The sequence below is a fragment of the Rhinatrema bivittatum genome, chromosome 5 (genome assembly GCF_901001135.1).
Source record: "Rhinatrema bivittatum chromosome 5, aRhiBiv1.1, whole genome shotgun sequence".
Lineage (NCBI taxonomy): Eukaryota > Metazoa > Chordata > Amphibia > Gymnophiona > Rhinatrematidae > Rhinatrema > Rhinatrema bivittatum.
Genome location: NC_042619.1, coordinates 309768926 through 309913104, shown reverse-complemented (window position 1 = coordinate 309913104; position 144179 = coordinate 309768926). Strand labels below are relative to the sequence as shown.

At 45.0% G+C, this 144179-nt stretch overlaps 1 protein-coding gene across 1 annotated transcript; it reads left to right on the top strand.

Moving 5' to 3' along the window:
• The first annotated feature begins 30857 nt into the window (after nt 1-30857).
• LMAN2L (lectin, mannose binding 2 like) lies at nt 30858-116913 on the top strand. The gene is made up of 8 exons (XM_029604295.1): nt 30858-31368; nt 34186-34304; nt 54620-54737; nt 55049-55131; nt 85292-85453; nt 85567-85681; nt 96246-96365; nt 115095-116913. The coding sequence occupies exons 1-8, from the start codon at nt 31149-31151 to the stop codon at nt 115235-115237; spliced, it is 1080 nt and encodes a 359-aa protein (XP_029460155.1). The 5' UTR covers nt 30858-31148; the 3' UTR covers nt 115238-116913.
• The last annotated feature ends 27266 nt before the right edge of the window (nt 116914-144179 follow it).

Here is a 144179-nt window from a genome sequence, read left to right as displayed (position 1 = left end):
CACACCTTTTTTTCATTTTGATTACCTAGTGTGTTTGCTCTCCTATCCACAATCTTTTGTGAAATTTGTTTGGTTACCATGCTAATTCACTTCAATGCATGGAAATAAACATCAATAAACAATACACATAAGATGATACCTAACTTAATACATTTCTCAACTAACTTTCAGGAGCTACACTTCCTATGGAAAAATTCTTCCTTGAATAAGGCCCATTTATTTATTTATTCTATTTTATTGATTTATATTCCGTCTTTCAGCATTTCAAAGCAAATTACTGCCCATCTTGAGATAAATACTAAGGAACAAATATTGCACAATGATTTAGTTGCGAAACTGAATGAAAAAAAACCAAAACATATAAAGCCACACAATTTAATCACATAGGTGTGGCAAATGCAACATTACACAATAATTACTCAAGATTTCAGATTATATTTTGCCATTGATAAGGTGCAGACCTCAATGTTGTCTAGGCAAATTCATTCTTCCCTATTTCACACGAGGATGGGTCAATCCCATAGAAAAGGATCGTTGGATGCCTGATTTAGAAAAAATTGATGGTACTAATGTAGATTCCTTAGTATCTGGTTGGCAAGATGCTCTGTTAAAAGAACGCAAATTGACATTAAAATCACATAAGGCCCCATGGTTTACTGGGGAATTGAAACAGCTAAAGAGAAACTTATGACACGTTGAGCACAAATGTATGACTTGCTGAGACTGGAGCTACGGCCTTTTCCATCCCTGGTCTCAACCTTTGGAATTTTCTTCCGGAGCAGCTCCAATTGATTACCTGCCCTAAACAGTTTCAGAGGCAGTTAAAATCCTACCTATTTGTAATAGCAAATGTGAGGTCATAACCAGACCTAGCTCATGCACGATTTATTGACAGCAATGTTGTGGTACAGATTAATTTTTCTTTAGGTTGCTACTTGCAACTCCTTTACCTTGTGTAGTTGTTTTCTATATGTAGTTTGTGAATTATGTATATTTTCTTTGTTATCCTCCTTGAACGCAGAAGTCATGTGGGCTACAAATTTTTTTAAAAATAAATAAATGGCATTCAAATTTCTCTTCTAATAATACATTAGTTTATCAAAATACTTTACTAAAATACAAACTGTCACTTGAAAGTGCAAAAAAGGGGCATTTTACTAAGAATTCAAGATACTGGCAATAGTCTGGGAGAGCTTTTTTTTTTTTTTTTAAATAGGGTTAAAATGTTAGCCCAACCAGCAGAATCAAAGAAACAATTTTTAAATTCACCATTAATGCACTTTATCAGCCTATTGTAACAATTTTTTAAAGTCTCTAGAATTTGTTCCAGATTTCTTGCCCATTTTGTCTTATAATCAAATTGGTGGATGCTATTGGTGAAGAAATGAGTTCTTTTGAGGATGTCTCTTGGAAAAAAAAGAATACAATACATTGAAATGAATTCTAACACATGTTCGTTAGATTCATGCTCAGTAGCGCTGAGGAAAATTTTATAAAACAAAATTGCTGATACAATCCAGACAATTGTAAATTCTTCATTGTTTGAGGGCTATCTACCATGCCAATTAAAAACAGCCATTGTATGCCTCATTTTAAAAAACAGAAACTTGATGCTGCAGGCTTGACCAACTATTGCCCGATCTCTAACTTATTATTTCTTACGAAAATGATAGAAAGCATGGTCCATAAGCAGTTACAGCAATTTCTTGAGGACCATGAGATCCTTGATCAGTACCAGTTTGAATTTAGGCCAGCCCATAATACTAAAACATCATTACTTTCTAGTACTGATACTTTCAGACACATTTGGGATGGGTAGTATTTTGGTACTATTAGACATCTCAGCCATGTTTGCTACTGTTGATCATAAATATTGTTGAATCACTTACAGAGTTTTGGTATTTCATCTGTTGTACTTACATGGTTTTCTTTCTTTCTTACACATCAAATTCGGCTTGGCCAAAGTTCCTCTAGTTTTCATGTGATAGATACTGCTGTACCTTAGGGGTCTTCGTTGTCTGCGACTCTTTTTAACATTTATATGCGTCCACAGACTGTACACTGGCGACGTTCAATTCTTCCTATCTCTCTAGAAGTGAATTAAATGCCCGAATAGAGTACAACATTGGTTGACTGATAACAGGCCAAGCTTAAGTTTAAAAAAACTGCGATGATGTTATTAAGTCACTTTCCCTCAATTTCTGCCCCTCTGCCTTTGAAGATTCAGGACTGGAGAACTGAACTTGCTTACAAAGTTCGTAATTTGGGGGTAATGTTAACATAAAATCGATCAGTACAACTTCAGGTGAAAACAGTTGTGTAAAATGCCTTTTCTAAACTTCAAATTCCGAGAAAGCTAAAGTCTTACAAGCATTGATTGTAACCTGTTTAGCTTGCTGCAATGCCCTACATTTGGGCCTGCCTGCCTCCACATTATGACGGTAACCTTTAAACCGGTGTTCGGGCACACGTGTGCACGCTCGTCGCCCGCACCCAGAGACACCACTATTTATAACTTACGTGCATATGTGATGTTGCAAAATTATGGGGGACTACAGGGGAATTAAATACTATTGGCATTCCATCTTTGGGCTCCCCTTCTCAGCATGGTCCTATGGCTCCATCCAGTCTACTCTTGCCTTCTCCAACAGAACCTACCTATACCATCTGAGGCAACAAGCAAGACCCCAAGAAACCGGCCAGGACTTGGGAGCTTGCAGAGTTAGTGCCACAGCGGCTGGAGCGGGGCCTGAGCTAGCTAGGAGCCTAGGAAGCCAGCAGCACCCTTCCTAGTGTTCTTCTCCCTGCTGCTGCCAGGCCATGGGCAGGGGAGAGGCAAGTTAGCCTGGAGCCTGACAGCGCGCTCACCTAGCGGTGTAGAGTGCCGCCACGCTCCTGAGGAAGGAAGAGCCAGCCCGATTACTCTCCACATGGATCCAGATGCTGCCCACGCTCGCCCTCCTCCCCCCACCCCTCCCTTGAAGGTGGTGGCAGTGAGTAGCAGCTGTAAAGGACACTGGCAGGCTATGCAGAGACCTTTGGACTTCTGCGCATGCTTATCTGGCTCTATATTTAAAACCTTACTAAAAATAAATAAATAAAAGAATATAGGTATAGATTAGATAGATAAGAAGGGACTACAGCCAAAACGGAGCACATGATTTCTCATAAGGCTACAATAAACCTGTTTTGTTTACTTCGGCAGTATTTGAGAGACTTCTAGGAAGGGTATAAAAAAACAAAACAAGTTATTGATTAACTGCAATAGAATAATACCTTTGTTCAAGTGCAGGTGGCTGTAGGCGGATTCCAAGAGCCACTCAGTTTCTGAGATACACTGGCTGGGCTGAAGAAATGGGGTTGGAAAGAGGATCTTAAGCAGGTTTCTGTTTGATTTTCTGCAGTCAGGAATTGGATTCAATGTAGTGGTATTGATGGCCAGGGTTAGGGGGAAGGAGACAGATTAAGTGAACCCCCTCTTTTTTTTTTTTTTTTTAAATGGGAGGGTAAGATTCTAAAGATAAGCACGTGCAAGTGTCTGAAGATCTACTGTATCATCTTTTGTTTCATTTCACCCCCCCCCCCCCGTCTATCAGGTATCACCTCAGCCCTGTCATCCTTTCCAGCCTCTCACTCCCCTCCCCCAGCTGGCTCACTCCTCTTTCCTTTAACTCTTCCCAGCCTTTCATCTCTCGCCCTTGTGCCACCTGCATCTCAATATGCCCTCCTTCCCCACTCCCTCATCTTTCCCTTTGCTCCCCAGTGCTGCCAACCAATTTTCTCCTATCTTTATGCCACTTCGACTTTCCCTCCCCTATTCCCTCCTCTCACCCATCTTTGCCTCCATGCTCACCATGTGTATCTCCCATCCCCAGCTCCCAAATGGGTATTTCTCCCTTCCCTTCTCCTTCTGTCTGTGTGTCCGTCCCCCCCCCCCCTCTCCACCCTGTACCCTCTGTGCCTCCCCAGCCCTGTTTCTCTCCCCAGCAATAGTGGCAGGAAGATACACGTGTGGAGTACCTAAACATCCATATTTCCTTGAAACTAAGGACTAGTTGATGAGTGAGGATGGCAGCCTGCCTGGTGTGCAGTTTGTACACGTGGAGGTGGTGAAGTCAAAAGTTGTGGGTAAGCACCACAGAACGCTGAGAGGTCGATTTTAAAAGTGTTGTTCGGACGTTGAACCACAAAGTAATGTTGAACCATAAAGAAAAATGCAGCAGTAAAAAAAAAAAAAAAAGTGTTGCTCGGAGAAAATGACATCATCCCAGCATGGTGACAGCATAATTCTTCAGCTCTGTGAGGCTGCTTTCAAAAAGTAACATCCGGCGGTAAATTCTTCTTCTTGCTCCTCGAAACGGGTCTGCTGCAAGTGAGTTAAGATAGCGAATCCTAAAAAGGCCATTGATCTCCACAAATTTTCTTTCAGGGGAGCTGCACCCATGCTGAAAGAGGAAGGCTTAGAGTGCAGTGATGACCATGCAGTATGTTCCGAGACTGCCAAAAAAGAAACAGAGTCTGGCACTGTACGATACAGGTTGACGAGGGCTGATTTTCTTGACTGGTTTACAGATTTAAAAAAAAAAAAAAAAAAGAAGATATTGCTGCAGTACAGCAAGAAATTCAGTCAGTGGTGGGGGAGATGAGACGAGAAGGGGCAGACCTGGGCCAGAGAGTGCTAGATATAGAACAAAGAAGAGATAAGCAGGTGGAAGAAGTGACACAGCACCAAAAAGAGATTCAGGAGTTAAGATTGGAACATCAGGAACTCCTAAATAAAACTGAGAATCTTGAGAATGGCTCACAGAGGGGACACATCTGCAGAAGAGGTGGGCCGGAGGAGGAGGACTTCTCAAATAGTGCCCAGATAGTCAAAGATATCCATGAATTCATTCTCCAGAGCAGTGGTTCCCACCTTTATTGTGTCGTGGCACACCTGGCATTGGGCTTACTTCATCATGCACACCATCACCTTCCCTATCCATTTCCCTGGCATCATCATTCTCTCTTTTCCTCCCCAACCCCTGGCATCATCACCTTCCCCCTTCTCTTCCCCCTTCCCCCACCCTCACATCATCACCATCTTGTCCCCCTCTCCTTTCACTCCAGTGCAATCTTCATCTTCTCTACATCACCCGTGGCATCATCACCTTTTCTTCCCTTCCTTCTCCTCCCACCACCCCTGGTATCATGACCTTCTCCCACCGTCCCTCTCCCCCTATCCACCAGCATCATCACCTTCTCTTCTCTTCCCTTTTCTCTCCCTACTCCATACTCTGAAATCATCTCCATCACCTTCTCTCTCCTACCCTCTCATTCTACCACCCCCTTCCCTTTCCTACCCTCTACCCTCCTTGGCATCAGCACTTTCCCTTTCCTTCTCTCTCTCCATCCCCCTACCCCATCACTTTCCCTTCCATCCCCCCCAACACCCCCAGCTTCCTAGCAAATTTGGCTGCCCCTTCCAGCATCACTTACTGGTGATGCTTCTTTCTTCTCTACCTGTTTGCCTCTGTAATGGGAACCGCATGGGGCTAGCATGCGACTAGCAGGACTTGTGAGACTACAGGGTCCAGTGCAGTTTCAACTCTAGAGGAGAGGAGAGCCAGCAGAGGGGAAAGCGGAAGCTGAAGCAGATAGGCACCTCTCTCTGCCTCCCCCTGCTGGTGGGAGGATATCCTGCAGGCCATCTGATGTAGGGGAAAGAGAAACCGAAGATTGCCGCGGCACACCAGCGATACAGCTACAGCACACCGGTTGGGAAACCCAGCTTCAGAGGGATTTGCTAGACGCAGAGGCTCCTGAGGTGGTGGTGGACTGAGTGCACAGTTCTTTGAGGAAACCAGTCCGCAATAGACCCAGAGATATTATTGCATATCTTCTTCCTTTCCCTGTTAAAGACAAGATAATGTATTTGGCTAGAAGCATGGGAACAAGCACCTGGAAAGATAAGCCTATTCAAATCTACAATGTGTCAGCTATCATGTTACAATGGCATGAAGGTATGCAATCAACATAAATGGCAATACCCTTTTGGGATTTCATTTATCAGAAGTGGAAATACTTCACAAGTGCGGTCCGTTGAGGAGGTTGCAACCATTTTACAAAAGGGTGGCATAAAGATGAAGAAGCAAGATACAGATGCCAAAATACAGCAATGCCATTAAACATCTCGGTGGCAGCACATTGACAAAGGTTGGAAAAGATTGTGGAGGAATTCTGATCATGACCTGCAATTGAGAGATCTTCATATTTGAGCAGAGGATTCCATTCTTGGGACAAATCAATCTTATATTCCTCAATGTTTGCCCTGGGTAAACTAGGTAGCTAGCTATGGTGGCATTTGAAATTTATACTAGGTAGGGAAATGTAACACTGTTTTGAAATGTGTTAACTTAGTTTCTCTTGTTGCGATAGATTGGCTGGATGTTTCACATGTATATGTATTATGAGAAGTTGTAGCCATCATGGGGTGACATCATTCCTCCTGGGTAGTGGATGTGGGGTGAGCACATCTATATTTTGAAGAGATGGGGTAATAGGTGGGGCAATGGGATAGGGAGGGGGAGGGGGGAAAGAGTGCTGGAATGACTGTGAGGTAGAATATTGATTGTGCTAGGGATCTGAGTACTATAACATCCTTTTATTGGAAAAATGGTTGACAAAGATTGTTTCTTTTAATATGAAAGGCCTAAATTCACCAAGAAAATGGCAGTTATCAATTGAGGAAGCAAAGAATATACGGGCCTCAAAGGTTTTTTTTAGGAAACTAATTTCAAAAGAAGAGATGAGCACTTAAAAGTAAACTGTATCCAGTTACTTATTTTTTGCATCAAACACATTGAGGCAGAGAGAGGAGTGGGGATTATGTTTTCACATACACCATAATATGAGATGTTAAGTGATAAAGAGGGCAGATACTTGCCTTTAAAAGTATGACTAATATAACAATTACAATGATAAGCATATGTGCTCCCAATATACGGTAAGTCAGGGGAACATCTAGTTGAAACTGGGAGAACAACTGAGTGATTTCTTAGAAGGATGTGTGATCCTGGCTGGGGATTTCAACTTGACTTAACAGGGCAGTAGCTAATTCTATTTCTATTACAGCCCTGTTAAAAGTCCATAGAAATTGAAACTTCTGGCTCCATCTTGGGTCTTGCTGATATCTGGAGGTTACATAATTCTTCTCGTATGGAGGATACTTTTTTTCTAGAGTTCATAAATCATACTCTCGCATAGATGTATTCTTTCTCAACAAATTGAGTATGTCTGCATGTAAATCAACAAATGTAGGAATGACTACATGGTCTGATCACATGACTACAGAGTGTGTGCTTATGGTTCTTCCAAAAAAGGATAAATAATATTGGAAATTAAATGACTATTACATGATGTACAGTTATATGCACAAATAAGGGAAGATATAAGGGAGCATTTTAATGACAATGGAGAGGTTTCTCAACAGATTATGGGATGGCTTTAAGGCTGTCTTGTGGGGCCAGCTTATTTGAAAGGCAGCAGCTATCAAGAAACAAAGACAAAAAGAAAAATTTGAGCTAGTGGCATCTATTAAACAGCTACAGTTTAGTTATCATGCAACTCTCCTGGGCGTGCGATTCTCTATTTAAATGAGGCCGGGCGCTAACAAGGAGGTGCTAGGGACAATAGCGCATCCCTAGCACCTCCTTATTAGCAGGAGAGGCAGCTTTCAGCTGGTCCGACAACCGTTGCTTATTTTACTGGCGTCAGTTTCTGAACCCGCTGACAGCCAAGGGTTACAAAAAGGGATGCTGGCAAAATTGAGCATCTGTTTTTCTAGCCCGCTGACTGGCGGGTAGATTTTTTTTTATTTTTGTGCCGCCGACTTAATATCGCTAGGATATCAGGTCGGAGGGTGTACAGAAAAGCAGTATTTTCTGCTTTTCTGTACACTTTTCAGGGTTGCTTAGAACTTAATGCCTGCTCTTGGGCAGGCATTAATTTATGAGAGTAAAATGTGCAGCTTAGCCACACATTTTACTTTCTGTATTTCAGGCTACTAATAGGCTCATCAACATGCATTTGCATGTGATGAGTGCTATTAGTTTCGGGGGGGGGGGGGGGGGGGGGGGAGGGGGGTTGGCCGCGTGGTTTCCACGCGCTATTACCCCTTACAGTATAAGAGGTAATAAGAGCACGTGTAAATCGCATGGCCAAATGGGGGCTATACGGTGCATTCGGCTGAGCGCACCGTTCTGTATCGGCCTGTTAGAGAACTAGTTGAGAAACAAGCAAGATTACACACTATAACTTGAGGAGATTCAATACAAAATAGACAAATTGCCAGGATTATTTTGAATAGGGAAACAAACCTAGTAAAATTATAGAAACATAGAAACATAGAAACATAGAAATGACGGCAGAAGAAGACCAAACGGCCCATCCAGTCTGCCCAGCAAGCTTCACATTTTTTTCTCATACTTATCTGTTTCTCTTAGCTCTTTGGTTCTATTTCCCTTCCACCCCCACCATTAATGTAGAGAGCAGTGATGGAGCTGCAACCAAGTGAAATATCAAGCTTGATTAGTTATGGGTAGTAGGGGAAGTAACCGCCGCAATAAGCAAGCTACACCCATGCTTATTTGTTTTACCCAGACTGTGTTGTTCAGCCCTTATTGGTTGTTTTTCTTCTCCCCTGCTGTTGAAGCAGGGAGCTATGCTGGATATGCTTGTAGTATCAGTTTTTCTTCTCCCCTGCCGTTGAAGCAGAGAGCTATGCTGGATATGCGTGAAGTATCAGTTTTTCTTCTCCCCTGCCGTTGAAGCAGAGAGCTATGCTGGATATGCGTGAAGTATCAGTTTTCTTCTCCCCTGCCGTTGAAGCAGAGAGCTATGCTGGGATATGCGTGAAGTATCAGTTTTTCTTCTCCCCTGCCGTTGAAGCAGGATATGCATTGAAAGTGAAGTATCAGGCTTATTTGGTTTGGGGTAGTAACCGCCGTAACAAGCCAGCTACTCCCCGCTTTGTGAGTGCGAATCCTTTTTTCTTCTCCCCTGCTGTTGAAGCAGAGAGCTATGCTGGATATGCGTGAAGTATCAGTTTTTCTTCTCCCCTGCCGTTGAAGCAGAGAGCTATGCTGGATATGCGTGAAATATCAGTTTTTCTTCTCCCCTGCCGTTGAAGCAGAGAGCTATGCTGGATATGCGTGAAGTATCAGTTTTTCTTCTCCCCTGCCGTTGAAGCAGAGAGCTATGCTGGATATGCGTGAAGTATCAGGTATTATGATATGGCATGGCGATTGAAAAGACAAAGTGTTCAAAACCAAATTTTGAAAAGAAGAGATTTAGCAGGGATTGTTTTATATGATAATAATCAAAAAAGACAACAGTTTGTACAATTTTATAAGGAATTGTATATGGCTGAAAATCATACATAGAAACATAGAAATGACGGCAGAAAAAGACAAAATTGACCCATCTAGTCTGCCCAGCAAGCTCCCACACTTATTTTCCCATACTTATCTGTTTCATCAACCACCAAGTTCAGGCCATTGTTGGTAACTGTTTGATTTAAATTTCCTGCCATCCCCTGTCATTGATGCAGAGAGTAATGCTGGAGTTGCATCAAAGGTGAGCATAAGGCTTAATGGTTAAAGGTAGTAACTGCTGCTTCAAGCAAGTTACCCCGATGCTTGTTTACCCAGACTGCACAGATCAATGACTTGTTGGATGTTGTCTTAATGTAAATCCTGTTTTCCACATTTCCCCTTGCCATTGAAGCAGAGAGCAATGCTGAGTATGCATTCAAAGTGATGTATCAGGCTTATTTGGTTTAGGGTAGTAACTGCCGTAATACACAAGCTACCCCTGTCATTGATGCAGAGAGTAATGCTGGAGTTGCATCAAAGGTGAGCATAAGGCTTAATGGTTAAAGGTAGTAACTGCTGCTTCAAGCAAGTTACCCCGATGCTTGTTTACCCAGACTGCACAGATCAATGACTTGTTGGATGTTGTCTTAATGTAAATCCTGTTTTCCACATTTCCCCTTGCCGTTGAAGCAGAGAGCAATGCTGAGTATGCATTCAAAGTGATGTATCAGGCTTATTTGGTTTAGGGTAGTAACCGCCGTAATACACAAGCTACCCCCCACACTTATTTGTTTACCCAGACTGTGAAGTTCAGTTCTTGTTGGTTGTTGTCTGAATGCAAATCTTCTTTTCCACATTTCCCCCTGCCGTAGAAGCAGAGAGAAAAGCTGTATATGCATTCAAAGTGATGTATCAGACTTAATTGGTTTAGGGAAGTAACTGCCATAATAAGCAAGCTACCCCCACGCTTATTTGTTTACCCAGATTGTAAAGTTCAGTCCTTGTTGGTTGTTATCTGGATGCAAATCCTCTTTTCCACATTTCTCCTTGCCGTTGAAGCAGAGAGCAATATTGGAGTGGTATTAACCGTGCGAAGGCTTATTAAGTAAGGGTAGTAATCACCAGGTAGTAGCCTTCACTCCAGTAATCCACCCCCATGGCTCTTCTCTTCATTCCCATCCTCTAGCCTTTATGGATCCACAGTGTTTATCCCATGCCCCTTTGAAATCCTGTGGTGTCGAAGGCACCCGTCGTTCTGGGTGATCAGAAGCAGGTCCTTTCCCAAGGGAATGTGCCTGTGAATGGAGAGGTCCTGAAGAATCGGAAACCACACTTGGCGTGGCCAGTGAGGAGCCATGAGGATCATGGTTTCCTTGTCCTGACATAACTTCACAAGAATCTTCGAGAGATGTGGAAGTGGAGGGAATGCATATAGGAGACCGGTGGCCCATGAGAGGGAGAATGCGTCTCTTGTTGTGAGTGTTGGCTGCGAGTGAAAGAGCAAAAGTTCTCTACTTTGCGGTTTTGAGGTGACGCAAAGAGGTCTACTTGAGGATAGCCCCAACGTTGGAATATTGAGTTCGCTACTGTGGGGTTGAGAGACCACTCGTGCGGCTGAAAGGTGTGACTCAGCTTGTCTGCCAACACATTGTCCACTCCCAGCAAGTAGGTGGCCCTGAGGTACATCGAGTGGGAAAGGGCCTCCGTCCATATCTGTGCTGCTTCCTGACACAGTAGGTAGGAGACCGTTCCTCCCTGCTTGTTGATGTACCAGATGGCCACCTGGTTGTCTGTCTGTATCAGGATGACCTGGTTGGACAGGCGATCCCGAAACACTCAGAGCATATCTTATTGCTCGTAGCTCCAGGAAATCTATTTTGCGTTTGGCTTCCTCTAGAGACCAAACTCCTTGGGTTTGCAAATTGGCAACATGTGCTCCCCAACCGAGGTTGGAAGCATCGGTGTAAGAGTTATTTGAGGATTTGGGGCCTGGAAGGGCAGGCCTTGGAGAAGATTGATCTGATTTTTCCACCAAGCTAGAGACTGATGAAGTGGGTCAGTGATGTGGACAACGGTCGATAGTGGTTGAACGGATTGAGTCCATTGTGACCGTAGAGTCCACTGCATGACTCTCATGGCCAAGCGAGCCATTGGGGTAACCTGCACTGAGGACGCCATGTGTCCCAGCAGGATGAGGAAGTTTCGTGCAGTGGGATGGAGAGGTTGGTCCGAGGTGATCGTGTGCCATATGTTGTTGAAATGGCACAATCAACCTCCTACTGGTACCTGTGGCAGTGGCAGTGGAAGCTGGCTGCTGCTCTCTATGCAGGAGTCAAAAACCGGAAGCAGGGCCCGGCTGAGGAGCTGCTTGTGGCTTTTGTTTACGGGGTTGATGAGACTGGGCCTTTTGAAAAGGCCTCATAGAATGACCTCTAGATGGTGGTGGATAGGTCTTCTCTGAATGGAAGAATGACTTTTTGGTGTCCTTCCTAAATGGTTGTTTAGTCGAATATTCAGAAGGCATCAGAGAGAGTTGGCGAAGGGTCTCATGATGCTCCTTGAATTCTGCCACCATCTGCTGGATCTGTTCACCAAACAGATTGTCTCTGATGCAAGGCAGATCTGGCTTTGCGACCTTTTGGTGTCATTAAGGCACATTTGGTGCAAGTCGACATGCTCACACTCGAGGCACATTACACAGAATTTGAGGGTCTGTTATGGACATGGTGCGAGCGCAGTCAGGACACCGACTGAACCCCGACGCCATGGCCTTTGAAAAATTGAACCACGGTGTGGTCAACGGCCAGTTGGCCACGAGGGCCAGACTCGACGGGAATCGACCGGAACCAGGTAAAAAACTTACCGGAGTACCGCAGAAGCAAAAATCTGAGAGGGGGACCCCTGTGGGGTATGAAAGTTTGTAGTAATTCCGTGAGGAAAATTCCTGTCAGGAATCTCTGTGGAGCTCCTTAACCCGTGTGGCTACTGCTGCGCGGAAAAAAGAAGACTGAAGGGGACCCCTGCTGGCTGCAGGTTTAGTGCCATGCTGGGCATGGCCAGTAGGTGCCAGTCAAAGTTCTAGAAACTTTGACAAAAGGGTTCCGTGATTGAGCTCCATCCTGTGATATCACCCATATGTGAGGACTACCATCCTGCTTGTCCTGTGAGAAATAATTGTAAAGCTATACTAAAAATGTTACAAAACAGCTGCTGGACAGAATAATATCCAACAATTAAAAACTCATAAAAATTATTAAAACATATCCAAATATCAATAAAATATTTCAAAACAGCAGACATCGCATAATGGCAGTCAATCAAGAAAAATAAATTGAAAAAGCCACCTTTACTTACCATTTCCAGCAACTCTCCTACTCCTTTCCATTTGCACTCACCAGAAGCAGCCATTTGCACTCACCAGAAGCAGCAAGGGCTGCTGAAGCTCTGTCCTCACAGTTCCTTAGCGCCCACAACCAGTCACTCACACACACACACACACACACAATTAGACTCCACAACCAGTCTCAGTCGCTCTCATCTTCCTGACCAGCATCTCTCTCTCACATACGCACACTAGTAATTTTCCTGACCAGTCTCTCTCACACAGAAACACATCACCTCCCTGACCAGTCTCTCTCTCAATCACACTCATGCTCTCTTATATACAAGCTCTCAATCACACACAAATGCTCTCGCACCCTTGCACACCAGCTCTTACCCAGGCACCGATTCACACCCACAAGCTCTCACCCAGGCTTCCATTCACACCCACACACACAAACTCTCACCCAAGCACCGATTCACATCAGCTCTCACCCAGACTTCCATTCACACCCACACACACACACAAGCTCTCACTCAGGCTTCCATTCACACCCACACACACACACAAGCTCTCACCCAAGCACCCATTCACACCCACACAAACTCTCACCCATTCACACCCACAGACACAAGCTCTCACCCATGCACCCATTCAAACCCACACACACAAGCTCTCACCCATGCATCCATTCACATCCACAGACACAAGTTCTCACCCAGGCACCCATTCACACCCACAGACACAAGCTCTCACTTAGGCACCCATTCACACCCACAAACACAAGCTCTCACCCAGATACCCATTCACACCCTCAGAAACAAGCTCTCACCAAAAACTTTTTCTTCCTTCACTGCAGGGATGGGCTCCAGTTCTGCTGTGGCTTTACTCCGGCAAGCATTCTTTTTTCGCTGCCATGGGGATGGGCTCCCATGGTGGCCTCAGTCGGGGTCGGGTTTCCTCTTCGCTGCCATGGGGATGGGCTCTGGTGGCAGCCTTGCTTGGTTGGATTCAGGTTTTTCTCTTCAACGCTACTGGGATGGGCTCCAGTGGTGGCCTTGCTTGGTCAGGGTCGGGTTTTCTTCTTCGCCACCATGGGGATGGGCTCCGGTGGCGGCCTTGCTTGGTCGGGGTTGGGTTTTCTTCTTCGCCGCCATGGGGATGGGCTCTGGTGGCGGCCTTGCTTGGTCGGGGTTTGACACTGCCATTCCTCCCACCCTACCCCCAAGCTATACGATGCCTGCCTCACCGGCCAATCAAAGGCGTCCTCTCTTCTTCCTACTCCCACTGGCAGGTAGAAGGGAAGAGGCTTCCGACTGGGCGTGGGGGTAGGACGAAAGGAGGCTTCCAATTGGGCAGTGGGGGTAGGACGAAAGGAGGCTTCCAATTGGCCGCGGGGGCTGGAAAAAGGGAGAAGGAAAGTACAACGGAGCATTGGGACACTGGGAGATGCGACACACCTGCCGGTGTTTGGCAACCCACTGGTGTGTTGCGACACACCGGTTGAGAAGCGCTGCTCTAGCACCTAGTAAACTCTGTGCCATTACATCCAAACCTAGCGCAGCTTGGTTCTCAACACTATGACAAATGAAAACCATGTAAGGTGCCTTGAACGTTGCTGGCATAAGAACCCAACTTCAGAAAAGAAAACTACCTATTTCACTCATTTGAAAAAATACAACAAAGAAATTGATTTTGCAAAAACATCTTTTTATGAAAATAAAATAAAAATGGCAAACAGCAATCCTTCGGAGCAGGTGGTGATGAGGCAATCCTTTTATTGTAGCTTCACTGTTTCTCTTCACTCGTTACAGTATCAAGTTCTTGTTACACCCCTTGTTAACTGTAAACCAGCACGATGTGATTGTATCATGAATGCCGGTATATAAAAACTCTAAATAAAAATAAATAAATATAGTAAGTGTACCCATTCAAGAAAACTTTCCCCAAAATTAAACTTTATAAGAACTCATATCAAATAGTCCCAATCAACCAGGTCAAATGCCTTCTCAGCATCCAGGCTAATTAATAGACCCTCTGAATCACCTCAGGAGGAGGAGTGAATAGCCAAAAAGGATTTCAAAATATTAAAATTAGAAAGTCTTCCTTTTACAAATCCCGTTTGGTCATTAGACGTCAAGGAATGAATCAAGAAGTTCAGCCTGCAGAAAGAATTTTGACGTCTTGATTAAAAAGGGAAACTGGTCGGAAAGATTCAAGGTAATTCAAACTCTTGCCAGGTTTAGAAAGCAATACCACCATAGCTGTTATGGTCAGGCAAGCTGGGATCGGGGCTTACCCCTACAGGAGAAGGGCCAGATTTGGGGCAAAGCTGGACTTGGTCTTCTGTCTGTACCAGCCACCTCTCCCGTAGGTTGAGCCCTTGGATTCTGGTAGCAGGAGGACTTAGCTGTCACACGGCACAGGTTGGGAGCAGAAACATGGCTGGTACAGTGGGCAGGCAGGAGCTGGATACAAGGCCTGGAACAGGAGGCAATGCTGGGATTGAGGACATGCAAACAAAGGCTTGAAGTGAGGGCAAGTTCTGGATTGGTAACAGGGAATAGTCGAGACTAGACAAGGACTGACAGAAACAAGCAACAATAAACAAGAAGGCCAAAACAGGGCTCAAGGTTGGGCTAGGCAAACTTAGAAGGCCCGAAAGCTGCAAGGCAGGACAGGGAGGCTCAGGTGGCCACCGAGCAAGGTAGGAAGGCTGCAGAGTAAAACAGGGAGGTCAAAACAGGCCACAAGGCGAGGCAGGGAGGCCAAGGTAGGCAACAAGGCAGGAAAGCACAGTAAGGATGGCCAGGTCAAGGAGCAGAGGTGACTCAATGAAGAGGCAAGAGGAGAATGGACAGGTTGGGTTAAGGCTGGAGAAGTCAACTGATGGGATCAGCAAGAAGGCTGCTAGAGAGGCTGTGAGGGAGGTTCACTGATGACGTCTGCTGGCAGTGAGGGATGGGGGTGGGGGGGAAGAGGGCTGCATAGCAGGCAGAATAGTGACAGTAGCAAGATTTATGTCCCTTTTCAAAAGAACTTTGGTCTTGCAGCTTGAAACATATCTTGCAAAGGGTTCAAAATAAGATCACCCAGAATACAATATAACTCCGACCCAAACACATCTGGTCCTGGGGTCTTCACAAGGTTGGATTGTAAAATCCCTCTATGTATTTCTGATGCTTGTATCGTGGCATCCAATACCTCTTTTTGTTCCGCACTAAGGGCTGGATTTACTAATACCACTGGATTCTTTGAATCCCGCGTTAACGGGGAGGCGGTCCTGCAATAGCTGGCAGCGATCGCACCTCTGCGGTGCGATCACTGCCGGCGTCACGCCAAATAACTACACCATAAAAGGTGTAGTTATTCGGCGTGAAACTGGCAGCAAAAATGCAGCGTACCTTTCGCTGTCGGCGAAGTCTTCGCGGCTTCAGCCCCGGTGCTGCCACAACTCCTCCTCTTCCGGGGCTGACGCCACCCCGACTCCGCCCCGATCTTGGTATCGCACGCGATAAAGGGACGTTTCATGTGTGATCCTCTTGGAAAATGACCCCCTAAGTTAGGGAAGATTCAAATCAGAAAACAAATGTGCCAAAGATTCTGCAGAATGTGTTTTAGTATATAAAGTACAATAATATGCTTTAAAGGCTTCTATAACTGATGCTGAAGAAACATTCCTTACCCTTGTATTTAAGGTAGGAAATCAATGTTTTGGGTCTGGAATTACTCACCAACCTAGCTAATAATTTACCACTTTTACCACCCTACTGATATAATTTATAATGCAGAAACTATAAATTCCTGTAAATCATTCATTTCTTTTCTAACTGCAGAAGTGTGTTCTTTCATTTCAATACAACGATCCTGTAAATGAATCCATCTCATGTTGGCTAGCTTATTATACAATTTAAGTATTCTTCCATTCGTCATCTTATGTTGGCGGGCTTGGTATGAGATAATATGCCCTCTCAGAACCATTTGAGAAGCATTCCAAAAGCTCGTCGGGCTTATTTCTTGAGAAGAATTCAGTTGAGTATATCACATCCATTTTTCCTTCAAATACTGTACAAAAGATTTGTCTTCATAAAGAAAAGGAAGCATCTTCCGGGAATTGCTTTTCTTATTCCTACCCATTAAAGAAGTCAGTTGAACCACCTTCAATAGAATGATCAGAAAAGGGCACATTAAGTATATCAGCCTCCTCTAACTGACTGAAAAGTGCTTCTGAAAGGACATAGTCCAGGCGAGAAGTACATATGTGCATGGGAATGAAAAGTATACCTACACTCGTCTAAATGCTTAGGGGCGGATTTTCAGAGCCCTGCTCGCCTAAATCCGCCCAAAACCGGGCGGATTTAGGCGAGCAGGGCCCTGCGCGCCGGTGAGCCTATTTTACATAGGCTCACCGGCGCACGCAGAGCCCCGGGACTCGCGTAAGTCCCGGGGTTCTCCGAGGGGGGCGTGTCGGGGGCGTGTCAGGGGGCGGGCCCGAACCGCGCGGCGTTTCGGGCCCGGAGCGTGGTTACGCTCGGGGCCCCGGAGCGTGGTTACGCTCGGGGCCCGGAGCGTGGTTACGCTCGGGTGCCGGGAGCGTTTCGGGGGCGGACCCGGAGGCGTGGTTACGGGGCGGGCCGGGGGCGTGGCCGCGCCCTCCAGACCCGCCCCCAGGTCGCGTCCCGGCGCGCAGGAGGCCCGCTGACGCGCGGGGATTTACGCCTCCCTCCAGGAGGCGTAAATCCCCCGACAAAGTAAAGGGGGGTGCTTAGACAGGGCCGGGTGGGTGGGTTAGGTAGGGGAAGGGAGGGGAAGGTGAGGGGAGGGCAAAAGGAAGTTCCCTCCGAGGCTGCTCCGATTTAGGAGCGGCCTTGGAGGGAACGGGGGTAGGCTGCGCGGCTCGGCGCGCGCCGGCTATACAAAATCGATAGCCTTGCGCGCGCCGATCCAGGTTTTTAGCAGATACGTGCGGCTCCGCGCGTATCTACTAAAATCCAGCGTAGTTTTGTTTGCACCTGGAGTGCAAACAAAAGTAGGCCTATTCGCGGAGTATAAAAATCCGCCCCTTAACATATAAAGCGTCTATCAATTGCAAACCAGCACACACAAATCCAATACCAAGCTGTGACTGGTCCTTTTTTTGAGAGTCTTAGCAGAGTTACATTCTAGAAGCATATTTATCAGCAATATTAAAATCACCCCCAAGAACCACTGAATAGCCATCCCATAAAGAAATTCTGAAATCAAGTTAGCAAAGAAACTATGGGGCGGATTTTAAAAGGGCCGCGCATGTAAATCCTTCCGGATTTACGCGCACAGGGCCCTCACGCGCCGGCGCGCGTAAAGTCCCGGGACGCGCGTAAGTCCAGGGGCTTTCGAAAAGGGGCGGGAGGGGGCATGTCCGGGGGCATCCCCGAAACGACGTGGCGTTTTGGGGGCGGGCCCAGGGGCGTGGCGCCGGCCCGGGGGCGTGGTCGAGGCCTCCGGACCAGCCCCCGGGACCGGAGGACGGAGCGGGGTTGCCGGCGACGCGCACAAAGTTACGCCTGCTTTCAGCAGGCGTAACGTTGCCGACAAAGGTAAGGGGGGGGGTTTAGATAGGGCCGGGGGGGTGGGTTAGGTAGGGGAAGGTGGGGGGAGGTGGGGGGAGGGCGAAGAAAAGTTCCCTCCGAGGCCGCTCCGAAATCGGAGCGGCCTCGGAGGGAACAGGCAGCGCGCGCTGGGCTCGGCGCGCGCAAGTTGCACAAATGTGCACCCCCTTGCGCGCGCCGACCCCGGATTTTATAAGATACGCGCGGCTACGCGCGTATCTTATAAAATCCAGCGTACTTTTGTTTGCGCCTGCTGCGCGAACAAAAGTACGCGCTCGCGTATCTTTTGAAGATCTACCTCTATCTGAATAGTGATTAGGAGCATAGATAGTGGCTAGCAGAAGTTTAACCCAAAAAAGAGAACCCGAAACAATCACAAATCTCCCAGAAACATCAGTTATATGATGTTCAAATTCAAAAGGTATATTCTTCTGTATAAGAATAGCTACCCCTTGCTATCGATCAGAAAAAGATGAAAAATAACATTGTCACACCTAATCCTGCTGTAATTTTTTATGTTCAAAGTCTAGCTTAATCTCCTGTTGGGAAAAAACAAAACAAAATGAGCTTTTTGTTTGCGGTCAACATTTTTTTCTCTTAATGGAAGGAAGGCCATCTATGTTTAAAGTACAAAAGTTAAGGCTCGCCATTATCTAATTGCTCACAATAAATTTATATAGTTCTGAAGGATATTCCAAAGGTGGATTTCCCAGCTTAAATCTACCTTATCCAATGTACAATCATTAACCCATAACTTGGCTGTAAGAAAAGTACAAACACAAAACAATTGAAAACATTTTCCCACAAATACACACTCACACCATTCACGCTCTCCTCGTGATTCCCCCCTATCCCTTCCCCAAAACAGCAGAACTGCCCCATGACCCCAAAATGTGTAGTGACCATATCTTCTCTCAAACTCTTCTTTCTTCAACCCCCCTCACAACTTCTGAAGAGGGCTCTGGAAAACAGCAGTTTTTACCTAGAAGCAAACATCCAAACATGTTTAAAACAGATCAGATCAAAATAAAACAAACAAAAAACAAAACACAAAAAAATTGAATTTTCAGTCTCAACTGCCTCAAAAACCAGAAGTCTCTCAGAGCTGCTTTAGTTCTAACAGTGAGAGCCTGTGAGGGTTTTGTTTTTTTGGGGTTTGCTGGTTTGCACAGCTTTCTGCAGGAAATAAATATAGACATAAAGCAGTGGACAAAGAGGACTGGAAGAAAAGTAAACAATGCTTATTGCTTCTGCAGTGGGACAGCAACCAGTTTCGAGACTTCTTGTCCTCTAAGTTTGTCTCCGATATGAAAGGACTAGCAGCTCATTTACTGCAGTGTAGCTGCAGCAAGTGAGAAAAAAATGGTAGTATTTTTGTCAGAGCAAAAGGAATTGCTTGAGCAGAGAAAGACTCTTATTCTAAGCCTTTGAAGAGACAGGCAAGTCGAAGGAGAAATTTCTGTGGAAGGAAATTTATTTATTTATTTATTTATTTATTTAAAATTTTTATATACCGGCATTCATGTTGCAAACACATCATGCCGGTTTACATATAACAGGGGTGTACAGTAAACAATTCAATAACCTATTTGTGATTAGTTAAAACTTATCAGCAGAGGTGTACAGGAAAATAGAAATCTGATGTAGTTCAAAGTCTGAGTGATGTAAAGCTTGAATTGAATCTGTTTAATTGTGCATTGGGAAAATAGACCAAAGGATCTGTACAGTCAGAGGCTGGTATTAAAAGCAGAAACTGTAAAAGCTGATTGGAATGCAGTTTGAAATGCTGGCTCTGCAGAGTGAACTGCCGATATAAGGGGCAGTTCTGAGACCTGTACAGTTTTGTTTTTTTTGGATCAAACTAAATCGACTAGTTAATATTTGGGGAGATAAAATAAAGGAAGATTTCTCTAATTCTGTATATTAGTAAGACTGACATACATAATCAGAGAAAGAAAAGTACATTTAAGTAATTGACACAAATTAGATAAGAACACATTTGTTTTGTTTTTATTAACTAGTAGTCCAATGGTCACAGCAAATGCACACGCATACATATAGGGGTAGGTTTCAAAAGATGTGCACAAATGGACGTGATTTTATTTTATAACTTGCGCTTGCTGGCGCACGCATGTGCAGGCAGAACATACAAAGGGGTGTGTGAACATTTGCAAAGTACACATGTTGATGCAATTGGGCCTTCCCCAGTTCCCTAACCTCATGCCTAATCTTCCTTCCCCTTCTCCTCTCCTCCCCACCCCCTAAACCTAACCTACCTTTCCTCAATTTTTAAAATTTTATTATTTACTGCTCCTCGGGAGCAGATGTAATTTACGCGCGCCAGCCAGTGGCTGATGGCTGCTGTCCCAGCCGGCCTCCGTGCTGCCCCTTTTTCAGGGCCTGGTACTTGTGCGCGTATCGGTATTTAACGCGTGTGGAAGGGCCCTTTTGAAAATGCACGCGGCCACACGCATACGTACCAATTTTTACGCACGCTGGGCTTTTAAAATTCGGCCGATATTCTTCTGGTAGGTAACTTGCAGAAAGTGTAGATAGTCTCTCTTTTTGATTTTCTTAAAGTTCAGGATAGTAGGTGCAGTATTGTGGCTGGATGTGTACCAGAGGAACTGAGGACCAAAGAGTTCAAGTAGGACACAATTTCTGTCAGTCTTTCCTTGTGCCTCACCCTGTGCACAAATTTCGGTGTCCCCTTGAATATTTCTGCATGTATTTGCATCTGTGCTTCCCTGTTTTCCAGATCAGAAATGTACTAACTTTGTAATAGGTGGGGAAGAAATAGCTCACAGTTTGGCAGCCTGGAGTGCGTAGGCATCACTTCTTGAGTACTGAAAATTATTTATACTTACCTGGTGATTTTCTTAGTAAACTGAAAATTGCATGAGACAAAGTGTGAAAATATTTTGAGAAAAGAATCATAACTGGTTTAAGACATCTGTGCTATATGATTTAGTTGTAGAAAAAATAATCCAAGATAAAAAATCTGAAATACAAAAGATGTTAATTCAGAGTAATAAATACCTTGATTTGAATTCTCAAAGGGGCGGATTTTCAGAGCCCTGCTCGCCTAAATCCGCCCAAAACCGGGCGGATTTAGGCGAGCAGGGCCCTGCGCGCCGGGAAGCCTATTTTACATAGGCCTACCGGCGCGCGCAGAGCCCCGGGACTCGCGTAAGTCCCGGGGTTCTCCGAGGGGGGCGTGTCGGTGGCGGGCCCGGTCGTCGCGGCGTTTCGGGGGCGTGTCGGCAGCGTTTTGGGGGCGGGTACGGGGGCGTGGCTATGGCCCGGGGCGGCCCGGGGGCGTGGCCGCGCCCTCCGTACCCGCCCCCAGGTCGCGGCCCGGCGCGCAAGAGGCCCGCTGGCGTGCGGGGATTTACGCCTCCCTCTGGGAGGCGTAAATCCCCCGACAAAGGTAAGGGGGGGGGGGTTTAGACAGGGCCGGGTGGGTGGGTTAGGTAGGGGAAGGGAGGGGAAGGTGAGGGGAAGGCAAAGGAAAGTTCCCTCCGAGGCCGCTCCGATTTCGGAGCGGCCTTGGAGGGAACGGGGGTAGGCTGCGCGGCTCGGTGCGCGCCGGCTATACAAAATCCATAGCCTTGCGCGCGCCGATCCAGGTTTTTAGCAGATACGTGCGGCTCCGCGCGTATCTACTAAAATCCAGCGTACTTTTGTTTGCGCCTGGAGCGCAAACAAAAGTAGGCTATTCGCGCTCCTTTTAAAATCCGCCCCAAATTTAATAGAATTTTTAGAACATGAATTCAAGAAACGTCTTTTGGTAACAAATTACATTTCTTTAATTAAATACTTTCTAGGAACACTTAACAACTACAAATGAAATATTCAACAGGTAAGTATGTTTGCTTTAATGGTTCATCTTTCACTATTAATTACTTTCTTTTCGTTTTTCAGGTTTTTCGAAGAACTTCAAATATTCATTTTACTTTTTCTTTTATCTTGCAGGTATAAGGATTAACTATCAGAAAAAAAAATATGTTTCAGTTCAAATAATTAAACACTTACTTCTCTCTCCTACTTCTGGGGAAACCACTGGTATTGTTAATAATTACAATACAGATAAGTGTTCTTTTATGTGTGACTGTCAACAGAAGAAAAAAGTGAGGGAGAGAGGTTATTTATTTTGACCTTGTAACTATTGAAAAGTTCTCCCTTTTCTATTTTGCCCTTGGAGGTTATGATACCCTTTCCAGCAGAAGTCATCTTATGCACAAAGCAGACTCTCTATATTCCTATTAATCAAGCTATAACGGCCCTCCAAAACTCCAGTTCCATTATTAGGAACTGCACTGCACTGCCTTCCCATACAATCCAGAATTCATTATAAAGTAGTAACGCTAATCTTTAATATCAGCAACAATATTAACCCATGTTTATTAGGAGTAACACTTCAACTCTACACACCACAGAGAACCCTAAGTTCACAGGACTTCTAATGGTTTCTTCTACTCGGAACATACACCTAATGCAAATAAGAGACTGTATGTTTTCCACAGTGGGCTCCAAGGTGTGGAACTCTATACCAGAATCTCTACGTCAGATAACAGAAAGAAAGAGTTTCAAGAAAGAACTGAAAACTTGGCTCTTTAGAAAAGCATACAACTTAACATAAAACACCAATATGATGATAATATCAACATCAATACTGAAGATAATGTTAGTGTAGAGCAGCGCTTCTCAACTGGTGTGTCGCATCTCCTGGTGTCCCAATGCCCCATTGTACTTTCCTTCTCTCTTTTTCGAGCCCCCACAGGCCAATTGGAAGCCTCGTTTCTTCCTAACCCCCACTGCCCAATGGGAAGCCTCCTTCATTGTGCCTGCCCCTGCGCAGGCCAATCGGAAGCCTCCTCCCTTCTACCTGTCAGTGAGAGGAGGAAGAAGGGAGGAAGCCTTTGATTGACCAGTGAGGCAGGCATCGCATAGTCCGGGGGTGGGATGTGAGGAATGGTAGTGTCAAACCCCAACGAAGCAAGGCCGCCACAGTAGCTCATCCTCATGGCGGTGAAGAGGAACCCCCGACCCCGACCAAGCAAAGCCGCCACGGTAGCCCATCCCCGTGGCGGTGAAGAGGAAACCCCACCCTGACTGAGGCTACCAAGGGAGCCCATCCCCGTGGCGGCGAAAAAAGAAGGCCCCCCCCTGGAGTAAACCATGGCAGAACTGGAGCCCATCCCTGCAGTGAAGGAAGAAGTTGTTTTTGGTGAGAGTTTGTTTGTGTGGGTGTGAATGAGTGCCTGGGTGAGAGCTTGTGTCTGAGAGTGTGAACAGGTGCCTGAGTGAAAGATGGTGTGTGTGGGTGTGAACGGGTGCCTGAGTGAGAGATGGGTGCCTGAGTGAGAGATGGTGTGTGTGGGTGTGAACGGGTGCCTGAGTGAGAGATGGTGTGTGTGTGGGTGTGAACGAGTGCCTGGGTGAGAGCTTGTGTTTGTGGGTGTGAATGGGTGCCTGGGTGAGAGATGGTGTGTCTGGGTGAGAACGAGTGCCTGGGTGAGAGCTTGTGTCTGTGGGTGTGAATGGATACATGGGTGAGAGCTTGTGTCTGTGGGTGTGAATGGATACAATGGTGAGAGCTTGTGTCTGTGGGTGTGAATGGATACATGGGTGAGAGCTTGTGTCTGTGGGTGTGAATGGGTGCCTGGGTGAGAGATGGTGTGTCTGGGTGTGAATGAGTGCCTGGGTGAGAGATGGTGTGTCTGGGTGTGAATGAGTGCTTGGGTGAGAGATGATGTGTCTGAGGGTGTGAATGGGTGCCTGGGTGAGAGCTTGTGTCTGAAGGTGTGAATGGGTGCCTGGGTGAGAGCTTCTATTTGTGGGTGTGAATGGGTGCCTAAGTGAGAGCTTGTGTCTGTGGGTGTGAATGGGTGCCTGGATGAGAGCTTGTGTCTGTGGGTGTGAATGGATACAATGGTGAGAGCTTGTGTCTGTGGGTGTGAATGGATACAATGGTGAGAGCTTGTGTCTGTGGGTGTGAATGGATACATGGGTGAGAGCTTGTGTCTGTGGATGTGAATGGGTGGGAGCTTGTGTCTGTGAATGGATACAATGGTGAGAGCTTGTGTCTGTGGGTGTGAATGGATACAATGGTGAGAGCTTGTGTCTGTGGGTGTGAATGGATACATGGGTGAGAGCTTGTGTCTGTGGGTGTGAATGGGTGAGAGCTTGTGTCTGTGGGTGTGAATGAATACATGGGTGAGAGCTTGTGTCTGTGGGTGTGAATGGGTGAGAGCTTGTGTCTGTGGGTGTGAATGGATACAATGGTGAGAGCTTGTGTCTGTGGGTGTGAATGGATACATGGGTGAGAGCTTGTGTCTGTGGGTGTGAATGGATACATGGGTGAGAGCTTGTGTGTGTGGGTGCATGGGTGAGAGTTTGTGTGTGTGGGTGTGAATGGTGCCAGGGTGAGAGCTGGTGTGAATGGGTGCTTGGGTGAGAGCTTGTGGGTGTGGGTGTCGTATCAACCAATTTGGGGAGGCCAAGGAAACACGTTTTCTAACATGAGCTCATGCAACCACCACTGCAGGTGAGAGCAGATTTCCATCGGCAAGTGGAGCCAAATCGAATAGTCTTGAGACTGCAGGTTCCAATGAGACAGCAGTCAGCGATGAAGACGACACATAAGCGCCCTCACCCACATCAAACTGAGCACCTGTAGATAGGACGACACTGTCGGGCGTATGAAAGCTGGTATAGCAAATAAATAAATAAATAAATAAATAAATAAATAAATAAATAAATAAAACTGACGCACCTGTGACATCAATTTCTGAATCCAAACTTCTGGTGAGAAAACTTTGTCCTGCCTCATGTCGAACCGAACATCTAGATACTCTAATGACTGAGATGGCTGAAGACTGCTCTTGGCCAGGTTCTCCACCCAACCGAGCTTCTGCAACAAGGAGATCTCCTTGCGGGTCAACAGGCAGCTCTCTTCCTGAGACTCAGCCAGTCGTCCAAATATGGGTGAACCAGGATCCCATCTCTTCTCAATGTCGCCGCTACTACCACTATAATCTTGGAAAATATTCTGGGAGAGGTGGCTAGACCAAAAGGCAGCGCCCGAAACTGATAATGAAGCCCCAACACCACAAAATGCAGAAAACATTGGTGCTCCAAACGGATGGGAATATGAAGGTAATATGAATATGAAGGTGAGAGCTGATGTGATTGGGTGCTTGGGTGAGAGCTTGTGTGTATGGGTGTGAATGGGTGCTTGGGTGAGAGCTTGTGTGTGTGGGTATGAATGGAAGCCTGGGTGAGAGCTTATGTGTGTGGGTGTGAATGGAAGCCTGGGTGAGAGCTGGTGTGAATGTTGACCCGCAAGGTGATCTCCTTGTTGCAGAAGCTCGGTTGGGTGGATAACCTGGCCAACAGCAGTTTTTCTAATTTAGTTATTGTTCATTCTCTCCTTAATGCCTGTCCTAGGTCACCCTGACCCTTTTATTCTCTCGCTATTCCCTTCTTGTTCCTTGGACATCCCTGTTACATGTAACTTTAATTTTCCCTTTCTCATTTTAAGGTTTTACTCCACTTGTTTGCCTGTAAACTGATGTGATATGCATATGAATGTCGGTATAAAATTTTTTTAAATAAATAAATGAAGGTAGGCCTCAGACATATCTAGGGAGGTCAGAAAGTCCCCCGATTGCACAGCCAATATCACCAGGCGTAAGGTTTCCATGTGAAAATGAGTCACCCTCAAATGAAGGTTGACACTTTTGAGATCCAGGATGGGACGAAAGGAGCCCTCCTTCTTAGGCACAACAAAATAAATGGAATATCACCCCATACTTTCTTGAGACATTTGCACTGGAACCACAGCCCTCAGCCAACGGAGCCTTAGAAGCGTAGATTCCACTGCCTGCTTCTTTTGCAGGGAATGGCAAGGAGACACCATAAACACATCCCGAGGAATATTGCAAAATTCCAGCGCATATCCTTCTTGTATGACCTCCAGGACCCACTGATCTGATGTGATCTCGACCCACCTCTGATAAAAGAGATAGAGACGTCCCCCTATCTCTTGTTCCCGAAGGTGGGTCGGCAAACCTTCATTGAGCTCAGGAGGATCCGCCACCCGAGTCCGCGCCTCTCTTGGGCTGTCTGGGATGAAAGGACTGAAACCTACCAAAAGCCGAGTCCTCTGAAAGGCAGACCCTCTGTAGGGACGAAAATACTTGGAGCCCCTAGAGATGACTCCTCATACCAGAGCTGTGCTGCAACTGCTTCTTATCCTCCGGCAAACAAGGGACTGGGGATTCGCCCCATTTACTGGCCAAATTCTCCAACTTGCTCCCAAACAAGAGTGAGCCTTTAAAAGGCATTTTCATAAGATTAGCTTTAGAGGCTGCATCAGCCAACTAATTCCACAACCATAGTTGATGCCTGGCTGCTACCACCGAAGCCACTCCTCTAGCTGAGGTATGGACCAAATCACAGCCTGCATCTGCTAAAAAAAAAGGCAGCAGTGGGTTCCATAACCTCTCTGGAATTCACTCCAGAATCATCAACTTCCTGAGACAGAAGCAGACAAGAACATGCCACTAGGGTGCAAAAGAAAGTTATCTGTAAAGTCATTGCCACTGCGCCAAAGGCTTGCTTAAGGATAGCCTCAATCCTCCTATCATGCACATGCCTCAAGGCACTCCTTCCTCCACGGGGATAATTGTCCACTTACAGATAGCACATCCACTTTGGGAAAATGCAAATGCTTTCTCACTGCTGGATCCAGGAGGTACAGGCCTTCCAATGTCCGACTCACTTTGAAATTTGCCTCTGGGGTGCCCCATTCAAGATCAACAAATTCTTGAATGGCGCCCATAACAGGGAAAAAGCAAGAGGCCTTATGCAAGGAAACAAAAACAGGATTCTTCTTCGGCTCAGACATGGATTCTGCACCAGGAACACCCAGCATCTTCAAGGTCTGGGAAATCAGGGCTGGTAGATCTCTATGAAAGAACTGCAACATGGTCCAATATGGTTCCAATCCCGGAGGAATTTCTCCAGCTTCCAAGATCTGCCTCATCATCTGTGCCATCCGAGTTCCTATCAGGAATATCCACAGCGAACCGAGGAATGCTCTGGCGCTTAAACATAGGAATGGAAGAGGGAGGGGCCACCAGCTGAGGGTCTGACCTGACAGGATTGGGCAAAGCTGAGGACTGCGCCTGAAGAAAAGATTGCAAACTCTGAAAAAACTCCACCCAAGAAAAAGCAGCTGGATCCCTGTCAAACCCAGAAGGAATTGGAACAGGGCCCACTGAACTGCCACCTCCTGCGGAGGAACCAGTCAAGGGAGTTCCAAGTTCTGGCATACTTTGAGACATATCCTTAACCAAACCCTCATCAGACTGGGAGGATCCAGGCTTAGTGAAATCAGAGAAAGATAACCCTCCCTGAGCCTCTAAACAGTGTTGACACATTAGAGGCCACATCAGGCTGAGATGCCCGAATATGACAGGCAACATGGAAAGGCACTTAGGTTTCTTGCTCACCAGTGCCATCAGCGCACAGCCAACAGAGAATGTGCGTCCAGCCAGCTTGTGCTGAAAAGCTTTCAAGCACACAAAATTTATACGCACAAAAATTAGGCGCCCCAAGTGCAAGCAGCACAAAACAAAACACACACACAAACTGTGCACCAAAACCTGGGTGCAACACCAATGCTCAAAAAGGGGCAACCAAAACTGAGTGCACTGCGCACACCGACATCCTGTAGAGAGTAGTAAAGCACGCAGTAAAACCTACCAGGCTTCCCAGTTTCCTTAACCCCCAAGGGAATGGTGCAGCAAGCATGGAGACCGAAAAATGTCCTGCAAACCCCTCTACAATGTCTCCGCCTTCACTAAATTCATCTTTTTTTTTTTTAAACTTACCAAGCTCAGCCCTTATCAGCTGAGTACAGAGATGGACATCGGCTGCGGAGAGAGAGGGCATGTGCCATCACCGCCTCGCTTGCCTTTAAGCTGTACAAGCAGCTAAGTCCACGCCGGGAAACCTAGCTACCTGATCCAGGCACACATCTGATGGACTATGGAAATCACCTCAGAAATTCTCAAATGGGGGAGGGACCATAAGGTATCACCACAGGAAAGCGGGGCTTTTCTTTTTTTGTTTTAAATTCTCCTTCCAAAATCTGAAGCAATCCCCATAGGGAGATGAACGTCCACCATCTGCTGGAGATGGAGAATACTGGCAGGCTAGGGTCACTGCAGGGTTATATATACTGTGACGTTAGCTTGCTCCTTCTACATCTGCTGGCTGGGGAGCATAAACCCACTGATCCTGAGTCCATCTGTCTACATGCTAGGAAAAGGGAAAAATAACCCAGGTAAAAGATCTAGTCATCATAGTGAATAATACATTGAAATCATCTGCTCAGTGTGCTGTGGCAGTCAAAAAAAGCAAACAGAATGTTAGGATTTATTAGGAAGGGAATAGTGAATATTTATTTATTTATTTAAAGTTTTTTATATACCGCGCCAAGGGACAGAAATCTGACCGTCTAGGACAGGGGTGGGCAGTTCCGGTCCTCGAGGGCCACAAACCAGTCTGGTTTTCAGAAATCCCTAATGAATATGCATGAGAGAGATTTGCATGCACTCTGCCTCAGTTGTATGCAAATCTATGTCATGCATATTCATTAGGATATCCTAAAACCTTGACAGGTTTGTGGCCCTCGAGGACTGGAATTGCCCACCCTTGGTCTAGGCGGTGTACATAGTAAAAACGTACATAAATTCATAACAATACAACACATTAAAAGACAAATAATAAAATACAATCAAACTGAGATTATGAACTAACTTAACTATAAACTTAATCTTGAAGAGCGTTAAACTGTGTTATAAGCACATGTAAATAAGTATGTTTTCAAAATTTTCTTAAATGCATTACGGTTTGCTGTAAGTCGTATATATTCTGGCATTGTGTTCCACAGTATGGGACCTGCCACTGAGAAAGCTCGCTTTCTTGTTAAAGCTAAGCTCGCTGATTTTATTGTTGGAACTTCCAGTATGCATTTGTCCATAGACCTGAGCTGCCTGTTAGGATTATATAATCTCAGAATTGAGCGCATCCAGATTGAGTTAGGATTATAAAGCAGATTATGGATTGTGGACAGTATCTTGTAGGTAATACGGAAGGAGATTGGAAGCCAGTGCAATTTATACAATATGGGCGTAATATGATCTCTACGTGAAACATTATATAACATTCGCGCCGTTGTGTTTTGAACAAGCTGTAGTGGGCGAATTGAGGATAACGGTAAGCCAAGATAAAGTGCATTACAGTAGTCTAGTGTAGTTAGTATTAATGCTTGGGTTACTTGACGAAAATCGTTTGTTGACAATAAAGGCTTTATTTTCTTCAACATATGTATTTTATAAAAGGATTTCTTAACTACTTCAGATATGTTTTTGGATAGTGTTAATCGAGAATCTATAATCATACCTAAGTTTTTGGCGTGTGATTTGATAGGAATCGGTTTATTTTCAAAAGTGAACGATTGCGGCGGTTGATGAATTGAGTCAGGAACTGTAGATAGGTAAATGAGTTCTGTTTTGGTAGTATTTAGTTTTAGTCTGTTATGTGATAACCACATTTTTATTGTTGACAGGTATAGTTGAAGTAGAGAAAAGGTTTTTGCCCACGAGTCTGAAAAAGGAACTAAAACGTAAAATATCATAATGTCTCCCTATCACTCCATGGTGAGACTGCATCTTGAGTACTGTGTACAATTCTGGTCACCGCATCTCAAAAAAGATATAGTTGCACTGGAGAAGGGCAACCAAAATGATAAGGGGCATGGAATGGCTCCCCTATGAGGAAAGACTAAAGAGGTTAGAGCTGTTCAGCTTGGAGAAGAGACAGCTGATGGGATATGATAGAAATCTTTAAAATCATGAGCGGTCTAGAATGGGTAAATGTGAATCAGTTATTTACTCTTTCAGATAATAATAGAAGGACTAGGGGGCACTCCATGAAGTTAGCACGTAGCACATTTAATACTAATTGGAGAAAATTCTTTTTCACTCAACACACAATTAAGCTCTGGAATTTGTTGCCAGAGGATGTGGTTAGTGCGTTAGTGTAGCTGGGTTTAAAAAGTTTTGGATAAGTTCTTGGAGGAGAAGTCCATTACCTGCCACTAATCAAGTTGACTTAGGGAATAGCCACTGCTATTACTTTCATCAGTAGCATGGGATCTACTTCGTGTTTGGTACTTGGTAACCTGGATTGGCCACTGTTGGATACAGGATGCTGAGCTTGATGGACCCTTGGTCTGACCCAGTATGGCAATTTCTTATGTTATCAACCTGCCTCAGTCAGCTGTTCCACGCAGCTTCTCTCCCAAGCATGGTGTGCACATTCACAATTCGACACAGCATAGTTATGACATGAAAAACTACTACGACCTGCAATAAAGATGGTTAAATATTTGTTAGCACCCTCAAGGTATTTTAGGTGAGCCAACGTAGTTTAAAAACACAAACTTTGCTTGCTCTGTATAGCCAGGAAACACGCAAGATAGGGGCAAGACGCATGCGCAGTATCAGTCGCTGCAGAACCGGAAGTAGCAATTGGAGCTCTGGAGCTGGAGGCTCCGGTTTGCAGGCAGCCTGTGACCTTTCCATGATGGCGCTCGGAGCACCGCCCCGCCCTTTCCACTGTCTTGGCCAGTGCTGAACGTGGAAGCGAGAAGGGAAAAGGGTCGTGAAAAAAACCCGCTGCAGAAAAACAAACCGCCTATACATTTAAAAAGCAGCGTAATGTGGCAGGAGGAACGCCTACTTGGCAACACTACTGGCGGTTGAGGGCGGTCGTTTTAGTGGGCGGGGGGTGTTTTGCACGGAGCCAATGGCGCGTCGGTATTTTTCAGTGAAGGGCGGGGCTACTGCTGCACGGAAGATGGCGGGTGCTGGAAGGGGGTATGGGCTGTGGTGCCCGCGGCCCGGAGGGAAGTTGGGTACCTGGGTTCGTGCCTTTTTGTTCTTGCTTGGGGTTGGGCTGCGAGCCGCCGGGGATCAGATGGAGGAATATCTGAAAAGGGAACATTCACTGATGAAGCCTTACCAAGGTGAGAGCTGCAGACGCTGGTATGCCTGTATACAAGTGTGCACATGGAGACACTTAGCCTTTCCCACCTCTACCACGTATCCGCATCCCCAACTCTGTTATAAATCCACCCGGAGATACCCATTGGAAAACCCAGGGCCGGAGTTAAAATTTTGGGTCTCATAGGCAGGACCGAAGCAAGAGAGCAATGGGATCCAGAGCACCACAACTGTACCCTTTTGAAGCAGCGCTGGCCCCAGAGCCGTAAAGAAAGCAGGAGCAGGCTCCTCTTCCGTCCAGATATTTGGCTCCTCAGGAAGTTGCCTATGCCTAAATTTGAGTCTGCTCCCACCTCTGCTGTGTATCCACCTACAGGCACTCATACCCCCATCTCCCACCTCCTCTGCTACATAACCACCTGCAGACATCCATACTCGCACCCCCCCCCCCCTTTGTACCTGCAACCCCCAGCTGTACTAAGGATCTATCCACAGACACCCACACTTTCCACCATCTACCCATATACATACCTTCCCAAATCTGCTAACAAATCAACCAGCAACAATTATACCTACACATCCTCCCACTTCTGCTGGGTATCCACCCATGGACATGCATACCTACATCTTTCAACTCCTGTGGTCAGTTTTGTCTTGCTGCATATCCTTGAGGAGAGGGTCAGAAACCAAGGTGAGATCTGCCTGCAGGGAAGTGGTAGGAGAGATGGCAGGGCTGACCTGGATAGGAAGGCTCCACTGCAAGCTGGGCAGAAACATTCTAACAATATCTCCCCCCCCCCCCCCCCCCCCCACACACACACACTCTCCTGAGAGTTGAGAGGGCATAGCTCTAACATGCAGAGAAAAGGGGGAGACGGTTCTGAGGTACATATCCCTTCCTGATCATGTTTTCATAACAGTATGTATGTTTGTAAAAAAAAAAAAATTGCCAACCACAGTGGCCCATAAACTTGGCGAAGTTCTGAGTTTGAGTAACAGAAGGGGACAAGTTTGGTTGGGAGCTGGAAAGTACACATAGGGATTCCATTTTCAAATGCCTGCACATACTTGATGCATGTGAATTTGGGCTACCTTCAAAGCAAGTGCAAATCTACACACAGACTAAAAAGTCATGTTCCCACCAGATTTTCAGAGGGAAACACCATGAGGAGTTCCCCTTTGAAAATTATCTCTCTATACCTGCAAGCCCCATGACCAATATGAAAATTGTCATTTGTGCCATAGGTAAAAGTACCTTTGTTGTGAAATGCATAAGTACTTTTACCTGCAATAAGGGCAGGGGCAATTTTCCACAGTTCTTTTTATGAGAGTAAACAACTGTGTACCAGTGTAAAAAGTTTTGAAAATTGCTCTCTTAAAATCTTATGTAATTAGGATAGTTGCCACAAAATTTGATTGGGAATAAGTAACATTTACTCATTTAAAAGCTTGGGCATGAGGTGAGGCATCCTTCTAACTCAGGCATGGTGAAGCTGGGAATTGGTTATGGAAACCCATGGTCTCATTCAAATCAGAATAAAAATAAATACATCAGGAAATGCTGGGTCCTGGATCCAGATATGTGCCCTCTTTTTGCATTAAATTAGAAAAAAAATTATATAAAAATGTAATCATATCCAGCCAGTATTACAGGTAATAATTTCTAAGGCTGGTGATTTTACAAGTACAAAATATTTCCTGTACACATCCCTCTCTGTACATATCCACATTTTCTTACAATAGTGTTTTGCTATGAGATAGATCAGTATGGTGGCATACTTGGAGAAATATAGGCATTGGAAGTGTAAGTATGTTCAGAGAGTGTTACAAAAGGGAGAGTAGCTATTTCTGAAACCGGTGTTCAGTCCTCAATTCTTCACCAGATAGATCTGTGGATATCTGTGTATTAATATAGACAGAAAGCAGCATTGAAGATTAAGCATTACGTAATCAGGCTTTAGGAGATGGTATGGGTCAAACTGAAAGGAGAAATGAGACATGGATTTTTACCCATATTTTTGTGTCCTATTTGCTTTTATTCATTAAATTAAAACAAATATAAAAAGCTGTGCAGAATGTTATTCTATATTGTATGAAACTTCTAGATTAAAACTTTGTATCTCGCACATCAGTAGTGAGAATAAGCCCTTCATCTAATATGGTTATTTACCTACTGTGAAAAACCAAAATATCAAAGAGACAACTATATAAAACTATATAAACTATATAAAAATTAGTCCCTAAAAACATGCACTGTCTATGCCAGATAAAGGAGGAAAGGACCTCAGTGCAGATTTGTAAAGTCAATTGGGCATTACCAACCTGGGAGTCCTGCAATTTCAATTATAGATCCAGAAAACCACCACCTTCCCTCCCTACATTTACTTTTTATTTCTTGGTTTAATTTTTTAACTTCTTTTTAACCACTTAATTTTTATCTTTTCATTAACGTGCATATCTTGTCAACGTCCATCCTCAAACATGAATGAAGTCTCTTATGATTAAAAAAAGTAAAGCCATATTAAAATGAATTTGTTGTCTTGCATTATTTTAATGAAAAGATAAAAATTAAAAGTGGTTTAAAAAGTAGTTAAAACATTAAAATTAAAAATTAAACCAAGAAATAATTAAATGTACGGAGGGAGGAGGAGGTTTTCTGGCCCAGTGATTGAAATTGCAGGACTTCCAGGGTGATATGCCCAATTGAGTTTAAAAATCTGCACTTAGGTCCTTTCCTCCTTTATGTGGCATAGTGCATGTTTTTGGGACTAATGTTTATACGGTTGTCTGTATTTACCTTCTGTAACATCTGATTCCTCACCTTTAACTCTTGTTTGTAGGTGTGGGTTCTGCCTCCTCGTCTCTGTGGGATCTCCTAGGAAATGCCATGGTGACCCCGCAGTATGTTCGCCTAACACCAGATGTGCAGAGCAAGCAGGGTGCTGTGTGGAACCGTGTGGTAAGGACTGCCAGTGCTGCATCCTGATCCTTGGAAGATCTGTATGTTGGGTGACAGCTGCTGCAGGGATTGTGGGACCCTTACATAATGGTGACAGTTCTGTGGCATTGCTGTGTGTGTGTGGAACATTACTCTGTGGCACTGCTTTGTGTGGGGTATATGGTGTAGTTATTTTTAGGGTGACAGGTGGTAGTTAACTTCTTTTCTGGTAGAGCACATTATGAAATCCATCTGTTTGCAGTTAGTGAATGCACCAAATAGGGAGTTTGGCTAATCTTCCTTCTCTGTTGCCCCATCTTATGTTCTCACTATGTAGTACATTGAGACAAAGCTCATAGTAAGGTCTCACTAGTGTAGGTTTTGATCCACACACATACCCAATGGGGTATTCTAAGGTAGCGTTTCCCAAACTTTTCAAGCCCAAGGCATGCATACTTTAACAAAAATGTTGTGTGGCAGTTAGGAAAACACTGGAGGCCCCACCAGTCTCTTCTAAATTTTAAAACAGAGCGAGTGGGCAGAGAGACATGAACCTGTCAGGATGGACCAGCTCCTTCTACATGCAAGTACAGGATAAGGAAGATCTTGGTATGTTGTAGGAAGCCAGCTCAGTTAGTTAACTTGGCTGCTGCATGTGGCTACCAGATCTTCCTCACTGTTATTACTCCCGATACTCTGAATTAAGTCACATCCAGTGCACATGCTCCCCATCAGATGATGGAAGAAATCAGAGGAGGGGGCTCGGGAAGAGGAGTTGCAGTGTGCACAAAGCAGAGCACAGCTATCTATGCCCTGCCTGCTGCCCATTGATTCCACAATTCAGGGCTCATGCCATAGTTGGGAAGAGGAGGCATCCATGATTATACCTGCTCAGAAAGGAGCTTCTGAATGTTTAGGAGCCACCATTGGTGTCTCTTGTTGCTGCAAGGTGCTGGCTGGGATCTAAGTATCGGGCAGTAGTGACTTTTCCATAGCACCAGGGCTGGTGCTAGCATTTTTGTTGACCTGTAGGAACAGTTACTGACTGCCCCCTCCCCCCCCCGCCTCACTTCCTGTTTTTTTTTTTTTAACACAATTTTTATTTTGCAGATAACGAACCAACACACAATAGAAAATATCACTCATGTTCTGTCCCAGACTTCCTTTCCCTGCCTAAAACAGCACTGCTCCCTCCAACAATCCAAACTTTCAAAATTGATACACCCCTGAACATATCTTACCCATCCACAGATCCAAAATTCCTAGAGTAGGAGTGATCCCCAGGTGCTCTTGCCCCATTTACCAGTACATAAAAATGGCACCAGATGGGCCCTGTAGACAGCACCATTTTGTTCAACAAAAATATATGTACTGCTGTGGTGCCTCCCAGAAAACCCTGCAAAAAAAAAGATACTTTGAACCCGTATGGTATTAGGGCTATTGTAATACATATTCCCTGTACGTACCCAGATCAGTCCAGACTCCTGGGTTTTGCCTCCCCTCCAGCAGATGGAGACAGAGAAAGTTTTACTGACACGCCTTCATTACATGAGGTGCCACCTGCAGTCTCTCAGTATTTCTCTGTCTCCAGCAGATGATGGAGATGCAAAGTGTGCAGTCAGATTGAAAAAAAGGAAAAAAGACTTTAGGAGAAGGAGCGATTGCCTCCCAGGGGGTGGTTAGATCCTGGTGGGGCCATCCCCCCTGGTCTTTGAGGTGGATGAGTGGGGGTTTGGGGACCATTTATTGTTTGGTCCTTCATCGCTGGACAGGGCAGAAAACTAGTGGTTCCAGTCCTTCGCCCTGCAGGACGGACAGAGCCTGATGCCACTCTTCAGGGAAGTACTTTGTGTGGCTTGATTACAGTTTAATTAAAGTTTAAAAATAAATAAATAAATAAAAAATAGCGGTGGGGGCTTTGCTGTGTGGTGGCAAGCCTTCCTCCGACTTCCCCTAGCTGAAATTTGTCTGCTCGAGCGGCTCTGAATTTCGGTGTGAGTTTTAATAAAATCCGGCGGTGCTTTAGTTTCGTGGCTCTGTGCCAGTTTGTGACGCTGCGAGGATTTTGCTGCAAAATTTGCGGAGATGCGCGTGATGGCTGTTGCTGGTGCCTCTCGGGGGGAGAGGGCAATTTGGGGATGATCGCAGCGGCTTCGACCAAACGCCGCGAGCCTGGGAGGCTATATCTGGTGGCACAGCCTGTAGACGACCCCGTCTGACTAAGCACGGGAGCAGTGGCCATTTTGTTTGCATTCGCAATTCCTTTGTGGGCCACGAAAGGGAAGGGGAAGATCAGGACATAGGGCCTTCTTTCGGGGGGGGGAGGAGGAGGATCTCCTCGAGAGCTCGGATTCCTCCTTCTCCTTTTCCTCCAATTTTGTCCTGTTGTTGCACAGGGCTTACAAGACTAGGAAAGCTGTGGGGTGGCGAAGACCTGCGCAGGGGGCTTCGGTGCGTCCAAGGCTGGCAAAGAAGGCCTTCTCAGGCCACAGGGACTACTAGATTCCGGCGGGTCCTAGGGGCCCCGCCTATGATGACCGGTTCAGATGCAGAGGATCTGCAGGCATGGGACCTTTCAGAGACAGATCCAGTATTGGTGAATCAGGATTCGGACCAGGCATGAGTGAAGGTCCCAGCTGTGGAAGGAGATGATTGCAAGGTGGTTTGACTGTTTCACAAGGAGGAGTTGGGATACCCCCTGGGTATAAAGCTTCCGCGAGAGGAATCGGATCAGGAAGAAGTGGACCCGGTCATGGCTGGCCTCCGGGGTCCGTCAAAGTCTTTTCCTTTCCACAAGTCGGTCAGCAAGTTGGTTTTTAGGGAATGGGAAACTCCCGAAACCAACTTGAAGATTGGCAGGGCCATGGATAAGTTTTATCCTTTGCCAGAGGATATGCTTGAGCTCCTGAGGGTCCATAAAGTGGATGTATCTGTGTCGGCTATTAAGAAAATGACCATTCCAGTGGCCGGTTCTACAACTTTGAAGAATCTTCAGGATAGGAAGCTGGAAGTACACCTCAAGAAGATTTTCGAGGTGTCTACCCTTGGCATTCTAGCGGCTGTGAGTAGCAATTTTATGCTGAGGGATGGGCCTGCACTGGGTGCAGCAGTTACAAGCAGACAAGTCCTTACCTGACTCAGAGGCAAAGCAGGTGGACCTGATGCTTTGTATGACCTCATCAGGACTTCATCCAGAACCATGATGTCGGCAGTTTCGGCCCGAAGACTCCTCTGTTTGTGGAATTGGTCAGCTGATGTTTCATCCAAGTCTCGGTTGGGGGCATTACCCTTTAAGGGGAAGTTGCATTTTGGTCAGGACTTGGAGGAGATGATCAAGTTTCTCGGGGAGAATAAGGCTCATAAATTGCCTGAAGATAAGCCGAAAGGAAAGGGGTTTTTTTCCTTCACGCTATTGCTTTTGAGGGAATAGGTGGTTTTGGCCTCTCAGAGCTTCAGGTGGTGCCCAAAGGCAATCCTCAGGAAGGCAACTGTCCTTTCGCAGGCGAAAGCTGAGTAGAGATGACTCCTCCCAGGGTGGCGGTGGAGCCAAATCCACTCAATGATGCGAGGCCGGTCCACTCCTCGGTTCCTGTGATAGAGGGTCGGTTGGCTCTTTTCTACGAGGAGTGGGCCAAGATCACATCAGACCAGTGGGTCTTAAGCATGATAGAACACGGTTATGCTTTAGAATGTGCTCGCCTTTTTAAGAGACTTGTTCATGGTTTCCCCATGTACTTTACGAGGAAAAGAGGTTGGTTAGTGCAGGAAACAGTCTGTTGTCTTCGCATGCTGGGAGCCATTATTCAAGTTCCTCTAGAGCAGGGGTCGGGAACCCATGGCTCGCGAGCCAGATATGGCTCTTTTGAGGGCTGCATCTGGCTCGCAGACACGTGTCGCCATACTTCGCGGTTCCCCGCTGACCCAGCTGCTCCCCGGTCCTCCGCCGCCCGGGCTTAAAATGCTGTCAGCCCGGGCGGAACGCGGCAGGACAGCTGGAGTCAGCGGCACCGGCGTGCTCTCTTCTCCTCCCCCCCCCCGCGGCCCGGAAGAGGAAGTGGAGAGCATCGGGTGCCTGCGCGGGAAGAAGAGACCACACTAGCGTGGTCTCTTCTTCCGCGCAGGCACCCGATGCTCACCACTTCCTCTTCCGGGCCGCGGGGGGGAGGAGAAGAGAGCACGCCGACTGGAGTCATCCGGGTGTCTGCGCGGGAGTCATCGGGTGTCAGCGCTGGAGTCATCGGGTGCCTGCGCGGGTCTTCCCGGTGCTCTCTTCTTCCCGCGGCCCGGAAGAGGAAGTGGAGAGCATCGGGTGCCTGCGCGGGAAGAAGACTGCAGCGCGGCTCGGAGGAAAATGAAAATCTTCAACCGCGGCCGATGGGACTCCGCCTTCGCCTCCGCGAGGGCTGAAAATGAAGGAGGTTAGCGTTGGGAGGTGGCTGCTGCTGCCGCGAGTTCCCGGGGGGGGGGGAAGGGGGAGAGAGAGAGTGAATGAGCGAGCAAGCATGTGTGTTTGAGATCCTGTGTGTGTGAGTGAGAGATTGCATGTATGTGAATGATTGAGAGCCTGTATATGTGAAAGAGAGTATGTCTGTGATTGAGATCCTGCCTGTGAGAGAGAGAGCATGAATGTAAGTTTACCATTGGGAACCTGTATGTGTAAGTTTGTAATTGAAAACCTGTTTGTTTGAAAGAGTATGTGTGTATGATTGAGATCCTTTGGTGTGTGAGAGAGATCATGTGTATGTATGATTAAGAGCCTGTGTGTATAAGTAAGAGAGAGATCATGTGTGTCTGTGTCTGATTGACAGCTGGTTTAGGTGATGGAGCATGTGAGTATGTGATTGAGAGCCTGTGTTTAAATGAGAGAGAGAGACCATGTGTGTCTGTGTGTGATTGAGAGCTGATTTAGGTGAGGGAGCATGTGAATATGTGATTGAGAGCCTGTGTGTAAATGAGAGAAAGAGAGGACATGTTTGTAAGCATGTGAATGAGAGTCTGTGTGTGAGAGAAAAAGACAGCATGTATTTATGTGATTGAAAGCCTGTGTGTGTGTAAGCGTGAAAAGATAGACAGCATGTGTGTAAATGTGTAATTAAGAGCCTATATAAGTGAGAGAGAAAAAACATTTGTATATGTGAGTGACTGAGAGCATGTGTGTATAGGTGTGTCATTGAGAGCCAGTGTGAGAGAGAGCGCTGGTATGTGACTGAGAGAGGAGAAAGTTCCAAGCAAACCACCCCACCTCCTGCTAATTCAGAACAATCTCAGGACACCTGGATATCAAACGTTCCCAGGTATGCAGAGCAAAAAAATTTTTGTATCCTTATTATTTTTCATTACTGGATCTTTGTGTCTGCTATTTTGAAATATTTTGTTGGTATCTGGAAATGTTTTATATGAGTTTTTAATTATTGGATATTCCACTCATCAGCTGTTTCGAAATATGTTCTTTTTGTTAGTACAGTTTTACTGCTGATGATTTTATATTTCTTGATTTGTTTTATAAGGATGTGTGATGTTTCTTTTTTCCTTTGTTACACTGCATACAGAGACTCTGGCTTGTTGCAGTTTCCAATTCAGTTTTTGTCTGCATGCTTCTTGTTATGCGTTTTGGTCTCTTTATTCTATGTTAGGTGAGGGACAGCACGTGATTCAGGTGAGGTTTTCTGCTGGCGTGTAGTTTCTGTGTAGGACTCTATAGCAGCCTGACTTGGTCCGTTTTCCTAATAGGAGATGTATTGGTGTCTTAAGGCCTGGTGTAATATTTTCAGAGACTTATTGTACTTTAAAAGTGTGATCTTACATAAAATGCACACATTTACTTGTATTTAGTTTTAAACATATTGTATGGCTCTCATGGAATTACATTTTAAAATATGTGGCGTTTATGGCTCTCTCAGCCAAAAAGGTTCCTGACCCCTGCTCTAGAGGAATAGGGGATAGGCCGCTATTCCATTTACTTCATAGTCTCCAAGAAAGAGGGCATGTTCCGTCCAATCCTGGATTTAAAAAGGGTGAAAGTGGCTCTAAATGTTCTTCGGTTTCAGCTGGAAACCCTACGTTCAGTGATTGCGTCTGTGAACCTGACGTCTCTGGATTTGACCGAAGTGTACTTGTACATAGGAATTTGGCTTGATCATCAAACATATCTAAGATTCATGGTTCTGGGGAAACATTTTCAGTTTTGCGCCCTGCCCTTCGGTCTGACAATAGCGCCCTGGACCTTCACCAAGGTGATGGTCGTGGTGGCTTCTGCTGCTCTCTGGAGGGATGGGGTGCTGGTTCACCCCTATTTGGATGCCTGGCTGATTCGAGCAAAGTCAGAGTTCCTTTGCCAGGAGACAGTGGACTTAGTCCTCCGGTGCCTAAGATCATTGGGATGGCTAGTCAGTTGGTCTATGTCATCTTTTCCCTTCCTAGGTTTTGGAATTTCTGGGGGTGCATTTCAATACCAAGGTGGGGAAGGCTTTTCTCACCAACAAGTGGATTTTCAAATTACAAATTCAAGTTCGCGGATTGTTGGAGAAGCAGGTGCCCAAGGTTTGGGATTACTTGCAGGTTCTCGGGTCTATGGCTTCCACTTTGGAATTGGTTTCATGGGCATTTGCTCATATGAGGCCTCTACAGTCGCCTTTACTATCCTGCTGGGATCCACTGTCAGTATATTTACACAAAGGGTAATAAAATACAACTCTCTTTGATCATGTCATAAACTCACACAAATTTTAGAGAGACAATCTATATAGTTCATACAAAATTTATTGAAAGTACCCACATATATACCTATAGAGACAATTAAAACTAAACTAGCACACTCACACATTCATACCATCAAGTTAAAAAATATGTTTTTTTTTGAGATGTAATTTTTAGAAATTAACATATGCTCTTATCACAACTCAATTTCATATATGCTTATAAATTATCACTGTGATGTATCAACTAATCATCACATATCACATGTCTCCACAATCACTTAGTCAGGATCATCTGCTCGTTATGTCCGACAAAAGATGATACAAGATCTCTTCGTTTCACCCCTTTCATTAGGGGCTTCCTCAGGGACTGATGTTTTTCAAATACTCTTAGCTATGCTGATACACTGAAAAAAGACGTGTAAACCGCTATCAATGACTTACAATAAAGTGAGACAATGACAATATTATTACCACAAAATAAATATTTAACTATACTCCCTTGAATAAATTTAAGATGAGTAAGTAATAAAGAAATCGACACAGGTGCAATGCACCTTATTCATGTTAATACCTTATTTTCACTCATCCTTTTAATTATAAAGTCTAATGGACCATTTATGAATACAAAACCCAGTTTCACTGCTAAACCCACACTGAACCTATCTAGGTAACACCCAGAATCTAATTCATCAAGCAACTCATACCTATCCGAAAATTCATGAACTTATTTTGTTTATTCAAAGCATCCTTTAGAATCCATAATACACAGCATTCCCTTCTTTTTACTGAAGACGTGTTCCAACATGCATATTATACGGCGTTCCCTTCAGCGATTATAACACCTTTAAACCTTCCAATCCATGCACATCTTTTATGGAACCGCCGACCTGCATACTCAAATAAACATATTCTGCAACAATATAAACATAAAAGCTCCCATTAAAGATTGAAACCAAACAAACCTCTAACCGCAGCTTTCCATGCGTAACAACCCACTGAAAGTTTCCAATACTCACGTCTGATCGGAAGTGACGTCACACGTCGTCACCCGCTGAAATGTGAGATTCGAAAAAGCCGAAAAACTTTATATAAAGGAAACACTTACCACTTCAACAATTAACACAATTACCTCCCTATTAGCCGAAGCCATCAAACCAAAGTGTAGTCACAGCTCATTCTCAATTATATCATATATCAAAAGAAAGCACTCCACTCTATGGGTCCATTCAATCCAGCCGGAGCAATGGTGCGCCAACTAAAAATAAACCGCTGTTCAATCCTTCTTAACATCAAAGACAAGTCTCCTCCATATTTAAGAGTGACTTGTTTGATCACAACTCTCCATAACCTTGTTGCTTTTATGTTTATATTGTTTCTTATGTTTATATTGTTGCAGAATATGTTTATTTGATTATGCAGGTCGGCGGTTCCATAAAAGATGTGCATGGATTGGAAGGTTTAAAGGTGTTATAATCGCTGAAGAGAACGCCGTATAATATGCATGTTGGAACACGTCTTCAGTAAAAAGAAGGGAATGCTGTGTATTATGGATTCTAAAGGATGTTTTGAATAAACAAAATAAGTTCATGAATTTTCGGGTAGGTATGAGTTGCTTGATGAATTAGATTCTGGGTGTTACCTAGATAGGTTCAGTGTGGGTTTAGCAGTGAAACTGGGTTTTGTATTCATAAATGGTCCATTAGACTTTATAGTTAAAAGGATGAGTGAAAATAAGGTATTAACATGAATAAGGTGCATTGCACCTGTGTCGATTTCTTTATTACTTACTCATCTTAAATTTATTCAAGGGAGTATAGTTAAATATTTATTTTGTGGTAATAATATTGTCATTGTCTCACTTTATTGTAAGTCATTGATAGCGGTTTACACGTCTTTTTCCAGTGTATCAGCATAGCTAAGAGTATTTGAAAAACATCAGTCCCTGAGGAAGCCCCTAATGAAAGGAGTGAAACGAAGAGATCTTGTATCATCTTTTGTCGGACATATCGAGCAGATGATCCTGACTAAGTGATTGTGGAGACATGTGATATGTGATGATTAGTTGATACATCACAGTGATAATTTATAAGCATATATGAAATTGAGTTGTGATAAGAGCATATGTTAATTTCTAAAAATTACATCTCAAAAAAAACCATATTTTTTTAACTTGATGGTATGAATGTGTGAGTGTGCTAGCTTAGTTTTAATTGTCTATATAGGTATATATGTGGGATCCACTGTCAGAGCAGTTTCACCTGCTGCTTCCTCTTATGGAGTTTGCCAGGGCCAGTCTCTCATGGTGGCTCGTTCCAGACAAGTTGAGACAAGGTGTGGCTCTGGAAGTCCTGGTTTGGATGATTGTTACCTCTGATGCCAGTCTCTCCGGATGGGGAGCGGTGTGTCAGGACCAGTCCTTACAGGGCAGCGGTCGATGGAGGAAGCCTTGTGGTCCATCAGTCACGTAGAGACAAGAGTGGCATGTTTGGCAGTACAGGCGTTTCTGCCCCTATTGAGAGTCTTGTCTGACAGTGCGACCAGGGTGGCACTAAAAGTCAAACGGTGGCTCAAGAAGCCCAGGAACTGATCGGCTGGGTAGAACAGCATCTTAGCGCTGTTAGTGGCCTCTCACATAGCGGGCACGGACATCGTGCAAGCGGATTTTCTGAGCCGGGAATGAGAGCTGTCAGAGGAAGCGATGCACCTCATCATTCGCAGATGAGGCAGGCCTCACATGGATCTGATGGCAACTTTCCACAATGCCAAGACCCTGTGGTTCTTCAGTCAGAGCAGGAGGAGTAGATGCTTTAATTCTGCCTTGGCTGAAAGAAGTCCTTCTGTATGTGTTTCCACCTTGGCGTCTAATGGGCAAAGTCTTGCAATGCATAGAGGTCCATCCAGGCGATATGATCCTCGTAGCTCTGGGAGTGGCTGAGGCATCCTTGGTTTGCCAACTTGATCAACCTAGCAGTGGATGGTCCGTTGCGGCTAGCTCATCTGCCGAATCTTCCATTTCAAGGCCTCATATTTTTAGATGAGTCGGCTCATTTTTGTCTAGCAGCTTGTCTTTTGAGAGGCACCATTTAAGGAATAAGGGTTATTCTGAAGAGGTCATTGCTACTCTTGCAGTCTACCTCCTTAGCCTTTGTGAGGTTATGGAGAGTTTTTGAGGCCTGGTATACAGAGTAAGGTGTTGATACCATGTAGACCTCTGTGGCACATGTCTGGCTTTTCTGCAAAATGGTCTGTCAAGGGTTTATCCTTTAATTCCCTCAGGGTTCAGGTGGAAGCTTTGGGCTGTCTTTGAGGGAAGGTTCGAGGAGCAACTCTAACTGCACATCCGGATGTAGTGAGCTTTCTCTGGTGAGCAAAGCGTTTGCTTTCTCCAGTTAAGAGCCCTTATCCCTCCTGGAGCCTTACTGTAGTCCTTAAAAGCATGTGTGCGGCTCCGTTTGAGCCTTTAAAATGGGCTTCTATAAAAGATCTCACTCTGAAGGTGGTTTTTTTTTGTGGCAATTTGTTCGACTCGTCAGATTTCGGAGCTTCAGGCCTTGTTATACAGATAATCTTTTTTGAGGGTTTCAGATTCCATGGTCTCCTTGAGGACGGTTCGTTCCTTTCTGCCAAGGGTGGTGTCGTCTTTCCACTTAAATATTCAGTGGAGCTTCTGTCCTTCCCCAGTTTGTATCTAGTTATGCGTCAGGCCAAAGAGTTGCGACGTTTGGACATGAAGCTTGCATTGTTGCAGTACCTTGAGGTTACTAACAACTTCCGGTTCTTTTTGTGCTATGGAGTGGTACAAAAAAAAAGGGTCATAAGGTGTCAAAAGCCACAATTGCTTGATGGTTGAAAGAAGCTATTGGCTCCGCATACATTTGCCAGGGTCGCCCTGTCCCGGAAGGATTAAGGGCTCATTCTACCTGTTCTCAGGCGGCCTCATGGGCTGAATGTCAGCAAGTTTCGCTGCAAGAAATCTGTAGAGCGGCTACTTGGAAATCTTTGCACGCTTTCACCAAGCATTACCATTTGGATGTCCAGGCCCCAGAGGCCATGGCTTTTGGAGAGAGTATGCTTCGAGCGGGACTCTCGAGGTCCCAGCCCGTTTAGGGATGCTTTGGTACATGCCAGGAGTCTGGACTGATCTAAGTACGTACAGGGAAAGGAAAATTTGGTTCTTACCTTCTAATTTTTGATCCTGTAGTACCACAGATCAGTCCAGAGTCCTGCCCATTGGAGGAAAGGGAAATTTGGAGAGTCTGCGATCTATTGTGGTTACTCAGAAGAATGTCACAGATTTTCTTAGTCCTACATGGGTTTTTGTGTGGGTGCCGTTAGGTCTGTTCCAGGTTTCCACTTCCCACTGCTCGTTCAGGGGGTGTTAGTTATTGTATTGGTATTTGTTTTATTTTTTGGCTTGGGTACAGATCAGTACTGAGGGACTGCAGGTGGCACCTTGTGTTATGTGGCAGTGTCAGTAAAACTTTATCTGTCTCCATCTGCTGGACAGGAGGCAAAACCCAGGAGTCTGGATGGATCTGGGGTACTACAGGAACAAACATTAGCAGGTAAGAACTAATTTTCCTTTAGGTGTGGGTTTGGTCCTTGGACAGCCTTGAGTAAACTGATTGACAAAAAAGATTTACTGTATATACTCATGTATAAGTCTATCTCATGTATAGATCAAGGATATTTTTTGGGCCTCAAAATCAAGAATTATCTGTCACCCATGAATAAGATGAGGGTAAAACCTAGGGGGCTAATGAAATGGTGAAATCATAGTAAGAAACAAACTTGATAACTTAAGAAAATTGCTTTTATTTTTTAAAAGAATAAATTGTCTCATAAGAAACATTTAACAACTTAAGAAAATATCCCTGCTGTATGAAACCTTGCCTCCCTTCCCCATGCTTGTCCCTGCTGTTTGAATCCTTCTCGTTTATTCAAATCATTCCAAATCCAATTTTTCATCATCAGAATGTCCAGATAAATCGTGGAACTGTTCTTTGGTGATGCCATCAGTGTAAATGTTGTCTTTGCTGTCTCCGTTTGTTGAAGCATCATCCGATGCTGATTCGTCTTTGTCTTCATAGATGGTATCTTCTGATTCATTCATAGCATTGCTACTGCCCCATTTCAGGAATGACTTCTTGACCATTTCTGGTGGAATTGACACCCAGGCATCCTTTATCACACAATCACTCACTCTCCAGGCTAACACACATTCTCTCTCTTTCTCTCTCGGCTACCATTCACACACACACACTCTCTGTCTCTCTCTCTCTCCAGGCTACCATTCTCTCTCTCTCTCCCTTCCAGGCTACCATTCTTTCTCTCTCTCTCCCCTTCCAGGCTACCATTCTCTCTCTCTCTCTCTCTCTCTCTCTCTCTCCCCTTCCAGGCTACCATTCTCTCTCTCTCTCCCCTTCCAGGCTACCATTCTTTCTCTCTCTCTCTCCCCTTCCAGGCTACCATTCTTTCTCTCTCTCTCCCCTTCCAGGCTACCATTCTCTCTCTCTCTCTCTCTCTCCCCTTCCAGGCTACCATTCATCTCTCTCTCTCTCTCTCTCTCCCCTTCCAGGCTACCATTCTCTCTCTCTCTCTCTCTCTCCCCTTCCAGGCTACCATTCTCTCTCTCTCTCCCCTTCCAGGCTACCATTCTTTCTCTCTCTCTCCCCTTCCAGGCTACCATTCTCTCTCTCTCTCTCTCTCCCCTTCCAGGCTACCATTCTCTTTCTCCCTCTCCCTCCAGGCTACTATTCTCTCTCTCCCTCTCCCTCCAGGCTACCATTCACTTACTCATAAGAACATAAGAAAATGCCATACTGGGTCAGACCAAGGGTCCATCAAGCCCAGCATCCTGTTTCCAACAGTGGCCAATCCAGGCCATAAGAACCTGGCAAGTACCCAAAAACTAAGTCTATTCCATGTAACCATTGCTAATGGCAGTGGCTATTCTCTAAGTGAACTTAATAGCAGGTAATGGACTTCTCCTCCAAGAACTTATCAAATCCTTTTTTAAACACAGCTATACTAACTGCACTAACCACATTCTCTGGCAACAAATTCCAGAGTTTAATTGTGCGTTGAGTAAAAAAGAACTTTCTCCAATTAGTTTTAAATGTGCCCCATGCTAACTTCATGGAGTGCCCCCTAGTCTTTCTACTATCCAAAAGAGTAAATAACCGATTCACATCTACCCGTTCTAGACCTCTCATGATTTTAAACACCTCTATCATATCCCCCCTCAGTCGTCTCTTCTCCAAGCTGAAAAGTCCTAACCTCTTTAGTCTTTCCTCATAGGGGAGTTGTTCCATTCCCCTTATCATTTTGGTAGCCCTTCTCTGTACCTTCTCCATCGCAATTATATCTTTTTTGAGATGCGGCGACCAGAATTGTACACAGTATTCAAGGTGCGGTCTCACCATGGAGCGATATAGAGGCATTATGACATTTTCCCGTTTTATTCATCATTCCTTTTCTAATAATTCCCAACATTCTGTTTGCTTTTTTGACTGCCGCAGCACACTGCACCGACGATTTCAATGTGTTATCCACTATGACACCTAGATCTCTTTCTTGGGTTGTAGCACCTAATATGGAACCCAACATTGTGTAATTATAGCATGGGTTATTTTTCCCTATATGCATCACCTTGCACTTATCCACATTAAATTTCATCTGCCATCTGGATGCCCAATTTTCCAGTCTCACAAGGTCTTCCTGCAATTTATCACAATCTGCTTGTGATTTAACTACTCTGAACAATTTTGTATCATCTGCAAATTTGATTATCTCACTCGTCGTATTTCTTTCCAGATCATTTATAAATATATTGAACAGTAAGGGTCCCAATACAGATCCCTGAGGCACTCCACTGTTCACTCCCTTCCACTGAGAAAATTGCCCATTTAATCCTACTCTCTGTTTCCTGTCTTTTAGCCAGTTTGAAATCCACGAAAGGACATCACCACCTATCCCATGACTTTTTACTTTTCCTAGAAGCCTCTCATGAGGAACTTTGTCAAACGCCTTCTGAAAATCCAATTATACTATATCTACCGGTTCACCTTTATCCACATGTTTATTAACTCCTTCAAAAAAGTGAAGCAGATTTGTGAGGCAAGACTTGCCCTGGGTAAAGCCATGCTGACTTTGTTCCATTAAACCATGTCTTTCTATATGTTCTGTGATTTTGATGTTTAGAACACTTTCCACTATTTTTCCTGGCACTGAAGTCAGGCTAACCGGTCTGTAGTTTCCCTGATCGCCCCTGGAGCCCTTTTTAAATATTGGGGTTACATTTGCTATCCTCCAGTCTTCAGGTACAATGGATGATTTTAATGCTAAGTTACAAATTTTTACTAATAGGTCTGAAATTTCATTTTTTAGTTCCTTCAGAACTCTGGGGTGTATACCATCCGGTCCAGGTGATTTACTACTCTTCAGTTTGTCAATCAGGCCTACCACATCTTCTAGGTTCACCGTGATTTGATTCAGTCCATCTGAATCATTACCCATGAAAACCTTCTCCATTACGGGTACCTCCCCAACATCCTCTTCAGTAAACACCGAAGCAAAGAAATCATTTAATCTTTCTGCGATGGCCTTATCTTCTCTAAGTGCCCCTTTAACCCCTCGATCATCTAACGGTCCAACTGACTCCCTCACAGGCTTTCTGCTTCGGATATATTTAAAAAAGTTTTTACTGTGAGTTGTTGCCTCTACAGCCAACTTCTTTTCAAATTCTCTCTTAGCCTGATTTATCAATGTCTTACATTTAACTTGCCAATGTTTATGCTTTATCCTATTTTCTTCCGTTGGATCCTTCTTCCAATTTTTGAATGAAGATCTTTTGGCTAAAATAGCTTCTTTCACCTCCCCTTTTAACCATGCCGGTAATCGTTTTGCCTTCTTTCCACCTTTCTTAATGTGTGGAATACATCTGGACTGTGCTTCTAGAATGGTATTTTTTAACAATGACCACGCCTCTTGGACATTTTTTACTTTTGTAGCTGCTCCTTTCAGTTTTTTTCTAACAATTTTTCTCATTTTATCAAAGTTTCCCTTTTGAAAGTTTAGCACGAGAGCCTTGGATTTGCACACTGTTCCTTTTCCAGTCATTAAATCAAATTTGATCATATTATGATCACTATTGCCAAGCGGCCCCACCACCATTACCTCTCTCACCAAGTCCTGTGCTCCACTGAGAATTAGATCTAAAATTGCTCCCTCTCTCGTCGGTTCCTGAACCAATTGCTCCATAAAGCTATCATTTATTCCATCCAGGAACGTTATCTCTCTAGCGTGACCCGATGATACATTTACCCAGTCAATATTGGGGTAATTGAAGTCTCCCATTATTACTGCACTACCAATTTGGTTAGCTTCCCTAATTTCTCTTAGCATTTCACTGTCCATCTCACCATCTTGACCAGGTGGACGGTAGTATACCCCTATCACTGTAGTCTTCCCTGACACACAAGGGATTTCTACCCATAAAGATTCAATTTTGTATTTAGTCTCAAGCAGGATGTTTATCCTGTTGGACTCTATGCCATCCCGGACATAAAGCGCCACACCTCCTCCCGAGTGCTCCTCTCTGTCATTGCGATATAATTTGTACCCCGGTATAGCACTGTCCCATTGGTTATCCTCTTTCCACCATGTCTCTGAGATGCCAATTAAGTCTATGTCATCATTTACTGCTGTGCATTCTAATTCTCCCATCTTACTTCTTAGACTTCTGGCATTAGCATACAAACATTTCAAAGTTTGTTTTTTGTTTGTATTTTTATTCTGCTTTTTAATTGATAGGGATAAGTTAGAATTTTTTAGCTCAGGTGAGTTTTTAGTTACAGGCACTTGGACTACTTTTCTAATTATTGGAACCTCACTGTCGGGATGCCCTAATTCTAATGCATCATTAGTATCCTTTAAATATACCTCTCTCCGAACCATGCGCTGCTGAGCGACTGTCGGCTTTCCCCTTTGTTCTAGTTTAAAAGCTGCTCTATCTCCTTTTCAAAGGTTAGCGCCAGCAGTCTGGTTCCACCCTGGTTAAGGTGGAGCCCATCCCTTCGGAAGAGACTCCCCCTTCCCCAAAAGGTTCCCCAGTTCCTAACAAAACTGAATCCCTCTTCCTTGCACCATCGTCTCATCCACGCATTGAGACTCCGGAGCTCTGCCTGCCTCTGGTGACCTGCGCGTGGAACAGGGAGCATTTCAGAGAATGCTACCCTGCAGGTTCTGGATTTAATCTTTCTACCTAAGAGCCTAAATTTGGCTTCCAGAACTTCCCTCCCACATTTTCCTATGTCGTTGGTGCCCACGTGTACCACGACAGCCGGCTCCTCCCCAGCACTGTCTAAAATCCTATCTAGGTGACGCGTGAGGTCCGCCACCTTCGCACCAGGTAGGCATGTTACCAGGCGATCCTCACGCCCACCAGCCACCCAGCCATCTACATTCCTAATCGAATCACCAACTATGACGGCCAACCTAACCCTTTCCTCCTGGGCAGTAGGCCTTGGGGAGATATCCTCAGTGCGAAAGGACAATGCATCACCTAGAGAGCAGGTCCTTGCTACAGGATCCTTTCCTGCTACACCTGGTTGGTGCTCTCCCATTATGAGACCTTCTTCCTCCAAGGCAGCACCAGGGCTGCCAGTCTGAAGTTGGGACTTGACTACTGTGTCCCTGAAGGTCTCATCTATATACCTCTCTGTCTGCCTCAGCTCCTCCAGGTCTGCCACTCTAGCCTCCAGAGATCGGACTCGTTCTCTGAGAGCCAGGAGCTCTTTGCATCGCATGCACATGTACAACTTCTCACCGGTGGGTAAAAAATCATACATGTGACACTCGATGCAAAAGACTGGGAAGCCCCACTCTTGCTGCTGGACTGCTGCCTTCATCTCAATTTTGATCAGTTCCTAGTTAAGTTTTAGGTTGCTATGGGAGTAGGAATGTGTCTAACTTCCTTTAAATGTATTAGTGAATTCACTATGTGTCTGGTAGTGGCCTACCGGGGTCTGATTGAATTCTCAATAAAGTTTTTGTTGATGTGTTTTTTTTTTTTGTGTGTGAAAGTGTCACCTGCCTATAAATTAAGGGATGAGCTAGGGGTGGGTGGACGAGGGGTGGGAGGGTTGGGAAATACAAATAGTCTAACTTCAGTTAGTCAGCCTGAGTGACTCACAGCTCTCTTGATTAACAAATGTTGGTCCCTATTCAAACCTAATCACACTACCTCAACACCTTTCCAAGGTGAGTAACTGAGCTGAACTATTCAACTTTTTTCTTGGTATATACTGCTCCTAGCTTATTTCTAGCTTCTGGCTACTTTTTTGTGGGTTGTTTTTTTTTTGTGGTTTTTTTTTAATACAATGCACTCAGTTAGTATTAAAAACAAACAGTCAGCTCTTTAAAAGTCTGCAGAACACTCAGTTCTGCAGACTTTTAAAAATAAACACACTATCTACTGCTACCTTATTGACTACTAAAAATACAAACAGTCTAACTTGTTTATTCACTGCCTACCTACTGCTACCTTATTGACTGACTATTTAAAAATGCAAACAGTCTAACTTGTTTATTTACTGCCTTTCTGACTATTAAAGGCACAAACACACAAACACACTAAATAATATTCCCAAATAGTTAACTTTGCCCCAATACTTTTAAAAAAAGTCAATGTCCCAAGCAAAAACTTACTGATTCCTTTCAGCCACCAGCAAGGTGATCCTCTCCTCTGTGTTTCCACTCACTTCCACTCACTTGCTCGCTCTCTCTCTCTCTCCAGGCTACCATTCACTCGCACGCTCGCGCGCTCTCTCTCTCTCCAGGCTACCATTCACTCACTTGCGCTCGCTCTCTCTCTCCAGGCTACCATTCACTCACTTGCGCTCTCTCTCTCTCTCTCTCTCTCTACAGGCTACCATTCTTTCTCTCTCTCCAGGCTACCATTCACTCGAACGCTCGCGCGCTCTCTCTCTCTCTCCAGGCTACCATTCACTCACTTGCTCGCTCTCTCTCTCTCTCTCTCTCTCCAGGCTACCATTCACTCACTTGCTCTCTCTCTCTCTCTCTCTCCAGGCTACCATTCACTTGCTCTTTCACACACAGATACATACTGCAGACTGCCATTCATACACTTTGCCCCCCCCCCCCCCCCATGAGAACACACACACTTCGCCCCTCCCCCCGGTGCATACTGTAGGCTACCGTTCAACCTCCCCCCCCCCCCCCACACACACACACACTCTCTAGGCTACGTTCACCTACACAAAACCCATTTCGTTAGGTACCCAGTCTCCTCCCTCCCCCCTCCATTCAAGCTGACAGTAGGACACTGGCACATCACTGCTTCCATTCTTCATCTTACCGGGCCACTTGCATTGCCCACAGTGATTGTGGCTGCTGTTACATTTTTTTCCCCTTTAGGGCGACCCCTCACAGCTCAAGCGTTTCCGGTTGCTGGCCTAAAGTTCTGACACAGCCCTTGCCGCTCTATCGTTGTCAATGGGGTGGGGCAATGCAGAATAGGAACTAGCTGAATATTTAAAAAAAAAAAAAAAAAAAAAAAAAATCTGCTAGGTGGGTTCTGCGTTTCTAATCGTTGCAGCAGGGAGCAATCACTGAAATCCCAATCTCGGGTGGTGAGGTATTGCCTTCAGTGACCCATGCCATGGGGAGGAGGTGGAGGGAGGAAGCAGCACGTAATGTGGGCCCCGAATCTCCGTCTGCTCTGGTCGACATGTCAGTGGCCCAACGAGACTTGAGAGGACAAAGAAACCTCGAATCTGCCTGCTACTGCCGCCAACCCTCCGTGTGCCACTCAGTGCAGTTACACAGTATGCACACCAGTTTGAGCTGGCCCTGCATAGTGCACCTAATTATATCTGAAGGCACACTGGCTGAGAGTCACTGTCATAGTGCAAGTTTTAATTGCAAAGGTGCCTTTGCAAATGATGTTGACTGCAGCTTACAGCATTATTGGTATTAATTAGCAAATTTGTAACTGGTGGTGATATGAATTGATGTGTAATTCTGCTCCCAGAGAGCCGAGGGTCCTGCTGATGATATGTGAATGCCCTTGGGAGTGCTGCTGACCCTTGTAGCATCTCTTCCAGTTACCTTGTGCGGGTGGCCTTTGGTGGAATTGTTCTCTCCTGGATTTGTTTGGTTCTGTAACTCATCTTTGTCCATCAAGGCCTCTCTCCTCTAGTGTCTTCTAGGATTCTGCCCTTGCAGTGTCGCTTTTCCCCTCCTTTTTAGAGTCCTCTGCATAGTCTCTGCTTTCCTGTTTCCTGGCTCTCATCGTAGCAGGTGCCCGCCCATCTGACTTTCATTTGGAGCCATTGTATGCTGCCAGCCTCCTTGCAGCTCTCATCAGTGAGCCGTCATGCTCAGCCTTTTGCTTTTAGTGATATTGCCAGTTTTCTTCAGCAGTTTCACCTTGTGGTGCAGGTAGCAGTCCACTAGTCATTAAAGCAATGGTGCTCATATTGGTCATTGGATTTTCAGGATATTCCTAATGAATATGCATCAGATGCATTTTCATACACTACCCCAAACTTGGTGGAAGTGGGGGTGCTATTGGGCCCAAAGGTTAGTTTGAGCTCCATTTCCTTAAAGAACTACATTTGATGTTGCTCTGGCAGAAGCCTGGGAAGAGCAGACCTTGGTTGTCATTCCCAACGTATGGACCAGAAATCTGAGTCCAGGTGGTCCTGCTAGTCGCTCTTGGCTTGGCTCCCTCCTGCTGCTCTCCATCTATCTCCTTCCTCTCCAGCTCCTGTCTCCATGGCCTTCCAGTGACGCCTTTCACCGCCCTTCCTGGACCATGCCTCCGTTTCTTGCAGCTAAATGTCTTCTAGAAATTCTGCCCTTGGGTAAGAGGAGCTTTCATATCCCTTCTAGCACCATCTTCAGATCTGCTCTTTGCTTCCTCTTCTTTATTTCCACATGCATTTCATGTCTGCCCTGTGTGTTATCTCTCTCATGCTCTGTCCCACCTTCTGCCAAACTACTTTTCTGTGCCTTTGTGTCCTCTTGCTGCAGCCACGCAAACATTTACTATTTGGCTTCTTTGAGTCTCAGTTCTCTGTGTGAGACTACCATGAAAATTATGATTATGCTTTTTCCCCTCAGCACATCATATGTTCTCAATTTTTTTCTAGGAACCTGATTAGATTTCCCCAAAAACTGTTCTCTAGGTTGCCAGCCGTGACCTCATTGCCTGCTACCTGCCTGTACTTCCTACTCCTTCCATACATCAGACTGCCATCTTTTCACTGATTTATCATCACTGTTCCCAGTTCAGAATATTCTTTTCCTTCAACTCTTCCCACCTCAGTGCCCCTGATCTGTCTTCATCTCTTCACATCTCTGTCCATTATACTCCTGTCTCCTCCCTCCCTGTCCCAATCTCTCCTTTCTCCTGCCATCTCCTTACTCCTAATGTTAGCTTTTTTTTTTCCGCTCATGTCTCTTCCTCCAGCTCCTGCTGCCTCACTACCCTGGTCTCTGTTCCTCTCCCCTGCCCCTGATAGCTCTAGTCTCTTTTCATTGATGATTGTTACATTGTTTCTCTGTAACTTAGCTCTGACTGCTCCTGTCTTCCTCCACTTCCACCTCTAGCCTTGCTACCTGAGAGACTGGGAGCTGCAAGTGCACTTCAAGATCCATGGGCAGGGAAAAAAGAACCTAAATGGAGACGGTTTTGCTATCTGGTACACAAAAGACAGGATGCAGAATGGTAAGTTTCTGAGAAAATGTGGTCAGTACACATCTACAGCAAGCAAGCACCTGCCACTCACACAGCAGTTACCTACATTACACACCTCCCCATGCTGTCCCACTCTCAGCGTGTGGCTGCACACACCAAGTCTTGGGCAAGCTTAGCATATATCCAGCTGCTATCACAGGTATCTCTTCTGAATCTGTGCTTTCCTGTCCTTGTTGCAGCTTTTGTCATTAGTCCAACTTGTGAACTCTGTACATTGTATGTGGCTATAGGATCTATTTGTAAACCCAGTATCTCTTCTGACCCATTTCTGCATGTTTCAGGACCTGTCTTTGGAAGTAAAGATAACTTTGTGGGGCTTGGAGTGTTTGTCGATACATATCCAAATGAAGAAAAGCAGCATGAGGTAAGAAGCTGACAATTTGTGTGCTGGGGGAAGTGGTAATAGTCTTGTGTGTCTGCCAGAAATCATCAGGTTTTTTTGGGGTTTTTTTTTAAGGTTTTTAACTTAGAATTTTAACTTTGTCTGAAAGGTGAAGATAATTTCTGGTAGAAATTATGCTCTGTCAAATCATACTTACATGTAATACATATTATTGCATATAAACTCTCTAAAATGCTAAGTTTAAAAACAAAAAAAAGTCTTTGAGATAGCAAGTGATCTTTCATGAAATGGCAAAAAATACTTAAAGAAACACAAGGGAAATTCCTGAGTTTCTGGCACAATCAATAGCAGGATGTAGGGTCCCATTCCTGTCCAAGGCATTTGACACTGATTCTTAGTGATACGTGCAGTCCCGGGGTGAGGCTCATGCTGCTCTTCTCATGACTCTTAGTGACTGATACAAACTTAGCACTTGCAGCTCTGTGGGGGAGAAACTAGTGCTGACCAGCCTGACGAATACATAGTGTGACCATATAGCTCCACATTCAAAGGACAAACGGAGCCTGTCCAAATTGTACTTCAGTGCATGCAGGGAGATGTAGTACTGAAGGACTACATCTCCCTACATGCAATGGGGTAAAACTTGGGCTGACTCAGTTTGTTCCCCCTGGATAGGTAGGTAGTCTTTCTCAGACTCCTGAAAACAGAGTACAGTAGAACAGAAATACATCAACCAGTGTAAACAAGAATAGCGAAGACGGACATGGAGCTATATGGTCACCCTGCTGATAATGCCATAGTGTTCACAGCTGTGGAAAGGAATAGGAGAAGAGATTGGTGTTACTTTCATTGTGACCCCTAGGGCAGGGTTTCCCATACCTGTCCTGATGCCTGCACAACCAGTCTGTTTTCCACAGTGAGTATGCATGATAGAAACTTAACACACTGGATCTCCCATGTATGCTGATTTATCTCATGCACATTCATTGTAGATATCCTGATTAGCTGTGAGGTTGTCAGGATAGGTGATTAGCCAAGGATTGGAACTGAAAGGTGCTTGGAGAACTGCTTTTGGCTTTGAGCCGCCCTGGTTAAAACTGGGTGTGGAAGAGCGATTGCTCTCGATACACCTAAAGAATAACTACAAGAAACATTTCTCACACTTATCTGAAGAAAGTTAGCCTATCGAGTACGCGTCTCGGCTTAGATCCAATGAAGTGGCAGCAGTGGCTAAGCAGGCAGCATTCAAACTACAAACACTTCTATGTCTAAAGGAGGAACTAGAATTCAGAAAATCAGTCTTCTTCAGGATTTGTTTTAACTGTTGACTGATCATTAAAATAATACATTGAGGAACTTGTAATTTTGTTAGCCCAGGAAAAACTTCTTGATCTTTTGTAGATCTGTTTTCTCTGTGTAGCAGCTGAGAATACAAAAGAGGTATAAAGGAAAATTTTTGTATTTACGTGTCCTGGCAGTTCTGAGTTTTTACTTTTTGATGAAATATGGTTTTGTAAGAAAGATAGTAGATTGCAGACGCCAGTGCTGACAGTTTCTCTGTCTAGGCCCTGTAGACCTCTTACGATGTTCAAGCCTTTGCTGCTTACAAAACTGTTTTACCTGAGATTATGAATAATTTTTGGGCAACTCCTGCTTCCCAGTAATAACTCATAAAGTGTTGTAGGAACACACTTTTTTTTTTTTTTAAAGGAGGTGCTTCAGCATGGATTGCTTTTGTAAGCAGGACCTTCACTAGATATAAGCTGGGAGTCACAAAGCAGCTGCTCTCAGGCCCTGTTGAGATGACGGGAGAGGGAGGCCTTTGAAGGCCTAGTGTTGATGTTGCTTGAAGCTAATACAAAGCTCCGTGTGTGTGTTGTGTGTTGCTTTTTTGCTTTCTCTTTCTTTGTACTAATGCCTCTGGATGCCAGCCTCAGAAGAAGAGGTACACCCCGGGGATGCAGGTACTAGCTGGCATGGCATGCCCTTATCTCCAGTGTTTGCAATGTTTCCCCCATCACTCTCCACCTTCCCTTCAGCATTAGTTTTTAGCCTACTTTCCTAAGGGAGGGAGGCTTATGCAATCACCCTGTCTGTCTCTTACTTTTAACTTTTCTTATTGACACTAAATATTTAGGACACGTGGGAGCTGGGAGGAGTGAGGGTTTTTTGGGTTTGGGGTTTTTTCCCATGAATATGTGTGTGCAATAGTCATCCTTTAATAACTTTTTTGTTTGGCATCAGTTCTACATCAAATCCACTTATCAGGAGGTGCACAAGAGAGGTATTTTTGGGGTTCCATGAATACATGCGCGTAATTATGCCAACTCAACACTTGTTGGCTTTGCAGCCAATCGACACCAGATTTTCTCTGAGTGTCATGAGGGGTGTTTTGGGGAAATACACATAGTTGACAAATACGTGCAGGCAGTTACAGCACCTAATAACGTTTGGTTTTTCATCCAGTTCGGACCAAGCTTTTAGCAGATGTCAAGGGGCCAAGAGGAGTCTGCCCCGGGTAGTTTTTTCTGGGTTTGTGTAGGCACATTGCCCCCAAGTGTGCAGACATTCTTGAAAGTAGGCTCCATTAGTTCTGCATGGAACTTCTGCCAGTTCTGTTGCATTCAGCATTTGCAGGGCTCATGTGCAGACTTGAAGTAACATCCTTATTTCTAGAATTTTTTAAATGTATCACAAGACCGTGTAACAGTAATATTGAAATCTCAGAAAGCATTCACAAACAAGTAATACAGAAAAGAAAATAAAGAATTTAAACACAGCCACCATAACTACAGGGGTAGGAGAGGCGGAAAGAATACAGTAGGAGATATTGAAAGTAAGAAATCACACTTCAGCGTACTTAATTACTGTAGCATGTTCTCTCCCCCTCCAGTTACTATGGATCTACTCAGTTTCTTCAAGTCCAAAAAGGATTTTAATTTTTTCAGGAGCATAGGTAACCAAACATGTACAAGGATAGCATAAAAAAAGGAAGTGCTTAGGGAACAAGTCTCAAACATTCACCTTTTTTTATTTCTAAGTAGCCTTTGTTTAAATCAGGAAAAGCCCAGTTATGTTGCCCCCACAAATTTCTCCATCACTTTTCGGAAATACAAATGCATAACCCTATCCAGATCCTTTGTTAAACACAAGAGAGACAGCTAAAGCAGCTCAGTTAGATTCTTCATAATCAGATTTGTGTAAAACCTCGGTAAGATGTAGGCTGTTGTTGGATGCTGATATTGAATCCCCATTCTGTAAAGCTTTCTCACAGGGGGATAATGGACCTTGTTCATGGGAGGGACAGCCTCCACCGGTACGGAAAGAATGTCCTTCAGCTAGCCTTTAAAGCTTTCCACAAGTGATAAACCTCTTAGCTTGGCAAATTCAAAAAGCCTCAAGTTCAGGTGCCTAGATGTTAATGTATAAAAAGTTTTTATTCTGTATTAAGGAGGCATTCATTGTCTTTACTTCACCAAGCTCTTTATTCCTTCCTTCAAACTTCTCAGAGTAGAGAGATCTTTTGAGGCAACAATTATCACAGTATTCAGTCTCGCTAGGCCCACCCAAATAGCGTCCGTAGTAATTACCAAAGGTTTCTCAAAAGGGGGCCACAACACGCAGTCTGGAACAGACACAAAAGTCAATGAAATCAATGTAGGACCTACTGCAGGGCGCCCTGTTCCCTGCAGCAAGCCAGAAGAGGTCAGACTTCTAATCCTCCCATCTTCCTTGCAGCATACGCCTCTGTTCTTATGTTATCCTTTGCCGGCGGGCTTTTTTTTTTTTTTAGGGCCGAGCTATTGCTGTTGGCAAACTAATATGGCAGAGTCTGGAGGAGAGAGTTACACCTCTTCTCCCGATGGGCCTGCTTCTCCTACACTGGCCATGGCACCAGAGAATCCCCTCCATAGATAGATCCCAAAGTACATTCACGAAAATGATCCCTCTGCTGGTCTAAAGGAGTAGGAGTCTCAGCGGGTACAACTCTGTGTGCCTTTCAGTTTCGATGGCATTTCAGCAATGAAAACTTAGATTAGGAAAAATCAGGCTAGAAGGAGAGTAGCTGGACGCTGATGAACGATCACGCCGCCATCTTGATTCCTGCTCGCCCTCTGACGTTTTAAACTAATTTAACCGGTAGAGAAATAATTTCCCATTGCTTCGGTTCCTAGCAGGAGTGAAGTCTGTAGTTTAAATGCCAGCATTGGAAGAATATTTAGAAAACTTAGATGTTGGCCAAAACCTTTAGGAGCAAGGGAAGAAAACATGTTTTCCTATTAATAATTTACTCTCTTTTTGTATTTGTGAGGGGTTTCCCTTTTTGGGGGTGTGTTTTTTTTTTTTTGCTCTCCTATTTTCTTCCCTCTGCTTCCTTTTCCTACCTCCTATCAGTTGGCTCCTTACTCCTAATTTGCTGATCCAGTTCCTCATCCCAGCAACAGGGCACTGAGCTAGGTCTAGATACCACATTAAAGCCAGTTGCCAGAAATCTTTCCGGCCATTAAATGCCATAGTGCAAAATCGCTCCATTCTGTGGTTAGTGCCATCGATGTGTATCCCACCGTTAATTAGGACTCGGTGGTGATCAAAATCACAGTAATCCTCCGCTCCTTTAGGCAGTCACCCTTTTTTTTTTTTTTAAACTGTTTTCAGCCTGGCAAAGGAGCAAGAAGAAACTGCCAGGCCAAAAAAAAAGAACAAGTCCATGATGCGTGCTAAGGGCTATTCAGTAAAAGATATTGCTCTTGCTTTTAGCTAAATAAAATGTAAACTTTAGCTAAAAGCAAGAGCAGCATCCTCTATCCAAAAGCCTTTTAAAATGTAAAGCAACTAATCAGAATAGTGCTTCTCCAATATCCGTTTCTCTTTTGGTCACCACTATTGATCACTGAAGAGCCAATAACAGAAAAGAATAGAAAACACACATTTTGCAGCCTTGGCTATGAATTCTTAGGTTTAACACCTGAGGGCTTTTTTAAATTTTATTTTAAAAGCAAACGTCAGTGTGATCCCACACATTCTTACAATACTGCTCAGCTGAGGGGGATCTCCACGGGACAGTCTGTAAAGCCTGCACCTTCACCTCACTGCCATCTCCCAGTTTAGTCTCAAACCAACAACTCTGCCTGCTCTCACTTTGATGTTTATTTTTCTCTTCATTCCATGCTACAATCAGTGTGACTCGAAAAATCCTGTTCTCCCCCCCCCTCCCCCAACATTTTTTGCTGTGCACGCTCTTGCATGTGTGTTTTTCATATATGAACCTGCACACTGTAGAGAATACAGACTGGGCTGACCTAAGCTGTCGGTGAATTTTTGTTGGCGTTTTCTCTTCTAGCACCTCCCTTGACTGGAATAACTTCCTAATGTCTCTCCACCTGAACAGCATGCTCCCCCTTCAACTCCTGTCTCAAATGCCTCTTCTCCCTTGATTATGAATAATTTTGAACTGTGTTAGTGCAGCAGCATGTTATATAATGCTCTTATCTTTAGTTTAGAAAACACTTCTGTAAATATGCTATAGGCAGTGCCCATGCATTTCCTAGCGTGTAGCCAGATGGACTCAGGACCAGTGGGTTATGCTCCCTGCCAGCAGATGGAGCCGAAATAACTGCAAAGCCGACGTCACAGTACATATATCCCTGCCATGACCTCAGCCCTCCAGTATTCTCCGATTCCATAAAAAAAAAAAAAAGATTTATCTTCTGATTCAGAGACTATTAGAAGGATTTTCAGTAGGACTCCTCTGGTCTCCGTGCTCAGCGCATTGTACCGACCTCATTCCCTCTCCAGTTAGGATAATGGGAATGGGGCTTTCGAGCGGGTTTAGCTGCCCCCAGTGGGCTAGGCCCCACTGTAGGCTAGGTCAGCACACTGCATGGTAGGCTGCAGTGGTGCCATCTTGCACGCGTTTCTGTGCGTGCCGTATTGCCCTCCGTAGGACGTCTGTTCGTGCAATGCGTGTAACATCGGGCGCGTCCCTACACGCACAACTTTGAAAACGCGCGATACAGGAAGAGCTGAGCGCATAGGCTGTGCGTGCGCCTTGCCGCGCCCTACGTAGACGCTCGAAATTTGTGTTCATAAATTTTTAAGTGCGAACCGATTGAGCGCACAACTACCACTGCCAGTCAAAAAAATATATAAAATCAATAGCAGTAAAACCTTACTAATAAAAAGAACAGATTTCAAAACAGCTGATGAATGGAATATCCAATAATTAAAATCTCATATCAAAAATTTCCAGACACCAATAAAATATTTCAAAACAGCAGACATAAAGACCCAATAATTAAAAATAATAAGGATAAAAAATGCTCTGCTCTCCATATCTGGAAACGTTTGATTTCCAGATGCCCTGAAATTGTTGTGAATTAGGAAGAGGTGGTGGGGGGTTGGGGTTGCTCTCTGTCACACACAGGCTCTCTCTCTCTCACACATACACCTGCTCTCTCGCTTTCTCTTACATAGGCTTACAATCACACAGTCTCTCTTTCTCTTACATACACAGGCGCTCTCTCACTTACACAGGCGCTCTCTCACTTACACAGGCTCTCTCTCACTTACACAGGCTCTCTCTCACTTACACTGGCTCTGAATCACATACACTGGCTCTGTCACATGCATGCTCTCACACACGCTCACTCACTCACTCTCGCTCCTCCCCCACCAAAGAACAACTAGTGGCAGCAACTACCTCCTCTTACAGCCCCCGCGGCCTCGAGAAAGGAGTCCCATTGGCCGCAGGGGCCGACGTTGCTCCTCTTTTTGCTCCGGGCCGATGCTGCAGGCACTTGTACCTAGCACGGTCTCTTCTTCCCACACGACCATTTCCTTTTGTGTGTGTGGGGGGGGGGGGGGGGGGGTGGGAAGAAGAGACCGTGCTGCTAGTACCGCTGAGTGCTTGTTCCAGCTGTCCTGCTGCGTCCCGCTCAGGCGGAGGAAGAATTCTCATCTTGATGGGGCAGGGGGAGCAGTGGGGGCCCAGGAAGCGTGGCGACACACCTGCGTGTGCGTGACAAGACACTGGTTGAGAACCACTGATTTGGAGCATATATCCACTAATCCTGAGAAACACAGCAGTGAAAGCTACCTAGAAATAGTTATCCCCCAAAGTCATCCAGTGGTCTGCTCATGTTTACCTAGAACTGACCAGGTAGGAGTGGTGTTATGGCAATAAGGGCAGACACAGGGCATGGTGGGGGGAGGATGCAGGGCCCTGCACTGACTGGGTGTTCTGGTTACCCCACATGGGTATTCCACACAAAAGGTTAACCAGCTTCTATGGGGATGATGAGGAGGAACTGCTGCCGCCCACATCTTCCAGATCCTGCAGGGGAAGGGCCACAGTATAGCTGGGGCAGCTGGTATCAAAGCCCAGGTTGGGGGAAGGATGTCCATTTTAAAAATGTGGATGGTGGTATCTCCTTTTTCTGCCTCCATCCATAGTTGACGTTGATTGTGCTGCCAGGCCTGCACGTTATGAATGCACTCATGGGGTGGGGGAGGGGGAGTGGACCAGGAAAGAGTTTGGTAACAGTGGAAACGCAAAGCGTTGCCAAGGGATAGTGGGCCTTCCCTTCCTTTGCAGACTAGGCCTGGCACTCTGGTCTCTTGTGGAGAGTCCACCTAGACCTGTATATTTCACGGGAAGGGGCAGATTTTGCGGCACTTCTCATATCTGAGGGGCCCTGCATAGGAGGGATTGAATGATTGAGGAAATGGGCAAAGGGATACTTAGCCTTTCATCATGTCCCCTTGTGTAAATATATATATATTTTTATAATTGACAATTTTTATTATTATATATGCACATTAACAATACATTACATTGTCAACAAATAGAACTATCACAATCATAATGACAAATTACAGGAGGTAGTATAGTTAGACATGCTACCAATAAAATACTGACTGCAGGAACAAAACCTCCTCATTTGTCTTTTACATGAACCACCTTCCCCTTTTTGCCCCATGGGGACCCTCCTAGTGTTCCAAGTCCTCTTTATTCAAGGAGGTAACGGGTAATCTGAGACCATACTCTACGAAATTTAGAAAAGGCCTGATGGCTGTCAGTTTTTCCAGCCGTTGTATGTGCCGCAATTTGACTAACAACTGATTATGAAACTGTGTTGTGTGCGACTTCCACTGTGCCGCCACCAACACTCGTGCTGTGGTCGCCACATACTGAAACAATATGTGCTGCTCCTCGGAGTACCCCTCATAAGGAATGCCTAGTAGCCACAACTCTGCTGTCAATGGAACGGGGACACCCGGGACTTTCTCCATCCACTCCTGACAAGCCTTCCAGAAACTCTGGATGTGAGGACACCACCACCACATATGAAAGAGAGCCGATTTGGGAGCATTGCCGCCAGCATGTAGGTGGTTGGTCCCGAGATCATCTGGCTATACAAGCCGGAGAATAATGCCAGCGATATAGGAGTTTATATCTATTTTCCATCAAGACAGCTGGCATTGAAACCCGGCCCAGACTCTGAAAACATTCTTCCCATTGGCCCCTGTCCCACTTGACCCCCAGATCTGCCTCCTATGGGGTTCCTTGAATGCAATCTTGAACTATCAGTAATTGATATATTTTTGATATATGCTTTTGAACTTTACCCGCCAAAATGCAGTGCCCTGCTGTAGATCTGTCTCTACTGCGTTAGTACTAATAAAATGTTTCAGCTGAGCATAGGCTAAAAAGTCAGACTTAGGAAGGTTATATAGCCTTTGTAATTGATCAAATGTTATCACTCCATTTTGCCAGATCTGCCCCAAACAAGTAAGCCCCATTTTCTCCCATCGGAGAAATATGGGATTCAATCTCCTAACAACAAAGTGTCTCAGATGATGGATAGATGAAAGCATCGAATATTGTTTGTTCCATACCAATTTGGACTTCCAACATCTCCATATGCGATAGGTGCATTGTAAAGGGGGAGGAAAGTCTTTGAGTGTCTGATTGGAGAGACCCTCCGACCAAAACAGGGTGTGCAGTGGAAGATCCCCTACCAAAGCCTGTTCTATCTCTATCCACTGTTTGGTCAAGTTAGGATCATGACATTCAATTACCGATCAGAGTTGAGCGGCCACATAGTAGTGTATTAAAGATGGGAGTCCCACTCCCCCGTCCCGTCAGCTCCTTTTCAACACCATCCTAGCTACCCACGGTGGCCTCCTGTGCCAAATAAAATAAAAGAGTTTCCTCAAGTGGGGTGTCAACTCATGTATAGGAAAGAGACTAGGTAGAGCCTGAAAGAGATATCCCAGTCGGGGTAATATATTCATTTTAATAGTATTTATCCTACCAAACCAGGAAAGCTGGAGTCTGTCCGATTTATCCCAAGTCTCCCATTATACTCCGTACAAGGTGTTGATAAATTATTCCGTGTTAGAGCCACAATGTCTAGCCCTAAATTTACCCCAAGTACCGAATGAGCCCCTTTGTCTACCGAAAGGGAAACAGTCGTTTCCCTTCCCGTTCCAATTCTGTATCACAATGGGCGGATAAAATCTCCAACATCATAGTTTATACGAAAACCCGAAAGATGGCCATAAACCTCCAGGTGACTCTTTGCCTTATCCAGGGAGGAGAGAGCTGTGTTAAGGAAAAAATGTCATCAGCATAAAGGGAAAGGTTTTTTGTATTGACGAGCTCCCACCTGAATGCCAAACACCTCCGGATCCTGTCGAATTGCTGCTGTGAAGGGTTCTAGACTGAGAGCAAATAGTAATGGAGACAGAGGGCAACCCTGCTTAGTTCCCTGCTGTACCTTAAAGTTCTCTGTGTAACTATGATTAATTTTTAAACATACTTGGGGCGCCCGATAAAGTTCCCGCACCCATGTGGAAAAAGGACCCCCCAAACCCACTTTATCCAGAACAGCAAATAAGAAGGGCCAAAATACCCTATCAAACGCCTTTTCAGCGTTGATAGTAAGAAAAATGGTTGGGTATGTAGTCCGCTGAACACTATAGATCAAGTCAATTAATTTCCTAATATTATCTGCTGTGGTACGTCTTGGTATGAAACCCGCTTGATCTGTGTGAATGAGCTCCTCAATTCTACCTCTCAAGTGAAAAGCCAAAATTTTTGCCAGAATTTTCAAGTCAATGTTAATTAGGGATATTGGTCTAAAAGATGACAATTTGTAGGATCTTTCCCCGGCTTGGGTAATAAAAGTTATCCCCACCACATTACCATTTGGCAGTAACTGTCCCCATTCCGGATATGATTAAACATCCGTGCCAGGGGGTCCCAGAGGGTATGGCGATATTTTTTATAAAAGAGTGGGGTATAGCCATCCAATCCTGGGGCCTTCCCAGATTTAAGATGCTTAATGGCCCAGTCTACCTCAAATTAGGAAATGGGTTTCCCCAAAATGTGTTGATCTGAATCTGAAAGCATAGATAGTGTCACCCCCTCTAGGTAGGCCTGAATATCTTCTCTGGGAGCCCCAATCTCAGGAGTATAGAGATTCCCATAAAATGTTTGAAACCTGGTCCGAATAGCCCCCAGGTGAGTGAGCAATTCCCCTGAACTGGCTTTAATGTGATAGATCATGGCCTTGAGGCTTCGAGTGCGCAACAGTTTGCTAAAAGTCTACTACTTTTGTTATCAAACTCATAATATTTTTGATGTAAAAGATCTAGCCGATGCGCTATCGCTGCAGTATCCAGGGCTGCTATCTCTTCTCGCTTCCAACTCAGAAGTCCTACCTTAACCGAACCTGGGTTTTGTTTGTTTACTTTCTAAACGCGTGAGTTCCAGCAGGAGTGTCTCCCTGCGTTTATTGGTTTGTTTTTTTTATGGTAGGTCCCCATATTTATTAAATGCCCCCTAGTAACCGCCTTCATACCTTCCTGCACCAATGTTGGCCCCCCACCTCCTGCCCATCATTCAACTCAAAATAATCCTCCAGAACTTCCTCCTCCCTGTCCTGATAAGTATACAAAATGAGCAAGTAGTCATTTAATCTCCAAAATGTATGCCCTTCCTCCCCACCATGGCCTACTAATGTCCAAAGGATAGGTAATACATTCAATATCTACTGGTCCCGATCTGGCCACCAGATTTTTAGAAATTAAAAACCTATCTATGCCGGGTGTATGAGTTATGTGAATGTGAAAAATAGGAATAGTTCTGGCTGTAAGGGTAACGTAACCGCCAAATATCTACTAGGTGACTATCTTTCAGCAGTTGCTTTAATATTTTCCTGGGTTTCCCTTGGCCTGTTAAAGACTGACTAGAGGTGTCTTTTTCCCGGAACTAATGAAACATTGAAATCTCCTGCCATGACAACAGGATCCCCTATGTATCCCTCCAACCTTTTGTTCACCTCAAGCATCGTCTCCGCCTGGAGGGAGGGAGGACAGTAGACACTAACACACACTAGGGGTGAATTATTTAATAGAACCCGCAGGATCAAAAATCTACCCTCCGGTAGATTCTGTTTATGCTGCTCCTTCTCTCACTTGGAGTTTCTCCTCCTAGCCAGTTCCTCCTTCTCTTTTGCCTTCTTCCCCCCTTGTCCTCTGCTGTGGTAGTCTCCCCCTGCCCCTTCCTTTTCCCCTTATTGTGCTTGTCAAGCTGGCAGTGTAGAGATCATGGAGACTGGGAAGGGTGGGCAGGAAGTGCTTTCCTCCTCTTCGCCTGCTTCTGCCATGTTTTGGTTAGTGCAGGAGGAGGTGGCACCAGTCCAAAAACATCTCTCGTCCACTCTCCCAGCAGTTATGATCTCTGCACTGCCGGTGCAGCTGTTGAAACGGCTACTACTGAGCGAGTTCGTGCCCTGTGCCGCCTGTTACTGGACATTCTCCTGGAATTGAGGGGTCAAACCTCAGGAATTCCCAGGGATGTTGACATCAAGCTTAGATCATTAGTGTACTTGCAAGTCAGTTTGTTCATAACACTGTACAAATATATAGCATTGGGGGATACCCTCTTGCTGCAAAAATATGTAATAGATTTAGTGCATAAGTTCTGTTTAGGTGTAAACATTTTAATAGTTACATCAACCAAAGAGCAAGCAGCTTTCTAAAAATATAAAGTAGAACTGATTTAAATCTAAGCTGTTTGAGGATTTAAATCTGCTTGAAATAAAAATAATCACCCTACTTGAGACCAACTTGTATCACAGGCCACTAAGCTGTTGATCTAGGCTGGATGACAATATACATGTTCACACAGTTTTGTTTTTTTTTTAATGTATGTATTTGATTTGTGTCCAGCTGATTTGCATGGTAACTGGAATGTAATTAAAAACACAAAATGACATTCAACTTGCATTCAGCTTTGTATTTGATTAAACTAAACTTCAAATGATTTATTTTGTTTGAATTTGTACTTGTCACTGTTCAGAAAGGCTAAAGCAAACTGTTTACTTGAAGTGGGCAAATCGTCTAGAAACCAGGGCTGGTATTTACTAGAGAAATTGTTTTTAATATGAATTTTATTTTGAGATATATCCTGCCTAATTATAGAAACATAGAAGTGACAGCAGAAAAGGTCCAAACGGTCCATCCATTCTGCCCAGCAAGCTTATGGTAGCATCTGCTGCGCCATACAGGTCACCCCCATACTTAATCAGTTTCCCAGACAGTCAAAGTCCAGGGCCCTCGTTGGTTGATATCAGAGTCCATTCCCTGTTACCTCTTGCTGCTGAAGTAGAGAGCAATGTTGGAGTTGCATCAATGGCATAAAGGCTTATTGGTTAAGGATAGTAACAGCTGCATCAGCGAGTTAACCCCATGCTTATTTGTTTTCCCAGAATGTAAAATTCAGTGCCCTTGTTGGTTGCTGTCTGAATCTAATGCCTCTTTTCCCCCTGCCGTTGATGCAGAGAGCAATGATGGTGTTGCATCAACAATATGAAGACTTATTGATTAAGGGTAGTATCCGCCACACCAGCAAGTTACCCCCATGCACTCTCTTCTTCATTTCCATTCTCTAGCCTTTAGGGATCCCCAGTGTTTATCCCATGCCCCTTTGAAATCGCACTGTTTTTGTCTTCACCACCTCCTCCGGAAGGGCATTCCAGGCATCCATCCTCTCCATAAAGAAATATTTCCTGCCGTTGGTTCAGAGTCGTCTCCCTGGAGTTTCATTATTATTTATTTATTTATTTATTATTTTTATATACCGACATTTGATCTCAGTTGAGATATCACATCTGTTTACATTCAGGTACTGTAGGTATTTCTCTATCCCCAGAGGGCTTACAATCTAAGGTTTTTTTTTGTACCTGAGGCATTATGTGACCCCTAGTTCTACTGATTTCTTTCCAACAATCTAAGGGTCTGTATCATATCTTGCCTGCACCTTCTGTCTTCCAGGGGATACATATTTAGATCCTTCAACCTCTTCTCATAAGTCATTTTATGGAGACCCCCTCCCCTCCATTTTGGTTGCCCTTCTTTGGACCACCTCCATCCTGTCTCTTTCCCTTGTGAGATACAGTACTCCAGGTGAGGTCTCACCAAGGACCTGTACCAAGGGCATTATCGCTTCCTTTTCCTTAATGATTATTCCTTTCTCTGTGTAGCCCAGCATTCTTCTGGATTTAGCTAACACTGTGTCACATTACTTCGTTTCTTCAGATTGCCAGACACTATCACCCCCAAGGATGTTGCTCCGTGCACAACAGCCCTTCATCCCCATCACATACAGCTCTTTTGGATTACTGAACCCCAGATACGTGACTCTGCACTTCTTGGTATTGAATCCCAGCCATGAGCGAAAATGATAATAGGCAAAAGTCCATCCATCAAATAAAAATGGCCAAAAAGGAAGGACATCAAAGATTCAAAACAATGTCCATAAGGTTCAAGATTTTATTGTATTTAAAGGCAAGCAAAAAGTTCAAATTGTCAGCATCAAGCCAAATCATTCATGTCAGTAATTTCACGGTCACCCGACACAGGCCATGGTTTGAAAGGATTGCGTCAGGAGGAAGCCTAACAAAACAGTAAAAATTGAAATGAGAAAAAACAATCTCAAAACAAGGACATGTACAACTGGGAACACACATATATAAGCAGGAAGCAATGTAAAGAGAAAATATATAATATTTTCTGTTATCAAAACTATGCATGGTAAAACATATTTATTAGAAAAAGCTTTCATAAAAAGTATTTGAATATTTAAAAGGGAAACCTATATTTGTTTCAAAATATGTCTCAAGACGTCTATAAGTGTAAAGAAATATACAGTAAGATGTCATGCATGTTTGATAATATGAAAATGTACTTAAATATTCACAAACTTACCCACAAATGATAGGGTACTCATCTACAATATGAAAGTTATTGTGGTTTGAAGATCTGAAATATCATATGAAATTGTGTGTATTGCAATGAAGGAATATTGGAGGTCAAAAAGACATGAGATGTAGGATAAAAATGAAAGCAAAAAATATAATATAATAAAAAAAAATGCAAATAAACTATCCCCAAAAATGAAAAATGAAAGATCCAGAAAAAAGGCTATTGGAAAATGGTTTGGTTCTTAAAAAAAAAAAGAGAGAATCCCAAAGGAGTTATTTTTAAAGTATAAATGTACAGATGAGCAGGCATGTGGTGAACCCAACTGTAATCGGCACACAGACATTGGTCAAAGAAATAATGTATAAAGAAGAAATGAAGGGGGGAACGACAAGTCTAACATTTTATTTTATTCAACATTCGTTAATAACATCACATCGGTTAACATTAAACAGAAATGCAGCCACAGAGGCTTTACAGTAGAACTGATTATGAAACTGGGGAGTGGGAAGACCATTAAACAAGGAGCTACTAAGTGGGGGGGGGGACTAAGGGAGGGGGGGGAAGCTATAATTAGGAATGGAGGTTATAAAATACAATATTCTACTTTAGAATGTAAGAAGATATCAAAAATTAAAATGGGCGATAGTGAAAAACAAGAAAGGCTGTGCAAGACCAGACCAAGAGGAGATACGAAAAATGAATAAGTCAGTGCAGGGTTACTGGTTAGAGGAGTGGAGAAATATGATGAAACAAAAATATACAGAATGGAAGCCAGCACGAAATCAAAACAAGTTAGGACATGTACATGTCAGAAAAGTTGAAAAAATAGACTGTATGTAAAGATATTTCTTACCAGGAAAATAGTTTTATTTGGGATTTAGCAGGTCTGGAGAGAAAAAGAAAGCATGTTACCAGCGATAAAGGCACGATGAGAAGGAAACAGAAACAGTGATGGATGGCTGAAGTGCATAGACATTCAAACCTTACCACAGTTTACAAACAGGCAGAAAATGCTGACAAAGCTTGCAAGAGAAATACCGGTTTTACATGTACAGCAAATGGTCCGAAAGAGGGGGGTCACATGGAAAAAGTGATAGGAGCTGTCAGAGTTCAAAAGGACAGCCCAAAAGGTTGACGTAAAGCTGGGAATTCCAAAGACCAGGTCACATGGTAAGTGACAGGGGATTACAGACCTTGAAAAAGACCTCCCAAAAGGTTGATGTAAGGCTGGGAATTCTTATTAAAGGGACAGCCAGGTAAATGAGTGAAATTAGAAGTTCAAAAGACAATATAAAAATATATAAATACATGAGATTGGCAAAGAGGGCAAGTGGACAAAGAGCAGCAGAAAAAAGAAAAATGATTTTTGCTAATCTCATGAATTTATGTATTTTTGAATTATCTTTTGAACTTCTAATTTCCGGAGGGAGATCTGGTGATGCCTCCCCCTCCTCTGTCCGTTCTGTCCTCGACGGACTTCCAGGAGGAATTGGATCGTAGGGTGCAATTGGTGGTGCTCCGAGCCATTCAGGGCATTGAACTGCTGGCCTCACTGGTGCTTCTACTGGGCCGGAGCCTGCACCTCGATGCTGGCCCTGCTGCTGGAGCATCTTGATTGTTCTTCCAGGCATCCTTTCCACGCAGCTGCTGCTAGGATCCATCAATGCCCCCGCGGCTACCCTTGCCTCCCCTGTCCGGACCGGCATTTCCTGGTCTGGTTCCGGGTCCTTTGGGGGCATCGGTGCCTTTGGTGCCCAAACCGAAGGGCCTGGGCAAGAGCCCTCCATCAGTGTCTCCGGGTGATCTCAGTGAAGAAGATGCCCCATATGACCCGTGCAGAAATGAAACCTCCAAGTTTGAAGACTCTGGATATCTTCCTTCAGACCAATCTCTTCTAGAGGATCGGCACCAGTTCCTGCCTGAGGACTTAACTTTTGCGGGCTGTGTCCAGACCATGCCAGAAACCATTCCGTTCCAGCTTCTGATGGAAAAGGATGCCAGACATAAGATGCTGGAGGTTCTCCAGTTCGTTGATACCCCTAAGTAAGTGAAAGCTGTTCCTGTGCATGAAAATTTCAAGGACCTACTCCTTAGAATTTGGGAACACCACATCTCCGTGCCTCCGGTAAACAGGAAGGTGGATGTGGTCTGTCTGGTACAGCAGGCCCTGGGGTTTGAGAGGCGTCAACTCCCACATCAGTCTGTTGTGGTAGAGTCTGCATTCAAGAAGGTCAAATATTCTCGCACCCATGCCTTCACCCCTCTGGGCTGAGAGCACAGAGTGCTGGATGGGCTGGGCAGGAAGGTATTCCAGGGCGCCATGCTGATTGCCCATATTGCTTCCTTCCAGTTATATATGATGCAATATTCTCGGAACCTCTGGAAACAAGTCCAAGAGTTGTTGGAGTGTCTGCCCCAGCAGCAACAGAGGATGCCCTTATGGCTATTGTCCATCAAGGCTTGGAATGTGGCAAGCATGAGGTGCGCTCCACCTACGACATATTCGAAATGTCTGCTAGGGTGGCGGTGGCAAGCATTGGTACCCGCAGTATGGCCTGGCTCCGAGCCTTGGATCTCCAGCTGGAGGTCCAGGAGAAGCTCATGGATCTCCCATGCACGGGCGAGAACATTTTCGGGGTCAAGGTTAGGGATGCTGTGGCTCAACTGAAGGATCACTATGAGACCCTCCAGCATCTATCGGCCAGTACATCTGACCCCTCGTCCACTGCCACGAAATCCTTGCAACTGGGCTTGTGAAGGTCCTTTTACCACCAGAGGAAATATTATCCTCCAGCATCCCGTGCCCGAGCTCAATGAGTGGGTTCTAGGGGCCGCTCTAGTCAACAGTGGACCCCCAGGCCTCAGCCTGGGGGTCCACTGTTGACTAGAGCGGCCCCTAGTGCTCCCCCGTGGCCAGTCAAAACCCGCTATGGGGTTTTGACTGGCCACGGGGGAGCACAAGCCAATTGACCGTTCCCTTGATGCCGAGCCCTCCAGTCGGGGGCCAGCTGTGGTTCTTTGTGGACTGCTGGCCCGGTGTCACCTCGGACCGGTGGGTCCTCTCTATTGTTCGAGGGTATCGACTCAATTTTCTGGGTGTTCCTGTGGACACTCCTCCATGCTCTGCTTGGGGTCATTCCTCGCATTAGGAAACACTTTTGACAGAGCTCTCTGCCCTTATAACAGCTGGAGCAGTCAAACTCGTCCCATTGCAGCAGCAAGGGAGGGGGATCTATTCTTGCTATTACCTGATTCCAAAGAGAACAGGAGAACTCTGTCCTATTTAGGACCTGAGAGCTTTGAACTGGTTTCTTAAGAGAAGTTCAAAATGGTCTCTCTGGTCACCCTGATTTCCCCTCCTGCAAGAAGAGGACTGGCTTTGCTACCTCGATTTCAAAGACGCATATGCCCACATCGAAATGTTCCCCAGCCACAGGAAGTATCTTTGCTTCATTTCCAATATATAGGGTGTTTGTTGTTTGGCCTGGCATCGGCACCTCGTGTCTTTACCAGGTGCCTGGCAGCAGTAGGAGTGCACCTCCACTGGTGCAAGTGTTCTCCTACTTGGACAACTGGCTGGTCAAGAACGACTCCCTGGAGGGGGCGCTTCGATCGCTGTGCTTGACCATTCGGAGTATCTCTGGTTTGTCATCAACTACCCGAAGTCCCATCTGACCCGTCAGCACAGTTGAGCTTCATCGGCACCCAACTGGACACGACTCAAGCCAGAGCTTATCTGCCTCGTGATCGGGCACGTGCACTGGCATCCCTTGCAGGTTTAGTTCTCTGCCTGCTTCTTGCTCTGTCTTTTGGGTCACATGGTGGCCACTGTCTGTCACAGCTATGCCTCACCTGCATATGTGCAGAGCTCTATGGATCCTGTGGTCCCAGTGGTGGCAAGACACCCAGGACCTCAGCGTTGCATCATGTTACTCTGCTGCTCCAGGCCTCCTTGTTTTGGTGGCAGAGCCTGCCAATTTGGAACAGGGGGTTCCTTTCCAGTCTCCCCCCTCCTCAGATTGTATTCACCCTGGATGTGTCGACCCTGTGGTGTGGTGCCCATGTGGAAGGCCTCCGCACACAAGGTCTGTGGTCTACTGAGGAAACTCTGTGCCAGATCCGACTTTCTGGAGCTTCGAGCGATTCGTTACATGCTTTGGGCGTTACAGGATTGCTTGTCCGGCAAGATGGTCCTGATCCAGACCTACAACCATGTGTCAATGTGGTACATCAACAAACATGGATGTACGGGAATCGTTCCTCCTGTGTCAGGAAGCAGTTCAGATTTGGTCATGAGCTCGGTCTCAGGGCATGCTGCTTCGGGCCATGTACCTTGCAGGGATGGAGAATGTGCTGGAGGACTGCCTCAGCCTTCGACCCCACAAGTGGTCCCTAAAACTGGCGGTGGTGGACTGGATCTTCCGCCTTTGGGGAACCCCAGCCTTGGATCTCTTCGTTCCCCTTGCAACAGCAAGGTGAAACAATTCTGCTCCCTGTTCAGAGGGGACGGCAAACCAGCCACAGACACCATTGCCAGTCACTGGGGCAGGAGCCTACTCTACGAGTATCCAACACTTCTGTTGGTGCTGAGGATTCGCCTGAAGCTCTAGCAGGACAAGGGATCCATGATTTATTTATTTATTTATTTATTTTTAATTTTTATATACCGAAGTTCTTGTAGGGACTACAAATCACTCCGGTTTACATAAAACAATGAACTCTGAACAATGAACAATGTTTACATAAAACAATGATCCTCGTAGCCCCTCATTTGCCGAAGCAGATCTGGTTCCCACTCCTGCGGGATCTCTCTATCAGGGACCCGATCGATCTGGGGACCTCCCTTGAACTTATGTAGGATCAAGGCAGGCTGCACTATCCCAACCTCAGGGCATTGTCTCTAATGGCCTGGATGTTGAGGCTAAGTCTGCAGCCCCTATCGGATGATGTGTCTTGGGTCCTGGTAGCCTCCAGGAAGTCTTATCAGTTTGCCTGCCCTATACCAAAACCACTTGACTATCTGCTGCCCCTGTCAGATGCTGGCATAAAAACCAACTCTATCAGGGTGCATCTGAGTTCCATCGGTGCCTATTATCAGGGGGTGGATGGTTTGCCCTTATCTGTGCAAACCATAGTGAGGTGCTTTATGCAAGGTCTTTTTCAACTAAAGCTTCCTCCTACTGTATCCTGGAACCTTAATGTGGTGTTGGCTCAACTCAAGCCACTGCGCACTTGTGACCTGAAGGTCATGTTCCTGGTCGCGGTCACTTTGGCACTCAGGGTTAGTGAGCTTCAGGTGCTGGTGACGTATCCACCATACAAAGTTCTTTCATGATAGGGTGGTTGTCTGTATGCACCCTAAATTCCTGCCAAATATGGTGACAGATTTCCATCTAAATCACCAGGGTGAATGGGCACTGCACAGCCTGGATTGTAACAGAGCCTTGGCCTTCTACCTGGAGCAGACAGCAGGCCACAGGCAGTCCACGCAACTCTTCATTTCATTTGTTAAGAATAGATTAGGAGTTGCAGTTGCCAAGCAAACCCTATCTAACTGGCTAGCAGATTACATCTCCTCCTGCTATGCGCAAGCAGGGCTGTATCTTGGGGGCCATGACAAGGCTCATTCTGTCAGAGCTATGGCAGCATCGGTGGCCCACTTTAGGGTGGTCCCCCTGTCTGAGATCTGCAAGTGGGTGACGTGGAGTTCCCTCCACACGTTTGCTGCTCATTACTTCATGGCTGACACGATAGCAGCTTCATCCAGTCTGTCCTTCAGAATCTCTTCCAGCTATAGAACCCAACTCTTCCGGCCTAGAGCCCCTTTTTTGGGTTCAGGTTGTCTCCCTCTGTTTCCAACAGCACCTCTCTTGTTGTGCCCGTTGGCACCTGGATAGTTGCGTGTTGGTTTGGCTTGCATTCGGGAACAGCCTTTAGCTAGGGATTCACCCATGTGTGAGGACTACCATCCTGCTTGTCCTAGGGGAAAGCAGAGTTGCTTACCTGTAACAGGTGTTCTCCTAGGACAGCAGGATGTTAGTCCTCACGAAACCTGCTTGCCACCCTGTGGAGTTGAGTTTTGTTATGTTTATTTTATTTTTTCATAATTCTGTGTTATGAGACTGAAGGGAGACCCTGCGAGGACGCGCGGATAGTAGCATGCTGGGATGCTGAGTGTGCCAAAGTTTCTAGATAATTTGACAATCGTTTTCTGTGCTCAGCTCCATCTGATGATGTCACCCATGTGTGAGGACTAGCATTCTGCTGTCTTGGAGAACACATGTTACAGGTAAGCGACTCTGCCTTTTGCTTTTATTTTCATTTTTATCCTATATCTCGTCTTTTAGATCTCCAATATTCCTTCATTGCAATACACACAATTTCATATGATATTTCAGATACAGTGTTCAAACCACAATAACTTTCATATTGTAGATGAGTACCCTATCATTTGTGGGTAAGTTTGTGAATATTTAAGCACATTTTCACTTTCACACATTATGCATAACATCTTACTGTATATTTCTTTACACTTATAGGCATCTTGTGAAACATATTTTGAAAAAATTAGAATTTTCTTTTTTAAATATTCAAATACCTTTATGAATGCTTTTTCTAATAAATACTTTTTACCAGATAGTTTTGATAACGGACAATATTATATATTTTCTCTTTACATTACTTCCAGCTTATATATATTTGTGTATTCCTAAATGTACATGTCCTTGTTTTTGAGATTGTTTTGTCTGATTTCAATTTTTACTGTCTTGTTAGGCTTCTTCCTGACGCAATCCTTTCAAAACATGGCCCGTTTTGGGTGACTCTGAAATTACTGACATGAATGATTTGGCTTGATGCTGACAATTTGAACTTTTTGCTTGCCTTTAAATACAATAAAATCTTGAACCTTATGGATATTGTTTTGAATCTTTGATGTCCTGCCTCTTTGGCCATTGAATTTCAGCTGCCATATCTTCCACCACTGTTCAAGCTTCCTTAAATCAGGTCTCATTCTTTTTTAGCCTTCCGGCGTGTCCAGTCCACTCTGTTGCAAATATTAGTATCATTTATTTATTTATTTTTTATTTTTATATACCGAAGTTCTTGTAGGGACTACAAATCAATCCGGTTTACATAAAACGAAGAACTGCTCAACAGAGAGCGGAGCTTTACATGGAACCGAGGAACATATGGAACAGTATAACTGATTGACAATTTAACATAGTGCTAAATAAAGTAATAATAGTTTAACTGGAAATAAATAAAGCAATATAATATTTTATAAAGACAGTTTAACTGTTTAACGTATCAATAAATATAAATATAAGCAATGCCAAATATATATATAAAATATAGTAAATTTTTGAGCTCAATGGTAATTGTCCAGTAGCAGATTCTAAAATTAGTACTTGATGCAGTGTCCGTAATTAGGATACTTAGGAATTGGGAAGTCTGTTTGTCACCGTAAAATTAATCGTCTGGGAAAGCTTGTTGGAAGAGAAATGTCTTCAATCTTTTTTTGAATTCTTGATGACTGGGTTCTAGTCTAAGATCTGGGGGAAGCATATTCCACTGGTGAGGGCCTGCTGAAGATAGCGCTCGTTTGCTTAATGATGATTTAATTTGTGGAGCCTGCAGTGTTCCTCTGTATGCGCTTCTGATTGGTCTGGAGGAGGTGTGTGGTTGTAGTTGAGAGCTTAATGAGATGGGAGCTAGTTTATTTGTCGCTTTGTGGATGTATCATCCGCAAATAGACAGACTTTGCCTTCTATCCCTTCCGCCAGGTTGCTCACAAAGATATTGAACAGAATTGGTCCCAACACAGATCCCTGTGGCACTGTTCTGTCTTCAGAGTAGGTTCAATTTACCATTACACGCTGTCTTCTATGCTTCAAAAAAATATTGCTCTACACAGATAACAAAGAGCCATTGACACACACAAAAACTGCGAAAAGCATAAAATTCAGAATCAAATCTGCAAAACAATTCATAACACAAGCTGCAGTGAAGAATTATAAATGTTAATATTTGAATATTGAGCTGGAGTGCAGCTCTGATAGAGAGAAACTGACATAGATGTATCAGACCACCCATGTAAGTTCGGTCATGTTGGTATATTCTTGAATGAGAACAGAGTGCATGACCTGTGCCTGCAGTGACTTCATTTGCCAGCTTATTACTACCCAGCAGTAGAATCTCCCATATCTGATTCAAAACCTATTGTTGTTCATTTTTGTAGAGATACAAGGCATATGCAGCACTGTACAAACAGTGGGGTAGATTTTTTAAAAAAAGTGCGTTCGCGTACTTTTGTTTGCACACCAGGCGCAAACAAAAGTACGCTGGATTTTATAAGATACGCGCGTATCTTCTAAAATCCTGGATCAGCGCGCGCAAGGCTGCCGATTTTGGGCAGCCGGCGCGTGCCGCGCCGCGCCGCCTGTCACCGTTCCCTCCGAGGCCGCTCCGAAATCGGAGCGGCCTCGGAGGGAACTCTCTTTCGCCCTCCCCTCACCTTCCCCTCCCTTCCTCTACCTAACCCACCCCCCCGGCCCTATCTAAACCCCCCCCCTTACCTTTGTCCGTAGATTTACGCCTGCCAGCGGACTGCTGGCGTGCCGTGCTCTGACCCGGGGGCTGGTCTGAAGGCCTGGACCACGCCCCCGGGCTGGCGCCCCGCCTCCAAAACGCCGCGTCGTTCGGCCCCGCCCCCGACACGCCCCCTTCCAAAAACCCCGGGACCTACGCGCGTCCCGGGGTTCTGCTCGCGCCGGCGGCCTATGGAAAATAGGCGCGCCGGCGCGCAAGGCCCTGCTCGCATAAATCCGGGCGGATTTATGCGAGCAGGGCTTTTAAAATCCGCCCGAGTATGGGGAGACTGTTCCTTCTCTTTGGAGGTTACAATCTAGTCAAGATAGAGGAGCAGTTCTAGGAGCTTTGTGTGCAGTTCAGGAATTTTATTATGGAAACTAATTTAAAAACAAGTCCATGGCCAGGGAAAACCTGTATTAGGATTTAGAAGCTGCCTCAAAAATGTGAAATTTCTGCCTACTACTAATTAAGGTAAGAAGCTATAAACAGTAGTAAAAAACCTGTAAAGGTCCAAGATGGTGGTCGCACTGTGATGCTATACAGTCATTGCATAGTTGTCTGTATTTATCTACGTTATAGTTGAGCACAAGGGGAAGATCTGGGTTTTTGTTCTGAACCCAGTCCACTCCTTGGCCAGATTGACGCATTTGTCATTCATGGCCTGGCTTCACTGGATCGCATGGAGAAATGGAGAGGTAGTGTTTATCTCTTTAAGCTGTACTACTCTCCCCTGAGATGAGAGCCCCTCTGTCTGTGCTGGCGAAGAGAGGGGATGGCAGCCCCCTTTACACGGGTGAGCCGCGATGATGCCAGCGGAGCGACAGGAGGAGTAAGCATCGGCTCAGACATTGGAGAAGTGGAGCCTCTGCTGGGCAGAGCTGCAACAATGGATGGAACAGTAGTGAAGATGTAAGAGTTGACTGGTACAGAACAGAGCTCTTGGAGCCATCCTGGAAGCTGTGTATCATTTCATGCGGGCTTGGGAGATTCTCCTCTAGTGAGCTCATATTGAGTTCAGTGGCGTGCTATCTTAAGTGCCCGAAAACTTTCAATCTTGAATCTATTTGGGAAACCATAGCTGCACTGCAATTTTCCCTGCCTGGCCAGATTCAGCAATTATCTACCAAAGTTGACATGGTAGTCTTGGCCTCTTTGACATTAAAAAAATCAAATAACTCACTTGCATATTGACAGATTGAAGAAGCTTGAACTTAATGATTTTTGTTTGATGAAAGATAATTTACACAGCAGCCTTTAAAGTTTGGAAAATGTTATGAGATTTAGGAATCAGTGACTGATTAACTTTTCCTAAGCTGTCGGCGCAATAGTCAAGGTGCAGTAGCACCATGGATCAAATACAGAGGCAATATGATAGTTTACATTTTATTTCCCATTCCATTTTGGATCATTCATTTGCTTTTTTGGCCACTGATGCACTGAGTGGAGGATTTCAAAGTATTGCCACAAGAGCTCCAAGGTCCTTTTCCTAGGTGTGACTCCTAATATAGAACCTGGCATCGTGTACCTGTGGTTGGGATTACTTTTCCCTATGTGCATCACTTTGCACTTTTCCCCATTTAAATTTCCTCTGCCATTCAGATGCCCTGACTCCTAATCTTGCAAGGTCCTTTGGCAGTTCCTCACAATCTGCTCCTACTGTTTCTCAGCTGCCCCCTGACAGTCTCGATTTGACTGAATTATGTGGGATGGAGAATTATGTAGGATGGAGATGCTGTTTCGCCGCCGACCATGATTTTTCAGTTAGCTTTCGATTCAGACAGATATAAAGATGTTCCTTTTTTAAATTGTATGATATGGTTTCCAGACATGGCTTGTGCGATGCAAAAGAAGAGGAAGCAAATTTTTTTTTTTTTTTTTTTTGATAAGACCTAAGTTGTTGCAACCAGGACCTTTTTTTGGTTGTATTTTCCTTGGAAATTTATTATAAAGTTTCAGGGCGTAGAAATATATAATTTCTTTACAAGGGTGTGGTCTCTGTGTTGGTGTCTCAGCCAGCGCGAGAACCATCTGAGACTCGTTCATTAGACTGAAGTTTTAGATGCCCTTTTTTTTTTTTGTTTTCTTTATATAATTTCCTCTCCATTAGTGGACTTCTGACTATAAAGGTGGATTCTGATATATGTGGTTTTCTAGAACTGATTTCAGTTAAATTTGTCTCTTTGTATATGGTGACTTGGGAAATTGAAAATATGTCTTGAGCAGGTTTTTGGCTTGTATTTTGAAATTCATAGGAAAAATAAACTGTAAAAAGCTTTAGTCAAACTTAGCATAGTTATAACTCAACAATGATACTTTTCTAACCTTATAATGGGCATTTATGTGCATAGGGGCCTCCATTTTCAGTTTTTATTTTATCTTTCCTCGGAATTTCAATGTTAGAACAAAAAAGTGACAACACACAGGAGAAAAGTCAGTGGAAAGATAATTTTTCCACTGATTATTATTTTTTTTTATTATAATGAAAGCACCAGGAAAAATAAAAGCTGGAAATGAATGTCCCTACTTATGCAGTAGTGTCTGGGATAACTTAAAGCAGTCGCAATAGGTTTTGTTTCGTTTAACTTGATTGATCACAAATAAGTAAATTCTGTCAAAACATCAAAGCAAATTAGAAAACAAGTAAAAATAGTGTAATACTGTAATTTGCCAAATAACACATTCAAATGGTAAATTTTAATATAACATTAATTGTGGTGAAACTTTAGGATACAAATAGGCAAATCAAGGGAGAGAGAGCCTATAAGGAAGTAATCAAACTCAATAAGTAACTGATAAAACGTAAATTACTTGTCTAATTGGCGTCAGCTGCAAGAAGTGGGCCTCTGTTTCACTAATGAGCAATATAAGAACATCAGAAACTGGGGCAGGAGTGCCCCCTACCTGTGAGCCCAGGAACTTCAGACGTAGAAATTCAACCAAAAGGGCCCACCAAAGCAGCATTTAGAAACGAGCATTGCTAGCTGTCAGGGGCTGTTTCCTTGAGCCCAGGGAGGTGGGTTTTAAAGCCGATCATTTTCAAACAAATCACCAGTGCATAAGTACATAATTTGACCTCTTGGGATTTATTTATACAATTCTACCTCAAAAGTTGAATAATTTTTATTTTCTTCTGATCATACAGGAAGCAACCAACATTTTTGATACACCATGGGTTCAGCTCATTTAATATTTTTTATAATTTAAAGTTTTTAAAGATTCTCCCCTTTGGATCTTAACATATTAGGGTCCATTTTCAAAAGCTGACTTGGAATGTAAACGTGTGAAATAAGGACTTACATGCATAAGTTGAGTACATGTGCTTGCTTAAGTGAATTTTTAGCTACCCAAAACTCTGCATATAAAGGGGTGTTTTGGTTTCCATCTATATTTAGAAATTTTTGAAAGTTGTGCATGTAAGCAATTTGTGTATATCTGTATCCCCTGTTTTGCAGTGGGTAAAATTACATGTATATTTTTACCTGTATAACCACTCAGCGTTCAAACTGAATTTGTGTGAAAATCAGCTTGGCTTTGTGTACACCTAGATATACATGTACAACTTTGCAGTTAGGTGTACTACAGAAAATGTTTCCTGATGAGTATTAACAGATTGTTTCAATTAAGTTTATCCTGAAGAGAAAAATCTTTTTAGTTTAAAAAAAAAAAATAAAATAAAAGGTTTACATAAAAATCCCAATGTCGTCATTTTGCTAATTGTATCCACCCTGGGCCTTAGTCTTCAGTACACAGTTGCCCACCTCACTAAAACAAAAGTCAGAATTAGCCCTATCCTCTGGCCTGTGGCCATGCTGCCCTGAATGTGCTGCTGTTGTCTCATCTTGGAAGCTAAGCCGCGTTGGATGGGAGACCACCTTGGGTATACCAGGAGCTGTATTCTCTAAGGCGGTCTCAGCAGCAGAGTCTAATATTGCACGGACATATTACTATTTACAATGTTTGTATCTATTCAGTTCTTTGTAAAGCACGTTATGCTAAGTTATTAATTGTAAACCGATGTGATATTCCCAGTGAATGTCGGTATATAAAAATCGTTAAATAAATAAACATTGATCGCTGTATCTTCATTCAGTGACTTTTCTTTTACTTCTGATAAGTGTCTATTGAAAAGCAAAAGTGCTAGATCTGACTTTTCTTTCTGTGATTAGTAGCAGTTGGTGCATAACATGCCTCTCAGAGCTAGTATCAGAAGTCAGCAGGTTTGGATTTTTGAGGTCCCCAGTCAGTGAAATACATTATATTGCAATTTGGGTAGAACCCCTCCATCTTACTGTCCTTGTAGAAGGTACAATTTACTCTACTCGGGACTGTTAAAATTTAGCGTTGAGTACATAAATACATTTTAAATTCAAATTCTCTTTATCAACTGCTCATTCCTAAGATTGTGGCCGCTAACAAATTAAAACATACATAATAAATATAATATTAAAAAAAAGAAATTACAAAACCAGAATAATACACTATTGCTTCTGCAGATCAATTTTTAGTCACCCATTGTGCAATAGCGCTTAAGTGCATATTTACAGATCCATTCTTTACTCCTTCCCACTAGTAAACAAACATCTCAGCTGATCTAATTGGAATTTCATATAACCTATTAATTTTTCCAATCCAGCTTCATAGAAACATAGAAAATGACAGCAGAAAAGGGCCAAACACGGTACATCCAGTCTGCCCAGCAAGCTTATGGTAGCATCTGCTGCGCCATACAGGTCACCCCCATACTTAATCAGTTTCCCAGACAGTCAAAGTCGAGACCCTTGTTGGTTGCTGTCTGAGTCCAATTCCCTGTTACCTCTTTATTTATTTCTTTGTTTATTTAGATTTATATTCCGCTTTTCGCACTATTTCAAAGCGGATTACATTCAGGTACTGTAGGTATTTTCCCTATCCCCAGAGGGGTTACAATCTAAGTTTGTACCTCTTCCGTTGAAGCAGAGAGCAATGTTGGAGTTGCATCCAAAGTATCAGGCATGCTGGTTAAGGGTAGTAACCGCAACACCAGCAAGTTACCCCCTTGCTTATTTGTTTTCCCCCATACTTGTTTTCCCAGACCATAAAATTCAGTGTCCTTGTTGGTTGCTGTCTGAATCTAATTCTCCTTTTCCTCTTTTCCCCCGCCGAAAAAACAGAGAGCAATAATGAAGTTGCATCAACAGCATGAAGGCTTATTGGTTAAGGGTAGTAATATCTGTATCAGCAAGTTACCGCCATTCACTCTTTTCTTCATTTCCATCCTCTAGCCTTTAGGGATCCCAAGTGTTTATCCCATGCTCCTTTGAAATCTCACTGTTTTAGTCTTCACCTCTTCCGGAAGGGTATTCCAGGCATCCACCACCCTCTCCGTGAAGAAATATTTCTTGATATTGGTTCTGAGTCTTCCTCCCTGGGGTTTCAATACATGATCCTTAGTTCTACTGATTTCTTTCCAATGGAAAAGGTTTGACATTTGTGCATCATTAAAACCTTTCAGGTATCTGAAGGTCTGTATCATATCCCCCCCCTGCACTCCTCTCCTCTCCTCTAGGGTATACATATTTAGGTCCTTCAACCTCTCCTCATAAGTCAGATATCAGCCTTGGGCTCGTATCAAATGCTTGCATGAATAACCATGTTTTAATGCTCTTCTATACTTTAACTTCTCCATCCCAGCTACACTCCTCAGGTTCGTTGTATCGAATGCTGGCTTGAATAGCCATGTTTTTAATGCTTTCCTAAAAGCTTTACTGTCTGGCAGTAATCTCAGGTGTTCAGGTATCGAGTGCTCTCTGACCTTGCTGAGATGAGCCTAATGGATCTCCCTAATCTAATGTGGTTGGGAGCCCCATTCAAGGTTCTTTTAAACCAGAGATACCCAATCCTTTTTCTCATTGGCCACAAACAGGTTTGGTTTTCTGGGTCACTGAGCTATGCAAACTAACTGGGAGCTTGGACCACATCTGAGAAGTAGACATTGTGACTATCTAGAATTCATGACTTGTTTGCTATCCTTGAGGACCAGAGTTATGCATTTCTGCTTAGACCATGACTAGCTCTGGTCCTTCTGAACCACATGGAGATCTGCTTTTCAAGGTAACCCAAACATGTAAATTGTTTATTAATGTAGAATGTCATGAATTATTCCATATACCTTGAAAATCAGGCTTGTCTATACAAGAACCTAAGTTGGCTTTCTTTACCCTAGAAGTATTTGAGGATTCTTATAGAGCTTTGTGATAGAATTGGTTGACAGGCTGGGAACAGAGGTTAAACTGATCAAAAAAGATATAGTTGCGATGGAGAAGGTACAGGGAAGGGCAACCAAAATGATAAAGGGGATGGAACAGCTCCCCTATGAGGAAAGGCTGAAGAGGTTAGGGCTGTTCAGCTTGGAGAAGAGATGGCTGAGGCGGGGATATGATAGAGGTCTTTAAGATCATGAGAGGTCTTGAACGAGTAGATGTGACTCGGTTATTTACACTTTCGAATAATAGAAGGACTAGGGGGCATTCCATGAAGTTAGCAAGTAGCACATTTAAGACTAATCGGAGAAAATTCTTTTTCACTCAACGCACAATAAAGCTCTGGAATTTGTTGCCAGAGGAGGTGGTTAGTGTAGCTGGGTTCAAAAAAGGTTTGGATAAGTTCTTGGAGGAGAAGTCCATTAACGGCTATTAATCAAGTTTACTTAGGGAATAGCCACTGCTATTAATTGCATCAGTAGCATGGGATCTTCTTAGTGTTTGGGTAATTGCCAGGTTCTTGTGGCCTGGTTTGGCCTCTGTTGGAAACAGGATGCTGGGCTTGATGGACCCTTGGTCTGACCCAGCATGACAATTTCTTATGTTCTTATAAATTTCTTTAAGACCAAGAGGTGTGCAAAACGGCTGCTGGGCAGTAAGTAGTGTTGTCAATCTGCATTATCTGTTTGCATAAGTTTTTCTGGCTTACCCGTAGCTGTCTAATTTGTGTTTGTAATTTTCTTGTGAATTTTGTGTCTCCTTTGTTTAGAAGTTATACAGTATATAAAGCTGATTTACTTTTCTATTACTATCCTTGTGCTGATTATGTAATTATCAGATCTCTGCACTTTTTGGCTGGTAATGTGGTTCCCTATAAATGTTAAAATATTAAAAACAAAAATCAATCAAGAGGTGCATTTTCCAGAATCTTAAGTGCTTAGACCTTGCAGGACATTAGTAACAAAGATGCCTCTGATATGCACTGAAAATTAATGTCTAAGCTGTGCAGACTTTTGCCCTTCCTGCTGTCTGCTTAGTTATGCCACATTAACCTTTTGAACCGTTTTCTCCTGCAGCGAATCTTCCCATATATCTCAGCCATGGTGAATAATGGCTCACTAATGTACGACCACAGCAGGGACGGCAGGCCCACAGAGCTCGGGGGCTGCACCGCCATGGTGCGCAACCTCGACCATGACACCTTCCTAGTGATACGCTATGTGAAACGCAGGCTTACTGTGAGTTTTTGCCACCATTCCTTCCTGCCATAAACTTGCAAATTGTCTTAAGTCCTTGTCACTGCCTCACCCAGAAGACACTTATTGGAAGCTTCATGTTTTATTAAATTCAGATTATGATTGATATCGATGGGAAGCAGGAGTGGAGAGACTGTGTTGATGTTCCAGGAGTCCACCTGCCAAGGGGCTACTTCTTTGGGACCTCCTCTGTGACTGGTGACCTCTCAGGTATTTGGAAGTATTATCGCTTTGTCTGCATCCCCTCCACCCTCTTGTATAAGAGTCTTTTTATATAGACTCCCAACTTTGACTTCTCTCTGAATTTGTCTAATCGCATCGGCACATTTGAGTGGGAGATGGACCTGGTTGTGGCACCTAATGTGTGTGCGGCTGGATGGTGGTGCCTGCACCTGACTGTGTTCTGTAGAATCAACTGAGGCCTCTTCATGTGCTTGCTTTATGCCCATGAGAAGCTGAGTGATTCTGAAGATTCTGCAGTCAGGTGGTGATCGTCTGTCTGTCTCCACAGAGACCTCAGCGTCTTTTGTCTTTGTGAGTAATGCCTGTACCTTTCTTCTTGGCAGGGTCCATTTATTTAGACATTTTATATACCATCGTTCCATGTCCAGATCACAACAGTTTACAAGGTGGCATTCATAATTATAACTCAACAAACAGACAGATTGATTAGAGGTGATATAGGCAAGCAAGTGAAAGATTCTAGTAGATATTAAAATTGATCTAGTACATAAGGTGAAGAGTACAAATAATTAAAACAAAATGATATTTTTCACATCTTGGTCAGTGAGTTGTTTTAAGAATCTTGCATTCTATCATTTTGTTTTATTCTTTGATTCGATTATTCCCGGTATGTACCCAGATTAGTCCAAACTCCTGGTTTTTGCCTCCCTGCCAGCAGATGGAGACAGAGAAAGTTTCGCTGACACTGTACATAACCCAGTGTGCCACCTGCAGTCCCTCAGTATTTCTCTGTCTCCAGCAGATGGCAGATGGTGTAAAACCTGCAGTCTGGAGAGAGAGAGAGAGAAAAAAAAGATTAAAAGTTGAAATTTCTGGATCCTCCAGTGGGTTGTGAGGTCCTGGTGAGGCCATCCCCCTGGTTTGAGGCGGACGAGCAGGGGGGTTGGTGATCCTTTTGACAGCTCTGTCCAGAGGTCCATGGTGTGGACATCTGCACTGCAAGCCCAGTGGAGCAGGGAAGTATCCCTTTTATATGGTTTGTCCTGGGCTGGGTCGCTAAAGTTTGGCAATAGGAGATGGATATAGCCAGTGGTCTGGCTCTTTTCTGATCTGCCATGTGGCCTGTGCTCTCCTGGAACTTGAACCTCTGCTCCAAAGGAAAATATTGATTTCTCTGTATCTTTATTTATGCTCGGAGTAAAAAAAAAAAAAAAAGAGAGAGAGAACAAGAGATCTGTGCAGCAGCGGGGTTCCAGGGGGGGGGGAAGCTATCTTAGCAGCTTGGGGAGCTCAGCAATGGGGGTTTTCAGCAGCTTCTCTGTCTGCGGAGGAGACCAGGTGTTGGCTTCATGGTGGTAAGGGACTGTTCCCCTGCTTGCTGTTGAGGTGCTGGTGGTGCCACAGGTGCCGGGTGGAATAGCGTGTGTGAGCGGCAAAAGTGGCCTGGCGTTTGGGGTCTGCATCGAGCATGACCACACCGGTAGAACAAGCCTTGCGGGTGATGTGGTCTAATGCTTAGGCTTTCCCCGTCAGTGCAAAAACAGCAGCCATTTTCGATTCCCTAGCAGCGTCGGCGGGAGGGACAGGGAAATCTCCTTCTTGATTGGTGCTGGCAGTTCTCTGTCCTGCAGAGGTGCAGAGAGGCACTTGCACTGAGGAGTCGTCTCTGGGTCTGGTAGAGGTCTCCTGCCAGGTTTTTGTGGTTTTTTTTTTGCTTATGCACAAAGCATGTTTAGCTGGATGCTGACTCATGGCCTCAGTCTCCATGGATTCTTGGCCAGTCAAGATGCCTAAGCTGTTGAGAAGCTCTTCAGGCCGATGATTTTCAATGCTGGAAGTTAAATGGATCCAGGCCAATTGCGCTGAAGGTGCAGGCAGACTTTGCTTAGCCGTGTGGTAGGCAGTGGTTCTTTTTCCGCGTGTAGGCGTGCGCATGCATTCTCACCGTGTGGTAGTTGCATGCGCAGGAATCTGTGAGCATAAGGCTGCAGTCTAGATTTAAGCACATATGTCTGTGATCTAGGCTTGAGTGCATATTTGCGCAGGTACTTGTGCATGTAAGGCCACAACCTAGACTGCGCATATTTGCGCACAGACGACCATGGCCTATATGAGACTGTACTTGCACATGTACTTGTGCGCATACGACTGCAACCTAGTCTTGAGTACATATTTGCGCGCGCCCTGGAGGGAATTACATGTAACATTGGGTGGCATGGTGTGTGCACAGGAGGCCACCTGGAGCTGAAGTTCAGGGGAGCTAGGCTCTGGGGGCAAACAGGTCTAAGCGCCTTGCTATCTGTGAGGCTTGCTGCCTGATAGCAATTCAGTCCTCATTCCCTCTCCATTTGTGTCAGCACTGTTTAGAAGTTCAAAGCAATTTGACTACTACAGCTTTTGCCTATGTTGCCTGTGGTATCTCTGGAGGGGAGTGGAGTGGGAGGCTGAGGCACTGGTTAGTTCTTCTCCTCCCTTGTTCCCAGAGGACAGAAGCTTTCCCAAGAGAGGTTGAAGAAAACAAGTTTGGGCCTATGGGCTCCAGTATAGATTTATGGAATGTTTCCAGGGCCTGCAGAGCATTCTGCAGGGGTGCTCAGCAAAGATGAAGCAACCTACTATATAGAGATCGTGTGCCGGGCCTCCCATTTGTCAGTCACGGTGGGCAAATGCTGCAGGGAGGCTGTTCCTGGTAATGTTCAAGGAGGTGTGAATCATGAGACATCGGAGGAATTGCATATGATTGAGAGCCGCTTCGGACTCTGCTCAGACTTTTTTTTTCTTCTTTCACAGAGATATCTTGCTGAGTTTGTTGGCTCAGACTCTGAACACGCTTGGCGTGGCCCGAGTGTTGGCTCAGACCTCAAACATGCCTAGTGTGGTCAGAGGTCAATTTTAGTTAAACGTCCTGTTTCATTTCCCTCCATATCCAATTCTAGAGATATTGGATTTAAAGAAGGTAAACTCTGAGGTCCTTCATAGCGGTAGAACGCAAGGGAGAAATTCTTGGCATCTCTTGCCTTGATAGAGCGTATCTGCACATAGCTATCAGGCCAGAGCACCAGACAATTCTATAGGTTCATGGTCCTAAGGGAATATTTTCAGTTTCGAGCCCTTCCCTTTGGCTGGCGATGGCTCCATGTACCTTCATCAAGGACCTGTAAATAGTCTCAACCCTGGGCACCAAAAGCCCTAGCAGAAGCCTAATCTGATGCCACAATTTCAGCAAGTTCTCTCGGTGAGAAACACTCTCTCTGCCAGTGTGTTGAACTGAGCTCCCTAATACTCCAGAGTTTGTAAGAGAACTAAATGACTAATTGCTAGGTTCACCAACCATCCTAGAGACTTCAAGCCCATTGGTACCTTTCGTACTGATTGTAATCAGAGATCATCTGATTTCATACGAATGAAAGGAGGGTGTGTTGGTGTATCCATATCTGATGTCTGGCTCATCTCTGTTGACAATCAGCACGAAAGGTACCAATGGGCTTGAAGTCTCTAGGATGGTTGGTGAACCTAGCAATTAGCCATTTAGTTCTCTTACAAACTCTGGAGTATCTGGGAGCTCAGTTCAACACACTGGCAGAGAGAGTGTTTCTCACCTAGAGAAATTGCTGAAATTGTGGCATGAGATTAGGCTTCTGCTAGGGCTTTTGGTGCCCAGGGTTGAGACTATTTACAGGTCCTGGGTTCTATGGCACAACATTGGAATTAATGCACTGGGCATTCACAAATATACAGCTTCTGCAGGGGGGCTCTTCTCTCCCATAGGAATTCGTTATTGGAAGAGTTTCATCTTCTTCTTCCGTTAGAGAGGGAAGCCAGGGACAGTCTTTCATGGTGGCTTACTCATAAGAACATAAGAAATTGCCATGCTGGGTCAGACCAAGGATCCATCAAGCCCAGCATCCTGTTTCCAACAGAGGCCAAAACCAGGCCACAAGAACCTGGCAATTACCCAAACACTAAGAAGATCCCATGCTACTGATGCAATTAATAGCAGTAGCTATTCCCTAAGTAAAATTGATTAATAGCCATTAATGGACTTCTCCTCCAAGAACTTATCCAAACCTTTTTTGAACCCAGCTACACTAACTGCACTAACCACATCCTCTGGCAACAAATTCCAGAGCTTTATTGTGCGTTGAGTGAAAAAGAATTTTCTCCGATTAGTCTTAAATGTGCTACTTGCTAACTTCATGGAATGCCCCCTAGTCCTTCTATTATTCGAAAGTGAAAATAACTGAGTCACATCTACTTGTTCAAGACCTCTCATGATCTTAAAGACCTCTATCATATCCCCCCTCAGCCATCTCTTCTCCAAGCTGAACAGCCCTAATCTCTTCAGCCTATCCTCATAGGGAAGCTGTTCCATCCCCTTTATCATTTTGGTTGCCCTTCTCTGTACCTTCTCTATCGCAACTATATCTTTTTTGAGATGCGGCGACCAGAATTGTACACAGTACTCGCACCAGTCTCAAGCGAGGTGTGGAATTCGAGATTCTAAATTAGATAATAATCACCACTGATGCATGCCTCTCCAGATGGACCACCGATGCAAGCCTCTCCGGATGGAGGGCAGCGGGGCAAGATCATTTGGCACATGGTCAGTGGCTGAAATAGGAGGTCTCATGGCTTATCAGTCGGTTTGAGATGAGAGCAGTACATTTTGCATTGCTTGCCTGTCTGCCAAGGTTACTTGGCCATCCAGTACGGATCATATCTGAAAATGAGGCGATGGTGGACTACATCAACCATCAAAGTGGAATCAAGAATCAGGCAGTGGCTTGAGAGGCCCCGGAGTTGATACTCTAGGAAGAGCAGCACTTGGAGTGCTTGACTGCGTCTCACATTGCTGGAGTGAACAACATTCATGCGGATTTTATCAGTCAGATAAAGTTAGACTCCAGGGAGTGGGAGCTGTTGGAGGCAGCGATGTGTCTCATTCACGGAAAATGGGGGTATCCCAACGAAAGAGAATGGCAAGGTGTCACGGTTTTACGGCCGCTGAACAGAACATGCTACAAAGGAATCTGAGCTCTGGTGCTGCCATGGACTCTAGGGATTCTTCTTTGTTTTCCCTCCCGTGATCACTGGTGAACAAGGGATTATGGTAGATAGAGATACATCCAGGCAACATGATCCTGGTAGCTCCAGAAATGCCACATCGACCATGCTTCCCAGAACTGATCAATATGACAATAGATGGGCCCCTGAGGTTCAGACATTGGTCGACTGTTTTCCATCAGGGCCCAATATTTTTGGCTCAGGCGGCTCACATCTCGTGGCTTCGTTTCTGAGAGGAGACATCTGAGATGGAGGGGATATTCCAAAACTGTTATTTCCACCTTATTGCAGGCTAGGCGATCTTCTACATCCTTGTCGTATGTGCGATTTTGGAGGATTTTTGAGTCCTGGTCTGCTGTTGATGGAGTGCAGCTGGTGTCACATATTTTGCCTTTTCTACAGAAAGATTCTGGTCGAGGACCTGGCCTTTAACTCTGAGAGTCCAGGTTACGATACTGGGTTGTCTCTGGGGTAAGGTGCAAGGGTATCCTTTGTCCGCACATCTGGATGTTATATAGTTCCTTCAGGGAGCTGAGAACTTGCAGTCTTAAGTGTGGAACATATGTCCATCTTGGAATCTGAATCTAATCCTTAGAGGATTGTGTGAGGCTCGGTTTGAACCACTAAAGAGAGCTACAGTTAAGGACTTGACTCTTAAAGTGGTTTTCTTGGTGGCTTTGTTCAGCCAGGAGAATTTCGAAACTCCAGGCACTGTCATATCATGATCCCTTCCTACAGATTTCTGATAAGGGGGTATCTTTATGCATAGTACCTTATTTTCTGCCAGAGGTAATCTTGGCGTTCCATCTTTGACAGTGGCGCTTCCAGCTTTTCTAGATTGGAGTTCCTCTATGCCTCACGAGAGGGAGCTTAGTTTATTAGATAGGAGGCGTGCATTATTGAGGTATCTAAAGGTCATTTCTGATTTCTGTAGATTTGATCACCTCTTTGTACTGTGGAGTGGCCCAAAGAAGGGAAATAAATCATCTAAGTCTACAGTTGTGCGGTGGCTGAAGGAAGTGATTGAGCTGACTTACATTTCTAAAGGGCACTTGACCCATTCTCAGGTGATTTCCTGGGCTGGGTCACAACAGGCGTCTCTGCATGAAATTTGCTGGGCAGCTACTGGGAAGTCATTGCATACTTTTGTTAGGTATTATCGCTTGGATGTGGGGGATCCGGCTTCCATGTGCTTTAGTTAGTGTTCTACGAGTGGAACTCTCCAGGTCCCACCTGAGTTAAGGAGAGCTTAGGTACATCCCAGAAGTTTGTACTAATCTGGGTATGTACAGGGAATGGAAAGTTAGTTCTTACCTGCTAATTTTCATTCCTGTAGTACCATAGATCAGTCCAGAGACCCACCCATTTACTGGGGGAGAGTCCTCTGCTCGTCCTGTTGCTCTGTATATAGGGAGAGTTGTTGGAAGTTTTTCAGTGCTGATCGCTTATGTTAAATTTGGAAACTAGTTTTCTGTTTTTTTGGGCAACTTCACCTTCTTGAGGCTCATTGGAGGGGAGCGAGTTTGCTTAGAAATTTAAGGTTGTTGCGGTCATCTTGGTTTTGGTACAAGTCAATACTGAGGGACTGCAGGTGGCACACTGGATTATATACAGTGGCAGTGAAACTCTTTCTGTTTCCATCTGCTGGCAGGGAGGCAAAACCCAGGAATCTGGACTGATCTGTGGTACTACAGGAACGAAAATTAGCAGGCAAGCAATTTTCCTTTATCTTTTGCCCTTCTTATTTTGTGGTTGTGTATATGCTGATGTTTTTAAGTTAAATTATATGCATTTTAGTTGTAGTGAAGGTCTCCGGCACCCGGGGGCCAATGCATTTGTGTTGCCTTCCTGGTGCCCCCCATCCCAGATCCTCCTTGTAGAAATGCTTAAGGGCAAGAAAATCACACTAATAGAAACCCCAGAATAGAAAGCTTTCCTGACTATAGACAGGCTGCCAACATTGTCTTTTCCTTCCTTGGTACTGCAAGCAAACAAGAACATTCTCTGATAAAGAATAAGACCAAGCGTCAAGGACTGTGATGTAACATTTATAAATTATTCCACAATTTCCAATTTTTCCATTTCAGTTCATTAGGAGAAAAAAGAAAAGAAAAACCATTCCAAATTTGTCCTTTTTTCCAGACCTGCACGCATCAGAGCTGCCTTATTCACCAAACTGACAACAAATTAGAAAAAGAAAATTAGAGACAATAGCTGAACTGGAAACCCCAAAAAGCCAGACTCTGCCTGCAGTATACCACCAGAAATATTCAAATGCAAATTAGCCAAAAATGACACTGGGAAGATTCTCACAATTCCCACCTCAAAGAAACAGAAGCAAAAGCAGTTTGATGCTCCTAAACTCCTAGTCCCCATCAGTGATGATCCCCAGCCTCTCTCTCCCCTCCCAGCCAGACTCATATGCACTGTAATAATGCAAAAAACAGAAACATCACCATTCCTTATAAAACTAAATCAAGAAATATAAATCCATCATAATGGTAAAAACCATACTAATAAAAAAAACCCAATATTTCAAAACAGATGATGAATAGAACATCTAATAAATAAAAATAAGGATAAAAAAAGCTCAACATTTCCCAAAAATCAACTAAATATTTCAAAATAGGTATATCTAATAACACCAAATAATTAAAAGTAAAAAAGATACCTGGAAACTTTTGATTTCCAGTCACCCTGAGATTGTCGTGGCTCATTTGAGGATGGGGGGAGCAGGAGAGGAGGGGGGGCACACATACTTTCTCCTCTCATACTCTCATATACACACATTTATTCACAAACATACACGCACCCTTCTACCCTCTTTCTCAATCCCCTTTTCCCTCACTCACCTCCTCTCTGACACTCAGCACACTCTCCCCCCCTTCCCTCAATCCCTTCCCCATCCCTCGCTCTGATCCTCTTTCCTTCCCTCTGTCACAACCCCACCATATGTCTCACCCCCCACCCAGTAGTCCTGGTCTTCTTCCTGTTGGCCAGGTGCAGGAAGCCAGCTGGCATGTCATCATTTGGCCCACTGCTAGGCATCTAGTGCCTCAACTCCTATCTTGCTTATGCATAGACTCTCGCATACCCTCTCTCTCATACTCACAGGCTCTCACTCACACATTTACACGCCCTCTTTCATATGCACAGGCTCTCACACACATACAAGCTCCCTTTCTTTCATATGCACAGGCTCTCGCACACATACAAGCTCCCTTTCTTTCATATGCAGAGGTGCTCACACACATGCTCCCTTTCTCATATACACAGGTACTCACACATACATGCTCTCACGCACATACACTCAAGTTTCTTCTTTCTCATGTACACATGCTGATACAAATGCTCCCTCTCTGATACACACAGGTTCTGACATACATATAAGTGCACACATGCTTTCGCACACGTATACACAAGCTTCCTCTCTCTGATACATATACACACACACACACATTCCCGCTCACCTGGGCCTCTCCACTTTTTCATGGAGTCTGAGGAGGAAGGGATGGTCCTGCAGCCTCATTCGGGCTGTTGGCAGGTTAGGGTGCGCTAGCGGCCCCATGGATTCTTCTTTCGGCAGCCGCGCCTTCTTCTTTATTTTAGCTGCCGGTGGGTTGGTGTGTGCCGGCGGTTTAACGGACCTCTTTTTTGGCCATTGTGGGCCTTTCCTTGGCAGCATGATAGCCGCCAGAGGCCCCATGCGTACGGGGCTAAATATGCCCCTGCTCTGCCTCCTTAGGCACATGGCTGATGACGCACCCTTCCCATCTTCCTTATGGGGACCAGATGATGATTTTCATCTGGGCCCAGAAATTTCAGGTATGAGATGAAAAAAAAAATACAACAAAGTGTGATATGTAATTGGAAAGAGAGAGTGTGCGCAGCATTTTTAGGTCCTGCTCACATCCTGAGGTAGGGTTAAGAAATTCACATGTGCAGTCCATAGACATTTATTTTCCATGGGCTCTGCTTCCTCACTGAAGGGGGGTATTTATATTGTATCACAGCAGAAATTCATGCATACAGCCATGGCTGTATTTAAGAATATGGAACCTATAAACAAAGGGCCAGGAGTAGCGAGTTTTTCCCCTCAGAAAGCAGCAGAGGGGAGTCCCAGTTCTCCTGTGCCTTCAAAATTTGGTGTCCTAGGCCCATGCCTCTGTTACTTATGGCTAAATTCGGCCCTTCATGCAACACAAACAGACCCTGATTCTCCTTATCTTTTGCTTTCTCACTTATGGTTATGGATGGAGGTACTGCTGTAAGAATCTGTAGAAGCAGAAAGCTCAGTTAAAAATATCAGCTTGAATGTTTCATGACTCTCCTAGTTTCACTTTTGGTGTTATGCCTACATCTCAATTATGATACCAAAATCTGCAACAGAGTACATACACAGCCAGAAAGGTGTGGAAAACATGAGGGGTGTAGCAAACCTTGAGGCAAGGTCTAGGGCCTGGTAGCTAAGATTTAATGCTAAGAAAATGCAGAATAATGCATTTAGGCTGCAAATACCAAGGGAGAGGTATAGCATTGGAGGTGAAATTGTAGGTGCTGAACAGGTGGACAAAACAGCAAAAGCCACAAAATGCTTGGTTGCATAGAGAAAGGAATGGTCAGCAGAAAAAGGGAGGTGATATTGCCCCTGTATAGGTCCCTGGTGAGACCTCACTTGGAATACGGTGTACAATTCTGGAGCCCGCACCATCAAAAGGATATAAACCGGATGGTGTCTGTCCAGAGGGTGGCTACTAAAATGGTCACTGGTCTTTGTTCTAAAGCATATGGGCAGAGACTTAAAGATCTAAACATGTACACCCTGGAGGAATGGTGAGATAGGGGAAGTATGATGCAGACATTTAAATACCTCCAAGGTTTCCATGCACAGGAAACAAGCCTCTTTCAAAAGAAAGGTTGCTCTAGAACAAGGGGGTCATGGGATAAGGATGAAAGAGAGTAGACTTGGGAGTAATTTTTAGGAGATGTTTCTTTACAGAAAGGGTAGTGAATGTAAGGAGCAATCTTCCAGTGGAGACAGTGTAGACAAAAGTAGTATCTGACTTCAAGAAAGCCTAGGATAAATGCAGGGGACCTCTGATGGGGTGACAGGAATTGTAAAGCTAAATTAATTTGATGGTGGGGAGACTAAGCCATACGGTCTTTTTCTGCCTTCAAGTTTTTATGTTCCAAAGGCCCCCAGGCATTCCCTACAGACCGGCGGGTTTTGACTCCGGCCCCCTCCTCACTGTGCCACTGTTTCTTGGTGACTAGAAACATTGCCTTTGCTCTTCTCGCCCTTTACAAATTCTTGGAGACTGTGTGGAGGTTATTAATGAAGCTGGTGCTTATGGTATCTGGCGGGTAGTCTGTTTTAGGTCGTGTGCTTGTGGGGAGAGGCAGAGAATCTGTAGAATTATGGAATAAAGCCTCTGTTGGGCAGTCGGCTTTTTGCTGCTTTAGGTAACGTTTGTCTGTGGCACAGAAATGCAAGAATAAGATTGAGCTTTGCTTGTCTTTCTTCCAGATAACCATGACATCATCTCCCTGAAACTGTACCAGCTGACAGTGGAACGGACACCTTCTGAGAAGAAAGCAGAAAAGGAGGTCTTTATTCCCACCGTGGACAACATAAAACTGCCAGGAGGTAAATATCCAGAACCTAGCAAATCTAGGAGGCTACTTTGAGATTAAAATTTTGTCCTGGCAGGGGACAGCTAAGATAAGCACCTGGCCTGAGAGAGGGGGTGGAATGACTTTGTTCGTGAGCTTTTAGAAGAAAGAATGTAGGATCTTTATCCATAGTGCTTCCCTGAAGGGAAAACTACCTCCATCCTGGGTCATAAAGTCAAGAGGGGAGAACCCATATTCTAGGTCATGCCCTGTTCTGGGATGAGGAGGCTCCTGTCTCCTGTAACTGTGACTTGTGCTGAAGAGGAGGGGATACAACATGCATCTTGGCCGTGGCTTATGCTGAGTAGGGATGGTGTAGTCTGGTACACATCCTGGGAGGTGGCTTCTGCTGACTGGGAATGGTTGCACAGACCCTGGTTGGTGGCTTACATTGGGGGAGGGAACATAGCGCATACTAGAAGAAACGGCATGACACGTATCCCGGAGGAGGTAACTCAGCATGCATCATGGCTGGTGGCTTGGGCTGGGGAGGGAAAGAGAAGTGTGCATCCTGGGTCGAAATGTGCACTGCGGGAGACTGGGTGCATACACTTTGAACAGTGGTTTGCACGGTGAGGGTTGAGCCAATTTGGACAAGTGCAGAAAATATTCCATAGTTCATATGATCTTCAAAGACAATATCATTATTAATCCAAAACGGCAACTCCACTGTTTTCAATGAATGTACTTTCACAGGGTCCCCCGACACGGACCCGTGTTTCGCCGAGGCTGCGTCAGGAGGGACAATAATTTTAAGAATAGTCTGAAAGATAAGCATATAAAAAATGGACTATGTAGGATAGGGCTCACAAACAGACATACAATATAACAGCATAAAAACATTAAATAACTGCAAAAACATACCGTAATAATTACTGATAACACTTAACAGGGCGCGCGTACAGGTGAAGTACACTAGGGTTTTAAAAAAAACTTCAGAAAAAGGTGCGAAAAACTGGACCAATCAGCATAGCAAGGACAAAGACAGAGGACCAATCAGAATACAGGCAATCTAGAGCCAATCAAAATTAGGTAAAAAGACTCCATTCTAACTCTTTATTTAGACCATTAGGTGAAACTGTGTCTAAAGTATCAATCCACCTCTGTTCTTTGCGGATTAGGTACTCAGAATAATTCCCCCCATGGATAGAGTGAGTTACTACTTCCAAAATGAAGAAAAACAAGTCAGAGTGTGTGAAAACTGTATCCAATGCTCGACCAGCGGAGCATTATCACGGAGATTTCTGATATTAGATTGGTGCTGTATGATCCTGGTTTTAATTGTTCTGGATGTTTTGCCCACATAAAACTTTGGACACGGACATCGAATTACGTTGACTACTCCCTCCGAATTGCAAAGTGTAAGTTTTCTTTGACATCGGATGTTCAAAACAGGATATAGTGTCTGTAAAGGGACACACTGAACAGTGTCCACAGGTCATATGCTGGCCAGTAGTTGAACTGTGTGAATCTGTTATGCAAAACTCTGAGCGAGTTAACCTATCCCGCAAGTTATTCCCTCTACGGTAAGTGAACCGTAATGAACCTTGAAAAACTTTATGAAGGGAAAGTGAATTCCAATGCTTCCGGATAATATTTGTTACAGACCTACCAAGAGTAGTATGCAATTTACCGTGACCTCCGAGGATCGATTTTGGGGCAAAAATAGTAAGTCTCTATTAACACGCAGGGCTCCGTTTATAAGCTCTTTTCAATACCTTATTCGGGTACCCGCTCTCACTGAACCGAGCTACCATCTCCTCAGCTCTGGATATAAACTCAGGCTTCGAAGAGCATAGCCACGGCAGTCGAAGGAACTGGCCAGTGGGAATGTTATTCTTAAGGACCCTTGGATGACAACTATCAAAAGTCAGCAAAGTGTTCCTGTCAGTCTCTTTCCGGAAGATCGTAGTAGAAAAACTTTCATTGTCAAAAGATATCAAAATGTCTAAAAAAGAAATCTGAAACAAATGTATATTGCAGTTATTTAACCAGTCAAGGAACATAAAGAACTGTATGTCCGTGCCAAGCCAAATAAGAAACACATCGTCAATAAATCTGAGCCATAGGTGTAGAAATTGAGACCACTCAGAAGGATAAACAAAAGACTCTTCAAAATTAGTCACATACAGGCACGCCAAACTATGGGCCATAGTAGCCCCCATGGCCGTGCCTTTCACCTGCTGGTAATACTTTGTGACAAAACGAAAATAATTCTGTATTAAGGCCAGTTTGGCTAGCTCCATTAAAAATGAAGTTGGGACACGAACAGGGTCAGAGCGCGAGTCAAGCATCTCTAGTTGTGTTTGAGCGACTAGTACGAGCTGATGTTCACAAGCTGTCATCTGTGAAAGATTATGCGTATTATAATTTGACAAAGAATGAGAATTTACCTATCAAGACTTTGGCTAATGATCCTAATATAGTGATAAAATCTGCTGATAAGGGTGGGGGATTGTCATATTGCATAGAAGAGATTATGAACTAATTATGTGACTAATTATTATGAATTAATTATGTGACTAATTTTGAAGAGTCTTTTGTTTATCCTTCTGAGTTGTCTCAATTTGTACACCTATGGCTCAGATTTATTGACGATGTGTTTCTTATTTGGCTTGGCGCGGATATACAGGGAGATCTGAGATGCCTCCCCCTCCTCCGATTTTCAAGAGGAGTTGGAACACAGGGTGCAACTGGTGGATGTTTGAGCCCTGCAGGGCATCGCGCTCCCGGCCCCACCGGTGCTTCTAATCGTGTGTGACATCGAGGTGTGCCGGAGCCTACACCCTCGATGTCCTTCGTGGGTCCATTGATGCCCTGGCAGCCACCATTGCCTCCTCCATCCAGTGCGATTCCCATTGTGGGCTCAGAGGAGGAGGAAGGCCCACCACAGCCCGCACCACAGTTGAGGCCTTTGGTGTCATGGTCAGCGTTACCTGGTCCGATTTCGATTTGGTGCCTCAGTGCCCAAGCTGAGGGGCCTAGGCAGTGGCCCTACACTGGTGTCTCCAGGTGATCTTAGAGGACGCCTAATATGAACTGTGGAAGTATGTTAATTCTGAGTCTGTATTGGATTACTCGGAGGATCTTCCCTAAGACAAGAGCCGCTCCTTCGGAGCGGCTCTTGTCCCTTCCTGAGGCCCTGAACTTTGTGGGGTTTGTCTGGGCCATGACAGAAACCATTTTGTTTCAACCCCTGACGGAAGAGGATGCCAAGCATAAGATGCTTGGAGGTTCTCCAGTTTTGATTCCCCAAAGGAGGTGGTGGCTGTTCCTGTTCATGATATCTTCAAGGAGTTACCAAGGAATTACTCCTTAGGATTTGGGAACATCCCATCTCCATGCCTCTGGTGAATCAGAAGGCTGATGCTGTTTATCTAGTCCAGCAGGCCTTGGGGTTTGAGAGGTGCCAACTCCCCCACCAGTCGATTGTGCTGGAGTCTGCCCTAAAGAAGGCCAAATACTTCGCACCCAATCTTCCGCACCTCCGGGTCAGGAGCACAGGGCACTCGATGCTCTGGGTAGGAAGGTGTTTCAGAGCGCAGTGTTGATCGCCCATATAGCTTCTTACCAGCTGTACATGACGCAGTACTCCAGGAACCTCTGGAAACAGGTCCAGGAATTGTCCGAGCGCCTGCCCCATGGGGCTTCACAGAGTGTCTGGTGGTAGTGGGGGCACACCACTGCCGTCTGGATGTGCAGGTGTTTCTATACTTGGACGATTGACTGGTCAAGAGCACCACCCAGGAGGGAGCGCTTTGATCCCTGCACTTGACCATTTGGGTGTTGGAGTCCTGGGGTTTGTCGTCAACTACCCAAGTCTCATCTTACCCTGTCACCTCAGTTGAGCTTTATCGGCGCCCAGCTGGACACAGCTCAAGCCAAAGCTTATCTTTCTTGCGACCTGGAGCTCGCATTGGCATCCCTTGTGGGAGTGGTGCAACATAGCCGGCAGTCTCAGCCGACCATATGCTCCGACTGCTGGGTCACATGGCCGTGACCGCCCATGTTACTCCCTTGGCTCACTTGCATATGCGCAGAGATCAGTGGACATTGTGGTCCCAATGGCAACAAGCCACTTAGGACCTCCACTTGCGCATCCGTGTTACTCTGGCTCTCAGGAACTCCTTGTCCTGGTGGGAGAGCCTGTCCAGTTTGGAGCAGTGGGTTCAATTTCAGTGTCCCCCTACCCAAGTTGTGGTTACCATGGAATCATCCACCCTGGGGTGGGGCTTCCATATAGATGAGCTTCGTATGCAGGGCCTGTGGTCTGCACAGGAAGCTGTGTCAGATCAACTTCCTGGAGCTTTGGATGATCCGTTATGTGCTGTGGGCATTCAGTGATCGCCTGTCCAACAAAGCAGTCCTGATCCAGACTGACAGCAAAGTGGCGATGTGATACATCAACAAGCAGGGAGGTATGACGACATTCCTCCTGTGCCAGGAGGCAGTTCATATTTGATCATGGGCTCAGTCTCAGGGTATCGTGCTGTGAGCCATGTACCTGGCTGAGTCGAGCCTTCTGGCCCCACAAGTGGGCCCTGAATCAGGAGGTAGTGGATCAGATCTTCTGCCTCTGGGGAACCCCAGATGTGGATCTCTTCGCCTCCCCCTGCAACAGCAAGGTGGAACAATTCTGTTCCCTGTACAGGGGGAATGGCAAGCCAACCTCAGGTGCCTTTGCCCATCATTGGGGCAAGGGCCTTCTGTATGTGTATCCTCTTCTTCCACTGGTGATAAAGACTCTCCTGAAGTCCTGCGGAACCTCTCTGAGAACTGATCGGTCTGGGAAATTTCCCCAACCTCGTCTCGCAGGATCAGGGCAGACTGTACCATCCCAACCTCAGGGCATTGCCCTAATGGCCTAGATGTTGAGAGGCTAATCCTGCAGCCCCTTGCCCTGTCCAACAATGTGTCTCCGGGTTCTGGTGCTTTCCAAGAAGCCTTCCACCAGAAAGTCTTATGGCCTGAAGTGGAGGTGGTTTTCCCTGTTGTGAGAGCATTAGATCCATTCTCCTGTTCCACACCGTGACTACTTGACTATTTGCTACACTTTTCGGATGCTGGCTTGAAGACCAACTCCATCAGGGTACATCTGAATGCCATCAGGGCATACCACCAGGGGGTGGATGGTTCGCCCATCTATGTGCAACATATATTGGGGCATTTTATGCAAAGTCTGCTTCAGTTGTAGTCTCCCCTGTGGCCTCCTGCTGTGTCCTGGGCCCTTAATGTGGTGTTAGTGTGACTCATGAAGGATCTTTTCTAGCCACTGGGCACCTGTGACCTAAATTACCTGACCTGGAAAGTCATGTTTTGGTCACGGTCACTTCTAGAAGTTTCTAGAAACTTTGACATAAGTTTTCTGTGCTGGGTTCCCTCTGATGATGTCACCCGTGTGTGAGGACTAACATCCTGCTGTCCTAGGAGAACATCTGTTACAGGTAAGCAATTCTGCTTTCTGGGCTGGGAGTGGGATCAGGTGGGGGCATGGTGCACTTTCTTTACTGAGGCACGTGTTCTTGGTTATGGCTTATGTGGGTGGTGGGGAGAAGAAAGAGCAGTTCCATGGTTTGTGCATGGGGAAGGAAACATGCTCACTCTTAAGAATTCCAGAAAATTATTCAAGTACTAATAATGAAGAGAATACAACATAAATATTAAAAATGGTTAGTGATCAAGGTATCCACCCAAAACTACTTGCGAAGTCAAATAATTGCATACCCTAGTGTTCAGCACTCTGTACCAATAACCACATGCATTTCAGTCCTAACACTGGACCTTCATCATTGTGAAAATAAAATATTATTTGTCTTTATAATGTTAATATTTGTCTTTATACAGCATCTGTAAACAGGTTTTGGATTTTCCACTAGAGACCGTTTTCATCATGCCATGTTTCTCATCATACGTCCCCTGGGAGCATGTGAAAAAAAATGTAATATAGAAATCTTCCAAATGGATATGTACAAAATCCCATAAACTGTGAAATGTCATAACAAAATATCAGTCCATTTGTCCACCTGCGGTTATGTATTTATATATTAACTTTTCCATTACATTTTCTGCCAGCAACAGTAGAGATGATATAGCATTTCTGGAATTATTAGTACAATCTAAGAACGCTATAATTAAGACAAATGGGAATAACTTACTAGCAACCAGATTTCATCCTCAGCAACGTTGCTTAGTGCAGGTCATATAAGTAGCGATAAAAGCCTTTGGTGATAAGGGAAACTATATTTTTAGATTAGGTTATAAATAGGAAGAGATATGAAAGGGTCTGTCACACTCAGATTCCTTTTGTTTATAGTATTTATATGGTCCCCTACTCAAGGCATCTTACATAAACCAAAAGTAGAACGGGTACATAGTTGACTGACGTAGCGAGTTAGAATAGGTGTTAGGTTTGTGGATAGACCATCTTAAGGGTATGTGTGTTTAGAATCTGTCGGAAGTTGCTTTTTCAATGTCAGGGAATAGATTCTTCTCCTTTTGTGCCTTTTCTCCTTGCCTCATTTTCACTAGAATAAACTTGTCTGGAGTAAAGAACACAGAAGGATGCAAAATGGAATATAGGCAAGAAACAAGCTGAGAAGTAAAGATGGCAGAAGAATGAATACACTTGTAGCTCAGAACTGGACTGAAAGCCAGTATAATGAAAATAAGAGGGAGCAATGAGCGAGACAGTAAAGGATCCATGCAGTAGAAGGTTGGAGAAGTTGCAGAAGGAAAATGTAGTCAGAAACACCAACAGGAAGCTATTAGTTGTCTACCATACAGCCACCTCCCATAAACTGCCATAATGCCCATGCAGATTACAGCCAGAATCCCCCATTTCTGATCTGTGTTAATCTAATCTGATCTATAATCTGCATCCAGCAGAATGATCTTCTGATGTACTTTCCACCAGTTTATCCACTTGGAAATAAAGTATTCACCTTTTTCTGAAAGTCATATAATTTGACTGCAACCTAATATCCAAAGGTGTAGAATTTGAAAATGTGTTTAACAGTATACTATCCTTTGCCTTTCCAACTTTGAGGAATAATCCAACAATGCACCCCAAGAAGAGAGAAGGTTATGTTTCAGAGTGTCATTTTAAAACATTTTGCACATATCCAAGCCCCACACCTTTTACTTCACGAAAGATTAAAGTCCTGTTAAACTTTGCTCGCTTTCTCATCGGTAACTAATATAATTTTAAATAAACCTTTAAATAAACTGTATCCTAGTGAATACTGTCGCCCAGTTAATACGGCCGGTTTTTCAACACTTCCGTAGTACTACTTAAGTTAATAGTACCTGTACATACTTCAACGGTACATAGTCTCCCTCTATTCTATTTTATTTTTTGTTTTTTTACTTCATCTATCTATGCCTTTTTCCCCTTCCGCTCCCCATCCCCCCCTTCCCACACCACTCCTACACCCCTACCCTCCCCCCCCTCCCCATGCCCTGCCCGCCCTGCCTATCCTCCCCCACCTCTCCTTCCCCTATCCTCCCTTTTGTTATTGCTCCTTTGGTTCATTTGTATATTAGTTTTTGTTTTCTGTTATTAATGTTATATTGTTTTATTGTATTTCCCGCCTGAGTTCATTGTAAACCGGCATGATGTGCTTCACGAATGTCTGTAAATAAAAAGTTAATAAATAAATAATGTATGCAATAAAGGAGCCGCACTTTCTCCTAGGACAAGCAGGATGGTAATCCTCACACATGGGTGACATCATCAGATGGAGTCTGGCATGGAAACCTTATGTCAAAATTTCTAGAAACTTTGACTGGCACACTGAGCATGTCCAGCATGCCACTATCTGTGCGTCCACATGGAGTCCCTCTTTAATCTCTTCTTTTCCACGGAGCTATCATCTCATGGTTCTGGAGCTCTGTTCTTTTTTTGGTAATTTTCAAGTATTTCATCAGTCTGTTCCGACTTTTCCTGCGCCGGGTTCCCTCTTCCTCCTACCGGTTAGTCAGTAGGACGGCACTGTAAGTTTTCTCCGTTCTGTGCGGTCGATTGCCAGTGTGTTTCGCCCTCGGTGGCTGCTGGACCCCGACCGCTCACCCGGGTCTTTTTGAAATGACGTCATTGGGTTTTCGTTGATGCCCCCAGTGTCCGCGGACATGTCCCTCACAGATCCACATGAGGTTTGTATCCTCTGCCTGGGGGCATCGCACAATATCAGGGTGTGCTGTTTTTGTGACCAAATGACCCCCAAAGGCTGTCGCGCCCATGTAGATAAAATGGAGAAGCTCTTCAGTTTCAAGAAATCTGAACCTTTGACTCTGTCATTGGGGGCATTGACTCCGAAAGGCCGTGGGGAACCGATGGACACTGAGCCTTCGCTGTCCACTCCCCCACCAGGGCCGCCTCTGGAGAGAGGGGCTAGAGATTGGCTGTCATTAGTGCGCAGGGTCAGAGAGTTTCAAGCATTGGTGATGTACTCACCCTACTCGAAGTTCTTTCAGGTTAGGGTGGTCCTGCATATGCACCCGAAATTCCTGCCTAAGGTGTTGACGGATTTCCATCTGAACCAGTCAATCATCCTGCCCACCTTTTTTACCAGGCTTCATTCGCACCAGGGCGAACGGGCTCTGCACAGCTTGGACTGCAAGAGAACCTTAGCCTTATACCTGGAGCAGACAGCAGGCCACAGGTGGTCCATGCAACTTTTCATCTTGTTTGATAAGAATAGATGAGGAGTTGCGGTTGCCAAGAAAACCCTGACTAACTGGCTGGCAGATTGCATCTCTTTCTGCTATGCGCAAGCGGGACTGCAGCTTGTGGGGACCATGTCAAGGCTCATTCTGTCAGAGCCATGGTGACTTCGGTGGCCCTCTTGAGAGCAGTCTCTGTGTCTGGGATCTGCAAGGCTGTGACGTAGTGCTCTCTCCACATGTTTGCTGTTCACTACTGTTTGGATAGGGATGGCTGACACAATAGCAGCTTTAGCCAGTCTGTCCTCCGGAATCTCTTCCAGCTGTAGAACCCAACTCTTCCTGCTAGGGCCCTTTCTTGGGGTCAGGCTTTTTCCTGCTGTTACCAACAGCACCTGTATTGTTGTGCCTGTTGGCACCTGGTTTGGTGCCTGTTGGTTCTGCTTGTGTTCGGGAATAGTCCATAGCTAGGGATTCACCCATGTGTGAGGATTACCATCCTGCTTGTCCTAGGAGAAAGCAGAGTTGCTTACAAACTTATGAAACCCTCCTGCCAACTTGCGGAGTTGGGTTTCTTCCATGTTTATTTTATTTTTTCGTAATTCTATGTTACGAGACTGAAGGGGGACCTCTCATGGACACGTGGATCGTGGCATGCTGGGCATGCTCAGTGTGCCAGTCAAAGTTTCTAGAAAATTTGACATAAGTTTTCCTTGCTGGGCTCAATCTGATGATGTCACCCATGTGTGAGGACTAACATCCTGCTGTCCTAGGAGAACACCTGTTACAGGTAAGCAACTCTGCTATACTCTATAGGAAAAAAAACTGAAGTGAAGCAGCACACATGCAGTGTAAAGCAATGAACTCCAAAATATTTGTTAGAGACTGTTAGTACTTTCCACACATTCAATAAATTTAAATTATTCAAAGGTTCCATATTGAAGGCTTCAAAAAGTGAAACGGCATCAGTCAGTCCCCTAACAAGGTCCATGTGCTGGAGGGAGTGTGTTAGAAGGGACAAAGGAGACAAATAACACCTTATATCCTTTCATAGAAGTACCTAAGTGAAAGAAGCCTGAACTTATAGTATGGCTGAACAAAAGGTATTTAAATCAATTACTCATAAGATTAATCCTTTTAAATATCTTTTGTTCATCAATAATGTCTGCAGAATTCTTAATTTTTGTTTGCACAGAATTCCCCCAGGAGTATCTTGTATTCCTCTTCATCTAGTTAGACCAGGGGTCGGGAACCAATGGCTCGCGAGCCAGATGTGGCTCTTTTGATGGTGCATCTGGCTCGCAGACAAATCTTTAATAAAAAAGTAAAAATCTAATAAAACCCCCCACCCTCCTGACGCCCCTCAAGACCTCCAAAATTAATTTACTACAACCCCCCCCCAAGACCTGCCAAAAGTCCCTGGTGGTCCAGCGGGGGTCCAGGAGCGGTGCGGGAGCGATCTCCTGGACTTGGGCTGTCGGCTGCCAGTAGTCAAAATGGCGCCGACAGCCCTTTGCCCTCACTATGTCACTGGGGTCTACCAATGGCGGCGGTAGCCCCTGTGACATAGTAAGGGCAAAGGGCCGTCGGCTGCCAGTAATCAAAATGGCGTCGACGGCCCTTTGCCCTTAATATGTCACAGGGGCTACCACTGCCATTGGTCGACCCCAGTGACATAGTGAGGGCAAAGGGCCATCGGCGCCATTTTGACTATTGGTAGCCGACAGCCCAAGTCTAGGAGATCGCTCCCGGACCGCTCCTGGACCCCTGCTGGACCATCAGGGACTTTTGGCAGGTCTTGGGGGGGTCAGGAGGGTGGGGGGTTGTAGTAAATTAATTTGGTAGGTCTTGTATGGCTCTCACGGAATTACATTTTAAAATATGTGGCGTTCATGGCTCTCTCAGCCAAAAAGGTTCCCGACCCCTGAGTTAGACCAATCCAAATAAATGGATTATACCACCACCAGAGATTAGCAGTTTCACTGATGTCACCCTTTATATGCATCCATTCTGAACTCAGCCTGCCACTGTTCTCTGTCTCCAACAGATGGTAGATGAGCATCCTATGATGTTCTAAGACCTGTGTAGACTGGATAAGATGAAAGACATTTTTCTAGGGTAGCTCATATGGTGAAAGGCATGTCTTTCGTTCCTCAATTGAGCAGTACCCTGGGGAAGTTTAGTTTCATCCCAAAGGCAGTTCCTGTGGTGAAAAAAATCTTTCTCCCTTTTGCATGGGACAGACTTTAGTCCCATGATCCACCCTCGGTCTTTCCACTTCGTGGCCAAGTTCAGGAGGTAGGAAAAGAGCCAGAATAGTGGTGGATTGGGATTTAGAGATGGTGGAGGAGAATGCTACTGAATCGGAGGATTCTCTGGAGGATGTTAAGGCTTTGGGAGCCATAAAGATAGTGCTTCCATCGTGTGCCTTTTTTTTTTTTTTAAACAGAGCTTTCTTGGTTGGTTTATCAAGCATTAAAGATGCTTAATATCGCTGAGGATAAGAAAGAAGCTTCTACTTCCTTGGAGGATCCTATTGTGGTCAGCATATGAAAATTCTTGAAGTCTTTTCAACTGCATAAAGCGATGAAAGATTTGATCTGGAATAGACTTCTTAAGAAGCTAATTTAAAGGGGAATGCTCATTCTCAAAGCTATAGCCCTTGATGGCTTAAAGGTAGAGAGTGGATGCTCTGGTTTGTTCAGTTTTCTGTTGGTGGTGCTGTCCCATTAAGTCTGCTAACCTTGATATCACCACTGATCTGAGCCATGAAAGAGGCTCAAACAGCTTAAAAAAAAAAAACCTCTCCGAAGAAGGACATGCAGGACAGGAAGAGAGAGTCCATATTGAAATAGGCCCTTTGAAGCTTCTGGTATGGTGCTGCAAATTGCTACATGTGGCTGTAATATAGCAAGATCTGAATATTGTTTATCTCAGCATGCACAAAAGGAGTTGTGTGTGTGTGTATATGTTCTCAAAGACATTTCCCACTTTGAGCCGGGAACAGTGTATCTAGCTGATGCCTCCCTTTTTTGTGTGTTGTAGCTGTTTATTGAGAGAGTTGTGATACAGAACAATTCCAAAGCATCAACACCATCCAACATATACATATCATAATACTCCAACCTCTCTTTTTTATTTATTCCCCCTATCCATCCCCCCACCCCCTTCCTTGTCCTTTTCATTACAAGTCAGGGATTCTTTAAACCTCTCCCCTGGGTAGATTATTCGGGCTACAAAACCCTTTAGGATTTGGCACATTAATTAATGAAGTGTACTACACTTGCTGTACTTTCAACCATTTTTCAAAAGACGTCCAAGTTAACTTGTATTTGGCTACTCGGTCTTGTCTTAATGCAGAGATTTTTTCCATGCCTCGTATACCCATTACCTTTTTTTTTTTTTTTTTTTTTAACTACCAGAGATCTTGGAGGCTCTTCATCCCAAGACCACCATGCCACCACCACTTGGCGTGTGGCCATAGCAGCAAAATTAATAAGGTGGCTTTGGGGTGTTAAGTTGTTTTCCGGAATATCCCCAATAGCCACACCTCTGGTTGGGCGGGAATCTCGCAACCCAGAATTTCTGTAAGCATTTGTCTTACCCCAAGCTAGAACTTCTGTATTATCTCACATGTCCACCATACATGAAAAAAGTACCTATCGATTGCCAATGACACCAACATTTATCAGATATTGCGGGGTACCATCTAGCTAGCTTGGCAGGATATAAGCATCATCTGTACAATAACTTGTATCTATTTTCAGTCATGGAAGTAGCCCCCACATTTTTCCCTATCCTCTGAAAACAGTCATCCCATTTGGATTTGTCCCATTGAGCCTTCAAATCTCCTTCCCATGCTGTAATGTGAGGGTCAGAATAAGGTTCATCTGTTTATAGATTTTAGAGATCAATTTGGGTGGCTTTTGGGTCATCGTGCAAAATCCCTCAAATAGAGAGGTCCCTTTCATTAGTTCTTGTTTAGCTTCTTTTGTATTGAAAAAATGGCGTAACTGTGCACATGCCTGGAAATCCCATACCCTGTGATATCCCAATCCCTGACTGAAATTCTGCAAAGGGGATCATTGAGCCCGCTATCCAAATCTGACCCACCCTTCGTATCCCCTTCTCTTCCCACTTTTTAAAGATCTCATATTCCCTACCACTGAGCTGATGCCTCCTTTGATTTGAAACATTCAGCAACCAGGAGTATGGCTTCCATAATAGTGGCTAAAAAGCTGCTGTGGTTGCAAAATGGGTCAGCATATTCAATTTGTAAGTGCAATTTAATGAAGCTTCTCTTTAAGGGTACACTCTTATTTAATGAAGACCTACCCGGGAAAGATGGCCAAGTTGTTTTTTTTGGGGGGGGGGGGGGGGGTCGTTCTTAAGGCCTCCAGATTTTGCAAAGAGAGTCCTAAGAATGCCACACGGGCAGTTCAGGTCCATAATTTTTTTAGGAACATGAGTTAGAATAGGGGGGTAGTCTTCTAGTATTCAAAGGTCTTGACTGTTTGTTAGATTTCAGTCCTTTCACACAACAGAAAGGAGTGGTAAGGATGGCTCTTCAGGTCATATGGGATTTTCCCGAACGTCACAATGAGTTCTTGAGGACCCAGTCTCTGATCCTGGATATAGGCGGCCACCTATCGCAATTTTATCAAGGTTGGGTCCAAATGATGTCAAACCAATGGATTTTGGAGATAATTTGGGACAGTTATACCCTGGAGTTCTCCCGGCCTGTTTCAGGTGCTTTTATGGTTTCCTCGTGTCTTTCCACCAGGAAGCAGAAGGCTGAAAGAATTATGCTTGACCGCCTATTCATTTTAAAAGCAGTGGTTCTGGTTCCCAGACCTCAATGAGGTCAGAGATGGTACTAAACTTATTTTGTAGTTCTCAAAAAGGAAGGTTTCTTTTGACCGATTCTGGACTTGAAGCATGTCAACAGATTTCTTGGGGGTATCATGCTTCCGGATAAAGTCAGTAATAATGGTGGTGAGGTAGGGGAAATTTTTGATCTCCTTAGACCTTGCATAAGCTTATTTTCATATACCGATCAGAAAATGTCATCAAAGGTTTCTTTATTTGCTGTGCTAGGGCAACAGTTTCAATTCCAAGCCTTGCCATTAAGGTTGGTTGTGGCTCCAAGATAATGATAGTGGTGGCAGCGGCACTTCAGAAGGAAGGAATTTTGGTACACCCTTACCTGGACAATTGGCTCATCAGAGCATAATCGTAACAGGAGAGTGCTCTGGCCGAGCAAGTCTATGCACATTCTATGAAGGCTTGTGCAGAACTTAGATTGTTGTCTCCACAGGAGATTTGTAGGGCAGCGCCATGGTCATCTTTGCATTCTTTTTTGAAGCAATACTGTTTGGATGTATACTCTAGACAGGAGGCCTCGTTCACCATGGAGGTTTTAAGAGTGGGTTTAGCAGGATCCCTCCCTTATGAGGAATAGCTTGAGCACATCCTATTCATCTTGACTGGCCTGGCTGGATGAAGAGGAAGGAGAAACGTAATCTTACCTGATAATTTCCTTTTCTTGAGTCCAGTCAAACCAGTCCAGAACCTTCCCCTTGCTGCCAAACATGCTGTAAGTTTCATCTTTGAGGTGTGAAGAAGGATGGCATCTGTACTGTACATGGAGTGTATGTACAGTATGTAGCATGTTTGAATTGTACAAAGTTTGTTTCTGAGGGGACGACTTCTCTTCTGGAAGGCCTCTGGTTGTTATGAAATTAAAAAGAAAATTACAACTTTAAAATGTGCGGTTAGGGCTTGATTCATCAAGGTATTTTCCCATAGACACAGAATAGGAGAAAAGCCTTAGGGGCGGATTTTAAAAGGCCTGCGCGCCGGCGCACGTAAAGCCCCGGGACGCGCGTAAGTTCCGGGGCTTTCGAAAAGGGGAGGGAGGGGGCGTGTCCGGGGTGTTCCCGAAACGACGCGGCATTTCGGGGGCGGGCCCAGGGGCATGGCGCCGGCCCGGGGGCGTGGTCGAGGCCTCCGGACCAGCCCCCGGGACCGGAGGATGGAGCGGGGCTGCCGGCGATGCGCGCAAAGTTACGCCTGCTGAAAGCAGGTGTAACTTTGCCGACAAAGGTAAGGGGGGGTTTAGATAGGGCCGGGGGGGTGGGTTAGGTAGGGGAAGGTGGGGGGAGGGCGAAGAAAAGTTCCCTCCGAGGCCGCTCCGAAATCAGAGCGGCCTCGGAGGGAACATGCAGCTCGCGCTGGGCTCGGCGCGCACAGGTTGCACAAATGTGCACCCCGTTGCGTGCGCCGACCCCGGATTTTATAAGATACGCGCGGCTACGCGCGTATCTTATAAAATCCAGCATACTTTTGTTTGCGTCTGGTGCGCGAACAAAAGTACGCGCTCGCGTATTTTTTAAAAATCTGCCTCTTAGTGAATGCAGTTGGCTTGTTACATAGAAACATAGAAATGATGGCAGAAAAGGACCAAGTGGTCCATCCAGTCTGCCCAGTGAGCTTATGGTAGTATCTGCTACACCATGCAGGTTACCCCCATACTTACCAGTTTCCCACACTGTAAAAGTCAGGGCCCTCATTGGTTACTGTCTGAATCCAATTCCCTGTTACCCACTGCCATTGAAGCAGAGAGCAAATGTTGAAGTTTCATCAACAGTATCAGGCTTATTGATTAAGGGTAGAAACTGCTGCACCAGCAAGTTACCCCCATGCTTATTAGTTTCCCCAGACTAAAAGCCGGGTCCCTCATTGGTTGCTGTCTGAATCCCATTCCCCTTTTCCTCTGCCATTGAAGCAGAGTTGCATTAACAGTATGTAGGCTTATTGGTTAAGGGTAGTAACCCTCGCACCAGCAAGTTACCCCCAGATAATACTGGCAGGCTGAGGATGCATATAAAGTGTGACATCAACGAACCTGTTAATCTCTGTTTCTGTCTGCTGGCCGGTAGGCATAATTTATTCATCTAGAGTGATCTGAGTGGACTTGAGAGGAAACTACCAAGTGAGATTAAATTTTTCTTCACTTTTCAAATAAACTATAAGCAGTAAGTCATCTGAAAGGGATTTTACCAACTAGGAGGGGCACGTGTCACAAAAACCACATGGGCTTACTAGATACCACAATGGGATTTCAGGCTCACAAAGCACAAATTCTATTCTCTCTATTTGCCCCCATGAAAACTTTTTTTTTTGGTAGGGAATTTGAGTAATGCTTAGCAGTCTGACACCACAGCATCCTCACTTCTACTAATGTGTATTTTTCCATTGTCTTTCCAATCTCCAAACTTGGCTGAGGGAACTAGGTGTAAGCCAAGGCAAAAGAGTCTTGACCTTATAAACTAAACTTTCTGGAGCTACAATCTCTCTTGCTTGGGGTAAAAAACATTCCAATTTTCCACTATTTCCAATATTCGAGAGCAGGGCTTCCCAAACCTGTCCTGGGGACCCCACAACCAGCCGGGTTTTCTGAATATCCGCAGTGAATATGCATGAGAGAACTTGCATATACTGAGTCTCCATGGTATGTAAATTTATCTCATGCATATTCATTGCGGATATCCTGAAAACCCGACTGGCTGTGGGGGTCCCCAGTACAGGTATGAGAAGCCCTGTCCTAGAGTGTCTGACCATAATTCCCTTGGCTGAGAGTAGAAGAGCTCATGCGCAACCCTTCACTTTCAGATCTAGGGTCAATCACTGAGGCCTCTGGTCCTTAGACTTACATTTCTGAAGTCAAGTCTTTGGAGCAGTTTAGAAACTCAAACCTTTACTTCTTCATGACCTGTAATATTTCAGTATTGAAATTCCAAGAAATTGAATGTATATTACACCATTCCAGAAGACTGAATGAGGACATGATACTTCACTAACAGGGTTTGTAAAATTGCTTGCCTATGGCAAGTGGGGTTTTTTTTCTGCAGGAGTTGGTGACTGTATCTTCATCCCCCAGTCATGGCCGTAGAGGACTACAGTTAAGGGGTGAGAAAAGACCAGGATGAGAAGGCTGGAGAGGAGGGAGGGGGAAAGGTGAGGTGGGGGATGCATTGACCAGGCAAGAAAAGATCTCGCTTATGTACCCCTTGCTCCTTCAAAAAATTACTTGGGGACAGTGGTGGGAGTGCTGGCTAGTAAGTCCTAGAAGAATTTTTTAAAATTGTACTTTAAAAAGCAATTTGAATCCTGTAATTTCTAACTGCCCCCAGGTAGCGTGATTGGGTATTTAACTTTCAGTTGTGTCTTAGAGAGAAGCTAATTGTGTAGATCTTTTAAATCTTTTTTTTTTAATCCTTTGAGTTCATTGTAAGTATTTTTTATATCTCTGCAAGATTTTTATTTATTTATTTATTTATTTATTTTAAATCATGGTCTCATTTGCTCAGACTTGCAATGTAGTTGCATAGAGAGACTGGATCTGCTATCTATATAGAGGGATAAATTGGGCTATTGATATGCACCCTTTTGGTTTTATGGAGGTTTTCTTCCTGGTCTTGCATGCTTATGGATCTATGCGAGGCTTATTTGGAGGAAAAACATGATGTGCATATGTCTTTGTGACAAATTCTCTTTCTCCTTTGAACTTATTATGTTGGTGCAGTTTGACTTCCCCTGGGTATGCAGTGCACTCCATAGACCACAGGTGATGAAGATTTGCTTTGTACCCCAAGTTTCTTGTCCTATATGTTTGTCTTATTAGATTGTTAGCTCTATCGAGCAGGGACTGTCTTTTTGTATGTTTGTACAGCACTGCGAATGTCGTGTAGTGCTATAGAAATGTTAAGTGGTGGTGATATAAATTATGTGAGCATCCTGGTTTGAAGGATTTTGCCATCTTAACTATGAAAGAACTTAACAGGTTTGTATGAAGAATAAAGCTTTGGAGGATTAGTGGTCCCTTTTGGGTGCATAGATTTGGAATCCTTTTCATACTCTTTGTGACGTTCTTTTTTGATAAAACTTCCATGCCATTGGCTTTGATTGACACATTGAAATTTCCTTGTGTTTTTCCTCCCCTCTGTGTGCTTTTGGTCCCTCTGATTGATCCTGTCATGATGTATAGTTTTTGTTTTGTTCTTTTCTTTTCCTGGATCATTATGAGCTTATTTTAAAATGAAGAAAAGTTAGATTTTGATTTAGTATGACACCTGTCCATAGCCATGGAATTAAGCATTTGAGATTTAATTTTGCTCTTACATTTTAAAATGTGTTTGCATGGACTGGTGTACGTTTATCCTTCTGAATGAGATTAACTTTGAGCTGGATTTCAGAAGGTTCCTACGGTGAGGAACCACTACAGTTAAAGCTGATACAGTGGAGTAACTGGTTGCTTTTCATTTGAAACTGCAGTTTAATTTATTTCCACACACATGCACAGCGCTAGAAACTGAGCCCCGTCTGGGCATTGTGCCTGGTATTGAAGGGGTTACCATAGCAGTGAACAAAGATTCTATTAAGCTTTGTGCCTCTTTTCTCTTAAGGCCTCACTTTGATTAGTTTCTATGGCACCGATGACATAGTGAGGAACCAGTGGGGAGTTCAGCCTCGATTTAGAGTTACTGTAGATATATGTAAACAGTTCACAAAGATCGCTACAAGGTCTGCAGGTCGGCAGTTGCATTTATTTGGACGATGTTTCACAGTTTATGGGTTTATGCATATATATTTATATATGCATTTGTAATGTGCATGCTAGCAGATGATATGATGAAATTGGTCTGTGGTAGGACATCCCAATAATGCTGTTTGTGAGAGAGTATACAGCATATAAGGTATGTTTTTGGTTTGTTTTTTTTTGTTCTGTTTTCACACTGAATGATAGGATTATTATGATCAAAATATTGGTTGATTTGGGTGCATAAATGTATTAATTTTTTATATTGTTTTGTATGTGAGATTACACTTTTCTACAGTTGTACTGTCTCGGGGCTTGTTCTGGGGAGGGTGGTTAGTATGCCCTGCAGAGGGACTGATGTTACAGTTGTTTATAGAAATATAGCTGAAATTGTATTTGACCTCTGCTCTTTTCTTTCTCCTCTGTCACTGTGCTGCGCAGTGGAGACGCCATCAGAGCCCATGAGTGGCTTTGCCCTCTTCCTGATCATTTTCTTCTCGCTGGTGGGCATCGTGTTTGCTGGAGTTATTGGTGCCATCCTCTACAACAAGTGGCAGGAGAAAACTCGGAAACACTTTTACTAAGGAAATTCCAGCTTCCCTCAACCTTTTAAGGAGCAGCTGCCTACATCACAGCACGTTGGTCGCCGGACACGCCTGGACACTTTGCTGGCATTGAGACATTACTGTTTCTGCCCTTGAACTAAAGTTTCAGTGGAAGGGACTGTCCACCCTAGCCAACCCTCCCCTGCTCCCATTTTGCTTTAATTGGGTATCCTGGCTTGGGAACTTATGCCATGTAGCTAAGTTCCTTTGGTGATGAATTTCATGCTCTGGGAGGAAGACAAGCCTCCTAAGAGAACTGACTGATGATAACCTGGGAGGGTGGAAGAAGCGAGAACTCTGTGTGATGAACCCTGGAGAAACAGGATAGCGGTAGAAATGGCTTTTGAAGTGTCTATGGGAAGTTAGAGAAATGGTACAGGAGCACTGAGAGAATATGCTATTTTCATATGGAAGCAAAAAGCATTAATGCAAGAGGGGGTGGAGAGGAGGGCTTATATTTTTTTGTGGCCTGTGGGGAGGCTGAAACTTTGATAGTATTCATCTGACTACTGCCATCAGTTTGCAGTGTGGGACTGCATGATACCTCTAGTCATTCAATGAAGAGTCCTCCTCACTGGGAGCACTTTTGGAGTAGGAGAATTTTGGATCTTGTAAAAAGTTCTAGTATTCATCAATAAGCAACTTTCCCTCCCCATCTCCTAGAGCCAGAAATACTTACAATCCCATATGCGGTTCATGACTGATCCATAACTAGTTCTCTCTTCTCATCAGAGTCTAGTATTCATAAATACCCTACCCTTCCCTGTCCTATTTCTGTGTCCCAATTCATTCTTATATCATTACCAAAGTTGGGGCCTCATAAACAACCTTCCCTGCTCATCCTTGTACTACACCCAAAGCCAGGTCTGTCCCTGCTCATCCCACAATCAGAACCAGTTATATCCATACCAACCCTTCCGTCTCTGCTCTGAGCCATAGCTAGAACTAGGGCTACATAAACAGCCCTCCCTGCCTATCACTGTAGCTATTTAATGAATTCTATTCCCTTGTATGTGGAAAGAGTGATCTGCAGAGATGATACTGTGGTTTAAGACCTGGACTTTCCTCCCATTGATTGTTTGGCCTTATCTCTTCTCACCACAACACCCAGCTTAAAAGAGATACAATGTCTGTTTTGTCACAGTACCTGAAAACAGTGTGACCTCTCATTCTTTGTGTGGTACAGGGCTTGTAGAGTGGATCTGTTGTCCCTTGGGCATTCTTAGGGGGATAGATTTTAGGGAGACAGACTTTTCTTTAACAAGAAAAAGTAAAGCATGTTGCAGCATGCTGGGTGACCTGGGATATGAACATAAAAGGTAAAGTGTGAGGGGTGTGGAATTGCAGGTGACTAGGGGCCAGGGCTAAAGAGTGTGAAATTGCTGGAGTAGGCAAGGGGTGGGAAATGGCTATGGAGGGATGGTGTGGATGAGAATTGATAGTTTGGTGAATCACTGTAGGGATGAGAGGTGTGGATGGATTGTGAGAGTGTTGACTTGCTGTGGATGGGGGTGAGGGGGGGTGTGGAGGGAAGTATGGGGAATGTTTTACAAGTTATGTTATGTTATACTACTGTACGCACAAAGCTGATTCTGTGAAATTGTTCGACACTGGGATCCGGTTTTTAACAACCAGCTGCTAACTTTACATATCAAGATGTTTTTATTCTCATTTTTTCAGCTGTATCGTGTGGATTGGTGTGTGTGTGTGTGTGTGTATGTTGCTCTTTCTCAGTCAGTGCTAAACCATGAACTGAAGGGCCATCGATGCAATCTGCAGCATGCAGCCAGAGAGAGACCTGCTTCTACATCTGTAGCAACCCTCCAGATCGTCAGTTGCAGCATGTGATAATCTGTACCTTTCTCATCAGCAGTGAAATCTGTTTCTCTTTCTCCAGCAGTTGTCTGGGCTATGTCACATACCCTCCCTGACCACCTCCATGGGCTTAGTATGGATGTGGGAGAGAGCTTTTTAGTGTCTTGTTGCTACTCTGCACATCATGTATGTGTAGTGTAACAGTGGATAAACTAAACAGCTGTAGAAAGGACTTCTAATTTTTGTTAGGGAAAGGAGAGCAATATGATTTTCTAAGGAAGTGGCTGAAAAAGTAAGCACAAAGAGATTGGCATTCAGAAGGTACATGTGATCATAAAAAGAAGATGACAGGAAAAAATATCTAAAAAGCTGAGAGAAGCAAGAAAGATACGTAGCGAAGATGCAAGCTGAAGCAAAGATAGCTAAGGCATAAGCAGGCCAATACAGAAAAAGTCTCCCGGCATGCGCACAGGCCACTCTCCTGGGTGCGCGATTCAGGAGGGTGGCCTATGCAGATTAGGACCCGCGGTAAAAGGAGCGGCGGCTGTCAGCGGGTTTGACAGCCGACGCTTAATTTTTCCAGTGTCTGTTCTCAAACCCGCTGACAGCCACAGGTTCAGAAAACGGACACCGGCAAAATTGAGTATCCGTCTCCCGACCCGCGTGCTGATTTTTAAATTTTTTTTTACTTTTGGGGCCTCAGACTTAATATCGCTATGATATTTAAGTCAGAGGGTGCACAGAAAAGCAGTTTTTACTGATTTTCTGTGCACTTCCCCGGCGCCGGCAGAAATTAACGCTAGCCTTTGGGCAGGCGTTAATTTCTGAAAGTAAAATGTGCGGCTTGGCTGCACATTTTACTTTCTATATAGCGTGGGAATAACTAATAGGCCCATCAACATACATTTGCATGTTGCAGGCGCTATTAGTTGCAGGGGGGGGAGGGTGTTGGACGCACGTTCTCGACGCGCTATTACCTCTTACTGTATAAGGGGTAAAGCTAGCGCGTCGAAAACGCGCATCCAAACCTGGGCTAACAGTGCGCTCCACCGGATTGCACTGTACGGTATCGGCCTGATGGTGATGAGACTTTTTAAGGTATGGTAGTGAAAGGAGGACGTGCAGAGGTGGGATTCTGAGAGGGGAAAAAGTGGAATGTGTGAAAGACCAGAAAAAAATCAGAAATGGTAAAACTTGTATTCAGATTAGAGGGAAGGGGTAGTTGTAGTAATATAGATGTCACATCATTTATGGAACAAAGGTTTGCCTGAAATTAGCAAACCTAAAAATAGACACAGCTGTGGGGCCAGATGGAATACATACTATGAGAAGAGAGTTTCTAGCAGCTTTACTGAAGAATCTGTTCACTCACTAGGTGGAGACTAGAAGGTTCCAGAGCACTAGAGAAGATCCTCTTCATAAGAATGGAAATAGGAGGTGGGAAATTACATGCTCATTAGTTTGTGGTAGGTGAATTAATAAAGATTACTGAAGGGGACGAGAGTGAAGCATCTTGAATCCCGTAGTGTGCAGAGAAGAGCATCAAGAATGATAAAAGGGTAGAATCTCCTGTAGGCTGAGGGCCTACACAGGTTAGGCCTCTTCAGCTTGGAAAAGTGATGGCTGAGAAGGGACATGAGTTGAGTGGAATGGATAAATAAAGGACAGTTACCCTTTCAAATAATACTAAAACAAGGGGGGACACTCCATGAAATTAACAACCAGCAGATTTAAAACACATTGTAGAAAGTACTTTTTCACTTTGTGCACAATCAAGCTGTGGAATCTTGTCAGAAGGTGTGGTTAAGGTGAGGGGTCTAAAAGGTTTGGTCAAGGTCCTGGAGCAAAAGTCCATAAACCATTATTAGCTAGGTAAATTAGGGAATGCCATTGTTATCCCTGAAAAGTGAGGAACAGGAACTAGACCTATTGTTTAGGCTCTTTGGGTACTTACGATATAAATAAACTGAGCGGCCTGGGGGTGGGCCCTAAAATAGGCTGGATTAGAAATTGGTTAAGCAATAAGTAGAGAGATAGTAAATGGAATTAGTAATTGGTAATTAGTGGAGTGCCTCCAGAATCTGTTCTGTGGCTATATCTGTTCAATATCTTTCAGGTCAATCCAGTAAAGTGCGGCCGCATTTACCCCGCTCCTAACCCGCTTTCTACTCACTTTCCGGCCGCATTAGCCCTTCCTGCAATCCACAATCCCCTTTAACCTACTCTTACCGCGTCCTTAAATCCCCGGGTAACCCCTTCCGCACGTGGCATGTATATTACATGTAAACGATCGAATTAGCTATTCCCTCCCATACAGTAACGCGCGCCCCGACTCGCTTTTTTACCCTGCCGTTTTGCCGCGCGTTTAACCTGCTAACTTACCGCCTACCCTTACCCCTGCGTTAGAGGCAGGGGTAAGGGTAGGCGGCAAACTTTCCCCCAGCCCCCGCTCACCTGCCCTGGCCGCGTCCATGGGTGCTGGTCTCCGGGGCAGCCCCAGTCCTCTCCCCTCCTCCCAAAGCAAGCAGCAAAAGCGAAAAAAAAAAAGTGAAAAAAAAAGTTGCAAGAGAGAGAGGGGAGAGAGGACGGGCAATCCTACGCTCGGGATTGCCAGTCCTCTCTCCCCTCCTCCCTAGGCAAGGCATGAAAAGCAGCCTTGCTCCGGGAGGAGGGGAGGGGACAGACATCGGTGACGACATCGGTGACGACGGACGCGGCTCCCCTGCCTCCAGCTGCCCGCGAAGACGGACGCATCGCACGGGCGAAAGCGGCCCCTGCGGCTGACAATCCCAAGCTTCGGAGAACTGTCCACTTCCTGGTACCTGTCATTTGAAATGACATTTGAAATGACAGATACCAGCGTGTCCGTGAAGCGTTAGGCCCGCGCACCCAGGTTACTGTATAGGCGCTGTATAGCGCTCTATACAGTAAAATGGGTTGCGCGGGCCTAACGCTTCGCGGACGCTTCTTAGACACATCTTGCATTTGCAAGCTATTTACATACAGGATCGAGCGGTAGGTGAGCTGGACTGTGCGTGCGGCAACCGCGGGTGTGCCAGGCACTAACGCAGCTCTTCCTACCGCTCGTTACTGGATTGACCTGTTTGTAAGTGCTATTTAGGGACCTTCATTTTCAGTTTTTATTTTATTTTGTCTGGGAATGTCAATATTGTAACAAAACAAATCAGTAGGAAAATGACTTTGTTATAACATATAGGAGAAAAGTCATTTGAGTCATTTTTCCATGGATTTCTTTTTGTTTTAAGATTGAAATTCCCAGGCAAAATAAAATAACTGAAAATAAAGGTCTCTTGTGCTATTGCACAGGGGTTAGAAGTAAAAGATTTTGTGCATGAGACTAAGAATTAGAACAGAGTGGACACACCTAAGGAAGTAGACAGAATGACGTGTGCTGTAAGAAAGCTTGAGTGGGCAGGTGTCTGCGTGTTAAAATTCAGTGTGGAATCACTGCATTTGCAGTGCAGAAATCAAAGGGAATATTACACAATGAAGGATAAGAGACTGATTGTTCACTAATGGGGAGAAAGACCTTGAGGGAGAATTGTGTCTAATGGTCTCAAAGCTGTGAAACTGTGGTAAGGTGGTGGTCAGAGCCAGTGTGATGCTAGTTTGTATACAGAGATGAAGGGGAATGATAATTCCCCTCACTACAGGTCTGTAGTGAGAAGGCTTAGAATACTGTATAAAGTTCTGAAAACTGTACCCCAAATGGATATAGATAGGGTGGAGATGAGTTAGAGAGAAGCTACCAAAATGGTGTGTGATCTATGCCAAAAGATCAATGAGACTTAGGGACCTAATAGGCATACTCAAGAGGATAGATGGGAAAGGATATGATGGACATTCAAATTCCTTTCAAAGGAAAGTATGCTTTAAAATAAGGGGTCATGATATGGCTCCAATGCGGTAGACCTAGCAGACATTGAAGTCCTTATTTATTTATTTAATGCCTTTTCTATACCGGTGTTAGTGTGTACATCACATCGGTTTACATCATAACAAAATGCTTAGAAAATACATTTAACAGGGGTACAACATGGTAAGGGCAGGTGCACGCAAGGAAATTTCCTAGCGTGTAGCAGATGGACTCAGGACCAATGTGTATAGTCTGTTCCTGATAGCAGTTGGAGACGGAGTCAGATTTCAATCTGACGTCAGCACTACATATACCCCTGCAGGAAGCTCTGCTCTTCAGTATTTCTCAGTCTCCTTGGCAGTTTGGGACTCTACACACACTTGCTCAGCGTTACGAAATCCAAACCAAAGAAGAAAGAAAATTCCAAAATCTTACCTCTACAAGACGAGCCCTGCTCTCCTGTGGTGATACCTAAGGGTCCCTCCCCCAGTCGAGAATTCCTGAGGTGATTTCCGAGGTCCCTCAGAGGTAAGCCTCGGTCCAGCAGCCGATTCCCGGCGTGGACATTAGCCCCCAGCAGGAAGCGGCTGAGAGGCAGCGGGTGCAAGACTGGGCGCGGCAGTGAAGGTATTTCCCTCTCCCCCCGCAGCTGGAGACCGCCCGGCATGAGACCGGGAAGCGCCAAGATAAGGTAAGGCAGAAAACTTTCTTAAGTCTCGGTCTCCGAGGCTCGAATAGCCGCACAGATCGCTCGATGGCATCTGTCCCATCTGGTTGAGCAGCCCCATCCAGGCTAGAACCCGATCTGGCTCGAGTGTCCTCCCACATGGAGACATTCCAGGGGAGTCGCCTTCTCAATCGCGTGGTCGCTGGCACCATTTCCCCCCTTGATCACCATACTGTCCGCCTAACTGAGCCGTGCGCTCAGCGGCGAGCTGGGCGCATAACATAGGTGTGCGCACAGCAGCGCACGCATAGGTGCCGTGCGCACAGGGGGGGCCGGGCATATAAATGCACAGACTGGGTTTGAACGCTCCTACGTGCACAAACAATGGCACCACCGGCCAAAAAAAACCAAAGCACAAGCCCTCTGCCCAGCCTGTCACATAAGAGCTGCAAAGCATGAAGAGGCTACTGCCCTGTGCCTACAGTGCGAGACGGCTGAGGGAGAACCAGGGCAAGGCCCCCCCAGCCAGTACAGGAATACGGATCCACTGTTAGTACCCCGGACCTCTCTATCCCCAGCTCAGCCCTCCAGATGGGGCCCTCGGGGAACGCTGCTGGGTTCAATATAGACCCAGGAACCTTTTCCTGGGTGGAATTCTTTAAAGGTCTGAACCAAAGACAAACCCTTTTCTGGTTGTGCTCCGACAGGCCTCACGCCATTTCCCATTGCTGCAAGCCGTTCAACAGCTGATCGACCTGGAATGGAATGCCCCGGAGGCCAGTTTCAAGGGGGGACGGGCCCTAGAAGCCCTATATTCACTGGAACCCTCAACCAAAGACCTGGTGTTTCCCAAAGTGGACGCCATGGTCTGTGCAGTCACAAAGTGCACCACCATTCCAGTCGAAGGAGGAATGGCTCTCAAGGATGCTCAAGACAGATGTCAGGAGTCCATCCTTAAACAGTAATTTGAGGCAGCAGCTATGTCACTGCAGATCGCTGACTGCTGTGCTGTGGTGACACGTGCATACTTGTCACAGACCAGGAACACAACCACGCCCGTCGAAACATTAGAACCAGCAATATCCTTCCTCACGGATGCGACCTCCGGCCTGGTGTGCACTTCAGCCAGGGGTGTCTCATCCATTGTGGCAGCCAGAAGCTCTGGCTCCGAAGCTGGTCAGCCGATGCGACTTCTAAGATGAAACTCACGAGAATGCCGTTTAAAGGAACCCTTCTGTTCGGAAGCGAACTGGAGAAGTTAGCCGACAAATGGGGTGAATCTCCAGTACATTGGTTACCAGAGGACAAGATCAAGAGAAGCCAACGCCCCACTCCCCGAACATCAAGGGGCAGATGATCACAGTGTTTCAGACCATACAATAATACATACCAAACACCTTGCCCCGCAGGCAGGGGCCAGTTCTTTCGGAACAAACACAACAAGAGGGGAACCGGCTCAGGCCCCAGCCGCACCTCACAATGAGAATCAACAGACCCATCCACAGGAAGAAGCCATAGGGGCAGGCTTGCCCGATTCTACCAAAGATGGGTCAAGATAACGTCAGACAAGTGGGTCCTAACCATCAGTCGAGAGGGATACTTTCTGGACTTCCACAGCATCCCTCCAGACAAATTTGTGAAATCTCCTTGCCATTCCCCCTCCAAGAGGACAGCAGTGGAATCCACACTAACCAAATTGCTCGCCTTAAAGGCTATAACATTGGTGCCCGTGCCCCAATGAAATACGGGGCACTATTCCATCTATTTTATCTTTCCCAAGAAAGAGGGAAATTACCAGCCCATACTGGACCTCAAGTCTGTCAACCGCTACCTGAGGGTACCACACTTCTGCAAGGAAACCCTACGCTCGGTCATAAGGGCGGTATAGCCGGGAGAATTTCTGACTTCCCTGGACCTGTCAGAAGCCTGTCTGCACATCCCGGTCCATCGCGATCATCAGCGCTTCCTACGCTTCACGATCCTGGACCATCACTACCAGTTCCGAGTGCTACCCTTCGGGCTAGGTACAGCCCCTCGGATGTTCACCAAAATCATGGTTGTAGTAGCGGTGACACTGAGGAAAGAAGGAATCCTCGTTCACCCATTTCTGGATGATTGGCTGATCAGCGCAAAGTCTCCAGAGGAAAGTCATCAGACGACCACCAGAGTCAAGAATCTCCTGGAGAATCTCGGATGGGTCATCAATGCAACCAAGAGCTGTCTGCAGCTCTCCCAGTCTCTGGAATACCTGGTAATCCGGTTGCACACCCAACAGGACAAAGTCATTCTTCCCCCTACAAGGAGAAGGAAATTGATGGACCAGTTGAGAAAACTGTTGAACGGCGCTCGCCCCTCGGTATGGGACTACCTCCAAGTCCTCAGACTCATGACATCAACCCTAGAAGTCGTACCATGGGCAAGAGCCCACATACGACCACTACAACGTTCCTTACTATCACAATGGAACCCGATGTCCCAGGACTACACCATCCGCCTCCAGTTACCAGCAGAGGTACGGATCCAGCTCCTATGGTGGCTACAAGAAGACCACCTGAGCAAGGGAATGAGGCTATCCCCACTGACCTGGGTCTTGCTCACCACGGATGCGAGCCTGCAAGGGTGGGGAGCCCACTGTCAAGAACTGATGGCCCAGGGGCAATGGGACAAGGAAGAGTCTGGGTGGAACATCAACCATCTGGAAGCCTGGGCAGTCAGATTAGCCTGCCTACGCTTCAGTCATAGACTCCAGGGCGAATCGGTCAGAGTCATGTCGGACAACGCCACAGCAGTGGCCTACATCAATCGACAGGGAGGAACCAGAAGCCAACAGGTGTCCCTGGAAATAGACCCCCTAATGGCGTGGGCAGAAGCAAACCTACAAGGGATCTCAGCCACCCACATCACGGGTAAAGACAGCGTCGCTGCGGATTACCTCAGCAGGGAAAGTCTAGACCCGGGGGAGTGGAGACTATCAACCACAGCCTTCCAGTTAATAATAGACCGCTGGGGAACTCCAACCATGGATCTTCTGGCAACCCGGTCCAATGCCCAAGTCCCCAAGTTCTTCAGCTGCAGACGAGAACCACAATCCCAGGGGATCGACGCCCTGGTCCAGAACTGGCCACAGGAAGACCTGCTTGTACGCCTTTCCTCTATGACCATTACTGGGCGGGATCATCCGCAAGATAGAACACCACAGAGGGCTAGTACTTCTAGTGGCCCCGGACTGGCCAAGAAAGCCGTGGTACGTAGACATGCGAAGACTTCTGGAGGGGAACCCTCTGTGTCTACCTCAACACAGGGACCTGCTCCAGCAAGGACTGATCCTACATGAAGACCCAACTCGATTCTCGCTTACGGTCTGGCCATTGAGAGAACTCGCCTGAAGAAGAGCGGATACTTGGGGGCAGTGATTGACACCTTGCTCCGAGCGCGCAAGTTTTCCACATCTTTAACCTACATACGAATATGGAGAATATTCGAAGCCTGGTGTGAAAACTATGACATCCTTCTGTGGACAGTCAAAATTCCCATGATCCTGGAATTTCTGCAGAACAGCTTGAAGAAGGGGTTGTCTCTCAGCTCCATCAATGTTCAACTGGCCACGCTGGCCTGCTTCAGAGCCAAAGTGGACGGCATCAGTCTATCTTCCCATCCAAATGTCTCCCGCTTCCTGAGGGGGGTCAAGCAAATCCGACCACCTCTAAAGTGGCCGGTACCTCTATGGAATCTCAATCTAGTACTCGACTTCCTAGCGGGAGCTTCTTTCAGACCTTCACGCAGTCTGTCCCTACGGTTCCTGACCTTGAAGACTGCTTTCCTAGTGGCAATATGTTCAGCCCGTCGCATCTCCAAACTTCAAGCACTATCCTGTCGGGAACCGTTCCTCAGATTCACACCGGGATCCAACCTCCTTCCTTCCAAAGGTGGTTTCTCATTTCCATCTAAACCAAACCATTTCACTGCCATCTCCAGATGAGCATAAGGACTCTGAAGACTCACACCTCCTTCGCCACCTTAACATCGGCAGACTCCTAGTCTGATTCCTGGAAAGATCAGAATCCGTACGAAAGACGGACCACCTATTCGTCCTTCACAATGGGAAGAAACAAGGGGAAGCGGCCTCGCGGGCAACCATAACTCTCTGGATCAAAGAAGTAATCAAGGTGGCCTACATAGAGGCAGGCAAGCCTCCACCCCTACAAGTCAAGACCCATTCCACCAGAGCTCAGGCAGTGTCCTAGGCAGAAACCAAGATGCTGTCACCCGCCGAGATCTGTAGGGCGGCGACATGGTCCTCCATTCACACCTTCTTGAGGTTTTACCGCCTGGATGTTCAGGCCCGGGAGGACACAACATTTGCAAGGGCAGTACTAAGTGGGCCACGGTCAGCCTCCCACCCGGGAGTAGCTTATGTACATCCCATTGGTCCTGAGTCCATCTGCTACATACTAGGAAATGGAGAAATTACTTGCCTGATAATTTCCTTTTCCTTAGTGTAGACAGATGGACTCAGTATCCCGCCTACGGCTGCCTCAGAATACGGAAACCTCGGGTGACAATCCCCGAGAGCAAGACAAGCACGGGTAAGCCACGCTTTACCTCTAGTTAGGATACCCATAGTTACCGGGTGTCTGCGTTTCTTGGTTGAGTGCACTGGCGGTCTCCAGCTAAAATTCATGTCAACCAGTTCAAGTTAATCAAATTATTCAAACACTCGTATATCTACAATTGCTTTTCGAGGAGAATACTGAAGAGCAGAGCTTCCTGCAGGGGTATATGTAGTGCTGACATCAGATTGAAATCTGACTTAGCCTCCAACTGCTATCAGGAGCACACTATACCCATTGGTCCTGAGTCCATCTGTCTACACTAAGGAAAAGGAAATAATCAGGTAAGTAATTTCTCCATTTTCCCGCATGCATAGGCGTCTCATTACGTAGTGATTGTGTGTGCAGGGCCCTGTGCATGTATAGACATGGCCTAGATTTGAACGCATACATCTATGACCTAGACTTGAGTGCGTATATGTGCAGGTACTTGTGCGCGTAAGGCCAAGACCTAGACTGGAGCACATATTTGCGTGGGTACTTGTGTGTATAAGACTGCAACCTAAACTTGAATATTTTTGCTCAGGTACTTGTGCACGTACAACCGCGACCTAGTCTTTAGCACGTATTTGCGTGCGTCCTGGAAGGGTGTGCAGATATACTCAGCTGGCATTGGTGTGTACGTAGGAGGCTGCCTAAAGCCGAACAAGAGAGCTAGGCAACGGGGATGAACAGGTCCAAGCACCTTGCTATTTGTGATGCTTGCTGTCTGATAGCAATTCAGTCCTCAGTCTCTCCCCATTTGTTAGTGTTATTTAGATGCTTAAAGTGATTTGACTACTACAGCTTTTGGCCATGTTGGGACATACCCCTCAGCCTATGGTATCTCTGGAGGGAGAGTAGAGTGGGTCAGTTCTTCTGCCTTTGTCCTGAGGGCAGCTTTCCTGAGAGAGAGAGGTTGGAGAGAGCAAGTTTAGGCCTATGGGCTCTGGTATAGATCCATCCTCCTCCTATGTGGAATGTTTCCAGGTCTGCAGACCTTTCTGCAAGGGCACCCAGAAAAGGCGAAACAACATACGATTAGAGATCGCATGCTTAGGCCTCCCCTGGTAATGTTCAAGGGGATGTGGATCATGAGACCAGAGAATTTCAATGGGGAATTGACTTTCTCACCTCAAGAAGAGGGAGAAATTGCATATGATTGAGAGCTGCTTCAGACTCTGCTCAGACTTGTTTTTGCTTTTTTCACAGAGATGTCTTGCTAAGCCTATTGGCTCAGACCCTGAGCATGCTTAGTGTAGCTGGAGGTCAATTTTAAGTTAAGCATCCTGTTTCTTTCCCCCCTGTATCCAATTCCAGAGATATTGGATTTAAAGAAGGTAAATGCTGCTCTCGAGGTTCCCTGTTTCCACATGGAAACTCTGAGGTCCGTCATAGCGGCTGTATGCAAGGGAGAGTTCTTGGCATCTCTCACCTTGTCAAAGATGTATCTGCACATAGCCATCAGGCTGGAGCATCAGAAATTCCTGAGGTTTATGGTCCTAAGGTAACATTTTTAGTTTTGAGCCCTTCCCTTCGGCTGGCGATGGCTCTATGTACCTTCACCAAGGTGTGATGGTGGGTGGGGGTAGCCGCATTGCAAAAGGAGGGTGTGTTGGTGCATCCGCATCTGGATTATTGGCTTATTCATGCAAAATCAGAGCATTTCTGTTGACAATCAGTACGAAAGGTACTGATGCACTTAAAGTCTCTAGGATGGGTAGAGATCCTAGCATCAAGCCATTTAATCCTTTTTTTCAAACTATGGAGTATCTGGGAGCTCAATTCGACATGCTGGCAGAAGAGAGTGTTTCTCACGAAGAGAGATTGCTGAAATTGCAGAGTCAGATTAGGCTTCTGCTAGAGTTTTCGGTGCCCAGGGTCTGGGACTATTTACAGGTTGTGGTTTCTGTGGCACCAACATTGGAATTAATGCATTGGGCATTCTCTCATATGTGGCCTCTGCAAAGGGCTCTTCTCTCCTGCTGGAATCTGTTATTGGAAGAGTTTCATCTTCCTCTTCTGTTAGAGGGGAAAGTCAGAGACAGTCTTTTGTGGTGGCTTACTCGCGGCAATCTCAAGCATGGTGCGGAATTGGAGGTTCTGAATTGGGTAGTAGTCACCACCGATGCAAGCCTCTCCTGATGGAGGGCAGTGTGGCAAGATCAGTCGGCGCAGGCCAGTGGTCGAAAAAGGGAGGCCTCATGGTCTGTCAGTAGGTTTGAGATGAGAGCGGTGCATTTCGCATTGCTTGCCTGTCTGCCAAGGTTATGTGGCCATCCAGTATAGATCCTTTCAGACAATATGACAACGGTGGCCTACATCAACCGTCAAGGCACTACAAAGAATCAGGCAGTCTTGAGAGGGTCTGGGAGTTAATTCTCTGGGCAGAGCTGCACTTGGAGTGGCTGGCAGCATCTCACATTGCTGGAGTGAACAACATTCAGGTAGATTTTCTCAGTCGGAGAATGTTAGACCCTGGGGAAAAGGAAGATGGGTGTACCCCGACCAAAAAGAACACAAAGATGTTGCGGTTTTACAGCTGCTGATCAGAACATGGTACGGAAAGAATCTGAGCTCTGGTGCTGCTGTGGACTTGAGGAATTTTTCTTTGTCTTCCCTCCGTGGCCTCTGGTGGACAAGGAATTATGGCAGAAAGAGAAAATTCTGGGCAATGTGATCCTAGTAGTTCCAGAGTGGCCACATCAACCATGCTTCCCAGATCTGATCAACATGGCCATAGACAGGACCCTGAGGTTCGGATATCAGTCGGCTCTTTTCCTCCAGGACCCAATATTTTTGGGTTAGGCAGTTCACTTCTGTCCATCGGCTTTGCTTTTGAAAGGAGATGACTGAGATGGAGGGGATATTCCAAAGTGATTATTTCCAACTTATTGCAAGCTAGGTGACCTCCTTCATCCTTGACGTGTGTGTGATTTTGGAGGATTTTCAAGTCCTGGTCTGCTGTTGGAGTGCAGCCTCAGCCTGTTTAGGCTATGATGTCACTTATTTTGGCTTTTCTACAGAAAGATTCTAGTCAAGGAACTGGTCTTTAACTCTCTGAGAGTCCAGGTAGCAACATTGAATTGTCTCTGGGGTAAAGTGCAAGGGTATCCTCTGTTCACATATCCAGATGTTCTATGGTTCCTTTGGGGAGCTAAGAACTTGGGTTCTCAGGTAGGGAACAATTATCCATCTTGGAATCTGAATCTAGTCCTTAGAGAATTGTTTGAGGCTTGGTTTGAACCACTAAAGGACTTGACTCAAAGTGGTTTTCTTGGTGGCTGTTCAGCTAGGAGAATTCTGGAACTCCAGGCACTGTCATGTCGAGATCCCTTCCTACAGATGTCTGATTCGGGGGTATCTTTATGCATGGTGCCTTCTTTTCTGCTTGAGGTAGTATTGGCGTTTCATCTTAATTAGACAGTGGAGCTTCCAGCTTTTCTGGATTTGGATTCCTCTACGCCTCACTTGCGGGAGCTTAGGCTCTTTGATGGGAGGCATGCATTAGTGTGGTATCTAAAGGTCACTTATGGTGACCGTAGATTGGATCAACTCTTTGTACTATGGAGTGCTTCAAAGAAGGGAAATAAGTAATCTAAGGCTACAATTGTGCGGTGGCTGAAGGAAGCAATCAAGTCATCTTACATTTCTAAAGTGCGCCCGATGCCAGGGCATTTAGGGGTGCCCTCAATGCGTTCTCGGCTGACTTCCTGGGCTGAGTCACAACAGGTGTGTCTGCATGAAATTTGCTGGGTGGCTATTGGGAAGAGGCACACTTATTCAAGCGATAATATCTAGTAAGTCGGGGCTCTGGCTTCCATGTGCTTTGGTGAGAGTATTTTACAAGCAGAACTCTCCAGGTTCCCACCCAAGTTAAAGGGAGCTTAGGTACATCCTAGGAGTCTGGACTGATCTGGGTACGTACAGGGAAAAGAAAATTGGTTCTTACCTGCTAATTTTTGTTCCTGTAGTACCACAGATCAGTCCATAGACTTCCCCATTTTGGGGGGTGGGGGGAGAGTCCACCGCTTGTACTATTGCTTTGTATATAGTGTGAAGTTGTTGAAAGTTTTCAATACTGATTGCTTACGTTAAATTTAGGAAACAAGTTTTCCATTGTCTTTTTGGGCAACTTCACCTATTTTTGGTTCGTTGGCGGGGAGGGAGTTTGCTTAGAAGTTTGCTTATAAATTTATGGTTGTTGCTGTCATCTTGGCTTGGGTACAGGTCAATACGGAGGGACTGCAGGTGCCATTCTATTTTATGTATAGTGTCAGTGAGATGTCTCCATTTGCTAGTAGGGATGCAAAATCCAGGAGTCTGGATTGATTTGTGGTACTACAGCAATTAAAATTAGCAGGTAAGAAACAATTTTCTTTTTGTGTGTTTGTTTTAAAAGCTAGCCAGAAGGCAGGCAAAAGCTAGTAGCCAATTCCAAACTCTAGTCTGGCAGCCCTGGTGCTGCCTTGGAGTTGGAAGGTCTCCTGGTTGGAGAGCATCAACCTGGTGTAGCAGGAAACGATCCAGCAATGCCCTGCTCTCCAGAGGATGCATTGTCCTCTCACACCAAGGATGTGTCTCCTAGGGCTACTGCCCAGGAGTGAAGGGTTAGGCTGGCCATAATCACGGCCAGTGCAAGGGTATTAGGTGCCTACACAAACCTTATGCCTGCCCCCCTCCCGGTCCAGGCCCCAACTCCAATCTCATTCACTCAGACAGACCCTCTCTTATACACACTTAGGTTCTTTGTCTCATTCACACATGCATCCTTACACAGGCTTTCTCCTCTTTCACTAAAACCATTGCTCTCTCATACATACACAATCTCTCCTGTCACACACACACAATCAAAGACACTGCTCATGGATTGCCAGTACTCTGCTTCTCTTGGCTGGAAACAGGATGGGTGCTGCTCGTGGCCCACCAAGTCTCTACGCTCAACTGTGAGTGGGCTGGGCTCTGCTCGTGGCCCCATATGGCTGCTCTTTCCCGCCCCCTAATGGCTGGCACCCTAGGCGACCACCTACTTCACCTATTGGAATGTGCTGGCCCTGGTCATCATAGTTGGTGATTCAATTTTTAGGATTGTAGATAGGGTCACTGGTGGGCATAAAGATCGCCTGGTAACATGCCATCCTGCTGTGAACGTGGCGGACCTCATGCATCACCAAGGTAGGATTTTAGACATTGCTGGGGTGGAGCTGACTCTTGTACATGTGGGCATCAAAGAGGAAAATATGAGAGGGAAGGTTCTGGAAGCCAAATTTACTCTTAGGTAGAAAGCAGAGTTGCTTACCTGTAACAGGTGTTCTCACAGGACAGCAGGATGTTAGTCCTCACACATGGGTGACGACATCAGCATGGAGCCCAATCACAGAACACTTTTGTCAAAGTTTCTAGAACTTTGACTGGCACCTACTGGGCATGCCCAGCATGACACTAACCCTGCATCCAGGCGTCACCCTTCAATCTCTATAGCAAGAAGTACGTGCGAAAAATAAAATAATAAATTGTGAACGAACCCAACTCTGCGGGTGGCAGGCGAGTTTTGTGAGGACTAACATCCTGTTGTCCTTTGAGAACACCTGTTACAGGTAAGCAACTCTGCTTTCTCACAGGACAAGCAGGATGGTAGTCCTCAGAGATGGGTGAATAGCAAGCTGAGGATGCCCGAGCAATGCACCAAATGCCCCCAAAGACGTGCAACAGGCACAACAGGGGTGGATTTGAGTAGGAGGGCATCCTGAAACCCTTAATGGGTCGCTGGAAGGATGTTGGGAAGTTAAACTGAAAATAAGTTGCGAAGAACCAACTGGCCAAAGATGGAATCTTGCCTGCCAGCCTTATCTAAGCAATAATGGGCTGCGAAGGTATGGAGAGAGCTCCAGGTAGCAGCTTTGCAAATGTCAGTGAGCGGCACCGAACGGAGGTGTGCCACGTTGCCATGGCCCTGATAGAGTGTGCTTTGACACGGTCTTGTAGCGGAATGCCTGCTTGCTGTTAGCAAAAAGAGATACAATCCACCAACCAGGAGGACAGGGTCTGTTTTCCCATTGGATTACCCAATTTGATGCTATCGAAAGACAAATAATTGAGTGGACTTCCTGTGGGTAGACGTGCGCTCTAGATAGAAGGCTAGGGCACGTTTACAGTCCAAGGAATGTAGAGCCTGTTCTTCCGGGTTTGAATGAGGCCTGGGAAAGAAAGTAGGTAAGATGATGGATTGATTAAGATGAAATTCCGATACAACCTTTGGTAAAAATTTAGGGTGGGTACGGAGCACTACCCTGTCATGTAGAATTTTAGTGTAAGGCGGGTAGGTGACTAAAGCCTGCAACTCACTAACTCTGCGAGCGGATGTTACAGCAAGAAGAGAAATTACTTTCCAGGTGAGATAGCAGAGATCGCAGGAGTGGATACGCTCAAATGGAGGTTTCATGAGCCTTCCCAAGCGGGGGCCGGGGGGCGAAGTGGAGGTTTTAGGTGGAGTAAGCCTCTCATGAAGCGTGTTACTAAGGGTTGTGTCGAAATAGACATCTCCCACGCCATTGTGAAAAGCAGCTATCGCACTGACATGCACCCATATAGAGGAAGTTTTGAGGCCTGACTCTGACAGGTGCCAGAGATAGTCCAGAAACTTTGCGGTGGATCAAGTGAAGGTGTCTGTGGACATGGATGCGCACCAGACCGTAAACCTCTTCCATTTAGAACGATAAGACCGTCTCGTAGAAGGCTTTCGTGAAGCTACCATAATCAAAGCAGGTCCTCCCCCAGAGGGATGCACCGACGTACTGATAGGTCCTGAAGGATTGGAAACCAGACCTGGAGTAGTGGCCAATGAGGGGCTATCAGAATTATTAAGCCCTTGTCCCTCCGCAACTTCATGAGAGTCTTTGATATGAGTGGAAGTGGAGGGTACGCGTAGAAGAGACCGCTGGACCAAGAGAGGGCAAAAGCATCCCTCGGCTGTGAGTGGTGGCTGCAAGTGAGTGAGCGGAAGGTCTGTATTTTGTGGTTATGGGTGGACACAAAGAGGTCTATGTGTGGTAACCCCAACGTTGGAATATTGTGTCTGCTACCGTGGGGTTGAGACCATTCGTGCGGATGGAAGGTTCGACTCAACTTGTCTGCTAGGACATTGTCTATGCCCGCCAAGTAGGTCGCTCTGAGGTACATCGAGTGAGAAAGAGACCATGCCCATATCTGTGCAGCTTCCTGACACAGAAGGTAGGAGCCTGTTCCCCCCCTGCTTGTTGATGTACCATATCGCTACCTGATTGTCGGTCTGAATCAGGATGGCCTTGTTTGAAAGGCAATCCTGAAAAACCCTGAGGGCATATCTGATTACCCGAAGTTTCAGGAAATGTATTTGATGTTTAGATTCCTCTGGAGACCAGGTTCCCTGAGTCTGCAGGTTGTCGACATGAGCACCCCACCTTAGGGTGGAGGCATCCGTTGTCAAGGTAATGTGAGGTTCTGGAGCCTGAAAAAGAAGGCCTTGAAGGAGATTGGAGTGTTGCATCCACCAGGTCAGTGACAGGCGGAGCTGCTTGGTAACGACAATGCTGGACATTGGATGATAAGCCTGAGCCCACTGGGATTTTAGGGTCCACTGCATCACTTTCATGGTGAGGTGGGCCATTGGAGTGACATGTACCGAGGATGCCATGTGACCCAACAAAATGAGGAAATGACGAGCTGATGAGTAATCCCAAGCGTGGAGGTATTGCGCCAGGGTCGTGAAAGTACGAGCTCGATCCTGAGGGAGGAAGGCTTTTGCCTGTATGGTATCCAAGTCGGCACCTATGAAGGATAGGGCTTGCAATGGAACGAGCTTGGACTTAGTATAGTTGACCAGAAACCCAAGGGTTAGTAGTGTATTGAGAGTTAGACGTAAGGAGGCTAGTGCGTCCTTTTGAGTTGGAGACCTTATCAACCAATCGTCGAGATAAGGGTAGACATGGACACCTTGACTCCTGTGGTAGGCTACGACCACTACGAGGCACTTGGTAAAGACCCGAGGTGCGGACACTAGGCCGAATGGCAGTACCCGGTACTGGAAGTGTCGGTGGCCGACTAGGAACCAAAGGAATTTGCGATGAGACGGAGTGATCGAGATGTGTGTGTATGCATCTTGGAGATCCAGAGAGCAAAGCCAATCTTCTCTTTGTAGAAGAGGAACTAGAGAGCCCAAGGTTACCATCCTGAACTTTTCCCTTTGAAGATATCTGTTTAAGGTGCGCAAGTCCAAAATTGGACGAATGCCCCCAACTTTTTTGGAATGAGGAAACACTGGGAATAGAATCCCTGCCCTTGTTGGAAGAGGGGCACTGGTTCTATCGCCTGGGATTTGAGGAGGGTTGAAATCTCCTCTAGAAGAGGGGAGTGGTTGGATGATCCCCACGTCAGCCAAGGTAGGGACTCCGCCAGTACAGTCTGGAAGTTGAGGTGGTAACCTTGAGCTACTACAGCGAGTACCTATTGATCTGTAGTGATCGTGTGCCATAGGTTGGTGAAATGGTACAACCGACCGCCGACAGGTACAGATGGTAGAGGAGGTTGGCATATGCCCTCCAACGAGGAGTCAAAATCCTGCAGCTGGGCCCGGTTGAGGGGCTGGCTGGGATTGTCTAGACTGACCCTTCTAGTAAGGCCTGGAGGGACGACCCCGAGAAGCAGGAGGATAATATCTTCGTGGCTTGAAAGACAGCCACTTAGAGTCCCTTCTGAATGTCCTCTTGAAGGTGGATGAGAAATCAGAAGGCACCGAAGAAAGCTGATGTAGCGTCTCGTGGTGATCCTTAAGTTGCGCTATGGTTTCCTGGATTTTGTCCCCGAAGAGAATATCTCCAGCACAGGGCAGGTTAGGGAAGCGGTCCTGTACCTCTGGTCTTAGGTCGGAGGAATTTAGCCAGGCCCACTTTCGTGCACTAATCCCTGCTGCAGACACCCGAGAGGCAGTGTCAAAAATATCATAGGCAGCGCGGACCTCGTGCTTGCCAGCATCTAGACCCTTCTGAGCCAGGCTTCTGAGTTGATCCTGAAGTTGGTTTGGCAAAGACTCGGAGAAATCTTCGATCTTCTTAAATAGGTCCCTGTTATACTGGGTCATGTATAACTGGTAAGAAGCAATGCGAGAAATAAGCATTGAGCCGTGAAACACACGTTGGCCGAATGCATCCAGGAATCTCTGTTCCTTCCCTGGAGGTATGGAAGAATGAGGCTTAGACCGACGTGCCTTCTTCTGGGCCGACTCCACAACCACAGAATGATGGGCCAACTGTGTGTTCTGAAATCCAGGGGCGGTTTGCACCAGATATGTGGCATCTGTTTTGTGGTTTACCGGTGCTACAGAGCCTGGATGCTCCCAATTCCTCTTCAGGAGGTCTTCATGAACAGGTATGGACATGATCTCCTTGGGTGCATCTACAAATTGGAGCACTTCCAGCATTTTATGCCTGGTGTCCTCTTCTGTCTGAAGCTAGAATGGTATGGTTTCAGACATTTCCTTTATAAAATTGATAAAGGACAGGTCCTCTGGAGGAGAACGTCTTCTCTCCTCAGGGGGAGATGGTTCTGAAGGCAAGTCGTCAGTATCTTGAGAAGGATCATAAGTTTGGTCTCCGGCTCCCATGAGAACTCCAGAGGGAAGAATTGGTGCTATTCCCGAGGGATCTGGTCTAAGCACCGACTGCATCGATGGTGGGACCGATGGAGGGCTATACGGCATCGATGGTGGAATGGGCACCAATGGAACCAGTAGCATCGACGGGCGAGTCGGTGGCAGGACCCTGGATGGTCCGGGCATAGGTTCCGATCTCGGTGTGTCCTTGTCCTCCAATGATAAAGGAATCGGGTGGAAGGCGTGTCCTCGGTTCCACCGGTGGAAGGGCACTGATCAACGCATCCAGTCTGCCCAGTAGCTGTGCAAGCACCGTGGAAATCGGGTCGGCGACCGGAGCTGGCATCGGTGCCAGCATCGTTGGAGGCTGAAAGCCCTGCAGCGCCTTTCCGATGGCCTCTTGGATCATCCGATCCAATTCCTCACGGAGGCCTGGGGCGTGCAACCCAGTTCCGGAGTAAGAGGCAGTGTTGGCGTAGCCGGAGGGTCCACTGGTGAAAGTGGAATTGCGGCTTCTGGCACCAATGAAAGTGGGGAATGCCTCAGTGATCCAGTGGCAGAGGAGGATGGGGCCTTCTCTGGATGGGATTTCTTAGTCGGTGGCTCAGTCAACGCCGATGCCACAGGCTTGCCTGAATCGACAGACTGAGCCTTCCGGTGACTTTGTCGACGTTTTTCATGATGTTCCCCTCGGTCCTTCTCCGGAGCCGAAGAGGAAGAATTTGATGCTTTCGGAGTAGTCTGTGCCAGGTGGACAGCACCGGTGTCCCGCTGCTGGCGAGAAGTCTATGGCACCGGCTCAGACGATGTCGACGCAGTCAATGGAGTCGGTGAGTTTGCCTGAAAAAGAAACTCCATCTTCTCTGAATGGGCCTTATGGCCCTTCGGCATCATTTGGGCACATTTGGTGCAAGTTATAACGTCATGGTCGGACCCCAAACACAAAACACAAACCCTATGCGGGTCTGTGATGGACATTGTCCGAGGACAGTTGGGGCACCAACGAAAACCCGATGCCATCGCCTTGACAAAAATTTAGCCGCGATGCAGTCAATGACCGATAGGCCCCAAAGGTAATACTCGACAGGAATCGACCACAAACAAGGGTAAAGCCTTACCTTACGACCGCGGACTACGGAATCGATAGGGGGACCCCAGATGGGGTAGAATTTTTTGAAAGAAGTTCCGTGAAGAAAATTCCTGTCAGGAATCTCTATAGAGCTCCTTAACCCGCGTGGCTACTGCTGCGGGGGAAAAAGAGACTGAAGGGGGACCCCTGCTGGATGTAGGGCTAGTGCCATGCTAGGCATGCCCAGTAGGTGCCAGTCAAAGTTCTAGAAACTTTGATAAAAGTGTTCCATGAGTGGGCTCCATCCTGATGATGTCACCCATGTGTGAGGACTACCATCCTGCTTGTCCTGTGAGAGAGCTGAAATCCAGAACCTCCAAGGTAGCATTCTCTGAAATGTTCCACATGCAGGTTCCCAGAGGCAGACAGAGCTCCGGCATCTGAATGCATGGATGAGACAATAGTACGAGTGTTACTATTTTCGTTTGATAAGGAATAATTCACAGACACCAATTTAATAATAATTTTTAATAAGCAGATTGGTAAAATTTGATTTGCTATATCCTTTTTAATGTTTCTTTAATATACACTTAGAATATACAATAAAGTATATAATTCCTTATCCTATTATCTCTTTCTTGGAATCTTTTCAGAGATAAGGAAATAAATGCAGAGTATTCCCAGATTTCTATACTTAATTAATATTGTATCAAATACTTACGATGTAAGTTGCAACTGGCCAGGCTATTTATAGTCACAGTGGGGAGCTTAACACTGTGATACAGGATGATGTCTTTCTTCTGGGCATGCGTCTCTCTCTTTGCCTCCAAAGTGATGATAATGTTGCACACTGTTTTATATTTTTCCAAGTGCAATCAAAGACAAATGTTCTTTTCTGATTGGTCATAAATTGAAGCTCTTTTCCTCAAATATGGTTTTGTACCAGAATAACCAAGTTCTCTTTGTCAAATATGGTTTTGTGCCAGAATAGCCTCAGCCTTATTAGCATAACTATTCTGTACCATACAGCACAACCAATCAGTGAGTACATCAATGATTGTATCTATGGCTTCAGCCATGGTTGATAGACAGACTCCAAATGTAAGCTATTTTAACTCACTCCAAAAGTTGTCAATCTTCCAACCTTCCAATGTCCAGTATCTCTGAGCAAAATGCAGAGACTGCAAATCTTCAGCCTTTCTGGTTCACTAGTAAGTTTTAGCTGGTTTACTGGTTATCCACTATTAAATACAATATTAATTCAAATAAGGAAATCAAAGAAATAATCTCCCCATCATCCCATACGAGGAGGAGGATTCCGTTTAATAAGGAAGTGGGGAGCCTTTTGGGGAAGGAAGAGACTTTTCTGGAGGGATGGGCTCCACCTTAACTAGGGTAGAACCAGAATGCTGGCACTAATCTTTAAAAAGGAGATTGTTCTAGTTTAAAAGCTGCTTTATGGAGACAGCTGACAGTCTCTCAACAGTGCATGGTGCGGAGGGAGGTATCTTCAAAAGATAGTAATGAAATATTAGAGTTTCAGCATCCCAACAGTGAAGTTCCAACAAAAAGAAAAGTAGTCCATGTGCTTATAAGTAAAGAATCACCTGAGCTAAAAGTTTCCAAATTATCCCTGTCAACTGAAATGTAGAATGTTAATACAAACATTTCAAAGGGTGTTTTTTGTTTTGTATCATGCTAGAAGTCTAACAACTAAGATGGGAGAGAAAAGTGTATAACCGTAAATGATTAGAAGCCAAATGTCCGATCTGGATTCTTTATTGGAGAGAGACAAATATTTTTAAACAAGCCCTTGTTTAAAGATATTTGCCTGTATGGTATCCAAGTCGGCACCTATGAAGGATAGGGTTTGCGATGGAATGAGCTTGGACTTGGTATAGTTGACCAGAAACCCAAGGGTCAGTAGTGTATTGAGAGTTAGACGTAAGGAGGCTAGTGTGTCCTTTTGAGTTGGAGACCTTATCAACCAATCGTCGAGATAAGGGTAGACATGGACACCTTGACCCCTGAGGTAGGCTGCGACCACTACGAGGCACTTGGTAAAGACCCGAGGTGCGGACGTTAGGCCGAATGGCAGTACCCGGTACTGGAAGTGTTGGTGGCTGACTAGGAACCGAAGAAATTTTCGATGAGACGGAGTGATCGAGATGTGTGTGTATGCATCCTGGAGATCCAGAGAGCAAAGTCAATCTTCTCCTTGTAGAAGAGGAAGTAGAGAGCCCAAGGTTTACCATCCTGAACTTTTCCCTTTGAAGATATGTTTAAGGCGCGCAAGTCCAAAATTGGACGAATGCCCTTGTTTAAAGATATTTGTCTCTGTCCAATAAAGAATCCAGATCAGACATTTGGCTTCTAATTCTGTATTATTGCCTCCATGGCTTGGTTAGATAGCCTCCCTTGCTGTTTCATCAGTCTAACAGTAAATGATGACACAGACTTAACTGACATCTCCTTTCACCATGTCTTCAGAGGATAACCAATGAAATAGTGCTATACCAGGGTGGAGACTAAATGCACAATCATATTGTGATGGGTAGAATTCCCTTGTGTATTGGGGAAGAGTATAGTTATAGGAGTATACTAACATCTATCTGGCCAAAAGGAGATGGATGATGAAAGGCTAAGAGAAATTAGGTAAGCTAACCAAAGTGGTAGTGCAATAATGGGAGATTTCAGTTCCCCCAGTATTGACTGGGTAAATGTAACATCAGGACCCGCTAGAGAATAAGACAATTTCTGGATGGAATACATGATAGTTTTATAGAGCAATTGGTTCAGAAACCAACAAGAGAGGGAGCTATTTTAGATCTAATTCTTAGTGGCATGAAGGATTTGATGAGAGAGGTAGCAGTGCTGAGGCCGCTTGGCACTAGTGACCATAACATAATCAAATTTGAATTAATGGCTGGAAGGGGGACAGTAAGTAAATCATTGGCTCTATTACTAAATTTTTAAAAGGAAACTTTGAGAAAAATACAAAAACTGAAGCTAGAAAGGTGAAGAGTGATGAATAAGTATGGACATTGTTAAAAAAAAAAAAAAAAAATACCATCTTCGATGCACAGTCCAGATGTATTCCATGCATTAAGAAAGGTGGCACGAAGGCCAAACAATTGCTGGCATGGTTAAAAGGTGAGGTGAATGAGACTATTGTAGCTAAAAATCTTCCTTCAAAAACTGGAAGATGTATCCATATGAAGAAAATAGACAAGTTAAATGTAAAACATTGATAAGACCAGCTGTAGAGGCAAAAGCTCATTTTTTAAATATATCCGAAGCAGGGAGTCAATTGGACCATTGGATAATCAAGAGGTTAAAGGGGTATTTAGGGAAGATAAGACCATCGTGGAAAGACTGAAAGAATTCTTTGCTATGGTGTTTATGGATGAAAATGATGGGGAGATACCCGTGCTGTAGCCGGTTTTCAAGGGTGACAATTCAGATAAACTGAACCAAATCACAGTGACCCTGGAAGATGTAGTAGGCCAGATTGACAAACTGAAGTGTAGTAGATCATCTGGACAGGATCATATACACCCCAGGATTCTGAAAGAACTGATAAATGAAATTTCAAACCCATTACAATTAATTTGTAACCTATTATTAAAATCATCTGTTGTACCTGAAGACTGGAAGGTGGCCAATGTCTCACCAATATTTAAAAAGGGCTCCAGGAGTGATCTGGGAAACTATAGACTGGTGAGCCTGACTTCAGGCCTGGGAAAAATCATGGAAACTGTTATAAAGAATAAAATCACAGAACATTTAGCTGGACATGGTTCAATGTGACACAGCCAGCATCGACTGACCCAAGGAAGTCTTGCCTCACAAATCTACATTTTTTGAAGGGGTGAATAAGCATGTGGACAAAGATGAAGCAGTAGATGTGGTGCATTTGGATTTTCAGAAGACATTTGACAAAGTCCCTTATGCGAGGCTTCTAAGAAAACTAAAAAGTCATGGGATAGGAGGTGATGTCCTTTTGTGGATTGCAAACTGGTTAAAATTCAGGAAACAAAGAGTAAGGTTAAATGGTCCATTTTCTTAGTAGAAAAAGATAAACAGTAGAGTGCCTCAGGTATCTGTACTTGGACCAGTACTTTTTAATATATAAATGATCTGGAAAGAGGTATGACGAGTGAGATGATCAAATTTGCATATGACACAATTATGTAGAGTAGTTAAATCACAAGCGGATTGTGATAAATTGTAGGAGGACCTTGTGCGACTGGAAGATTGGGTATCCAAATAGCAGATAAAATTTAATGTGGACAAGTGCAAGGTGATGCATATAAGGAAAAATAACCCTTGCAATAGTTACATGAGGTTAGGTTCCATATTCGGAGTTACCACTCAGGAAAAGAGATCTAGGCATCATAGTGGAGAATACATTGCAATCATCTCAGTGTGCTGTGGTGGTCAAAAAAGCAAACAGAATGTTAGGAATTATTAGGAAAGGAAATGGCAAATAAAACAGTCAATATTATAATGACTCTGTATTTCTCTATGGTGAAACTGCTCCTTGACTCTTGTTTGAAGTTCTGGTCATTGCATCTAAAAAAAGATATAGTTGCGATGGAGAAGGTACAGAGAACGGTGACCAAAATGATAAAGGGTATGGAACGGCTCCCCTATGAGGAAAGGCTAAAGAGGTTAGGGCTGTTCAGCTTGGAGGAGAGATGGCTGAAGGGCAGATATGATAGAGGTCTAAAAAATCATTAAAGGATTTGAAATGGGTAAATGTAAATTGGTTATTTACTCTCTAGGATAATAGGACTAGGGGCCACTCCATGATGTTGGGAAGTAGCACATTTAAAACAAATTGGAGAAAATTCTTTTTCACTCAATGCACAATTAAGCTCTGGAATTGATTGCCAGAGGATGTGGTTACAGCAGTTAGTGTAACTGGGTTTAAAAAAGGGTTGGATACGTTTTTGGAGGCAAAGTCCATAAATTGCTATTAGTAAGGAATAGTAGCTTGGGATCTATTTAATGCTGGATTCTTGCTAGCTACTTGTGATTTGGATTGGCCACAGTTGGAAACAGGATACTGTACTTGATGGACTCTTGGTCTAACGCAGTTTGGCAACTTTTCATGTTCTTATGGTCTGGTTATCCTCATCTTGAGAAAGATATCACAGTACGAGAAAATGTATAAAGAAGAAGATTAAAGGACTCCCTTATAAAGAAATGCTAAACAGATTAGCTTGGAGAAAATACTGAGAGGAGTAGGATAGAGGTTTTTAAGTAATGTGTGAGGTGGAACATGAAAATAAGGAACAGTAACTTACACTTTCAAATAGATCTAGCGGACATGAAACAAATCGCTAATGACTCTGCTTACCTACGGTCAGAGCCAGGATGCTGCTCTTGATGAACCTTTAGACTGACCCAGAATGGCACATCTAATTGGCAGGGTTGTAAGAATGGCACATCTAAGTTGGCAGGGTGTAAGTACAGTAAAAATAGTCCTAATGTAGGTGTTCACATAGATGGGTCTGGCTGGCAGTGTGGGCAGGGGAGCTGGCTGGCCAGCTTTTTGGGTCAATGGCCATTCTTGTATTGGTATAGTTATTTACATCACTACAAATCTGGGAAAGGGAGGGGACCTAAGTGGGGAATTACTATGCTCCTCTATCCAAGATGAGAGAGTCCAATGTGAGAGACAACATAAGCTGTCCTGGATAAGGAGAGATATCTTTCAAATGGTCATTCATGGTTGGCAGGAACAGGAACAACGGGTCAGACTATGAACCAGTTGGTCTTTGTCTGTTATCTACAATCTTACTACACAGAACATTCTTAGCTTGTGTTACATTAGGCAGACACATGGGTTTCCCCCTTGCCTTCTCTGACCATTCCCCATATCATTCTTAGTCTATTGGCAATAGTAATTGTTTGGACCCAGAAAACAAATCAGAAACCGATCCAAATTGCTGATATGCGAAGAAACACGAAGTGATCGGTGTAAAGCAGCCTTTGTTAGAATAAGCCCACACGAAGTGATCGGTGTAAAGAGCTTTTATTAGAATGAGGGCTCATTCTAATAAAGGCTGCTTTACACCGATCACTTTGTGTTTCTTCGCTTAATAGTAATTGTTTTACAGTATTGTAGGGGTCTAGTCTTTATGCTGGTTGGGTCTTAACCTCCTCTCAAGGGCAAAAATGCTTGTTGCATTAGTGACAGTGACAACCAAGAGTAAGTTGACCATTAAAGTCTGCTGCTAAAGCACTGCTGTTACCACTTGAGAAATCAATCTGTCATGCATCATCTCTTTCTAAAAATTAATATTGCAGCTGGCTGGTTGAGAAGCAAAACAATATAGGGTGAGGGGTGACTTATCAAGCCCATCAGTATTTCAAGACAGTGATTGGTAGGGCTACCTTGTGAATTCTTGTAAGGCTGATGCCAAACCAGAAGGCTGAATGCACTAATGGAGGTGATGTTTCCCTACTATAAGTAGGTGATGTTTCCCTACTATAAGTCAGATACTTCTCTATATGTATATACACTTCCTTTAAATCCAGAGAACATAGCCAGTTGTTTGAAACAGGTGGTAAGGTGTTCAGGGACAACACTATAGTAATCTACTTTAAATGTATTGCAGTCTGCTTTGAGGCTATTAATGGTAAAAAAAAAAAAAAAAAAAGAAACAAAAAAAACAATAGCAAATGCCAATAAATAAATCAAGATGCTTTATTTATTTATTTGATTTATATTCTACCTGTCTGATACTTCAAAGTGGATTTCTTCTCCACCATGAGGTATTTGTTCAATACCCTTAAGTCTAGGATGGGTTAGAAATAAAGCCAATAGATGTAAGCTGTAGCCCTTTTAAACTATCAGAACGATTCAGCTATTGCTGATTACAATGGGTCAACTCAATGGTTTGCATAGAACCTTAGCCATGCACCTTCAGAGAATCTCTATGGGTTCTAGACCAGAACAATGATTATAATCTCTGGTCTTAGTCAAAAACTGGTCTTTTCTTAGCAGTCAGACAGGATAATCCACACCAGTGGATTATGCACCTCAACAAGCAGATGGAGATGGAGCAAAGCTGATGTCACTGTATATATACACCCCTGCACTGCCATCGGCCTGCCAGCATTCTCCGTCTCCAGCAGAGGGATGTGCATTTCCATAAAGAATGAGGCTGGAACCCCTTTTAGTGACTGGAGTGAACTGAAACTTGGAAACATCTTTTGTCCTGGGTTCTTGATTGGTACGTCCTGAAAGAGGAGATTGCAGCTTCGA

What these genes read in the sequence shown, in the direction of transcription:
- LMAN2L (XM_029604295.1), top strand. Translation starts at nt 31,149, where the DNA reads ATGGCGCGTCGGTATTTTTCAGTGAAGGGCGGGGCTACTGCTGCACGG. An exon ending in ACTGATGAAGCCTTACCAAG is followed by an intron (nt 31,369 to 34,185) that starts GTGAGAGCTGCA and finishes TCTTGTTTGTAG; the next exon opens with GTGTGGGTTCTGCCTCCTCG. An exon ending in ATGAAGAAAAGCAGCATGAG is followed by an intron (nt 55,132 to 85,291) that starts GTAAGAAGCTGA and finishes TTTCTCCTGCAG; the next exon opens with CGAATCTTCCCATATATCTC.